This window comes from Alnus glutinosa, chromosome 11, assembly GCF_958979055.1.
Source record: "Alnus glutinosa chromosome 11, dhAlnGlut1.1, whole genome shotgun sequence".
In the NCBI taxonomy this organism is placed as follows: Eukaryota; Viridiplantae; Streptophyta; class Magnoliopsida; order Fagales; family Betulaceae; genus Alnus; species Alnus glutinosa.
In genome coordinates this window covers 20,703,272-20,816,435 of record NC_084896.1, presented here as the reverse complement: position 1 = coordinate 20,816,435, position 113,164 = coordinate 20,703,272, and the positions used below count along the sequence as shown (strand labels likewise).

The 113,164-nt window shown below is 37.5% G+C and overlaps 3 protein-coding genes, 1 long non-coding RNA gene and 1 pseudogene across 7 annotated transcripts; 1 reads left to right on the top strand and 4 right to left on the bottom strand.

The window, feature by feature from the left end:
* Positions 1 to 28,243: 28,243 nt before the first annotated feature.
* LOC133881932 (MADS-box transcription factor 23-like) lies at positions 28,244 to 77,276 on the bottom strand. 4 transcript variants are annotated; one of them, XM_062321010.1, is made up of 10 exons: positions 76,836 to 77,276; positions 76,417 to 76,634; positions 72,000 to 72,080; positions 42,815 to 42,893; positions 37,317 to 37,378; positions 29,325 to 29,424; positions 29,182 to 29,223; positions 29,006 to 29,089; positions 28,658 to 28,815; positions 28,244 to 28,555 (listed from the first exon to the last, which is right to left on the bottom strand). In XM_062321010.1, exons 2-10 carry the CDS (start codon positions 76,596 to 76,598, stop codon positions 28,540 to 28,542), a joined length of 804 nt encoding a protein of 267 aa, XP_062176994.1. In that variant the 5' UTR covers positions 76,599 to 76,634; positions 76,836 to 77,276; the 3' UTR covers positions 28,244 to 28,539. The 4 variants fall into 4 exon arrangements, with proteins under 4 accessions (XP_062176994.1, XP_062176993.1, XP_062176995.1 ...); XM_062321009.1 differs by having other exon boundaries at positions 76,887 to 77,275; XM_062321011.1 differs by lacking the exon at positions 72,000 to 72,080 and having other exon boundaries at positions 76,887 to 77,262.
* On the top strand, positions 28,531 to 37,205 carry LOC133881934 (uncharacterized). Its single transcript, XR_009902619.1, has 2 exons — positions 28,531 to 28,768; positions 36,803 to 37,205. It is a non-coding gene; the product is annotated as an uncharacterized LOC133881934 (long non-coding RNA).
* Positions 47,774 to 50,543, bottom strand: LOC133881948 (triosephosphate isomerase, cytosolic-like). The gene is made up of 2 exons (XM_062321025.1): positions 50,456 to 50,543; positions 47,774 to 48,429 (listed from the first exon to the last, which is right to left on the bottom strand). The coding sequence occupies exons 1-2, from the start codon at positions 50,541 to 50,543 to the stop codon at positions 47,882 to 47,884; spliced, it is 636 nt and encodes a 211-aa protein (XP_062177009.1). The 3' UTR covers positions 47,774 to 47,881.
* Positions 77,277 to 96,232: 18,956 nt separating the features above from the next.
* Positions 96,233 to 99,317, bottom strand: LOC133881382 (L-type lectin-domain containing receptor kinase IX.1-like; annotated as a pseudogene).
* A 7,880-nt stretch (positions 99,318 to 107,197) lies between these two features.
* LOC133881381 (L-type lectin-domain containing receptor kinase IX.1-like) lies at positions 107,198 to 110,406 on the bottom strand. Its single transcript, XM_062320298.1, has 2 exons — positions 108,718 to 110,406; positions 107,198 to 107,796 (listed from the first exon to the last, which is right to left on the bottom strand). Exons 1-2 carry the CDS (start codon positions 110,281 to 110,283, stop codon positions 107,395 to 107,397), a joined length of 1,968 nt encoding a protein of 655 aa, XP_062176282.1. The 5' UTR covers positions 110,284 to 110,406; the 3' UTR covers positions 107,198 to 107,394.
* Positions 110,407 to 113,164: the final 2,758 nt, after the last annotated feature.

The following is a 113,164-nucleotide window of genomic DNA, read 5'->3' as shown; positions in this document are numbered from 1 at the left end:
TTATAATGATATTTTTTCATGATCTAGTAAATCTTAATATGTTATCACCTAGCTATAAACATCATATCCGCGTCATTGTCCTATTTCCTCTCACAATTAGCTTGCCTATATATATATAAAATAAGAATGAATTGATTGAAAAAAAATAAAAAAAAAAAATACAAATATAATGGGGGCATACCCATGATAGGACAAGCACAAGGAAAGCCTTACATTAAGGCCCATTTGTTTTGGTGTAAAATGTTTTCTAGAAAAATGTTTTCTTTATTTTTGTGTGTTTGGCCCGGCATAAAATGGTTTACGCTTCTCATCTACGTAAACCATTTTCTGGCACTCTCCACATTCCCGGGTAGGCAATTGTGAGATGGCTCCTTATGGGACCTACCTACCCAAGCAGGTCTCTAGTTGCTCGAATACCTGCCTGGGCAAGTAGGACCCACAAAGGCACTCTCACAATTGTCTGCCCAAAGTGCAAACAATTTGGGTAAAAAATTGCAATCGATCTCAATCTCACCCCCGAAGGCCTTCTATTCTCACACACTATTTTCCTCTGTAGTTCATCTTCTTCGTCTCTCTCTTTCTCCCAGTTCCTCAAATTATATGAAAATATACGATCATCATTTTCAGTCAATATGTGTATACTTTAATTAACCATAATTTTTAGGTTGATTTTTTAAATTGTTTTATATTAATATTTTTATGTTGTGAATAAAAGTTGATATTTATAGGCTAATATGATTGAATGAAAATATAAGAAATATTTGTTGATTTTTTCGTATAAGGGAAATGCTAGAAAATGATTTCAGTTGAAAATATTTTTAAAATAAAATATTTTACGTCGAAACAAACAGGGTCTAAAAGCTACACCAATAGGGAAGAACAACCAATAATCTCAGCATCTAAGAATATCGGAAAAATTGCCCCCACGAGTGCAAGAACCAAATATTATATTATGAAGGGAGAATCTCGTGCAAGGAACTTATTTTAGCTCTAATGTAAAACATAACCTCATTAGAAACATGGGTAGCTTCATTGTATTTATAATATTCCATAAACAGGGACTACAAACATTATTCTAGCTATTAAGCCAAAAAATAAATAAATAAATAAAAAGAGGAGGACTTCATGCCTTTATATCTTTGGGCCATTTAGTGGAGGGTGTCCTCCCATCTAATAACTAGAACTTTCCTATTTTCATATAAGAATATCCAGATGTGGGAGGAAATATGGCAAATTAAAAAATGTAATCAAGGGATTCTTTATGTTGTCCGCATAATGTACAAATCACATTTAGAGAATCCTTGATTGATTAGGAACAACTTTTTGTTGAGCGGAAGCATCCTCAATGGCTTAGCCATATTTTTATGATAAAAAACAGCTAATCAAAAGCTGTTTGATCTTTTTTTAACTAATGGCTTTTAAAATACATCTTGCATCCGATATTCTATTATTTCTATATCTTATTTAAATATTCTTTCTGGTTAAATATTATTTAACCCCCTCAACTAACAATCTTTTTTATAAAGCACCACGAACTGATCGACAAGTTTCATGATTTGACCATTCAATCTACCAATCTGTTATGATTTAGCCCCCTCCATCAATCTTAACCGTTATCTTGGATGGAAAATTAGATTTGACCAAAATGTTTCGAAAATATCCTTATTTTGGCCATTGAAAAACCAAAATTACCCTTTGTATTTATTAATTAGTAGAAAAAAAAACTATTTTTTTTTTAAAACAAAAGAAAAAAAAAATCTTTTTTTTTTTTTAAATAATCTAAGGATAAATGCAAAATCATTGTTCATGGTTGGCCGTAATTATAAATCGCTCGTAGTGAAATAAAAAATAATTTAGAAGCCCTCAGAGTAAGCTAAAATAACAATTTAGTCAAATTCTGTCAAAACACTAGAAAGATTCCGTTAGTATGCCACATCATCACTAATAGAATGATGACATGTATCACTCTTAATAAAAAAGCATATTAACATTTTAAAAATATAATATATAAAACTTAAAAATTAATATATTTTTTGTAAAAAAAAAAAAAGAAGAAGAAGAAGAAAAAAATCATGGGGGTGCCCTGCGAGCCACCCCAAAAGGTGGCGCCAACCACCTCCGACCTCATCTAGGGTGGTTCGCGGACCACCCTAGAGGTGGCGGTGAACTTTGAGCCACCCTCTGAGGTGGTGCTGGTCACCTCTGATGTGGTTCGCGCGCCACCCTAATGGAAGTCGGTGCCACCTTTGAGCCACCCCCTAGCTTTTTTCTTTTTTTCTTTTTTGTATATATATATATATTTATATTCCCCAGAATGGCACAGTGGGAAGAATCTGGCCCAAGTGGTCATGTGCCATGCACATGACCAATTTTCTGTCCAAGTAGACGACGACCTCTAACGGATGGGGCTAAATCATAATAGCTTTGCAGTTTGAAAAGCCAAATCATGACACTTGTCAGTTCGTAGTACCTTATAAAAATGGCTGTTAATTGAGGGTGCTAAATAATCTTTAACCCTATTCTTTCTTTTGTCTTTTTATTTTTTTTCTTTATTTCTATTCCTAGGGATCATATTTTTCTAATGGTCATATTTTTCAACGGTCATTATTTTTAAACAGTCATTTTGTCTAACAGTTTATTTTTTTTCAAACAGTCATTTTTTCTAACGGTTATATTTTTCAAATTATCTTTCTTTTTTTAATAGTCATACTTTTTTCAACGGTCATAATTTTTCAACGGTTAATTTCTAACAATCATAATTTTCAATGGTCGTTTTTTTCAAATGGTTAAGTTTTTCAAACGGTCATATGTGGATAGAAAGGGAGAAATGTGTATTCTTAGTTGGAGGGAAAGAGAGAAATGAAAAAATGAATGAGAAAAAAGTTAAAGAAAGAGAGAGGGAGAGTGAGAAACTAAAAAAAAATTTATGCATTGGTAAATAGTGTCGACCCACATGAGAAATTCATTTTGCCTTTGTTTTTTTACATAATCTGATAGAGCGGGTTTTGGGAAAAATGGTTAGCTATTTTAGCTAAAAATGCAAAATAGTTAAGCCATTGGGGATGCTCTTGATGTCGTCATTTGTGTAACGTCAATAATAAATATCACTCGCAATAGTACGAATCCTTGTAGGATAGGACTAAAGAGATGGTGTCGAACTTCAAGGACTGCGTTGGTTGTGTTATCAAGTCTTAATAAAATTTACTCTAACTTAACACCACAGAAAAATGATTTGTGATTTTGTTTTGAAACTAAGTGCTGAAACATAAATTGAAATACAACTAATTGAGAGTAGAGGATAGGCAATTGATTTCATCACTAACTTTATAACAATGACTATTATATTTAACAATGCATGATATGACTTGTATGTGTTTGTCAAGCACACAACAATGTTGTCAATAAAATATCATCATAAAAAAAATAAGTTTAACACATCTTTGGTTAACACGAATCGTCCACCAACATTACTCTAAATTATGGTGTAGTACGATCTGTCTTCCCTAAGCATGGGCTATCAAACTCTCTCAACTTAGCATGAGCTATCAAACTCTCTTAAATTAGTTAGAAACAATTAAGGAATAAGCATAACTCATCTTTGGTTAGCATAAATCGTCTACCTACATTACACTAAACTAGAGTGTAGTACGATTTGTCTTCCTTAGGTATGGGCTATCAAACTCTCCTAATTACATGTCAAAGAAAAATGTTGCATAATCATCATTCTCATAATCACATAAAATAAGAATGATTTGAGTTCAATCAAGATAAAAAGCTTTTTAAGACAAAATAAGTATTTCATCAAAATTGCATATAATCATTAAAACCAATTACAAGAGTTGTAATCCTCTAGGTTACATAACCATCATGCATGTGCAGAAAATCCCAAGGAGAAAATGCAATTAAGCCATTGCTATTCGGAGAGAGTTACATCAAATACCCTATGAAGAGATTAGTTACTCATGGAGGTGTTGGAAATCGCTTTGGTTGAAGAGAAATCCATTCAAGAGCTGTTGTGTATAATCTTCTTGGTGAGAGAGAAGCTAAAAAAACTAAAACAAACTCGAACTCTCCTAAAAACTCTATCTCCTTTCAAGTGTGCATCAATCCTCTTTTTAAAGGAAAGTCATCTTTCCTCTTCATGAAGAAAGGTATATTTTTCTCTATTTCCGCACTACAAGAGGCCTAGATTCCCTCATGTCACTTCTTTTCTTCTTTTATCTGCATTTCTGTTGCAGTTTTGCATTTCGATGCCGCAAAATGCGCTCGATCCCAATTCTATTGCGCACGAGCGCACTGTATTTGGTGCGCTCGAGCTCACCATGCTGGCTGGTTGGATTCCTATGCTTGATTGTTTGACTATGCACACCAGCACATGTGCGCTCAAGCGTGTTGCCTTGACAGAAAACTGGAATTGCCCTTTTAAGCTCAAAACTGATGGCTTTATTTGTCATTTTCCTTAGAAACCTAAAAAATGCTTAAAACACAAAAACAACGCAAAACATTATATTACAAAGAAGTTAAGGAGTTAACAAATGCGAGTTAAAAAGCTTGAATGTGCAATATTTAGCGCTTACAGCTCTTAAGCCACCAACTAAATACTAAATGTAGGGCAAGGAATAGTTTTTCCATGCCTATATTCTCAGCATTTTTTTTTATAAAATGATGTGTATTTAGTACACGTGGAAAATAATGCCTTAAAACTATTGTCGTTTAACAATAAATGACGCTAATGTAGAAAAAATTATCTTCGTTTTCACATTAATGACGACAATTTTATGAATATATACTTGTCGTTTATACTAAAATGACGATACAAATACAATATATTATCAGCGTTTAGTTAAAAATGACGAGTATTTAGTACACATGTACTAAATACACAGTGTTTTCAAATAAATGCTGCGAGTAGTTAGGGATAAAACCCTAACTATTTTATGCCACTTGTTAGAATATATTATGAGATTTGATTTTATATTATGGGATTTGATTTCAATATTAATTGTAATCAAATCAAATGAGAGCCAAAATGATGAGAGGAGAAAAAAAAGAAAATAAAAAAAGAAATACACAAGATCAAAAACGGGCATTAGCTTATAGCTCTGAAACTATGAAAGAAAAGATAATCAAAGAAAAAATAAAGGCAATAGAGGAAATAAATAAAAATTGAGAAAATGATTTACGTGCTTCGGTCTATAATCTATGTTCACATAATAAAGTCCTAAGGGCTACATTTTTCTCTTATTCCTTGATGAATTCATAATACAAAGTGTACCTATTTATAGGAAGGTGGAGAGAATACAAAATGGTATTGGAGATCAAATTAAATAAGATTTGAATGTATTCAAATTTGATTTGATTTGATTACAATCAATTATAATTAATGCTGAAATCAAATATCATAATATATTTTAACATCACTCACACACTCTCTCTCTCTCTCTCTCTCTCTCTCTCTCTCTCTCTCTCTCTCTCTCTCTCTCTCTCTCTCTCTCTCTCTCTCTCTCTCCTCTCTCTCTCTCTCTCTCTCTCTCTCTCTCTCTCTCTCTCTCCGATGTGTTTGTTTTCCTTTCTCTCGCCGAAATCTTGCTTTTTCTTCAATTCCCTATTGTGTTTCAAATATCAGAAAGTTTGATAACAATGGTGAATTGTTAGTTTTGCTTGATGCATCCATTCAAAGATTAAACCAAGTTTTTCAGTAAATTGTAGTAAAACCCATGGAACCTTTTTCTGACATATCACGAATGGGTGTTTGTCTTGAGTTCAATTTGTTGGTGATAACTCTCATTGGCATTTGTATTTTACAATTGATTGAAGCATTAGCAAATGGTTAGGAATTGGAGAATTTTGAAGAGGCCAGGGAAACCCGTAAACCACACACTGCATGTCACAAAATATTTCTCAATTTTCTATCTCGATTGGGCTTCCCTAAAGTAACATCATCTTCACCAAACTAGGGGTGAGTTCATTCTCGAGTAATCAGATCAGGGTTTGGGTTTTTTTTTTTTTTTGGCTAGGGTTGGGGTTGGCCGAATGGGGTTTAAGTTTTTCATTTTTTTGGATTGATGGTTTTGGTGGTTTGATTTTGTATGGGTATTTGCTTTTTGGAATACAAATATTCGATGTTTGGTTTTTAGGATGAATTTTGGTTAATTTGTTGGATGGCTTGATATCTTTTTTAGCAGTTGAAAATGCATATCAATTATTTTTAAAATATAGGGGTATTTACCTTTTTCCCCATCAACTACTGGTCATTATTAACATGTCACCACGAACTGACACATCGACCAAAAGAGAGCATGGAACTACCATTTTCATACCGTTACCCCATTCCATTAGGGAATCTCGTTAAATCGGACGGAATATTCCATTTTTAGACGTTAAATTTTGTTTAAAGATAGAAATGTTCTTAAACAGTAATTTTGAAAAAAAAAATATTAAACCTAATATATATATATTTTTTTAAAGAAAAAAGAAAAAGAAAAGAGGAAAAAAAGAAAAAGGTAAAAAAGCCACCCCGTTAAAGGGTAAGGGGGGTGCGGCCACCCCAAGTTTTTCTAGGGTGGCACGCAAGCCACCCCGGGATGAAACCCGGGGGAGGCGTGAGGCCATTCCCCCTCCTGGTGGCAGCCACCCCCCTTCTTTCCTTTATTTTTTTTGCCTTTTTTTATTTATTTAATTTTGAGGGTATTTTTCTTAAATTTTGATTTTTAAGTTAAAGTATGAGTCTTTTTATGAATTTGACTGACGGAATGGGGGTAATGGTATGAAAATGATAGTTTCATGCTCTCTTTTGATCGATGTGTCAGTTTGTGGTGGCATGTTGACAATGGCCGGTAGTTGATGGGAGAAAATGTAATTACCCCTAAAATATACATTGTATAATTAATGCATCAGAGTTCAACAATAATATTTGGTTGTTTTTGTGATTAGGCTCGTTTCTTTGGCCGTAAAACTATTACACAACCTCTAGTATGCCGACCTGAATAAAAAATGTGGCATTTGTTTTTGGAGCCAAGTCGACATAGAGGTTGGGAGACTATACATACATCGTCCTCATAGATAATATCAAGGCCACACATAATAGCATGAACATGACCACAATATCAAAGTTCCATAACACAGCAGTGGAAACATATCAACATAAGAGAGAATATGTACGTAACACATCAAAGCTGATATAAACATCTATGTTATTAAAGTTTATACATTGTATCTATTACATAAAAAAATAATAGTTATACAAAAAGTGTCATACACGAAACAATGCCATATACTCCAAATAGTCTAAGTATAGAACAAAAGAAATATAACACAAAAATGGACTAGTTGATAGTTCGACACTAGCATCGATCCAGCATCCTATAACCTCGGTCATAGTAGCCTAGGTAATTCACTACTATTAGTTTTAGACAAAACATATATATATATATATATATATATATATATATATATATATATATATATATATATATATAATGGTACATTTATATCGTCATATTGTCACTTGGGCACTATGATGGTATATCTATATCATTACATTGCTATTCAGGCATTATGACGACTATCTTAGTATTTACTCATATTTTTATATGGGCATTATTACAACATAGATATAAATATTATTTAAATATTCTAACATTACTCGAGCATTATAACGACACTATTGTAAAATTCTTTGTTTCATTTAGGCATTACCACGACATTATTATAATTTTTCTATACCTCAACATTCTCCACTTGTCCAAGTGTACGTTGCTGAGCTTTTTTTGGATATCAAATGGATCTCCTCAGAAGTTAATTTTAACGTGGCTGATTTCCCTTTTTTTGTAATCAGTTTCGTTACAGCACCTACTACTCTAGCTAATTGTCCACCCTTTCTAAGTGTGATTTCAATGTTATGTATGGCCGTGCCTAAGGGTATATTGGTTGAAGTAGATTCTTCTTTTTGATCAATCAAAACCTCTTCCCAAACTGTACAAGCTTTTGGAATTGAATATAACAACATTATATAAACACATTATTCTAATATATTATTATAAACGTTACAGACTAATTTGGACATTATAACAACTTAATTTGAATAAAAGGGCATACATAGATTAATTAAATAGGATGACGAGAGGAACTCACTTAGCTATTTTAAGAAAATAACATTCCTGGACCCCAAAGAACTATTCATTGGGCACTCTCCTTTTCCTCAAGAGAAATGCTACACTTTCAAAACTTTTTCTCCAAAAGTTGGTTCCCAACTGATGTGTCACCATCCCATGAGATAGGATAGTGACACATCAATTGAGAACAAACTTTTGGACAAAAAAAAAATTGGGAAGTGTAGCATTTATTTTTTCCTCATTCTTCCTCTCTTTTTCTTTTGCTCATCCCTCTTTCTTTCTTCTTTCTTCCCTCTCCATTCTTTCATTTTCTCTTCTTTCTTCCGTCTCTTTTCGTTCTTCTTCTCTCTTTTGATGTTCCTGGTTTCCTTGAAATGATTCTATACATGCTACAAAACATTATTTTCTACTTCAATGATTCTGAAATTGAGGTGATCAAGATAAGAAATGTCAAGATAATCACCTAACTAGTTCTACTCAAATCATATTAGTCGAGACGTAAACTTGAAAACAACTATATCTTTAGCTTCAATAGAGAAAGCCTCGTGACTGCTTTTGGAACACCTAGAAATGGTGCACCAATGCTCAAAAGTAACCCATATTTCGACCAAACAGAGAGGACAAAAAAAAGAAAAAAAAAAAAAAAGAAGCACATTTCTCACCCATTTTTGACCAAATGCAAAACAACACAAGTTATACAATCAATGCAATATACCCATAAAAGTGCTTAACCGATGTATACCTCAACAAAGAGAGAGAGTATGAATAGACCTTGCCGGAGACAGAGAACGCCGCCAAAGAGGCCACCGGAGACAGAACGCATGTGAGATTTGATGGCCGGAGTTAGAGCCAGAGCTGGGAGAGAAAATGGTTGTTCCCTACCTCTTCCAGCCCACTCTAAGGGATGGTCGGCTAGAGAGAGAGGCGATGGTGGGAGGGCCTGAAAGAAGAAGAGAGGCGTGGGGGAGGGGAAATGACCTAATTTCCCCTCCCCCAAGCATTTTGCTTTTTTTTTTTTTTTTTTTTTGGTTGAATAGCGTAGAGGTACTTGTGGTTAGGCCCTAAATCAAATTGCCGCCTCAGTTTGAAAAAGCGTTACAGGTGGTACCTGTCTTTAATGGATATTCTCAGTCGATACTTCCATCAGTCCTCTGTCCATTTTTTTTACTGACCTCCACATCACCCACCTTAGAATGCCGACACCTGTCTCAGTTGCTCAGTGAGTAAGAATACTCACAGTAGTTCTTCTGGCTTGGAAAGCATTTACAAATAAATATTCTCTGCAATATAATTTAATACAAACAATAGTGAATTAATATAATTCACTAAAAATACATTTTAACTCTATTATCATTTCTAACCTTTAAACCTTAACATAATCTCTTATTTTAAATATTATCTCCTATTTTTGCTTGAACATTTCCGCGACATATAAAATTGGTCCAATTACATTTCATTACTAATATTTTATGTGGAATTTATTAAAGTATTTATTAAGACTTTTAAATATCTATTTATCTAAACAGATCTCATAATACACTTTTTATAAATATAATAGTTCAAAGTCACAATTTTTACAATAAGGTTTTGCAACTCAAAATAATAGAACATATTATTAAATAATATTAAGGCAGACACTGTTTCAATTATTTTAACTGAAACAGTGAAATACCAAAATATATTTAAGCCAACGTATAGCTTATACTAAATAAACTTAATAACTTCGTTAATATAATTAACGGGTTTTATACTTTAAAAACAGGTGGATTAGAATAACTACATAATTAATTCCAATGTTGTCATTTTATAAACTTGGGTAGAATAACAACATTATTATTATTAATGACAAAAATATTTTAAAACAATTGGGCGGCGTAATGGCGCTTTTATAAAAATATTTATTTTTTACTCGGACATTATAACGGCGTGTTGTATAAATCTTTTGCGCCACTTGAGAAGCCTGTTTTAAAACACAACTTAAAATGTCATATACTTAAAAATATAAAATCACAAAATATTAAGACAAAGTTAATAACTTAAAAATTACATAAATCAAGAAAATAATTAGAAACTTATCAAATATCTTAAATGATATTTTTATAAAAACTACTTATTTATCTTCATTTTATCTTACATTTTCTTTTTGTTTCTTTGCTTTTATTTCTTTTTGACCGAGAGACATTGAGAAGAGAGAACTTCCTTTTGTTTTCTTACAATCACAAGGAAAGGAAAACAAAAGACTAGAGGGAGAGACTTACGGTGAGAGAGAGAGCAAGAGGTTTGATTTTTCTTTGAAGATTTTTCTGCAGCTTTAAAAAGGAAGGAGCTGTTGCTCTGTTTTGGTTTTTTTTTTTTACCGATTAAAGGAGGGGGAAGGTTTCTGGGTCTCCTACTCAGTTTCTTCTCTCCATCTCACGGTCTCTCACTCTCTCGTTCAGTCTCCTTGTGTCTCTCGGCAAGAGAGAGTAAAGGGAAGAACGGAAAAGAAGGAGAACAGAGAAGAAAGAAGAATGACAGTTTCTGCAGAAGACAAGAACAGAAAAGTGAAGAGAAGGACTTCACTTCTTTGCTGAATTTTCTTCTTTCTTGTTAATACAATTGGCCAGGAGACGTGAGGGAGAGTTTTGGGTTTGTCACTTCAAGAGACAGAATGACTTGAAAGAAGAGGAGAGCTGCTGCATTAAAATCCACAGAGAACAAGAGAGGAACAGAGTTCCTGCTGGAAAAATGGAGAGAAACCGAGAATGAAGAAGAGAGAAAGCTGTGCGTGAATCCAAGGGGGATGCACCTTCTTTTATAGTGAATTGGGTGGCTTGGATGGCTTGCTTTTGATCTGATCTAAGGGCTAAGAATGCTGCTTGGCAGCAAGTTGTTCATGGAAAATATCTTCTTCTCCAACCGGTAGTACAACATGTTACATTCTAACTAAACTATGATTCTATTTAGATGGACTTTATTTTGCCTTAGAGGCTGGAAACTAACGGACTGGGTTGTAACATGGGCTGGATTGTGAACGTGTGGGTTGAGTCTAACATGGGTTGGGCTGAATTCAAAACAATGGGCCCATTAATTACATAACTGGATTTTCGTCCTATTCAGAGATATAATTTTTCGCAGATGTTTTCGGGTACTAAATGGAGTTCAAAAATTATGAAATTTGGAGGATAACTAGACGAGCGTTCTGGATTTTGAATCGATCAAAACGGAGTTTGTTTGACCCTATTTTCGTTATTCCAAAATTTAAGGTCCGTTTAAACTTTTATTAAACTAAAACTATAAACACTTCTTAATATTTATTCTTATTAGGTCATAAATCATATTTTAAGATATTTTATTTAATATCTTAAAATGCGGGGTATTACACTCTTGGCCAAAATGGGGGTGACCGGCCACCTCTATTTTTTTTGTTCAATTTATTTGTTTGTTTGTTTTATTTTTTTTTTAAATATAAAATAAAATTAAGGTTTTTTATTTTTTATTTTTATTTTTATTTTCATCATCCTATGAGCCACCTCCATTTTGGCTTTGGAGGTGGTTCGGCCTTCCCCTAACTAGCCATACGGTGTGGCTCTTGGCTAAAATAGGGGTGACTGGCTACCTCTATTTTATTGTTCAATTTTTTATTTTTTTTTTTTAAAAATATAAAATAAAATTGAGATTTTTTTTTTTTTTTTTTTTCATCCTATATGGTATTAAAAGTATAAGTATCATCTGTAATACGTGACCACGTGGCAACTGGGACAAGCATCAACATTTTAAGTTGGGTAATGTGGAGGTTTGTTACAAAATAAATGGAGAAATGACGGAAGTATCAACTGAGAATATCCATTAGAGACAAGTACCACCTGTGACGCTTTTTAAAACCGATATGGCAATTTGATTTAGGACTTAACAACAAGTACCTTTGAGCCATTTAACCATTTATTTTATTTTTAAAAAAAAGAAAAATTAAACAAAGGTGTCAAGTCGGATTGGGTGTCCAAAATATGTAAAATAATCATGTTTCTTTCTTATCAGTATCCATTCTTATACTCTCATTTGCATATCTACGAGAAGAGTATGTTTTTTGTGCAGAAAAGTGTATTCTCCCATTTCCTTTTTTCTTTCTATAAAAAAAAAAGTCAAAACATTACCAAATAAATTTTATCCAAAAACACTAGCTTGCAAAAAAAAAAAAATTAAAACTCTTTTTAACTTTACGTTATATAAAAATATTTTTTTTTCAACCAAAACACACAATACTTCAAAAAAAAGTTTATTAATGTTGGGGATAAAATCCCACTCAACCCGATCCAAAGAGGAGATTCAAAAGTCAAATAGGTCCAAACAGATAAGAATAATGATCGGATAAGAATAATGATCATATCAGAAGTCTAAGAAGATATCCAATTAGAAGTCTAGTAAAGGATTAAAGTCCAATTAGAACTCGGACAGCAGTTCTAAATCAACAAGGAGCAGGAGTCCTAATCCAGGTTTGACTCCACCTCTATGCCTATAAATAGGCCCATACCCCAGGTATAAACTAAGTCTCAGAGTTTTTATGCATAGAGCATTATTTTCTCACAGAAGCTAACTTATGCATCGGAGCGGGACCCCCGGAAGGGTCCCTAGGTTTTGTTGTTTTGCAGGGTTATTGAGAAGCGTGAAGAACATCAAAGGAACGTGCAGATTCATACCATACCGGAAACTGTACCAACAGTTTGGCGCCGTCTGTGGGAAACGATTATTCGTTCCTCCTAAAAGAAAAAGAAGATCCAGCATGGTGATGAACACACGTTCCGGAAGCCAGACCAATCGACAGCCCGTGGCCCCACAGGAACCGGCTATTCAGAATAATTTGCAGCCTCCACCGAACCCTCCCCCGGGGGGTGGAGATCAAGATCGCATAGCAGCGTTGGAAGCCCAGATTGAAGACTTAAATGCAGAATTGTTACGCATGAGGACGAGACAGCCCAATCCCAAGATGAACAGGGATGAGCGTGAGGAAGAAGATCACAATAGCAACATTAATCCTCGGAGGGAGGATGACCGCCAAGGAGATCTGAGCAGAATTATTGCCGAGCTGGAGAGAAGGTGCACGTACATGGAGATGGAAAGAAAGGACAAAAGCAGATCCGTAATGGTGGACAAGCTCCTAATGGGTACAGACTCACCCTTCACCAGACGGGTGGCAGAATATCAGCTTCCCGATAAGTTTAAGGTACCCCAAATTCTAAGTTATGCAGGAGACAGAGATCCCTTGGATCACCTAGAGAATTTCAAAGCTCATCTAGACCTTCACGGGACACCTGATGAAGTAGCATGTCGGGCCTTCCCTCTTACTCTTGCGGGGAATGCCCGAGACTGGTTCAGGAAGCTGCCCCCGAATTCTGTTGATCAGTTCAAAGAATTGTCCAAGATATTCCTAACGGAGTTCTTGGCTTTCCGGACAAGGAAGAAGCCTTCGGGATATTTGCTATCATTGCACCAGCAGGGCAATGAGAGTCTTAAGGAGTTTATGGCTCGGTTCAACCGAGAGAAGGCTACGGTCGAAGATCCGACCGAGGATATGATCTTTTCTGCCATTTATCAGGGAATTTCACCCGAGGAGCCTTTGATGAAGAAGTTGATCCGGAAGCAACCGAGTACCTTGCAGGGCCTCATGGATAAGGTAGAAGAATTCATCAATCAAGAAGAGACGCTGAAGTCTATGGCCAGTTCTAGACTACCCCGAGAGACAGCCCCAGAAAAGAAAAGGAAAGAATTCAAGAAAGCTGATTGGGAAGAGCAGAGGCAGGTAAAGAAGTTCAAAGATTACAACTTTACACCTCTCAATGCCGAGATATCAGAAGTCCTCATGGAGATCAAGAGAGATCCGGCGTTTCGGGAACCGCAAAAGATACCAAGTAATCCTCCTTATAGGAATGCAGGGAAGTATTGTGATTTCCATAAACAAGCAGGTCATTACACCGAGGGGTGCGTAACCCTAAGATTGTTAATAGAAGAATTCATAAAGAATGGCAAGCTGGTTCGGTTCTTGGGAGAGCGACGGAACCATCAAGGAAATAACAGGCCTCGGAATCATCAGGACAATCAGCCCCGAGATCAACAGACACGGGATTACTATCCCCGAGACCGTCCTCAGCTGGACGAAAGGCATCAAGAGAATGCTCCCCGAGATGACATAGAAAGAAGAGAGGACCGAAGAAGCAGAAGCCCACAGCATAGAGAGCCGAGGCAACAGCAGTATCTGCCCGTGATCCCATAAAAAGGACTCTCAGGAATTTCAGGCTTGCTTTTATTTTTTAGCATTTATATTTGCAAAGAACTAGACTTTTATTTTTAATTCAGACTAGACAGAAAATTCCCCAGATTTTGGGAATAAGTATTTTCAGAATAAATGAATAAAGCTGACTTAAGCATCGGAGTGTTCCCGGTCTAGGGACCGGGAACCCGTTGATGTCGCTTCTTTTGCAGGCAAAAACTCTCGGATCAGTCCTAGCCGAGAGTCTCGGATCAGTCCTAGCCGAGAGTCTCGGATCAGTCCTAGCCGAGTATAAGAAGAAACTTCTCGGACCAGTCCTAGCCGAGAAGGAGCCTCTCGGATCAGTCCTAACCGAGAGCAAGAAGAAAAACTTCTCGGATCAGTCCTAGCCGAGAAGGAGCCTCTCGGATCAGTCCTAGCCGAGAGCAAGAAAAACTTCTCGGATCAGTCCTAGCCGAGAAGGAGCCTCTCGGATCAGTCCTAAGCCGAGAGCAAGAAAAACCTCTCGGATCAGTCCTAGCCGAGAGCAAGAAAAAACTTCTCGGATCAGTCCTAGCCGAGAAGGAGCCTCTCGGATCAGTCCTAGCCGAGAGCAAGAAGAAAACTCTCGGATCAGTCCTAGCCGAGAGTCTCGGATCAGTCCTAGCCGAGACCAAGAAGAAAACTCTTGGATCAGTCCTAGCCGAGAGTCCCGGATCAGTCCTAGCCGAGAGCAAGAAGAAAGGGGGGTCGGATTTAACCCTCGGTTTTTGCAGGTTTTTCAGGAGTTAGCCATTCCAAGAGACAGGGAGAAAACCCTAAGGAAAAACAAGAAAGTAATGGGGGGTAAGATTTAACCCTCAGGTTTTGCAGGTTAGCAGGTTTTCAGAAGGAGACAAAGATCGGGTTTCCTTAGACATGGAATTCCCATTATTCAAGCAAGCTTCGGATAAGGGAATTGGGGGGTAACTGTTGGGGATAAAATCCCACTCAACCCGATCCAAAGAGGAGATTCAAAAGTCAAATAGGTCCAAACAGATAAGAATAATGATCGGATAAGAATAATGATCATATCAGAAGTCTAAGAAGATATCCAATTAGAAGTCTAGTAAAGGATTAAAGTCCAATTAGAACTCGGACAGCAGTTCTAAATCAACAAGGAGCAGGAGTCCTAATCCAGGTTTGACTCCACCTCTATGCCTATAAATAGGCCCATACCCCAGGTATAAACTAAGTCTCAGAGTTTTTATGCATAGAGCATTATTTTCTCACAGAAGCTAACTTAGGCATCGGAGCGGGACCCCCGGAAGGGTCCCTAGGTTTTGTTGTTTTGCAGGGTTATTGAGAAGCGTGAAGAACATCAAAGGAACGTGCAGATTCATACCATACCGGAAACTGTACCAACAATTAAAGACACCCAAATCTTTTGTTGCCCTAAATAAAAGAGTAACACTATTTTTTATACTCGTTTATTATATTTATTTCATACAAATTGATGTGACATATTTCAAGAAATTTTTCATATCAGTTATTTAAAAATAATATACTTAAAATACATTAAATCAACTTAAATAAAATAAATAATTACGAAAAGTAACATCTCAAATTCAGTCATAATTTTTAAAGCCACGTACTCTTAAAAAAAAAAAAAAAAAACAATCTAATATCAAAGGGTAACATTCAATGATATCATCCAACCACGTGCTATATAAAATTTGTTGATGAACTAAGAGAACAGGTATCCGACATATCCGAGTGCACGGATGATTGTAGAACCCCACCGCAGATGATTTCTGACCCTTATTTTAACCGCTGTTAACATGAGATATTTTCTTCTCTCTCTATGAGATATTTTCTTCTCTCTCTACGCGCTACATCAATAATCTATCTTCTCTTTCTCATCAACTTTCACGACGTCGCTGCGTTTTCATTGAAGCTTTTACATATTCAACATTCTTGGGCTTATGGTTATGCAGTTACAACTTTTGATGTAGCGGTCAGTCTCTTTTGGCTAATCTGATGACTTCGAAAGACTGATGGGATGTTTTGACGAAGATCTAGCCGCTTCGCAGACGGTTTCTTTGTCATAGTTTTCCTCTTCTCAGGTAATGTCTTTGAATCTTTATTTTTCTAATTTTTCTCCTTTTTTGGTACTTTAGATATGTGGGTTTACCGTTTACCGTATATGAGTTCCGCATTTAACACTGCATGACTAGCTTACGATTTAAATTAATATGTAGTATTTTGCGGTAAATGATAGTGTTGGGTTGATTCTATGAAGAACGACTGGAACGGGTTCTTTTGTTGGATCATGGATGCGGATTTCTCTTTTGAAGCATCGGTTTTCCTCTTCGATATACTCATTAGGATTAGATTATTTAAAATTAGGATTAAAGTTTATTTGAAATCTTATTATTTTAGGTGTTATCCAATTGTAGTCTATTTAAAGTCGACCTTCTTGTTATTAATAGAGGAATAAGAGAAAATATTTGTGCAATTATGGTATTCTCCTGTCCTTAGTGGAGTTTTATGGTTTCTCCTACCAAAAATGAGCTATTGTTGTCTTGAGTAAAGTTTTGTGATCTCTCCTATTCGAAAGGAGTGTAAGGGATATAATAGTAGGGGCCTTTAAGTGTAATGGGTATATTAGGTTTGTGGTCTCTCTTTCTATACGATTTTTATTTTTTATTTTTAACACATTAAACTACAAGGGAATATCTGCGAATACCTTGGAAATTAAATCTGGCCAATTTGATTCACCTAGCACTGAAGGCACTTATTGCACCTTGATTTTTCCTCTCACCTCTCTTCACTCTCTTGCCTCTCTTCCTCTCTCTCCACCGTAGGGCTTTGCTTCTTTCAGCATTTGCGGCGCTATATGTCAAGCGGTGCTTTGATCGGAGTTTTCATCGGTGCTTTTCTGGGGTCAATTTTCTTCCTTTTCATTATCGAGCTAGAGCTTTCATCCGAGCTCTTTCGTCTTCTCCGACAGGCTGTTTTGCGAGTATATTGCCTTGGTGTTTCTTTTTGAGGCTTCTCAGTTAAAGCAGAGATGGAGCGTCACTTCTCTGTGGAAGCCAAAGCTTTCTCTTTTCGGTGAAGGCAGATGTGTCTGAGATTCCCTTGGAGGAAAGGAGGAAGGGGTTTTGTGGTTTTATTTTTCTGGGTCTCCAGTGTTCCGCATGGTTGTTGGCCACAGTAGAGGAGGCGCTGAACGAACCAGTGAAGAAGGATTTTGTCACATCCTACCGTGAAGATGTGAAAGCCTTTATGGTTCGTGGGGGTGGTAATAAGGCCAGTCGTTACCTTGAGGTGGCTACCTACGCTGAGGGTGGTCGTAAAGGGGATTTGGTTCCTTGAAGGCCGTGAAGAATGGGGCTGGTCTCGGGTTGTGGGTGAGTTGCGGAAGACTCTTACTTTTCTAGGATCAAAGGCTCAGTCGCTGGTTTCTAAGGCGCCTACATCGGAGGGGATACAAAAGGGGGGGCTTCATCCAATTGTTAGGTGGGGCTTCTCCATCCTTTCCGAAAGTGGTTCATGGTGAAGTTTTTTTTTCCTGTCTAGCATCCTGGGCTGCGGGTTTCGGAGTTAGAGCTGCGTGGGTTGGATCTACTTCCGGAGGCGTGGTGTAGGGTTGTCGAAGATGGGAGAATAGCGGTGAATTGCTATGCTTTGGAGGAGCAGCCACCTGGGTCGACGAAGAAGAAGAGGAATCAAGTTTGCTTCCATGGTGGCGGTGAGGATAGGAATAAGAAGCTAGAGCTCTCTCATTCATGGAAGAAGCTTCTAGAGTGGCTTTGGACTACTTTGAAATGAGTTTCAGCTTCCAGGTTCATGTGTGCTGGGCTGGGTTTGAAGCCCAAACATGGCAGCCAGGCTGGGCCTAAGCCCATGGTAAAGAAAAATTCTGCGGGTTTTGGGTTTTCTTCAGTGGACTCTGACCCTGGTCTTCTTGGTATTTTTGCCCGTTCGGAACCCGGTTCAGTTCCTGCTCAGCTTGAGACTTCTTCAGTGGCTTTCCTGTCCGTCTCTGTAGTTTGGCAGTTCGGGTCTTCTCAAAAGTTCGTGAGTCCTATTGATTCTAGGTTCTCTTTCCCCCTCCCCTTGCGGTCACCAGAGGTGCTGTCTTTGGCTCCTCTGGTAGCTTCTCCCAGGTTTGAGGGGACTTCTCCGAGATTGGTAAGTAATGTTGTTGGGTCTTTTTCTTTGGGTGCCTCTTCTATGGGTGTTGCTTGTTCGGCTCTTCAGTCCATCTCCGACGTGCTGCCTGTGCAAGTATTCTATTCTTCTCAGTCTTTCATCACCTCTTCACAATCTTTTTCAGGGGTGGCTAAGTTGGGAAAGAGGCTTGGTTCCTCTTCTCCTGTATTGTCAGACTATAATCCTTTCCAGAAGTATTATCGGAAGGCTAGGCAAGCCAGAAAAGTGCATTTGGACAAGATTTTTTTTTTTTTTTTTTGCTGATTCTATAGAAGCTTTGAGGCCAGTTACTCAAGTGTTGGGGTTTCTTTCTCTGCTTCCGCCTATTAGTGATCCAGCTGAGAAAGTAGTTGTTGCGTTTCCAGTGCAGGATTCCTCTTGTGATGTCCTACATTGCTTGGATATGGGAAGGATGATGTGTTTATATCTATATTCGCACTCTTCTTTACACAATGCGTTTTAAAGCCTTGATGGCTATGAACATATTAGAACTTCACAGTTAGGCGTGCTTCTGCGATAATAGTACCAGGATGGGTGACCTCTTGGGAAGTTTGATTCGAGGGAGTCAAAAGTGGACAATATTGTGTTCTTAGGGTGGGTTGTTACACCGTTGGTGTGTCAGATTCTGTGAAGGATATGGTTAAGTTTCCTTCTCTGCTGAGGGGTTTTCTTTAGCAAGGGTTTCTCAATCCGAGCCCGGTTGTGTAAGTTAATCTCTCACATAAAGTGTTGGTCGTGTCTGCGTCGAGCCCGATTGTTAAGGAAGGTGCGTCGACTCCGGTTTCTCCTACCAACGTTAAGGGAGAGGATTTCAAGGTGAATGGTTTGGCCCAATCTCAAAATGGCTAGTAGATTTTGGTCTGTTTGGGAAGGTGGTTGCATGGGAGCAAGGCGACGAGGTATGGGATGCGGAGGATGGCAACTCCCCTTACCCTTTGGGTGTTTTACTTCCCGAATTGGCCTTGGATTGGGAGTTGGATAGTGATGAAGATATGGATCCGTCCTTGGCGATTTTGGAAGCCATTGAAGAGGACTCCCATTGGGGAGTTAAAGGCAGCGAGACCAAAGGTAGGAGGGAGGTGTTGTATCTAGTAAGCTCCATCAACTACGATGATTCAAGCGCGTCCTCCCGGCTTAGGAAAGGTAAGGCACACGTGGTGTAGCGTTGGGGCCTCCCAAAGGTTTTGGTATTGAGGGCGTAGGTTTTGAGGGTTGTTGGGTTTTCTTTTCTTGTTGTAGGCTGCTTTGGTAATTCCTGTGTACTTTAGGAGCGCCTTACGCTTTTTTTATAAAATCTTTATTACTTATAAAAAAAAAAAATTTAATAATGTGTACATTTTTCTTAAGGTAACCCACAACAATTTCGTTACTGTCTCAATAATTATAAGAGGGCAAAGGCTTTCTTTGTCTTGAACCTCTGGTGCTTGCAAGATAACCTTCTATCTTGTCATTCACTATAACAGAATAAATAGGTGACCGGATGCAAGACATACTTTGATTGGTCGTTTGTAGCAGGCATTTCCAAGAATTTCGAGATTTTCGAAGAAGATTCCAATTGACTATGCTGTTACTCTTAAATTGACTTCAATGGCACACTTTACAACACTAAGTGACTGTGTGGGCGAATTGACTAATGGCATGAAGTGAATCATTTGATCTTTTGACTATGATATTTGTAACACACTTGTACAAGCAACAGTGGATAGCTCTACAATTGTCATAGTGTTGAGGGCACATTACTTCATGTTTATGGTAACTTCTGTATTTTTTACTTCATTTAAGCACTTTCCTCAAACTATCTTTTAAAAGCTTATGCCACGCTTTGTCAATGAGTTTATCATTCAAATCACTAGAACTTGGCACTTTGAATCCCCTTAATACTTCAAGCAAACAAGAGTTCTTCTCTATGTGTGTTTAATGCATCATAAACAAGCACTTCCCATCTGATTTTTCATAGGCTCAAACCAAATAGAATGTCTTGGTGATGCTGTTCTAGCCAATGTGTCTAATTAACATATTTCTATTCAAAGAGGGAAAAATTCAACTGTCCAAAATTATACGTTCACTCACTTAGTTGGAAGAAACTTTATTTATCCAAGGGTGGTAGGGTGACGTTGATTCATAGTACTCTTTCTAGTATTTCTACTTATTATTTATCTTTGTACCCCATTCCTGTGAGTGTAGCCAAGAGATTGGAGCAACTTCAACGGGAGTTTTTGTGGAGTAGCATGGGGAATGAGGCTAAGTTTCACTTAGTAAATTGGCATAGAGTTTGTACTCCAATCAAGGCAGGTGGCTTGGGAGTTCGAAATGTTATCAAATTTAATTAAGCTTTATTGGGGAAGTGGTTGTTGAGGTTTGTTCAAGAGCGCGAGGCTTTGTGGAGATTGGTGATTGATGTGAAGTATGAGAGTGTTAGGGGAGGGTGGTGTTCTTAACCGGCCGCAGGGTCTTATGGTGTGAGTGTTTGGAAGTATATTTGAAGGGGGTGGGATACTTTTGCTAAGTATATGCGGTTGGAGGTGGGAGATGGGCATCATGTTCGTTTTTGGCATAATTTGTGGTGTGGAGATAGGCCTATCTATTGGATTAGACTTGTTATCCGAGAATGATAAATGTAAAGTGTTAGAGTTAGATCAAGATTCTTTCTCTATGGATAATCTTTAGACTAGTTATATTCTATTAGTCTAGGTCTCTTTAGTCTTGTGATAAGGTAGATAGTTATCGGTACTAGAACTCTTCATGTAAAAGATATCTAGTGTAATCTAGATGATCTATTCTCTATATATACTAACATTGCCATACATTTGAAGTATGCAGTTTTCCTACGTATCCTAAAATCCTATATGGTATCAAAGCCAGTCAAGACTAACGTCTATGGTTGCTCCCACCTCTGAAACCGATTCTACCAACACCTCAAACCCACCTCCTATCTCCATCCCAGTTGCTTCTCCTATTCCTATTCAGAATGTGCACCATCACATCTCCGAAAAACTAACCTAGGATAATTACATCCTATGGCAATTCCTCATGGTTTGGTTTCTAGAAGGCCACAACCTGTTCAGTTATGTTGATGTCTCAATCCCAATCATTCTCCATGGTATCATTAAGATCGCATTATCTTCAGCGCCATCATCTCCACGCTCTCTGTGGAAACACTGCCCCCTGTTATTGGCCTTGCAACATCTTGGGAAATTTGGGTCACTTTGGAAACTCTATTTGTTGTACAGTCCCAATCCCAGATTCTCCAACTCAAGCAACAGCTATCCAATCTGAAGAAACGTGCTCAAACTGTCTCTGTTTATTTCCAAAAGGAACAGGGAATTGCAAATCTCTTGGCTGCCATTGGCAAGCTCATCGAAGATTTTGAATTAATCTCAAACATCCTTGTCGGACTGGGTGCTGATTATGACCCCCTTCTTACCTCTGTCACAACAAGGCAAGGTTCTATTTCTCTCACTGATCTTCATGGTTACATGTTATCATATGAACTGCGTTTGGAGACTCACAAAACAGCTCTTGAAATCAACATCTCTACTGCCAACACTGCTCAACGTCAAAGTCCCATCTATCCGAGGAACAATCGTGGCTCCAATACGGGCTACCGCAACACTAATTTCTCTCATGGTAGGAGGCGTGGCCGTGGTCGAGGACCACCTCAACAATATTCTTTTTTTGGTCCGTCCCAATGCCCTACGTGTCAAGTCTGTCACAAGCCAGGCCACATGACTGCAACTTGCCGGTTCCGTTTTGAACAAGGATACCAATCTAAAAGCTCTCCTTGAATGCAAACTTGGCCTCCATCCCTACTGCATCTGATTCTCAATAGTATCAAGACACCAGCTCTAATGTACATCTAACGAATGAACTGGCGAACCTCAATATGCATGCTGAGGACTACAATGGCACTGATCAGATCCGTGTGGGCAATGGGCAAGGTTTGCATATTTCAAATTCTGGTCATGGACTCTTACCTACTCCCTCACGTAACTTTTATTTATTCTCTCTTTTTCATGTTCCTCAAATAAAGAAAAACCTTATATCCGTAAATCAATTCACACGTGATAACCATGTTTTCATTAGGTTTCACCCTACCTTTTTCTGTGTTAAGGATCTTCGAACCCGTCAGCTGCTCCTTCAAGGCCCTAGTAAGCTCGGCTCGGCCTCTATCCATGGCCATCCTTTGCTGCTTCTTCTTCCCGGTCACCTACTGCCTTCCTTGGTGAAAAAGTCTCCCTGCCTCTCCAATCATCAACCAAGTTGTCCAGTCAAATAAGCTGCCCGTGTCTTCATCAAAGTCCTCCGTCTGCTCTCCATGTCAACAGGGCAAAAGTCCTCGATTTCATTTCAGTTATTCACCTTCTATTTCAAATTCTCCCCTTCGATTGTTGTTTCTTGATGTATGGGACCCTACCTCTGTAAATTCTGTAAACAACAATCGTTTTTATTTAAGTGTGGTTGATGATTTTAGCAAGTACACTTGGCTCTTTCCTCTTGCAACTAAATCTGAAGTGTGTCCAACTTTTTTTTCGTTTCAAACACCTTGTTGAAACATTCTTCAATACTAAAATAAAATTTGTCCAAAGTGATAGTGGTGGTGAATTTCGACCACTTCAATCTGCCCTTAATTCCATGGGAACCTCTTATAGATTAAGCTGTCCACACACCCATTATCAAATGGGAACCGTTGAAAGAAAACATCGCCACATAGTTGAAATCGGCCTATCACTTCTTGCTACTGCAAATGTTCCTTTAACCTTTTGGGATTCAGCTTTTGAAACAGCCACTTATCTCATAAATCGTCTCCCATCTAAAGTAACCAAACGAAAATCTCCCTTTGAGTCTCTCTTTCACACTCCTCCCAACTACAAATTCCTTAAAATATTTGGATGTGAATGCTGGCCCTTTCTCTGACCTATAACTCCTTTAAACTCTCCTTCCGATCTTCCTCTTGTGTGTTTATTGGATATAGCAAACAAAATCTTGGCTATAAGTGTCTTCATCTTCCCTCCGATCGAGTCTATATTGCAAGACATGTTGTCTTCAATGAAAACAGCTTCTCCTTTTCAACTCCTACTCCAACTAAAACATCTACTGTTCCTTTAACACCTTCCTCGATCTCTATTCCCATTATTCCCTCCTAACTCCTTAATCTCCTACCTCAGGTTCAGATCCATCTTTCCTTACTTTTCCCAACACATCACTTACTCAATCACCTTCACCTACAACACACCTTCACCTACAACAAACACAACGCCCTCACCTTCTCAATCCGAGTCAGCCTCTTTTGCCCCCTTCCAAATTCCTCCAACCCGAGTCCATGACATGACCACTCGGTCACAGAATATGATCTTCAAGCCGTCCAAGTTCACTGATGGCAGGGTGAAGTACCCTCCTCAAGCTCTCACGGCTTCCATTGCATTCAACGAAGAAGAACCTACTTGTTTCTCTCAAGCCAGCAAACATCCAGCCTGGCTTGCAGCAATGAATGTTGAATTTGATGCTTTCCTAAAAAATGGAACATGGTCTCTAGTTCCATCCCTTCCCTCAATGAATATTGTTGCCTCCAAATGGGTTTTCAGAATTAAAAGAATAGTTAATGGAGAAATATTCATTTTTTTTTCTTAGTGTTGAAGCTACATGGCACAATGATGATCTGCATCTTTCCCAACAGAGGTATATTCATGATCTTCTAACCAAGACAAACATGCTGCTTGCAAAGCCAATAGCCACTCCTATGTCGGCTTCCTCTACTCTCAACTGTTTTGAAGGTTATACCATTACGGACCCTACTCAATATCGAAGTACGGTGGGATCCCTACAATATCTTTCACTCACTCGCCCTGACATTGCCTTTGCAGTCAATAAAGTATCACCGTTTATGCAAGATCCTAGGGACACTTACTGGTCGGTAGTAAAACGTATCCTTTGGTACTTGAAGTTGACAATTTCTCATACCTTCTCCATTTCAAAGAATTCTACAAAGTATCTCACTGCTTACTCAGATTCCAATTAGGCTAGTTGTCCTGATGACAGGCGCTCTACTTCCGGGTATTGTGTTCTTCTTGGTAAAAACATCTTATCCTGGAGCTCCAAGAAACAACCCACGGTGTCTCGATCTAGCACCGAATCTGAGTACAGGGCCATTGCGAATATAGCTGTTGAGTTAACTTGGATCCAAACACTTCTTCGTGAACTTGGTGTAATATCTCCAGAACCACCGATCTTGTATTGTGATAACATTGGTGCCACGTATATTGCTTCAAATCCTATCTATCATGCTTGGACAAAGCATATAGAGATTGACTATCATTTTGTCCGCGATATGATTGCTAAAAAGTTACTTAAAGTATGTTTCATTTCTGGAAAAGATCAATTGGCCGATATCCTCACGAAGCTGCTTGTTGCTGCCCGATTCATCATGTTCCGATTCAACCTCAACGTTCATCCTCCCACGTCGAGTTTGAGGGGGCGTATTGGATTAGACTTGTTATCTGAGTGTTAAGAGTTAAATCAAGATTCTTCCTCTATGGATAATCTTTATACTAGTTATATTCTATTAGTCTAGGTCTCTTTAGTCTTGTGATAAGGTAGATAGTTATCAGTACTAGAACTCTTCATGTAAAAGATATCTAGTGTAATCTAGATGATCTATTCTCTATATATACTAACACTGCCATACGTTTGAGGTATGCAGTTTTCCTATATATCCTAAAATCCTGTACTCTCAAGCAATGGTATCCAGTTTTGTACACTCTTACTCGTTTTCCAGATGCTTGGTTGGTTGATAATTTGTCTATGGTAGATGGAGTAGCTCAGTGGAATGTTGTATTTACACGGTATGCTCAGGATTGGGAGGTGGAAATGGTTCTTTCCTTTTATGAGCAATTATATTCTACTCGGATTTGTCATGGAGAGGTTGATAGGTTGGTGTGGAATCTTTCTAAAAGGAGGAGCTTTGAAGTGAAGACTTTCTATAGAGCCCTAGCTTGTCAAGAGGCGCTTTCTTTTCCTTGGAAGGGTATTTGGCGTGTTAAGGCTCTGAAGTGGGTGTCGTTTTTTGTTTGGACAGCGGCCTTAGGAAAGATTTTGGCACATGACAATTTGCGTAGGCGTCATATAGTGGTGGTAGAGTGGTGTTGTATGTGTAAGAAGAATGGGGAATCCATTGATCACCTCCTTTATTGTGACGTGGCACGGGTTGTGTGGTTCTCTTTCTATAGGTTGTTTTGGGTGGAGTGGGTCATGCCAAGAAGCGTGTTGGATTTGTTGAGAGGTTGGGGTACCTTGCTGGGTCGTGGTCTTGTTACGCGTCTTTGGAAGCAGGTTCCCTTGTGTGTAATGTGGGGTGTTTGGCGTGAGCGGAATACAAGGCTATTTGAAGATGTAGAATTACCAGTTGTGGACTTGTGTCGAAATGTGCTTAATATGTTACATGTTTGGGTCTCGACGCATAGGCCGAGTCGTATTATGTTCGCTGAGTTTTTTACATTCATGTTCTTTTGTTTCCTTTGATTATGGGCACTTTTGTATACTTCCTGTGTACTAGGGTTGCGCCCCTCTGTGCTTTTTATTGGATTTTATTACTTATCAACAAAATTATACGTTCACTCATTGCCATGTCATCTTGGCATCCTACAGTATCTGTGTGGTTGCATTAGACAGATGCAATGTGCATTATGACTGTATGCTTTTTTTAATTTGACTTCAATGATGAAAATTGCTTCCCACCCTATGCTGATGGTTTTATTTTTACTATTTAGGAAAAACATCACTTAATCCCCTTGAATTGTCCTCGCTTTTCCAATTACCCCTCAAAACATAAAAAACTCTCAATATGGTGTACCCAACTTCCAATTTTTTGCAATGTCACAACTTCGTAGATTTTTCCGTTAAATCATGTCTAAATTCCCAAAATACTCTCTCTCTCTCTCTCTCTCTTTTTCTTCTTTTTTTTATTTATTTATTTATTTTTTTTTAATATTGAAAAAATCAAAGATTCAGGCATGTGTATTTTTGCAAATTCTGTTAAATCCTAACCAACTCTTGAATCTTTGCAATGTTTTTTTTTTTTTCCTAAAAGGGGGGGCATTTTGGGAATTTTGACACGCCTCGGTTAGGATTTAATGGAAAATCCTAGCGAAGTTGTGAAATTGAAAAAAATTAAAAGATAGATACACTAAATTGAGAGCTTTTTAAGTTTATGGGGTAATTGCAAATGTGATGGAAGTTTAGGAGAATTTAGTGAAGTTTCCCCCACCATTTATGTTCTAATTTTTTGGATTCTCAGCATGTTTTCATCCTTTATTTATTTTTTTATTTTTTTTGTATCTTACCATTTTAGTTTTGATATGTTGACACTTTGGGTTGCCTACTCATAAGCTGTTGCAAGTGTAATTTTCATTTTTCATGTTGTCTGAAATTTCTATTGCCAGAAAAAAGTAAGTTTAATCATTTGCTTTTTTGGTGGGCCATAACATTATAGGCAGGGATGATAAAAGAATGTGGAACAGATGCCAACGACATGAATTCCGGACTTTGTTCAACACACATACTAAGGGCTCGCTCGACCAGCAGGCACCACATATAAGCCATGTGGGTACTCTAAAAGAAATCTTTTCAGGGTGCAAAGAGCTAGAATTGCTGGCCTTAGTTCAGTTCACATGCAAAGGAACTTCCTGAGATGCACAAAGCACAAAGCACAAAGATGTAGTGCTTTTTGCTAGACATGGCTTTAGGGAATTACATATGACATTCATGGGGAATCATCCACTTCTTGGGCAGTGAGTTTCAGAATTATTTGACTTCACTAATGTTTATCTTCTATTTGATAATACTGGGGCACTGATTAGCTTACAGTTAACTTATTCAACATTCAGGGGCAAATTGCATGAGATCACTTGGATGATGTTCAATGGTATAAAATTAGGAGCAACACACCTGACTAGTGTTTCTGCCCAGCTATAAAGGTTGGTTTTTCTCCATTTCTTTTGATTCTTTCCTCTTCCTCTTTTTTTTCTTTTTTTCTTCTTCTTCCTTCCTTTCTTTCTTTCTTTCTTTCTTTCTTTCTTTTTTTTTTTTTTTTTTTTTTTTTTTTTTTTTTTTTTTTAAATATATGCCATTTTCTTACCCCTGTTGCTCGAGCATAATTTTTGATGAACAAATGCTGTTGTCTGATCCGATTATTAACTCGGTCAGATGTTTTATGTTAATATAATGTTTCTCGATGGAACACGTTAATTTGAAAGTAATGGATAAAAGATAATAAAAGTACTAATTGTTCAAAGCACAGTTTTCTACTTCATTGGTATTCTACAAATAGTTTTAATTGCCTATATACAATTTTGCTGTCTCTAAATGGGTGGCTATCCCTGCATGCGTTGTGTGCTTGGACATCTTTGCAACTACATTGGCGGGCTTACAGCGTTATAAGTGAAGCATGACAAATCCAGAAACTGTATGGGTTTTTTTTATTTTATTTTTTTTTTAACAATCTTCAGTTACATTTTATCTTCTAAAGAGTATGACCCATAAATTTCATTCACGCAGTAGTTTTATTTTTCTTTACCTTTTACATTCTCTTTTCCTGAAATTTTCACCAAAGGGTTAAGAAACTTCTGCTACTGAAAAGGTCGTGAGCAATCTGAGAGTTTCTTGTTTGAGATGCTGATTATTAATCTTGACCAAGATTATATAGGTACCACAATTACAACAATAGTTCGTTTGATTCATCACAACAAATTTTCAGACAGCTGGAACAACACATTCCATGTGTTGGGGTTTCCCATTATTGCTTAAATTTACATGGCTAGCTGGGTTCTATTATAATTTTTTTTATCTGACTTTATAGAAAATTTCATAAAAATTTACAGTCCTGCTTAATAAACTGTATCTAATAGCTGAAGTACGAAATATCACTGTTGAAAGCTTCATTACCCACTGTGGGGCAAGTTGTTGATGGGATAATGACAGATAGCCGTCCAGAGTTGTCCAATAGATTTGCTAATGCAATTGTAATCTGTTGAAAATTTTGAAGAGATATTGATAGGATTAATATATATGATATAATTGCTTTAACACTCTTAAATTGTATATGGATGTCATTAAATTGAGGATATACCCCAGTTCTATTGCTTTTTGTGGTGCTGCATTGTTTTGAGGCTGCGGTTGGCTTAGCTGGAGATGGATGGGTGTGTCCAGATCAAATCCATTGCTGATAGTGCATGGAGCAGTAAGACTTCTGCTTGCTTCATTCACATTCCTTGCTCCATAATAAACCTGAGATGCAAAGCTTCTTTTAAGCTTGGCTAGAAGAAAAACCTTCACCTTCTTTAGTTTTAAGATGAATACCATGAGCCTTATAGCTAGCTTATTGGGTTCTTTATTTCCCTCACCGAAGGTTCTTGTCTATGTTTAAATATTGAAAGAAAAATAAAAAGAAAATTTAGTGATGTACTAAAATCAATACCTTCTTTTTCAATTCAATATTTTCTTCTTGAATAAGGTCTATCTTCTTGTGTAGTTCTGTATTTTCCTGATGAACGAGATTTCCCTACAATGAAATGAAAGAAAGTTAGTGGATGAAAGTGGAAATTGAACCTAAATATGAAGTAGGAGAACTTCAGCCATTTTTTCCTGGAAAACCTTCTGGTTTAGTTCTTTTATTTGACTGGATAAGAAATGTTCCTGCAAAAAAGAATAGATTCATCAAGGTTTGCACATGTTCTATTTATACGTTGACCATTGGATTGCTGGAGTAAAATTTAAATAAGCTAGTGTTCTCATACCTTCTTAATCCGGACACCCTTCAAACTCATTTCCAGTTGAATTTCTAGATTTGTTAGATCCTCAACACTTAAACCAGAAAGTTCTTTGCCCATCAATTGCCTGCATGTATCATAGTTTAAGTATAGCATACACTATCAAGGTTGTTAGGTTTTATGTTCGGTAATTCAGTGTGAAAACTAAAGCGGCTGCAAGTCTAGGTTTATTTGATGAGACTTGATTTGCTGCTTAAAGTTGAAGAGCTGAAGCTGTCATTCGTTAGTCAGTCGATTGCCGTTTGAACGTGACCTTCAAATGTTTTAAAAGAATTGATATCTAAGAGTTTCGGTCCCAGTCCCAATCACAGAAGGTTCGAACAAAGGTCTTCATACTTTAGAAATTCAAGTTCCCAAGAAGGTCGGTCGCATCAAGTTCGAACGAAGAAGTAAAGTAGTTTACAAGCTTACCCAAGAGACTTGGTCACAAGACCGTTCAAACTTTGTTTGAATGGATGTTTTTAAAAGAGCCATAGAAAAGTTCGGTCGCAAGCTCGTTCGAAGAAGGTTTGAACACCATCATCATTAAGGTAGATCTGAAACGTTTGGTCGCAATCGTGGTCGTACAAATTTCGAATGCCGCCACCGAGAAAACTGTGAAACCCTAGTATGCGTTTGAACGCACTACTAACCTGTTTAAACACCTCTACGATGCTACCTCTAATTATGTTTTCAGAAAACTACTTTCACCTAAACCTTAGTTTTTCTCAGGGCCTTTATAAGCATCCTTATGCACGATTTTCAGAAGACTCTGAGGCCAATAGTTTGTGAGCTAGGAGAGAACCCTTGGATGTGTATGCTTTCAATTCCTTACCGCTCTTATAGTGTCGTTAAGCCACACAAGTTCTTAAACCCTCAAGTCACTGGAGTTTTGAGTTGTAGAGGAGATTGAATAGAAGATTGCCAGATTTCTAGAGCTATGTAGTAGAACACAACTTGACCTTTTGTTGGGTACAAGTTAGGTTTTTACTATAAAAGTTTTGTAAGTATAAACCGATTGCAATTTTAATCTTCTATAGTATATTGGTTTTCTTGGTTTGGCTGCCCCGAAGTGGTTTTCCTTTTGAAGAGTTCATTGAAAGGTTTTCACTTTGTCACCAAAATTGTTGTGGAAGAATTTCAATTTGTATCAGAGTAAGATTCACTTTGTTAGGATTAACCTCTTGAGTGTGAGCCCTAACCCTAGTTTTCATGGCTCAACCTTCTTGACCATGTTGTCAATGGCTCAATCTCAATCTTTGACCGTCCCCCTTCCTTTGATGGTAATAATTATACCTATTGAAAGGTTCACATGAGAGCATTCCTAAAGTCCTTGGATAAATGTATCTAGATGTCTATTAAGAGGGGTTGGAATTAATTAGCTACCAATATTTACGGGTGTTCTTTATGGAGATCGGTGATTGAGGTGAAGTATGGGAGTGTGAGGGGAGGTTGGTGTTCTTTGCCGGTGACGAGGCCTTTTGGAGTCAGTGTTTGGAAGTTTATTCGAAAGGGGTGGGATAATGTTGCCAAGTTTTTGCGTTTTGAGGTGGGTGATGGGTCTCATATTCGCTTCTGGCATGATTTATGGTGTGGGGATAGGCCTCTCAAGCTTGGTTTTCCAGCTTTATTTTCTATTGCGCGTTTTACTGAAGCTTGGGTGGTGGATAATTTGTCTGTGATAGTAGACGTGGCTCATTGGAATGTTCTCTTTACGCGCAATGTTCAAGATTGGGAGGTGGAGATGGTGATGTCCTTCTTCGTACAGTTATACTCTACTAGGGTTCGGCATGGGGAGGTTGATAGGGCAGGGTGGACTCTTTCCAAGAGGAGGATTTTTGAAGTGGTCTTTTTATAAAGCTTTAGTTTGTCACGAGACGACTTCCTTTCCTTGGAAGAGTATATGGCGTGTCAAAGCTCCGAAGCGGGTTGCGTTCTTTGTCTAGACAGCGGCTTTAGGGAAGATTTTAACTTATGACAATTTACGTAGGTGTGGTATTGTGGTGGTAGAGTGGTGTGTTATGTGTAAGAAGCATGGGGAATCTGTTGATCATCTTCTTCTTCATTGTGACGTGGCCCGAATTGTTTGGAGTTCTTTTTATAGATTGTTTGGGGTGGAGTGGGTTATGCCTAGTAGTGTTGTGGATTTATTGAGTGCTTGGGGCACTTTGCTGGGTCGTGGTCCTGTTCACCGTATTTGGAAGCAGGTTCCTCTATGTGTCTTGTGGCGTGAGAGAAATTCTAGGCTTTTTGAGGATGTGGAGGTACAGGTTGGGACTCTTTGTAGAAATGTGCTTAATATGTTATATCTTTGGGTGTTGGCGCATAGCTTGGGTAGTATGCCGTACGCTGATTTTTTACTTTCTTGTTCGTTTCAGTCCTTTTTTTAGGGGCTCCTTTGTATACTTCATGTGTACTAAGGTTGCGCCCCTCTGCCCTTTTTAATGAATTCTTACTTATCAAAAAAAATATATATTTATGGGTGGTCGAAGGACAAATTAAATGCTTGTAGTTGGAATAGTAAAGGGATACATGCCATCTTTATAGATGTTTCACGGATGAATTCAAGAGAATTTCAATGTGTGAAACAACTATAGAGGCATGGGACATTCTAGAGGCCACTCATGGAGGTACTAGAACTGTTAAAAACTCAAAACTTCACAGGTTGACTTCTAGGTTTGAGAAGATTAAGATGAAGGATGATGAAACTTTTAATGATTTTTATGTCTGATTGAATGATATTGTGAACTCCTCCTTTAACCTAAGTGAAACGATTCTTGACAATAGAATTGTCAGAAACGTTTTGAGGTCTTTGCCTTAGAGGTTTAGACCAAAGATGACTGCTAATGAGGACAGTAATGACCTTGATACAATGAAAATTGAGGAACTTGTTGGTTCTTTGCAGACCCATGAACTTACCTTGCCTCAACCAAAGAGAAAGACCATAGCCTTAAAAATTGTTAGGGAAGAGGCCAGTGACTACGATGATGAGGAATTCATTGATAAGGAGGACTTGGATTTGCTTGTCAAGAAATTTAAGAAGTTTCTCAAACTTAGGAAAGGTGACTTTAGGAGACCCCCCCAGATCTGGTGAGATATAAGGGTGACTCCGAGGGGAGTTCTCATTACAACAAAAAGTTCAAGGGTAAGAAAGAGGAGAGTACTCAAGGCATTGGGTGTCATTATTGTTTTGGATTTGGACATGTTAACCATGAATGTCCTAACTATAACTATAAAAGGTCCAAAGGCAAAGCTATGAATGTCACTTTGAGTGATAAGTCAGCTGATGACTTGGATCAACTCGATGTTAAGAATGGCAACTTCATGGCTTTGACCGTTTCTTTCAAGAATGGTGATAGGTGTACTAGTGTGGATGACACATTTGACCGAGGTGAGTCATTTCAAGGTGATTCCGATGAGGTTGATTTGCTAGTGGCTTATAATCAGTTTTTTAATTAGTGCACTAAATTGAAAAAAATTGAATAAACAAACCTTTAAAAAGTTGAATGAACTTGAGCATGAAAAATAGTCTTTGGTTGCTAGTGGCTTGTAATCATTTTGGCTGATTCACATGCTTTGATCGACTCTGTTAAGTCTAAGAATTGTGTGTTGACTAAGAAAGTTAAATCACTTGAAAAAAAGTTGAGATGTCTAAAAAGTAAATGAAAATGTTTGCTAGTGAAAAACTTGGCTGCATGTTAAATTTTCAGAAGCCTCATAGTGACAAAGGAGGTTTGGGTTTCAAATTTGTTCCTTCTACCTCACACACTCCTCTTGACACTAAAGGTGAGATTGCTTTTGTGTCTGCTTCTTCTGATAAGGGTTAAAGTATTGTTTGTGATAAATTGTCTAAGCCCAAGTCAGTTCCTCCTCATAGGAGACAACTTCCTTCTAGGTTTGTCCCTACTTGCCATCATTGTGGCAAAGTTGGTCATATATAGCCAAATTGTTTCTTATTAAGACCTTGTGACCGTGTGCATGAAAATTGCTACCCTAGGAAAAATCAAAATGGTTTGTTCAGATTGGTTAATGATGTCTTGTATAGGCTAGATGTGTTGGAAAAGCAGAAGATTGAAAGTCATAGGGAACCACACATAGTCAAGCAAGTTTAGGTTAGAAAAGGGGACCATATTCACCCTTTGAAACAGGATACTGGTAGTTATGCATTGACTTAGGACATTGTGTCCCATCCCTAGGATTGTTTTTTTTTTTTGATAAGTAAGAATTCATTAAAAAGCGTAGAGGGGCGCAACCCTAGTAAACAGGAGGTATACAAAGGAGCCCCTAAAAAGAGGACTGAAACGAACAAGTAAAAAATCAGCGTACGGCATACTACCTAAGCGATGCGCCGACACCCAAAGATATAACATATTAAGCACATTTCTACAAAGAGCCCCAACCTGTACTTCCACATCCTCAAAAAGCCTAGAATTTCTCTCACGCCACAAGCCCCACAAGACATAGAGGAACCTGCTTCCAAATACGGTGAACAGGACCACGACCCAGCAAAGTGCCCCAAGCACTCAATAAATCCACAACACTACTAGGCATAACCCACTCCACCCCAAACAATCTATAAAAAGAACTCCAAACAATCTAAGCCACGTCACAATGAAGAAGAAGATGATCAACGGATTCCCCATGCTTCTTACACAACACACCACTCTACCACCACAATACCACGCCTATGTAAATTGTCATGAGTTAAAATCTTCCCTAAAGCCGCTGTCCAGACAAAGAACGCAACCTGCTTCGGAGATTTGACACGCCATATACTCTTTCAAGGAAAGGAAGTCGTCTCGTGACAAACTAAAGCTTTATAAAAAGACTTCACTTCAAAATTCCTCCTCTTGGAAAGAGTCCACACCGCCCTATCAACCTCCCCATGCCGAACCCTAGTAGAGTATAACTGTTTGAAGAAGGACATCACCATCTCCACCTCCCAATCTTGAACATTGCGTGTAAAGAGAACATTCCAATGAGCCACGCCTCCTACCACAGACAAATTATCCACCACCCAAGCATCAGGAAAACGCGCAATAGAAAATAAAGCTGGAAAACCAAGCTTGAGAGGCCTATCTCCACACCATAAATCATGCCAGAAGCAAATATGAGACCCATCACCCACCTCAAAACGCAAAAACTTGGCAACATTATCCCACCCCTTTCGAATAAACTTCCAAACATTGACTCCAAAAGGCCCCCTCACCGGCAAAGAACACCAACCTCCCCTCACACTCCCATACTTTACCTCAATCACCGATCTCCATAAAGCATCGCGCTCCTGAGAAAACCTCCAGATCCACTTTCCCAATAAGGCATGATTAAAATTGATAACATTACGAACTCCCAGTCCACCAGCCTTGATTGGAGTACAAATACGATGCCAATTGACTAGATGAAATTTAGTCTTATCACCCATACCACTCCACAGAAATTCCCTTTGAAGCCGCTCTAGTTTCTTAGCTACACTCACAGGAATAAGGAACAAAGATAAATAATAAGGAATGCTAGATGGAGTAGTGTGAATCAACGTCACCCTACCACCCTTGGATAAATAAAGTTTCTTCCAACTAGCCAGCCTTCGTTCCACCTTCTCAATAACCCCTTTCGCTTAATGATTTGTAAACCTCTGTGGGTGTTTTACGTGAGTGTTATGCAAGAGGAATGATTTTATGTGTAAAGTGATTTTCAAAATGGTCGATAAGTGGGAATTAAAATTTTAATAATTCTTGCACAATTTTATGCATAATTTGATTGTCAAAATTTTGAGTTTGACCGCGTGTGAGTCTTTGTTGGGCAATTATTAGTGAGGATAACACATCTTTGTGGACCAAATTGACCACAAACTAGTTGAACTTCGGACTTGCATTTCAAGTCAAATCTCTCCTGACTCACTAAAGTACACATACGCGATAGAAAAAACCGATGTTACTAGATATAACAAAAGGTGAACATTGTATGTTTCAAAATTGGAATCTGTATGTCCTCGTAGTAAAAGCTAATGTTAACTCATTGCGGAAAAATACGAATATTGTAAATGGACTCGGATAACATTTTAGTTCTTGGTGTTAGGGGGGGTAAATATATGAGTGTTCCTAGGTCCTAGGAAAATTGGTTTGACTTTTGGTCTTTAGAGTGTGCTTATCCTATGCTTGTGATTTCACTTGTTTTAAATCATTTTTGATAAGTTGAGTATCTAATCATTCCACTTGTTTTAAATCATTGAGTATCTAATGTTGGAAGTATGCATTCAGTATGTTTTTGTGAGTGAAGGTTAGCATTTGAATTAGCAGGAGGCGTGTGTTTTGAAATTGTATTACATGGCATTGCATGTTTGAGTTAGACATATCCCTTGGTCTCATTTTTGCATACTAGTTAGCATTGCACATATGTTACACCTTTTTAGCCTTGGGCATTTCTTTTGTTGGCTTTCCCTTTGTCATTTTGTGACAAAAAGCGGGAAACATTAGATAAGAGGACTAAGTATTGGTAGTCAAGGGGGGTAAGTTTGATTGATGTAGATGGTTTTTGTGATTATGTGTTTGATATTTTTATTTCCATCTATGTACTTTTGAAACTTTGATTATTTGACGGATTTTGTGATTTCATACTGCTTATATCTATCAATATCTATTTTGTTTGTCATATTGTGGTATTTTGATATTTCTTGTTTCACATGTGTTTGATGAGTTTGTTAGTGTTGCAAAACACAAGATCTTCATCAATGAGTTTGAAGAAATCATAGTTTACTAGTTCAGATTTTTCTTGTAATTCATGGTAATTTTTCAATGGGTTGTAACGTTGTAAGTTTTGTCAAAGAATTGTCAAAATGGGAGTTTTTTAGGTTTTTAGTGATTTGCAAATTCAGTGTTAAAATATGTTTGGTTGTAAGTTTTGGGTCTAGGGTTAAGTCGGCGTAAAAGTTGATTCAAGTTTGTGTATGTTGTCCAACATAGACCTAGTCAGAGAAAAACGACCATATCTTTTGATTTGGACAGCAGATGAAAGCAAACGTGGTGGTGTTGGAAAGCTTACTCAAAGGGCTACAGCTTTGTATTTCATGAAGATTTGTTATTCCAATGTTTACTGGATCAAAATTGGCAGTCAATAGAAGTTTGAAAATCTGAACAAAATAGCTCTGTTAGAAACTGTTCGAATGAGATTTGGACAGAATGGCTAGTTGCAACCTTGGTTTCGAGGCGTATGAACTAGATTTGGACAGAATTGCTCATTTGGAGCGTGGTTGGACCACGTCTGAATGTCGCCAACAAGAAAACTTTTTTAACACAGCTGACTTAGCCTAAAAATCTCAGTTTTCTCTCAGTCTATATGAGTCTCATAACTCATGATTTCCATACTGTTACAGAGGCAAATTCTCAATTGTTTTAGAGAGTTTATTTAGAGTTCTTGAGCCTAAACAATTTGTTATGGATCATTGATAATTCTCTTTATTCAAACTACAGAAAAGCTTTCAGTTAGCAGAGTTTTGATTTGAAGCGGATTGGGTTCATTCGTGAAGGTGATTCATATAGAAGAAGGCCAGAGGTTCTGGAACCACTGCAAAGGGAGATGAACGTGTTGTTTACTGTGGTTACAAGATTGGGTCTTCAGAGTTACTAAGGTTTTGTAGGTAGATCAATTTGTAACACAAAACTTCTATAGTGAATGCCTTTAGGGTTGGCTGACCCCTGTAGTGGTTTTACTTTTTGAAGAGTTTTTCAAAATGTTTTCCACTTCGGTATCAAAATCTGTATTGATTTCTTTTACTGTTTTCTTGATTTTGGTATTGATATATGTGGTGGTTGGATTTGAAGTTGATAACTTTGTTAATCTGACTAGAAATTTAAAATTGAGATTTTTTTTGAATTGATACAAATTGGGGTCTAAATGCGGAATTTCATTGTGCATTGCATGTGCCAAATGCTAGTAGTAATGTATGGTTTAGTATTCTTTTTATTGAGCATCAAATGATTATACCTGTGGCATTCTTGCAAGTACTGCAGCCGTTGCCTCAAGGTTTCTGCCTCCCTTTGCCAAAACTATCAAGTAGAAACCAAATATTAGTCGACTCCATGATTAAATTATTAAAACACTTGGAATACTGTATAACCGCAGCAGTTTAAACTAAATTCTAAAGTACATTGTTTAGTATATATTGATCAATTACTTCTGAATTAGTAGTGATGAATGGCTGGAAATGGAGCTAAAAGCAGAAAAAAGACAAGGTAAGAACCTGAACTGAATGCGGTACTTCAAATTACTTAGTTTGCCCTGTTATGCTTACACTTTTGCATTTATTTTTAACTTGTGGCCTTTCTATAATAGTGTTATGACATTTGTTATGGAGAAAGCCTGGATGTACCTTTTAGAGTAAAAAGGTTGAGTCCCACATTGCAAAGATTTCACATGAGTGGGTGTTTAATAGAGCGTAGTTCAGCCCAAACCCATTGATCTAAGCTTTTGGGTTGAATGGTGTCTCAATACATTATATTATGGTCTCACTAGAAGACTTTCTAGGTTGTTAATCTCCCTAACATAGTTAGTTAACAGGGCAGCGGTCGCAATTCTGTCATCTCCTAGAGAAGTCCTTTGACTGTAATATTTAAGACTCAGTGTTCTCAGCTACTGATCAGCCAAGAAAAACAAACTTTCTTTTGATGGAATTGCATCAAAATTTGTAACTTAAAGACCTATCAAAAGCTTCTTTTTCTCAAACATTCTATCACAGGAATTCTTTTCTTATTCTGCAAATGCAACAATGAAGACATTAGATCAAGGGCCTTGATGCAAACAGACATGTATGCACAAGATAAAATTTCAGTTTCTATTGCCGTGGAATATACAGTTCAATTGCTTTGGAATTTACAGGTTATGTATCCATTTTGTCTCCACCTTGAGACTCATGCAGACCTATTGGATGGATGTAAAACTGGTTAGCATCTGTGTTTCGCTTTTCGCCGTCCCTGCTCCTATACATCCTTGCATCATTAGGGATACACATCATCTTTAACACCAGCATCATCATCTAAGGCTTTGTCAAAGAGATGCTGCAACTATCTATGGGGATAAACATCATCATATTTACCACCCACATTTGATTACTCATTTGTCATTCTACCCACAGTTTCATGCAAATGTCACTCATAGCATGAATTATAATTTGTTTCTCTTAATCATTGCGTGTTCAAATTTTCAGAAAAAACTTGAATTCTACTGTCTCCTGCTACATTATTTTTTTCTAAAGGTACTTGTGATATTAAGAGTGCATTTGTCTCCACGATTTCATATGCTAAACACATGTTTTTAAACTAAATCGCGGAAAGTATCCTGTTTGAGAGTGCGTTTGAAAAAATAATGGCCAAAAACACAGAAAAAGGTCGAATTGCGATTTTACTAAATGCTTAACTATGTTTTCTAAAAAAATCATGTTTTTATTCACTACATTTTGAAATTGCTAAACTAAACACATCTAACAAAAGTATTTGCAAGCAGCAACCTCAAGCTTATTGGCTTATTGAGTCTCCCTGATGGAGAAGCAACTTTTCTATCCAAGCGACAGGCAGATTTACATGGAGGGTGGGAGGGGATGGGCCCCCCAAGTCTTCAAGATTCCATGGTATATAAACTCTCTTTCATGTTTAGACTAATTGAATGCATTTTACTGATTTATTTTGTTATATAATGTCTGTAAATTGGTGCTACGTAGAATTTCACATTGAATATTTAGTTCTTAACTGCCAAATGTTCCCCAAAAAAAAAAAAAAAAAGTTTTGCATTTCCATACTGTTGGTATTATGTAATTTATTGGTTCTACATATTGTAGATCTTTATGCACTAGTGAGGCATTTTTGGTTGTCAAAATTTTAACTTAAGACTTATACCAATGCACCCATCTTTTCACAGATTCAACTAAGGCCAAAGGCATTGTTTCTAAAGCATATAATTTGGGAGAATTAACAGAGGGCAACCAAAGAATGCAAGCTGAAGATCTCTTAATAACAAAAAGACAATGTAAAGGAATTAAGGGTCCGTTTGGGTTTGCGATTTCAAAAAGTGCGATTTAAAAATAGCGATTTTAAAATGTGCGATTTAAAAAAGTGATTTTTAAAAACGCAATTAAGCGTTTGGCAAAATCGCAATTTGGCCTTTAAAATCGCAGTTTAGCCATTTAAAATACTGCGTTTTCAAAAAAACACCACATTGCCTGCGATTTGAATAAACACTTTTCTGCGTTTTCAAATCGTAATTTTTTAAAAACGCAGTTTCCAAACGGTTCACTTTCTGCGATTTGGTTTAAAATCGCACTTTTTCTCTACGAAATCGCAATCCCAAACGCACCCTAAAATGGATGAAAAAGACTCTTCTCTGCTTCTCCTCTCTCTCTTAAATTTCTCTTCTCAATTATTCTAGCTGTCAGTTCGTTCTCGACTATAAGGGCATCAACCGGTGGATTTCATTCTTGGGTGGTATTCTGCTTTGGCGAAGATGTAAATCTCCTGTGGGCTGGCCGTCTGTGTTTTGGGGGTTTCTTGCGATGGAGAAGAGCTTTATTGTTGAGTCGAAGTCCTTTGTTTTCTCGGTGGTGGAGGGGGCGTCGGTGCTACCGGTGGTGGAGAGAAGAAAAGATTTTCTTGGCGAGGTCATTCTGAGCACCCATTGTGCCGTCTGGCTTGCGTCGATATTGGAAGTTCTTTTGGGCTTTCCGGCTGATCAAGATTTTGTCAAGTCTTTTAGAGAAGGGTCGAAACTCGTGATCGCTCGAAGAGATAGCAACAAAGCTGGCCGGTTCTTAGAGGCGACAGCTTTCGGGTTGGGTGGTCGGAGAGGGAGCATTCGAATCCCTGAGGGGCGTGGAGGATGGTGTTGGCATAAATTCTCCGGCGAGCTAAGAAAGGTCTCAGACTTCTTCTCGGACATGGTGGGATGCGGGTTACGATCATCGTCTGCGATGGTTAAGAAAGATGGGAAGGAGGATGGGTCAAGAGCGGGTTTGATTTCTAAGGGTACTGGCCTTTCGTATGCGGAAGTGCTGAGGTCGGGTTCGGTCCCAGTTGTGGGTGGTCGGAAGTCCAGGATGAGGGCGCCGCTAGAGGAGCCGTGCGTTCTTGATCTCTTTCCGATTCTGAGAAGAGATAGAGGATTCTCGCACGGCGGTGGATTGCTCTCTTCTGGAGTCCATTCCGGTTGATCCGCCGGACCTGGGCAAGTCCCTTTGTCCGCTGGGCAAGTCCCTTTGTCCGCTGGGCAAGCAGAGTTCTCCAGGGTGTTCTGCTCGAGGCAAGGTGGCGTCAGCAAAGGGGTTTAATTTGAATTCAAATTTGTATACGGGGAAAAACATGCGGAATAGGTTTTACTTGGCTTTGGGCCGAGTGGTTGGGATATTCTTGGGCCGGGGTTCTAGGTCCATTCTGGGTCTTAAACTCAAAGGCTTGTTACCGATGAAACGGTCTTTCGGGTTTGGGCTAGGTCGAAAACGTTTTGGTTTTCGCATGGCCTGCTTTCTGCCGAAATCTAGTGTTCCCCGTCCGTCGTGTAACAAGCCGGTGTCAACGCCAGAGATGTTTCTAGTTCGTTCTCCTTCTGGGAGTATGGAGATTGCCTCGTCAGATGCCTCTGAGGTAGCGGGTTCGGCGTCGCCGTTATTTTCTGTTCCGGCGTCTCCCTCTTCTATTCCAGTGTCTTCTGGGCTGGTGACCTTGCTGTCGATAGATCCTGGGGCTATTTTTACGGATTCTATGGCTTCCTCAGAGACTGGTCGGAAGCTTTTTCCACAGGTTCTTGATCCTGTGGACTTAGGGCGTGGGTCGGAGACTTCTGCCTTGGGTTCTCAAGTTTCCATTGTGATGGGCTCGCCGGAAGGGAGGATTCTCCCTTCCTCTTCCCTGGGTCCAAGCCTCTTATTCAGTACAAATGTAAAGGGAGGAAGCCAAAGCCGATGGTGGGTGAAGGAAATCATGAAGATGTGGGTTTTCTCAGGCGGGGGTTTCTTGAGTCGAGCTCCTCCTCTCTTTCATAGGCAGATCGTAGTTTCTCAAGCGCCCGCCCTCTCAATTCTGCGGGTGGTCTCCAGGCTACCTCTCCTTTGGAGCTGTCCTTGGCGTGCTCTATGTATTTTGGGGATAAGGGGGATAGAACTATGGCTTTCCTCTCTGCCTTTGATGAGGACCATAGGAGGTGGGATATGATTGAAGATTGTGAGCTTTAGGGGCTTAGGGTTGGGTTGTTTTGTGGGCTGTTCCTTGTCTGGTCGGTGGTAAGGATGTTGTTCTTGTATACTCCGTGTGTACTAGGGGCGCCTTACGCTGTTTTTTTTTATAAAATTACAATTACTTATAAAAAAAAAAATGGATGAAAAGAAGTGGGTCAAGAATAACATTACTTTTAAAACAAAATTTTTGGCTCTGACATCTCTTGTAACTATCTTGCTTTATTTGCATATGTGCTTCTTTGGTGGAAATGTTAGGGATTTCTCTCTCTCAGGTTTTAATTTCGATTTAAGAATTACTTTTTGAAGCCCTTCCTTTAATTTTTGATCAAGAAAGATCTCTATTGATTAATAGAGAGCAGGATAACCTGTAGTTCTAACAGTATAATGTAGATTTAGAAATTTTTCTATAGGGAATCGAAAAGCTTTTAATGAATTTGATGCTAGTTATTTTATTCACCACTTGTGAATTTTGTTCTAGTTTTTTCCTTTTAAGTGTACAAATTGTAGTGGTCGTGAAAAGTTTTCTCCTTTCTGCCTTGTTCCCATTGTCTATTTGTCACTTGGGCTGCACCTGGTTTGATTTTCATACATAACATTAAAGTTTGCGTAGGTTTAACAAATGCAACATCTCATGAATACAGCTGAAAAAAGTGATATATATTAATGACTAATCAGAAACTAATTTATAAGTAGTTTATCTTTCTGTATATTATTTGATATAACCTTTCATTTTTCTGGGTGGTTCTGATGCAGCAAGTTATATCAGCCCTCTTCTTAGTAGTACTTCAATTGTCTTGATCAGTTAAATTTTTGAGTTAGACCTTTTGTATTTTTCATCTTTCCACATTGGACTGATCTCCTTGATATGACATCTGATGGACATAGGTTACTGCAGGATATTGTCTCATTCTATGACCAATTTCAAAACAGAGTCTGAGTTCTCCTTAATCAATTGGTTTTAATCTGCATTTTTTAGGTCATTGCTGATATATTATAGATGGTACTGATTGTTCCATTTGCATCTGTTCCCATGTTACTATTTCAGCATGATTGTTCATATATATATTCACAAATTAAACCATCTATATTATTACCTTTCTGGTTGTTGATGTCTGTTCTTTATAAAGAGAAAAAGAACCTTGACATCTTAGTTCTTCTATTGCTGGTTTTGTTGCTCTTGTGAACTCTTGGAGCAAAACATGACAATATCAAGTACATACGCCTCTATTTATGAAGGAAATATTTGAGGAAAATTACGAATAATTACCTTGACTTCGGAAATAGGATTGCAGAGCAGTTGTTCTTCCTCGTTTGCTTTGTTGTAACGCCCAATAACGGATTTCATGCTGGTAAAAAAACGCACAGTATCATCGTCAAAGTAATCCTTTTACAGCCATTATGAACATAGCAAAGAACTCTCATTGGAGTCTCGAATACAGTTAATACAAAATGCTAAAAAAATAATTGAATTTGGAGTCTCGAATAACATATTATTTGTTTATTAGAATACCTTTTTTTTTTTTATTAAAAATAAATTTTTTTTTAAAAAAAATAAAAATTCCAAAGATTGATAATCACTGCCAAATGAGTTCAGTGAGATAAGGGTGAGATAAGTGTATAGAATGTAGCATTACTCTTTCTGAAATTTAATTTTTTGCTTGAAATCCTAAAAATGAAATCATTAACGAACACGATGATCAGCTTATGGCACTAGTCGCAAGTTCGATCAATCAAACTCTCGGTTCTTTCTCCTATGGCATTAGTTGCAAGTTCGATTGAAGGTTAGTCAAACTTCTAGAACCAGATTTTTGGACTTCTATTGACGATCTGTTTTGACCTAGTACTTTAGAATTGGAAACGATTTGTGAAATATAAAATTGAAATTCTTTGAATCAGCTTTCCGTTACCACCAACTTTGCCCTCTGATCTCGAAATCACATAACATAGACCATTTTATTCCAATTGGTATGCTGGTAAACTGGTCTACATCAACGTCCTCGGGTTGGAGCCTCGAATTCGCTCCATCATTTGATGAATTGCCATAGAAAGGAACTAAATAGCTTTTAGCTTTGTAAAGCTTGTGAAGTTGAATAACTAGACCGTTTACCTTCCATATTCTCTCCTTTGGGGTGTCTTTGTTCAACTTTGATTCATTACCTTCCTTCTCGATCAGTTCATCAACAATTCAGCACATTTCCACACTCAAGTCCTCCGTATACTCGTGATGCTATTCTGTTTCTGAAAACTATGTGATCTTCTGCTCTAGAAAATCCTCTCCACTGGAAATCTGATGGCATGTATTGTCCTTTAACCTATTTATTTCTTGCAGCTCTCCATTCAATTCTTCTACATGACGCTAATCATTCCTCTCTGTCTTACAGGGTGTGAAGAGCGTTTACGTCATTACCAATAAAGGTCTACCCCCTGCACATAATCTTCCTCACATTCCTTTTTATCATTATGCCCTTTCTCTGTATTAACCAAGTCATCTTTAGATTATTCTTAATCAATTAACAACCCTATCCATGATGGCCTCCCTACCTAGAACCAACTATCCTATGACCTAATTTACCTCTCTGAAAACATCGTGGTGGGGTACTAGTCGAACCCGACTTATTAGGTTGCATATTCGCTTGCCTTTTACTGTCCCTATTATGTATAGGTGTGTAAAAGTTGGATAAACTGTGTTTGGATTTTGGATTGATCATGGAATGGAAAATGGAAGAACAATTGAGATTGAGTAAAATGAGGATCGAAATCAGATTGCAAATTGTTGGCAAATTCGAGGATGCCTTCCCTCCAAGTTTCTCAAACAATACAATTCAAAAGCTGTGTTATTCTACAGGCTGGAACCTTATATACTAGCCCATATACTTGGCCTTCAACAAAACGCATACCTCTAAACATAAACGATACTATTGCATTTCCACTTAAACGACACATATAATTGAACAAAACGCACGGATCTCTTTCACACACACCGATCTCCTTCATGCACCGTTTTGACAACACACAAGTGACCTCCAGCTGTTCCGCAACAATCCTTCCACTTCATTCTCCTACTGTCGCTTATCCACAACACATTATGTAACACCCCGGTCCCATATTGGAAAGAGATAAATAACTTACTTAGAGTGAATGGTTTATAAGAGATAGATGAATGCTAAGTCTCACATTGCCTAGTTACTAGGTGAAATTGAGCTTTATAAGTTATTTTAGGGAAAGCTTCAAATCGACTAGTTCTTTTGGGATGATAGCGTAGATGTGGTTAGCGCAGATGCGGTTAGCCCTTTTTCTTAGTTCGTTACAAATGATATCAAAGTCATCTAGTAACGCCAGGTCATGTGGTACTAGAGCACTGCATGACATAACCCTGACGAGGACGTTAGGGGTTTAAGGGGGAGTTTGTAATACTTCGATCCCATATTGAAAAGAGATGAATAGCTTACATAGAGTGAGTGGTTTATAAAGATACTCATGGGTGCTAAGTCCCACATTGCCTAGTTACTAGGTGAAATTGGGCTTTACAATGAATTCTAGGGAAGCTTTAAATTGACTAGTCCTTTTGGGATGATAGCGCAGATGTGGCTAACATTTTTCCTTGGTTCATTACAGCTTCCCTAAAATTCATTATAAAGCCCAGTTTCACTTAGTAACTAAGCAATGTGAGACTTTATGCCTATGAGTATCTTTATAAACTACTCACTCTATGGGAGCTATTTATCTATTCTCAATATGGGATCGGTGTGTTACATCTTATCTTCTCACAGCTTCTGCACTTCAACTTCAAAATACCGTCTTTTTCTTCAACTTCAAAGTTCCTTCCTTTCGTTATGCAGAATTGCCCGTGACATTACCTTTCCCCCTGCCCCCCTTTTCAAAAAACACCTTGCTCACAAGGTGTGGGTAGGTGTGTTTTAGGATGTAGAATTCCTCCCAAGTAGCGTCATCAGCTGATTGCCCTTCCTAACGAACAAGCAGTTCAATGAAAGGGTGATTGTGCTGCAGGCGAGAACGGCGGTCGAGCACTTCCACTAGTTCGTGACGAAGAACTCCATTGGCATCCACCAGAGGTAGCTTCGGCAGGGAAGAAGAAGTTGATCCCAACTTGGGCTTGAGTTGGGAGACATGAAAGACCGGATGGATGCGAGCCTCTGGTGGCAAATCCAACTCATAAGCAACCTCACCTAACTTGCGGATGATGGAAAAGGGCCTATAGAAGCAGGGTGAAAGCTTGAGGGTGCAGCGATATGCCACAGAGGACTGCCAATAGGGCTGCAAGCGAAGGTAAACCTGCTGTCCCAACTCAAATTTTCGCTCGGTACGCTTTAAGTCTGCATATTTCTTTATACGTTGTTGAGCCTGCTGCATATTGTGTTGGAGGAGGGTGAGGATCTGCTTGCGTTTGCGAAGCACCTCATCCACTTGCTCAACTCGTGTAGTCTCAAAAATGTAATTAAGCAATCTAGGAGGGGGTAACCCTTAGACTGCCTCAAATGGGGTTAATATGAATAGAGGCGTGCCAAGTAGTATTGTACCAATACTCGACCCAAGGTAGCCAGTAAGTCCAATGTTTAGGTTGTCCTGAGTGAAGCACCTCAAATAATTCTCTAGGCACTTGTTAATGATCTCAATCTGCCCGTTAGTCTGCGGGTGATACCTAGTGCTCAACTTAAGAGAAGTGCCTTGTAACCTGAAAAGTTCACTCCAGAATGCACTAGTGAATGTAGGGTCCCGATAAGAGATAATTGATTGAGGCATGCGATGTAGTTTGAAAATGTTGGAGATGAATAACTGAGCCATTTTAGCTGCAATATGAGGATGTGAGAGAGAAGTAAAATGGTTGTACTTCGATAAGTGATCAACCACCACAAAAATCACTGAATGACCCTGAGACAGGGGTAAGCCTTCCCCAAAATCCATAGAAATGTCGGTCCAAACCCGAGTAGGAATGGGAAGAGGCTGAAGCAATCCCGCAGGGGAAATGTTTTCATACTTATTCTGTTGACACATCTCACACTCCTGGATGAACTTCTTAATGTCCTTTCACATAACCTTCTAATAAAAATCTCTCTTGGCCCTATGCAAAGTTCATTCATACCCTGAATGTCCTGCCATAGGGTCACTATGCACATACAGTAGCACTTGAGCCTTGGGCTTTGGAGACTTCCCTAGTGGATCTTGTGCTTATAAAGAAGAAGGTCATCTTGGAGGGAGTACTTCCGGGCATCCAAATCATGACTATGCTACTTAGAAAGCAATTGTTGTAGCCCTTCATCCTTTTAATACCGTTGCTTGAATTCTGCCACCCAACTGGAAGTAGGAATAGACAATAAAGACAATGACAGCTCTTCATACCAAACCTCCCTTCTAAAGAGGGCATCGGCTACCCGATTGTCCATCCCTTTCTTGTACTCCACAGTGAAGTCATAACCAAGTAGTTTAGTTATCCATTTCTACTGGAAGGGTGTGCCTACCTTTTGCTCTAGCAAGAACCTAAGGCTTTGCTAGTCAGTCCGAACCACAAAGGATTGTCCCAAAAGACAAGGCCGCCATTTCTGGATAGCCGTAACTAGGGCAAACAACTCCTTTTCATAGGTGGACATTTGCAAAGCTTTTCCCTTAAGAGCCTTACTAGATAAGCAATAGGGCGTTTCTCCTGCATAAGACTTGCCCTTATGCCCATGCCACTAGCATTACACTCGATAATGAAAGGTTGAGAAAAGTTTGGTAAGGCTAAAATTGGGGCCTAAGTAACAACAAGCTTAAAGACCTAACAAGCCTCCTGAGCTAACTCTGTCCAGCAAAAGGAGTTCTTCTTTAACATAGCTGTCAAGGGAGCAGTAATAGAGCCATATTCATTGATAAACTTGCGGTAGTATCCAGTCAAACCTAAAAAAGGTCTCAATGACTTAATATTTTTAGGAAAATGTCAATCCACCATGGCCTGAATTTTTCATGGGTCAGCACAAACCCCTTGTGCAGAAACAATGTGACCCAAATATTCCACCTCGACACACCCAAATCTACACTTAGACATCTTAGCAAATAAATGATTCTGCCTTAAAATGTCAAGTGTCATTTGCAAATGGTTGGTGTGTGTCTCCATATCCTTTTTTTTTTTTTTTTTTTTTTTTTTTTTTTTTCCTTTTTTTTTTTTTTTTTTTTCTTTTTTGTAAACAAAGAAAATCTGACTCTTTAGTATACTTGAAATTAATCAACCAAAATCTCCAAGGACAGACATGAATTACAAAATTATAACACAAATTTTCCATTAAGCATTCAAGAAGGAACAAGAAAGGCTGCCAGATCAACACATGGTAATGATTTTCAATCAATTCTTGTTCACTGTGGCTGACTTGATAATGTCGATGAACTCCAGCTTAAGGGAAGCTCCACCAACCAAAAATCCATCCACATCTGGCTGTGTTGCCAATTCTTTGCAATTTGCTCCATTTACAGAACCTCCATAGATAATTGTGGTTGATGCAGCAACTCCAGCACCAGCATTGTTATGAAGCCATTTCCTCAGCTCACAATGAACTTCCTGAGCCTGAGCAGGGGTTGCAACCTTCCCAGTTCCAATGGCCCAAACTGGCTCATAAGCCAAAACAATATTATCCCAATTTGATACCTTATCTGCAATTGCTTTTGTTTGTGCAGCAACAACAGCCACTGTAGATCCTGATTTTCGCTGTTCAAGAGTCTCTCCAACACAAGCAATCACTTTTATGCCTTGAGAGAGTGCATATGCAACTTTGTCTCCAACAAACTCACTTGACTCGCTCAAAAGAGATCTTCTTTCAGAATGACCAAGGATGACCCAAGGAATACTCAAATTGACAAGTATCTCAGCACTGATCTCTCCAGTAAAAGCACCACCTTATTATATACCAAAATATCATAAAAAAACACTGGGATGAACTTCCGCAAGTAGGAGTTATAGATGTGATTCATGAAGCTTTAAAATATGGAAGGGGCATTAGTTAGCTCGAATGGCATAACTACAAACTCATAGTGGCCCTCATGAGTTCTAAAAGCTGTTTTGGGAATATCAGCATCAACCACCCTTTTGATGATAACCAGATCTTAAATCCAATTGAGAAAAAACTTTTGCACACAAAACTCATCTAAAAGCTCATCCACAACAGGTATAGGGAATTTATCATTGATAGTTATCTTGTTTAGAGCTCTATAGTCCACGCACATCCTCCATGTACCATTTGCCTTCCGAACCAGCAACATTGGGGAGGAAAATGGACTATGGCTGTGCTGAATTACTCCAAAGTCAAGCAACTCTCGAACTATCTTCTCAATTTCTTCCTTTTGATAAAAAGGATACCGATAAGGCCGAACTGAAATTCACTTCACCCCTTCTTATAGTGGAATAGAGTGGTCATGAGTCTTAATCGGGGGTAATCCTTTAGGTTATTTAAAAATATCTTCATAAATCTTGAGGATTTTTGCCACGGGTCCTGGCAGTTCTCCTTGGTCTTTGTTGGTAACTCCCTGCTTATGAATTTCTAAAAGCTGCGTTGAATCTCCAATCAATTGGAGTAGCAATCCCTTTCTTTCCTTCTTAGAAAGTTTAAAGGAGTCTACTTCTAGCCTCATATTAGGGCCTTTCTTATGACCTTGCAATACACAGCCAACTTCTCCATGATGAAATCCCACAAAATAGGTCCTAGAGTTCGGAGCCATTGTATTCCCAATACTATATCACAACCAGCCATTGGCAAGATGAATAGGTTAGTTCTAAAAACATAACCTTGCATTTTTATTTCCACTTCTCTGTTACGACCTGAACTAGCAATCTCTTGTCCATTAGTTATTCTCACTGTAATCCCGTCCTAAACAGTTGGCTGAATGCCGAGTGTGGTTGCCATTTTAGTATCCACAAAATTGTGTACATTTGATGATACCTTAGGAATCCCACAATTCTCATAGTCTTAGTGCTCGGAGTGCCAATGATAGCATTTAGCGAAATCTCATGGAATTCTTCTAAAAAACACTCTCCCGGATCTTCTTATGTAGGAGGTATGTCTCTCACACTATCCTCCTCACCTTCTTCCAAAGCTTCAATAAGAAATAGTTTTTGCACATTGCACACATGACCCTTACTCCATTTTGAATCACATGAATAACATAATCGTTTCCTCCTCCTCTCTTCTATTTAAGCCGAAGTTATTTTCCGAACTAGAACCAAAGCTTGGTTAGGGCTGTTACTGCCCTTCCTGGTTTGTCTAGCTCCGAATTGAGGCAGAGGATTTTGCTTGAACTGACTTTGCATACTGCCTCGATTACTAATGAAACCATTCCCCTTAGCAAAACCAACTGGCAATTCGGCATTCATTCCATGGCTTGAATGATGGAATTGGTTAGAATTCCAGGCAGGTCTAGTAATCTGTTTAGAATTTAACACACATTCTTCTTGGATTCTAGCTAAAGCATAAGCATCAACCAAACTTTTAGGATTGAACATCCCAACCAGTAACCTTTTCTCATCCTTAAGCCCTCCTAAAAAATAACTTAGCTTGTGTGATTTGGGCAGACCTTGGACCTTAATTGCCAAAGTATTAAATTGGTTTTTGTAATAAGCCTACTTGTTTCAATTTAGATAATGTTTCCATTGGATCATCATAGGATCCTTTGCCAAACCTAATCTGCATAGCTCTACCAAATTCCTCCCAATTTGCCACACACTTACTAGCTTTCAATTCTTGAAACCACACTAAGGCCTTACTTTCCATATGAAAGGAAGAGATGGAAAGGCGTTGTACATCCAGAGTTCCATAGAAATCAAAAAACTGTGCCGCATGGCATCACCATGTCTCCAGATCCTCACCATCGAACTGATGAAAATCCAATCGGATTGTCCTTGTTTGGAATCCTTCGCCCGAATTATTACCTTCATGATAAGAAGATCCACCGCCATAGAAACTATGGCCATTGTTCTCAAGGTGAGTTGCGTGATCATGATGGCCATCGTTCGGCATGGTGTAAATTGCTTCATCATCTCCGTTTGAGTCTGCTTCATGGATGCTTGCAAAGCGGTTTGCAAATCAGCTTTGGTCACCATCTCCACCTACATGTGCGTCACACTTTCCTTCAATTCTCTCCACTGTTGTAATTTACATGTCATTGTAATTGACCTAGTTTTCATATGCACTGGATCGTGGGCTTTGATACCACTTGTAACAGTTGGATAAACTGTGTTTGAATTTTTGATTGATTATGGAATGGAAATGGAAGAACAATTGAGATTGAGTAAAATGAGGATTGAAATCAGATTGCAAATTGTTGGCAAAATCAAGGATGCCTTCCCTCCAAGTTTTTCAAACAATACAACTCAAAAGCTATGTTATTCTACAGGCTGGGGCCTTATATATACTTGCCCATACATTTAGCCTTCAACAAAACGCATACCTTTAAACATAAAACGATACTACTACATTTCCACTTAAACGACACATACTATTGAACAAAACGCACAGATCTCCTTCACACACATCGATCTCATTCACGCACCGTTTTGACAACACACAAGTGACCTCAAACTGTTCTGCAACAATCCTTCCACTTCATTCTCCTGTTGCCACGTATCCACAACACCTTGTCTTCTCCCAGCTTCTACACTTCAACTTCAAAATACCGTATTTTTCTTCAACTTCAAAGTTCCTTATGCAGAACTGCCCATGACAAGGTGGTGACACCATATTATGATTAGGTTGTGTAGGTTTTGTTGGACTACTACCACTATTGTTTCCTCTTACTACACCCTATGGATTCTTGGCTAAATTCTTTTCCAACTGTAAGGCTCAATGATGGGCTTCAGACACATTTATAAGGTCAAAGAAATTTAGAGAATCATGGAATTGTTGTCTCATACCTCTAACATACCTTGAAACCGTGCATGGCACGAGTCGGTAGAACTCTGTGGTATAGTCATCCACAGAAAATGCTCCTTTTTACTAGAGATTTTGAAGCCATTGGTAAATCGTCCTCACATAGTTAAGGGTTAAGAACGTTGCCCTCATGTGCTTCAACAATTTTTCAAAACTGCTGATCTTTGGCTTTTCCTGGCGAACATTGCCTTGGAACTTTGATATGGGACGTTTGAACCCTGCCTTATATTTGCTAGTGTTGTTGGCAACCATGGAATGCTCCTTCCTTACTCCAAGCCCAACAAATGGATTGATGGGTTCTCCCTCAATGCTATACCCATTACCCTCCTCCACAAAACACTAATTTGGCTGACGGCAACAACCATGGTGGCAAATTGATCAACTAGTTGCGCTGCAAATTTCTTGTTAGTTGCTCATTACGTTCATACAGATCGCCAATGGTTGCATGTTTTACTCCACGTGCTCCTTTGTGTGCCTTGGTAGGAAAGTAGCCGGGCTCTAATATGAACTAATGTAGTGCAAGTTGGCTTTGATACCAACTGGTATAGCGTGGCATAGTGGAAAGCAAAATTTGCAAACACTATAACTCACAACTCTTCTATAAGTCATAAATTGTTTTTAAGAATTACAGCAAAACTGTAGAAACACACTCTCAAAAGTGTTCTTTTTGATAAAATTGAGAAAACAATATGAATTGGGCGGGTGGTCGATCCTTATTGTGCTTAAGTACGAGTAGGGTCAGAGCCTTGAAAAGAAATTCCAAAACTGTTCTTTATTAAAAGGATCACAAGTTCGATCGACCGAATCGATTGAACTCTTGTTTTTTTCCTATGGCATCAGTCACAAGTTTTATTGATCAAAGGTCATTCTAAGGTCAATGAAACTTCTATTGACAATCTGTTTTGTATTACTAGACATTGGAATTGAAATTTTATTGTGAAAATAAAAAAATTTAGCCATTTGAATCAAATTTCCAATGGAACTAAGCTTGCCTCAACGGATATGTGAATCACAAGATATGACCATTTTGTTTCGACTCATCTAGTTTTAAACTAGTCTGCATCAATGCTACAACAAAAGGATGGTCTTCTATATATTTCATTAAAAGACCAGCTTCATCTGGGAAAAGCACTTCCTATTGCATATCTAAGCACACATCATAGTCACAATTATATCAGATAATGATAAACCCGCTGCTACTCAAGATAAAGATCAAGTAGCTCATGTTATCCATTCCGATAATCACCAAGCAAGTCGTTTCTAACTAAGCATAAACATTCTTGGCTAAGAGGAAATGATGGGAGGAAGGGACGCAGAAATTGCAAAAGTATCTTGGATCAGAAAAGGAATCTGAAGGGAATATGAAGGCACTTGTACCCATGATGATTCTTATTGTAGCCGATAAAGACACATGATTTCGAACGAAAGGCAAGTTTTGCAGAATTATATGGATGAAGAAAAGGCCAACATTCTCAGCTAAAGACTTTTAGAAACTTATAGTCAGGGCATAGTGAAACAAAATTTTATAGGGAGACGTGTGATGAATGAGTTTGGAAGGAATGCGATTCATGAGATATGGGGCAAATTCAAACGCAGCACCCACAGTGAGAAAGGAGATTTGGCAGTGGCTAGAAGGGATAAGCTAGTTTAACGGTATGTCTATGCTTTCGTTCCTCGGATCCCATTTGATGGCGTGTATGAGGACAACTCAAATGATATGACACAACCATGGTTGTTAAGGCAGATTGCAATGGGCGAAATTCTCCTCCATTGTCACTTTGGACCAAGAAAATTTTCGTATTAAAAAACAATTCAACAAGAGTTTTAAAATGCATGAAGGTAGCATGTATGTCATATTTTGATTCGAAGGGAAAAACCAAGTATCTTTACTAAAATCATCAACCATACTTAAATAAAAACATTTATTATTTATTGAGTTTAGAGGAGTATGGCCATATACATAAAAAAACAACAATTGCAAAGGATTTCTGGAAATAGATGAAGAACTACTAAAATGAAGACGGTGACTCTTGCCCTGCTGACATGAAGATAAAATGGAGGAAACTTGAGATGGAGACACGGGCAATTTATTGGATTTAATGACTCTGGAGACCACGGGATGGGCATGATGACTAAACCAGAGGTGCCATTGGTCCACGGAAACAATCTCACGAACGAAAGCAGCCAGTTGAGATGAAGAATGATGAAAGCAAGGCCATGGATTGAGTCCAGATCTACTCGGGCCTTGGAGCAGTAGTTTATAGGAGTACAAGTCCTTAACCTAGAAAAAATTAGGGTGAAACTCAATGTTGTTGTCATGAGTAAATCGATTGACAGATATGAGGTTTTTCTAAATTTGAGAGACATGTAAAACATAAAGAAGTTGAAAATTATTGTGAGGAGCAGGTAATGTAGCAAGATCAGTGTGTAAGATCTTGAATCTTTAACCGTTGCCTCCTCGAATTTGATCTATGCCAGTGTATTCATTCAAATGGACGTTGGATCTTGTATCTAGAAACCAATGATAGTTTGGGGCTATGTTGGAGGAAGTCAATAAGCATTCAATTGGGTGGAGTCCACCTGGTAAGACTGGTCGAATCTGAACCAGCATTTAGCGGCGGTGTGCCTTTGTTTGAGGTTGACTTTGTAAGTCGGTATGGTAAAGGAACCAACACCAAGAGAGAAGAATCGTTGGGGAGGGCCTCTGCCACGACCACAACCCTTGCCTCAGCTAGAGTTGTTATAGTGAGGGCCAAATCCAGGTGGGTTACCACGACTGTTTCTGTTATGGGAGAGGGGTTGGCACTGAGCAGCATTGGCAGTGGAGACAAGCAAATCTACAGTAGCATGATGGTGCTCGAGTCACAACTCATGAGAGAGTAGAATTTCATAGAGGTCATTAAGACCGATGGGGTTAAATCGTAGCTCGCACTGAGCTCTGCTAAACCAAATGGTCACTACCTAGGATATACATATTTTTTTAATTGCATGACTATCATCAATAATACCATAATTGTTGTTACCGTTCACAACAATGATGAATAATATGAAATCGAAAGAGAGAAAGTAAGAGAGAAGTAAGACATAGACTAAACGTGGTTCGGCAATTTTCCTATGTCCACAGGAGTACGGCTATATTCAATAATATGCGTTAGGGTTACATCATTGCATAATTATAACAAAATCCTAATGAACGGACATATATGGTTCGGCAATTCGCCTCTGTCCACTTTACTGTTACTCTCGTATTAGTCTCTATGCTCAAGATAATATGAGCCACTTGTTCCAACAATCTCCACCATGCTCAAATATTCGCCTCTTTGAAGATAAACAAGTATTATACCTCCACCTAGAACTGATAAGTTTGGGGATGCTACCTCCTATTCTCTCTAGCACCTGGAGACATTTGTCAAGTCCAAGCAATGCTTGAATTTGTCAGCGGTAACAAGCTTCGTCAATATGTCTGTTGCATTCTCAGAAGTATAGATCTTTTCAAGTAACAATTCACTTGTAGCAACCAATTTCCTAATCTTGTGAAACCTCACATCAATATGTTTGGCTCTCGCATGATACACCTGGTTCTTTGCCAAATAAATTGCACTCTGACTGTCACAATGTAACTGAACTCCACCTTACTGAATACCCGACTCCTTGACTAACCCTTTGAGCCACAAAGCTTCCTTTGCAGCCTCAGCCATCTCCATGTACTCCACCTCAGTCATGGATATCGCAACAGTGGACTGGATCATAGACCTCCAACAGATAGGTCTTCCTGCAAGAGTAAACACATAACCTGTGGTCAACCTCCTGTCATCCAAATCCCTTGCATAATCTGCATCCACATACCCCACAACTAACAAATCACTTTTTTGCCTGACAAAAGTGATGCCATAATCTGTAGTACCTCTCAAGCATCTGAAAATCCATTTGACCATATCTCAGTGTCGTCTCCTTGGATTTGCCATGTATTTGCTCACCACATTGACTGCCTGAGCCAAATCTGGCCTAGTACATACCACAGTGTACATCAGACACCCCACCGCACTGGAATATGTGACCTTAGACATGTCTTTAGTTTCTTCAACTGTCTTTGGACACTGTGAGGCAGACAAATGGAAGTAATTTGCCAAAGGTGTACTCACCGGTTTTGCATTCTCCATGCTAAAGCTCTCCAACACCTTCTTCACATAGCCGGCCTGAGATAACCACAATATCTTGTCATCCCTGTCCCTACGAATCTCCATCCCAAGAATCTTCTTGGCTACGTCTCAATCCTTCATGTCAAATTCTCTACTCAACAAGACCTTCAACTTGTTGACCTCCATTATACTCGTAACTGCAATAAGCATATCATCCACGTACAGTAACAGAAAAATAAATAAGCCATCATCAAGGATCTTCACATACACACAACAGTCATACTTACATCTCCTGTACCCAATTATGATCATGTAGGAGTCAAACTACTTATACCACTGCCTTGGAGACTGCTTCTGCCCATAAAGTGACTTCTTCAATTTACAGACCAAGTGCTCTTGTCTTGGTTGGCTAAACCCTTCTGGTTGCTCCATGTAAATCTGCTCCTCCAAATCACTATGGAGAAAAGTTGTCTTCACATCCTGTTAGTATTTTGGCCTCATTCTGGACAAAATCACTTGTGTGTGTAAAGATGCTGTAAACAGGGATTCCACTATTCAGAACACTTTCAGAAGACTCTGCACTGCGTGAAAGATCGAAGATTTCGGTTCCTTGTCAGCCGTCCGGACCCCCATCTGTCTACTGTTCCATCCGTCCGGACAACGTGTCATACCGTTCGGACGCCAGACACACCAAGCATCATCCGTCCGGACAACATACATTTTCTGTCTAGACCTCTACTGTATCGAGAAGCTACTGTTTCAGCCTGTATCCGTCCGGACGTCTCAACAGCCCATCCGGACGCCTCTCAGTGATCGATCAGATTCGGATTCTTTCCAAGTTCAATTTAAGGGAAGATTGCTTCAACCGTCCGGACGACGTAGATTCCCGTCCGGACGCGCTCATACATAAGGTAAGAATCGCAATTCAAATATCACCGTCCGGACTTCAGTTAGCTTTGGTCCGGAAGCGCGTGCAACTAATATGGAAATTGCTGATTCGACTTCAACCTTCTAGACGACTGCCTATCATGGTCCGGACGCGCACATAGCAGATATGAAAATTGCGTGTTGAAGTTCAGCCGTCAGGACGTTCATCCCCCATGGTCCGGACCCGCGAAGCCTTATATGGAAATTACTTGCAGCGGACGTGCGACCGTCCAGACGACAGTGTCTCACCGTCCGGACGCGGCTCTCAAACAGGAAAGATTTGCAGCAAAATTCTCGAAAAATCCTGTCGCACAATTGTCCGTCTGGACGGCCCAGGTTTACCGTCCGGACGGCATCCGTACATATTACAGCAATCGCCCATTCTGTACCTCAGCCTATAAATAGAGGCCCTTGGGCATTGAGAACTGCAAGAATTCAGTATTGAATTCCACAAGTGCTTAGAGACGTTATTTTTCCTCTGAAGCCATTGCAAGTGTGCTGTTGCTGCGCTATAAACTGAAGTCTATCTTAGGGGTTTGCCCTAAGGTAAAGGATTCCATTGAAGACCCCTTCAGGTAGGAGACCTGGTTAGGAGACGTTCGTGTTGGGTTACACGTTAGAGAGCAAGGTACGACCACTGCATCGGGTATATGTGAGTGTTACTATCTTGTATCTAGTCTTGTCTTCTGAATAGTGGAATTCCTCGGTTTGGCTGCCCCGGAGTGGTTTTTCTCTTGATTGAGTTTCCACTTCGTTAACAAAAATCCTTGTGTCATTTATTTTTCGATGTGCTTATTTTTGTTAACACTTGTGCACACACTTGCTATTTACTTTTAGAAGTCAATTTCAATTTTCACATCCATCTGCTCCAGTGCCATGTCATAATGAGCTACCAATGCCAATACCACTTTGTTGTGAGTAACCCTTTGCTACCAAGCGAGCCTTAAACTCCCCCCCCCCCCCTTTTTTTTTCTTATACTGCTTCCTTTTTCTTGAACACCTATTTACACTCTATGGCCCTCTTCCTCTCTGGAAGCTCTACCAAATCCCATGTCTGATTCTTATGTAGAGACTCCTTCTCCTCCGCCATAGCACCCACCCATCTACCCTTATCTTGGCTATTGACAGCCTCTTGAAAAGTAGTAGGGTCTCCGCTGCTGATAACAAGAGCAAAAAAAGCCATGTCTTTGAAATCGTACTTGGCTGGTGGCCTGATAGTCCGTCTGGGTCTATCTATGGCTATAGTGTGCTACTCCTCAACTTCTGAAGTAGAGGTCTGTATATCCTGAGAATTGTTCTCCTGCATAGGAGTCTCTAACTCCGCCTGCACCACCTGCTTATTACTGCTACTGCTTTTTGGCACTTGCTGCTCTTCACCCTGAGTACTCTTCAACATGAAGTTTTCACTAAATATCATGTTTCTATTGATCACTGCTTTGTTTGCCTTTAGATCCCACAACTTGTAACCCTTAACCCCTTTCCCGTATCCGAGAAAGGCACACTGTCTAAACTTTGGATCAAGTTTTGATCGTTCTTCACTAGGAATTTGAACATAGGCTGGACAACCAAATACTCTCAAACCAAAGTAATCTACCTCATTACCAGTCCACACCTCCTCTGCAACCTTACCATCTAGTGCTACCCCTTTGCTCTTCCAACTGGCCCACTTTACTGGTACTCTCGTATTACTGTCTATGCCCAAGAGAATGTGAGCCACTTGTTTCAACAATAATAAACTAGTAATCTTATACTATTGAAGCAATGGTCTCACTTGTTTGCTTATTTAAATATGGTAATGCCGTATTTACATAGACCTTGATGCAGGTATGGAGGATGAGGGGCGAGGACCCTTTTTTAGATTTTGGTGGTCATTGATGAGACCATCTACTGGCTGCTTTTGCTAGACCTTGATGTGCTAGCTCTACTATTTGATGTTTATTCTATTTCCTTTGGTTATGTATAATATGACTCTCTAAGGTTATATCTCTTGTAATGTATAAATATGTTTGCCTATGTGCCACTTGTGACACTTACATTTATTTGATGCACTTAGTGTATCTTTATGATGTAACAGTACAATGTTAATATTTCTTTTAATTTATATATGTTCAGCAAGCTCCAATGTGTTATGTGAAGGTTACCTATTATTTTAAAGAAAAAAATATTCCGTTGTGAGATTTATTATTTCTGATGTCGTAATGTCACATGCGAAATTGTAGATTTTCACTTACAAGCTTGTTGTATAAAGCCGTAGCGTCAGAAAATTACCCTTGGTATGTGACAAAAATAACCAAATTGTCCTATATATCCTTACCAAATAACAAATGAGCTAATCGTACTTATTTTTATGCGTTCAATAACCAAATATCCTCTAATGTTTGACAAGAAATAACTGAACTATCTTGAGAATTTGTAACAAGTGATTGTATTATCCCTAGTATTTAAAGAGGGAGATAATTAACCTTATATTCTAACAAAATTTTCAAATAGCCTCTACCAATTATGGCTAATTGACCAAACTAATCCTATTAATGCATGTGAAATGTCATAAATATTTTTGTTTTACTATACAAAATACCCAGAATGGTCTTAACAGCTCTGAATGTTGCACATTCTTTTTCAAGTCCTCAACATTTATCATTTTCAACTCATCTCCTTCCCTCTAAACCCACTTACCTCTCCTCCCATTTCCATCACCATTACCAACATACCACTCGCTCTTTTTCTTTCTTCAGAACTAGCTTCCAATAATACCATTGCCTCTATACCATGGGACATAAATCTCATTTTTGACAAACTCACTCCCCCCCTACCCTTCAATCTTCAGAAACCCCGACTTAGACCCATTCCCAATCTTACAAACACTCCACCTTATCATCTCCAACATCAACCCTACCACTTCTCTTGTCTTCTCTAGACTCAATCTCTCACTCAAGGCTAATCATATGGTCCTATGTTTTAACCAGTAGTTTATGAAGTCTTTTTGAATGGGGTTGGAGTTGCCAGGGCTAAAACCTCAGAATCTGCCATTAATAGCCTATTGTTCCATTTCCATTTGAACTGGAGTGCCACAGTGGGCTCCCATTCGCGTTCCATGTTTGTTCGAACGGCGCGTTATAGTGGGTTCGTTCCATTTTCATTCGAACATGTAGTTATATTTTCGCGTCCAAACATGCTCATTTATCTGTTCGAACAGGGCATGTTCTGAAGGAATTTTGGGAACTTCATGAGGGGCATTTGAATGGGCCATTTATCCATCCAAAAGGTGAAGTCAGAAACTGACTATAAATAGTTGAAATACGAATTTTAACTCATTTTCTCATCCTTTCTTCTTCTACATGCCCAAAGCTTGGTTTTGCTCTCCTAGGGTTTGCTCAAACCCTAGTGTTGTGATCTCTAGAGGCGTCCAAAGCTAATTCTAACACCATAATCATGACCCTCGGCGTTAGAACTCTGTTTAGACCGATCGTTTCAAGGTAAAGTCATAAACCCTAATTTTTGGGGTAATTATTTTTTCCCCGCATGAACTATCTACCTATGTCATTTTGCCCCCACGAACTATCACTTCGACCAAAAAAGAGCATCAAGCTACCATCTTTACACACTTTGGCCCCTTCCGTCAGGGAACCCTGTTAACTTGGATGGAATATGCCATTTTTTTTACCGTTAATTTTGATTTAAATATCAAAATGTCCTCTACAGTAATTAATAAAAAATATTAAAATTAATATATTTTTTTAAAAAAAAAAAAAAAAAAAAAAAACCTAAGCAGCCACCCCATTTGATGGAGGGGGTGGCGCACGAACCACCCCTTGAGGTGGCTCCGGCCACCTCTGGGGTGGATCGCAGGCCACCCTGCCATCTCAGGGGGTGGCTGCCACCACCCCCTTTTCCTTTAGGTTTTTTTATTTTTTTAAGATGAGGGTATTTAGGTCATTTTTTAAATTGAGTTAGAGCATTTAAGTCTTTGCCTGAATTAGACTGACGGAAGGGGCCAAAGTGTGTAAAGATGGTAGTTTGATGCTCTTTTTTGGTCGAAGTGATAGTTTGTGGGGGCAAAATGACACAAGCCGATAGTTCATGGGGGGAAAAGGTAATTACCCCCTAATTTTTCCTCAAATTGAGCTACATTGCTAAATGTGATACTTAATCCTCCAATTTCTTTAGGGTTATTGTCTATTGGGAAGTTCTAAGCTACGAGTTGGAGATTCGTAAGCTGAAACTTCGATTATTCAAGGTATGAACTAAAACATAGATTTTTCTTTAAGTATTAAGAGTTGATTTTTTGGTCTCTAACCCTAGAGTTATTTATGGGTTGGTGTTAGTCACTAATATTATGTCGAATGTGTTATATTCTCTTGAGAGTTTCTAGACAGCAGGTTGTCCTATCTGGACAGGAAATCCAAATAGTGGGTGTAAGCTAGGCCCGTCTGGACAGGCAGTTGAGCCCATCCGAGCAGCAGTTCTAGAGAGTGCCAATTTGAGCCATGTTCGGACAACGCGTCAGCATGTTCGGACACGCGGGGTATGAAGCTTCGAAACCTTAGTCTCATCCGGACACGTTGGAGGGCGTCCGGACACAACCACCTGAAAAACTCCAATTTTATATTTAAAGACCTGTTATGAGACTCTGCTGTTATGAGAAAACTGTGGAAACATTGAGAGGTCTTTTCTATGTTTTCTATAGAGGTTTTCTATAGGGGGTTTGAGAGTTGAATAGTTTAATCAATGTCTCTAGATTTTAAAAGTCTCTTGTATTATTTCTCCATCATAGTGAAATCTACGGCAATTCTGTGGACTTAGCTCTCAATGGTTAACCACGTAAATCTTGTATTCTTATGTTCTTGTGTGATTGCCTAAAAAATCTTTCATTTCACTTTCTTCTTATTTTTCGTATCTCATAGGTCTTGGAATAGGATTAATTTTCTAACAACTAGCATCAGAGCTTTTGATTTAAGTGGGAGTGATGTCTGCAGAAGAGAGAAAGATAGGAATCAAAAAATTTAGTGGCATAGATTTCGGGTACTAGAAGGTGTAGATTGAAGATATTCTTTATGGGAAGGACCTCCATCAATCTCTTTTGGGAGAACAACCCAATGACAATTATGATAGCGAGTGGGCTCTACTTGATAGTAAGGCCCTTGTTAGTTATTAAGTTATCACTGTCAAAATCTATCGCACACAACATTGCAAAGGATAAAACCACAACAGCTCTAATGGCGACTTTGTCGAGCAGGTATAAGAAGCTATCGGCTAAGAACAAAGTGTGCCTGATGAAGAAATTGTTCAACCTAAAGATGGTGGAAGGGGCTTTAATGGCACATCATCTCAATGAATTCAACAATATCACGAATCAATTGTCCTCGATGGAAATATATTTTGATGATGAGATTCACACGTTGATCGTCTTGGCGTCTTTGCCATATAGTTGGGAAGCCATGAGAATGGTTATGAGTAACTCTGCATGGAAGAGTAAACTGAGTTATGAAGACGTCAGGGATTTGGTTCTTGGTGAGGAGGTCCGCAGGAAGGATGCTGGTGAAACTTCTGATGCAGCCCTAAACCTTGAAGAAAAAGGCAGAGGTCAAGCTAGAGATGAACTCTGGGAAGGGCATATCTAAATCCATAAAGTGTAAAAGCAAATCTAAGTTTGGGCGACAACCTGAGTGTTGGAACTGTGGCAAGACAGGCCACTTCAAGAAGAATTGCAAAGAACTGAAGAAGAAGAAGAAGATTGATGAGGATTAATGACAGAAGAAGTGCAGGATGCCCTACTTCTCTTTGTTGACAGTCCTTTTGACTCTTGAGTCTTGGACTTAGGATCTTCCTTTTATACCATAGCAATCCGTAAAATTCTTGAAAACTATGTTGCTGGAGATTTCAGGAAATACATTTAGCTGATGAATCGGCGCTGGATATTGTGGGCACATGTGATGTTCGCATTAGAGTCCACAACGACTCAGTATGGAAACAACAAAAAGTCAAACATGTCCTAGAACTAAAGAAGTACCTGATTTCAGTGTGACAAGTACTAGATGATGAAGGACATTCTATTAACTTCCATGGCGGTAAGTGGAAGGTTAGCATTTGAGCCAGGATTTTGGCTCATGGATACAAGATATGTACTCTCTGTATGGCTACAAATATTAGAGATACAGTTGTTATTGTAGATGCTAGTGCCAATTCAAAATTGTTGCATCTAAAGCTTGGGCATATGAGCGAGAAAGTGATGAAGGCACTGTTGTCAAAGGGAAAACTACCAGAACTGAGGTCAGGATAGTCTGACATGTGTGCAGGCTGCATCCTAGGGAAGTCGAAGAAGGTGAGTTTCGTAAAAGTTGGCAAAGCACCCAAGCTAGAGTAAGTGGACCAGGTACACACGGATTTGTGGGGTCCCTCCCCAGTGGCATCTCTTGGAGGCTAGCGTACTATGTTACATGTATTAATGACTCAAGCAAGAAGATATGGGTTTACTTCTTAAAGCTTAAATTTGATGTATTTGAAGTTTTTAAGAAGTGGAAGGTCATGATAAAGACAAAAACTAGTTTGAAATTGAAATACTTTAGATCACACAACGGAGGAGAATACGAAGATGGGGGTTTCAAATTGTTTTATGCGGTAAATGGGATTAGGATGGAGAAAACTATCTTGGGAACGCCACAACAGAATGGAATGGCTGAAAGCATTAACAGGACCCTCAATGAGCGTGCAAGGAGTATGAGGTTGCATGCTGGACTGCCAAAAACTTTCTGGACGAATGCTGTAAGCATTGTTGCTTACTTGATAAACAAAGGACCCTTAGTCCCTTTGGATCATAGACTACCTAGAGAAGTCTTGAGTGAAAAGGAGGTAAATCTTTCACACTTGGAAGTTGAATCTGATTCTTATAGCAAGCTAGATGCTAAGTCTAGAAAATGCTATTTCATTGGCTATGGAGATGAGGCATTCGAGTATAGGTTTTGGGATGAATAAAACCGAAAGATTATTATAAGTATGAATGTTATTTTTAATGAAAGGGCTATGTATAAGAATGATTCAAGTACAGATCTAGCAAGTATAGAGTCAAAGGCCGAGAAGCCTGAATTTATCAGCCTAGTGGAATTTCTTGGATTACTCATGTACCTACTCATAACTCTCACTACATGTGCAATATCCAGTTTTGTACAAACCATAGTGTACATTAGACTACCGATAGCTCAAGTGCAGGGTACCTTGTTCATGTAGGCCTTCTCCTGATCAATTTTAGGTGACTGATCCTTAGTCTAAAATGACCAACTAAAGGTGTGCTCACAGATTTAGCTTCATCCATGCTAAATTTGCTAAGAACCTTCTTCACATACTCTGCCTGTGAAAGCTTTAGTGTACCATTGGCCCTGTCCCTGATGACTCATACCCAGGATTTGTTTTGTTGCTCCCAAATCCTTAATTCCAAACTGCTCTCACAAATTTTCTTTAGATTGTTAATCTCCTAAATACTGGACCCTGCAACGAGCATATCATCCACATATTATAGTAAGATGATATAAGAGTTCTCCAAACTCTTAATATAATAGCAGTGATCTGCGTTGCACCTCGTGAACCCAGTACTACACATGAAGCTATCAAACTTCTTGTACCATTGTCTTTGAGCTTGTTTCAGGCCATATAAGCTCATTCTCATTTTTCACATTATACTCTTTTTTCCCTGAACTTTGAATCCCTGTGGCTGATGCATGTAAATATCTTCCTCCAACTCACCATGAAGAAATGTCGCATTCACATCTAACTGCTACGATTCCCAATACCACTCTGATTGTTGTCAACACTTTCTTTTTGTTGGAAACCCTTCACAACTAATCTGGCCTTGTAGCGTATGCTACCATTATTCTCATCATTTATCCTGTACACACATTTGTTATGTAAAGCCTTCTTCCCTACTGGTAGTTTGGTTAACTCGCATGTCTAGTTAGTCATTAATGAGTCAATCTCATCCTTCATGGCTAAGTCCCACTTTGTTGAATTTTCAACCTGCAAAGCTTCATCATAAGTTTCTGGCTCACCACCATCAGTCAACAAAATATAGAACATAGAGGGTGGAAAACGTTGTGGAGGTCTAATGTTTCTGGAAGACCTTTAGATAGCAGTTGTAGGTGTTCCCTGTTCAACCTGTGGATATGCATTTTCCTCAACTTCATGATCCCTATCCTGCATTGTACCTTCAGAAAGCTTATCTAAGTTGACTAACTCAGACTTCTTAGGTTCCAGCTCTATAACATCATATTTTGCAGTTAACATGTCCTTGTACATAGCTTGCTCACTAAAAATAACATTTATACTTCTAATGATTTTTAAGTTTTGATCATCTCAAAACCCATAACCAAAGGCCTCATCTGCATATCCAACGAAAAAACATTTTCAGGACTTAGAATCTAGTTTGTCACGAGCATCAAAATCAATGTGAACATAAGATACACAACTAAATTTATCAAATAAGAAAGGTTTACCTCATTTTTGCTCTAGACCACTTCAGGTAATTTGTGATTCAAGGGAACTGATGGTCCTTGGTTTATCAAGTAAGCTCTGGTGCTCACTGCATCAACCCATAAATTTTTTGGCAGCCCATCGTGCAATCTCATACTTCTAGCCCGATCATTGAGGGTCTTGTTCATGCACTCAGCCATGCTATTCTGCTGTGGTGCCCCAGGAATGGTCTTCTCCATCCTAATCCCATTTGCTGAACAAAATTCTTTAAACCCTTCATCTTCGTATTCTCCTCCATTATTTAACCTGAACCACTTCAACTTCAAGCCCATTTCAGTCTCAATAATGGCTTTCCATTTCTTAAAAGTCTCAAACATTTCAGATTTACTTTTCAAGAAATAAACCCATAACTTTTGGCTTGAGTCATCAATAAAAGTAATATAATACCGCGAACCTCGAAGGGATGCAACTAGGTAGGGAACCCATAAGTCTGTTTGTACTAGCTCCAACTTTCCGGGCTTCGTTGTTCTACCATTCTTCTGCTTCCCAAGAATGCAACCATCACACATATCAGATTCAAGTGATTTTAGTTTTGGTAGTTTTCCCTTGGACAAAAGCACTTGCATCTCCTTCTTGCTCATATGCCCAAGTCTTTGAGTCAGCACTTGCATTTGCAATAGCAACTATGTCCCTAATATTTGTGGTCATATAGAGAGTTCTAGTCTTATATTCATGAGCCAAAATCCTGGCTCCCGTGCTGACCTTCCACTTACTAACGTGAAAGTTAACGGCATGCCCTTCATCATCAAGTTGTGCCATTGAAATAAGATTTTTCTTCAGCTCCGGTACTTATCGGACTTTTTGCAACTTTCATACCGAATCACTCTTTACTCTAATGCAAACATTTCTCATGCCCACAAAATCCAACTTTATTCCATCAGCCAAATACACATTTCCGAAATCTCTAGCAACATAGTTCTCAAAGCTTTCAAGGACCACTCTAGTATGAAAGCAGACTCTTGAGTCCAAAACCCAATAATCAATCCAATTAGCACACCACTTGGATTTTTTTTCTAGCAGCCTTTTCCAAAAGCACTTTAGTTTCGCATAAAACAATCAACGGAATATTATTTGAGCAAATGGAATCGCTTACCTCCCTTTGTTTTCTAGGTGCTTTTTTGCCCTCACGTTCCAAGCTGCTATGTTCATGATGAACTGAATTTTTTAGGAGGAACACCACTACTCTGCTTTGAAAGTTGGGCGTCCTGCACTTCTTTTGTCACCACATTTGCAAAGTTGTACTCACTCTTCTTCTTTGGTTCCCCGCAATTACTCCAAAAGTGACCGGTCTTGCCAGAGTTCCAACATTCTGGTTGTCGTCATAAGCTTGATTTGCTTCTACCTTTTTTGGATTTTGATCTACCCTGACTAGAGTTTCTTTCTTGTCCTCTATCCCTTGTCTTGAGGTTTAAGGTAGAACTAGAACTTGAGGTTTCACCTGCATCTCTTCTGCAAACCTCCTCACTTAGAATCAAATCTTGGATATCTTCATATTTGAGTTTACTCTTCCCCGCATAATTGTTCACTGCCATTCTCATGGCCTTCCAATTGTTAGGCAAAACAAGCCAAAACGTTCAACGCTAGGATCTCGTCATCAAAGTTGATCTCCACCGAAGACAGTTGATTTGTGATTGTATTAAAGTCAATCAGATGCTGCGCTACCTGAGTGCCTTTTGCCATCTTCAAACTTAACAGTTTTTTCATTATATGCACCTTGTTGTTAGCCGACGGCTTTTGATACATATAAGACAAAGTTGCCATTAGACCCGTTGTGGTCTTCTCCTTCACAACGTTGTGCTGAACTGATCTTGACAGTGTTAATTGAACAACTCCTAGCACCTATCTATCAAGCAGAGCCCATTGCCATTGGTCATCCTCCATACTGTCAGGTTTCTCCCCCAAAAGATCTAGAGGCAGATTTAGTTTCCTCACATAAATATATTCTTCGATCTGCATCTTCCAATACCCAAAATCTTTACCGTCAAACTTTTCGGTTCCTATCTTCCCTTCTTGTCTTGCCATCGCTTCCACTCGAACCAAAAGCTCTTATATCAACTGTTAGGAAATAAATCATATTTCCTAGATCCAGTTAGAAGCGAAAAAAAATAAGAAACAAAGCAAAATCGGTCACACAAGGCACCAAGATTTAAGTGGTTCGGCTTAACAAGCCTATATTCACTAGCGGAGATGATTCGAAGGAAATTCACTATCAAAGATACAGTACAAAGAGTAAGAGGGAAAAAACCACTCAAAGCCCAAAGCCTCAATACGCTTAAATCTCACTCTCACCCAAAAGAGAATTAACACACCAAAGGTAAAATCTTCTATAATTCTCTAAGTTGTGAACGTACGACACTTCAAATTGTGAGAAACCAAGGCGAGATTGCATTCATGCCCTTTCTCTCTTTGTTGCTATGCAAAGGTTGAAACAAAGTCCTTTATATAAGAGCTGAAAGTCGGCTACTTCTTGAATCCAACAACAAGATAACGGAATGCAAGTAGTCAAAGAATAGGAGTTCCAATTTGTTAAGAATTCGTTTCTACAAATCCCACTCAAGAAAATTAAAGGTTATGTCGTGGGTCCCACATGCAAGACTTAATAAATACAAGTCATACTACAATAGAAGATGCTCAAAGCTGGCAGCTTTTATTGACTAGCTAAAGAAATAGCATTCGAGGCGATGGATTCAAGCAACGCTTTGTTCGTAGTGAGCAGAATGAGATCTAAAGCTATATATAGTAATTGCAAGGAGATAGAAATGATGGCTCTCATCCCGGGCAATGTTGAGAGATTGAGAAGAAGACAAAATTGTTAGGAAAATTATCTTATTTCCATGCCTGTGTGATGTGAAAAATAAGAAGAAAGCAAAAATAAGCAATCACAACAGAGGCCAAGATTTAAATGGTTCCCTCAATATGAGGTACGTCCACTGGCGAAGGCAATCATGAAGAAATTCACTATGAAGATGGAATACAAATATAGTAGAGAGAGTTCACTCAAAACTCAAAGCCCCAATACACCCAAATCTCATTATCACATAATAGAGATTATTCCCCAAAAGAGAATACAAAAGATCGAAATACAGACTCTTCTTTTGTTGAAAACAGATGGCAGCTGGTCTCTTTATTTATTTTTTTTCTCTCACTATAACACCCTTCTCTTTCTCACTCTTGTTTTGGCTCCTCCAAAACCAAGAAGAAAAATTAATACGGCACTATGCGGTGCGGCACCACAAAACCCAAAGACAAAGCTTGCAGGAAAACTAACTCAAGCCTTTTCTTTATTTTTCTTGGCATGGGGTTGTACTCTTCTTTAATTGCACACACTATCTCATCTAATGGCTAAGCATGCCTTTATATAAAACCAAAGTCGGTCAATACTCCTACACCTAGGAGGACTCGGCGAAACAAGCTTCAATACAAAACCAAATAAGACTTGTAAAAAGTATGCTAACCAAAACTAAAAGGAATGTAAAGAAACATGCGGGGGCCACCATGATGATGGCTTTTAAGTCACCAACACCTTAATAATCTCCACCTTGACTTGAAACCTATCAATTCTAACAATCACCTCTCAGTATGCCAATGACCATTGCCCCCAAGGGTAATCATAATTTATAAGTGCCACTCAGGTCCAAGCGTTTCTTGAACGTTAGCATATGATCTAGTTTAGACAGACCACCATGCTTCTCTACCAGTTCTTGGCCATATAGCTTTCTCTGATGACTCTCTCTTTGTGTAGACCCATCTATACCCTTTAGCCTTCTTTCCCTTGGATAATTCTACCAACTCCCAAGCTTTACGTCTCTGTAGTGACTCCACCTCTTTCGGCATACCATCCTGACCAGACAATGGATCTCTACTACTATCTGTCTTAGCACAAGAAACCATATCAACCAAGCCATACCTTTCTGATGCTTTTCGATCACGTTTCTCTCTGTCTCTTGTTAAAGAATAAGGCTCTTCTTGGTGCTTTGAGTCTCTTGAAGATTCTTCGTCATCACCTTCGTCCGTGAGTGAACGATGTTCATCAAGCTCTAACTCCACAACTCATTTTCCTTTCTGGTTGTCAGTCGATGCTTCATCCTCACCCTTCCTTAACATATAGGCCTCATCAAACACCACGTTTCTGCTAAAAATCTTTTTCTTTAAGACTGGATCCCATACCCTATAGCCTTTAACACCAGATTCCAAACCAAGACAAATACACTTTCTTGACTTTGAATCTAATTTCGACCACCTTGCAGATGAACGTATGTAGGACAACCAAATATTCTCAACACAGAATAATCAACCGGTTTATCTTACAATACTTCCTTTGGAACCTTGAAGTCAATCGTTGTGGATGGAGATCAGCTGGTAACAAAGCATGCATAATTAACTACCTCAGCCCAGGAAACTCTTTGGCAATCTTGCATTCAACTTCATGCATCTTGCCTTTTCTAGCAGTGTTCTATTCATTGCCGAAGTGGACGCTGCAACTCCACCTGTAATTGTGTTCCCGAGCTACTTGTATAAAATTGCCAATTTTCTTACCCTTCATTATCACCATAGCACCTTTAGTTATTTTCATAACTCTCTTTGGCTAAATAACCATAGCCCAAAGAATCCAATGTGCCTAGGATATCATATTTTTCATTAGATTTGGAACATATCTAACATTAGTGAGTATCCTGACAATCCAAAATCCCATAGTCTATATATAAGAGAATCTGTACTTGAGGAAATTTAAAGAACATCTCCGTTAACCTCACTGTCATCAGCCTTGTCATTGGCCACATTGACTGAATTTGTGGAACCTTTCCGATTCTTCTTATCTTCCAGGTCTTGTTTCATTAGCTTGCAAAATCATTTGTAGTGCCATTTCTTATAACAATAATAACACTCCACGTCTTTTACATCTGACAGAGATTTTCACCCTATGTCAATCGTGACTTAGATGGAGACTGCTTACCTCTGGCTCTTGTCTCAAGGTTTAAAGCAGAACAAGAACTTGAGGCTTCGCCAGAATCTTTTCTGTGCACCTTCTCACTTAGAATTAAAACCCGAATATCCTTATACTTGAGTTTACTTTTTCTTGTAGAATTGCTAACAGCTATTTTCATGGCTTCCCAACTGTTTGGCAAATATGCTAAAACAATCAATGCGCGGATCTCATCATCAAAATCAATCTCCATAGACGACAATTTATTTGTGATCGTATTCAATTTGGTTAGATGCTGCGCTACTTAAGTATCTTCTTCCATCTTCAAATTGAATAACTTCTCCATTAGATGCAACTTGTTGTTAGTAGACGATTTTTCATACATACCTGACAAAGCCGCCATTGTACCTGATATGGTCTTCTCCTTCACAACGTTGTAGGCAACTGATCTTTGACAGTGTCAACCGAACAAAAGACACCAAGATTTAAGTGGTTCACTCAATGTGAGGAACGTCCATTGGCGGAGGCAATCACAAAGAAATTCACTATGAATATGGAGTACAAAAATAGTAGAGAGAAATCACTCAAAACCTTAAGTCCCAATATACCAAAATCTTACTATCACACACAGGCCCCCCCAAGCCTCAAGGTTCTTCCCCAAAAAAAAAAAAAAAATTTAAAAAAGTTTTAAAAAAATTAAAATTTTACCCCAAAATTTATTATTTTTTCAAATTTTGGCCCCCCCAAATTTTTTTTTTTCAATTTGGCCCCCCCAACTTGGGGGGGCTGGCTCCGCCCCTGATCACACAATAGAGATTATTCCCCAAAATAGAATACAAAAAACAAAAATACAAATTCTTCTTTCGATGGAAAGAGATGGCAACTGGTTTCTCTATTTCTTCTCTCTTGTTTTCACTCTTCCAAAACCAGGAAGAAAAATAAATCTGGCTGTGCGCACGGTGCGGCACCACAAGACCCAAAGACAAAGCTTGCAGCAAAACTAACTCAAGGCTTTTCTTTATTTTTCTTGGCATGCGGCGCTACTCTTTCTCTTATTGCACACAGTCTCACCTAAAGGCTAAACTTTATATAAAACCAAAGTCGATCAATACTCCTACACCTATATAGGAGGACTCAACGAAGCAAGCTTCAATACAAAACCAAATAGGACGTGTAAAGATTCTGCTAACCAATACCGAAAGGAATGTAAAGAAACACGTGGGGCCACCATGATGATGAGTTTTAAGTCACCCACACCTTAACAAAAATGATTCTGAACCCAATCCACCATAAAGATGTCCTAAAAACTCAGCATGTTTAGGGGCCAAAAGGAGTCTCTCCAAATCAGTGATCTAGCAAAATGACATGACAAATGATGTGATCAAGTTAAGTGCTTCCAGACTTGTGTGAAAAAGCGAGCATTCCTTATCTTGATCATTTGGAATATATGATATGATGCGAGCTAGCCTTTCCCAAGACGGGAGAATTTTCCAAAACATTTTGCTAAGTATTGATCACTTCCTCCACTAAAAGGTTGATATTTTTGTCATCACCGGCATGTGTACAGGCTCGCAGTAGTCAAATTTGTCTTATATATGCCAACGGCACAATCTTCAGTAACGTACAATTAATCCCCTACTAAATGCTGCCTATCATGCATGCATATTAGGCGGCCATTTTGTCGTGTTTGACATAGTTTAGGACCTCCAAGCAAGTTGGGACGAACGAGTAAATAAAGAAATTAAAAAATACTTAGGACCCATTACTTGCTAATTTTGCCTAATTCATGGCTACATTCAGTTTTTCTATCACATCATCTAGTCTCTAACACATGCACGTTGGACTTTAAGAGGAAAACGAAAAACATGTACATCGACAACAACAAATAAAAGAATAAATAAACCAAATATATATATAATAATGTTAAATGATGATAGAAAAATCAAATGGATAGGGAAATACAATTTAGATAGCTTATAGAAAGACGGGGTGTGAAACCTACTAGTTGTATCAGACAGTTTGGGGTGCGAAACCTACCTGTTTAAGGCAAGTAAACCTCGCAATTCAAACAGGTAGTAAACCTCACAATTCCTTATTTTAATTATAGAAGATTCCGATCTATGAATAACAAAATAGGTGATTAATAGAGCTATTTATTCAATCCAATTCAATGAAAAATTGATTTAAAATATAATGAACAAAACCAAATAAAATGAGACCAACACAATACGTACAATCGATTAAACTTTCTATCTGATCGGCCAGTTTTCTTTTTTTTTCTTTTTTTTTTTTTCTTTTTTTTTTTTTCATTTGAGTACCATTCTGACAATACCTTATTAATAATGGCGACTGCCACTCATGGAAGATCATAATTTGTGAATTAGAAATAGTAACTTTAAACAGAATTTGGGCTTAACGGAATTCTCTCTCTCGCTATATTTTTTTATTAAACGATGTTTATGCATATATCAAAATGCTTAATATCTAGGTGAACTTCAATTTTAAGATAAAAATAACCGTCATTGAATGTCCTTAATTGGTTTTGTGGAAGGACTGCAGTAATTATGCTTGGTATTCTAAATGTATACCATAGATCGATAAGAATAAAAGGATGATATATATTGAAAAAATTCATAAGACTATGGAAACATAAAAAGAATTGCGAATTAAGAAGAAAAAAAATAGAAACAAGATTTTATGTATGGTTTGGTGTTAGACACCTGTCTACCTTGTGGTTTTATTGCTTAATTGATCGATATGATTTTATTCAAGAAGCTCTATCTATAGAGCTTACAAATGATTTGAATATATTTATTCAATTTGGCTTGATTGAAGAGGGTTAGGAGAGAGTATCTCAAAGACCCTCCCAAAAAAAAAAAAAAAAATATTGTTGAGAGACAGGTTGGAGTCCACAGGGCCATTCAGGATGAACACTAGCTAGCATGAGCCAATGCCTCTTAACGAAATAAGAGAAATAGAGACCTACAATTTGCGTTAACCAATGACTGTGAAGAAATACGAGAAAATAGAGACAAAGAATTTTACAGGTGGTTCGGTGCTAGACAAATATGTCCAACACTAGGGTAGAGCCCTATAGGGCTATATTGTAACTTTATTACTTGATATGATTGTGTACAAGATGCTCCATTTATACAGCATACAAATTGATTTGAATTTATTTAAATCTAATCTAATCCTAATAATCAACTCCCTTCATTTAGGGTTATTCAACGCTTATCAAATTCCTCAATTTCCGTAATCCAATCCTATTCAAATCCCTAAATTTAGGGTACGTAATCCAATTCTCATTTATAATAAGGATTTTTATCCTTATCATATACTCTAACAGATATATGAAAAATGCTATATGTACTCCGAAGTGCACCCTTCATGTCGTGAGAGTGAAAACTATCATTATATTTTGGATGGATCACTATTAAATTTTGGATTCAATGGTAATTTTTTCTAGCACCTTAAGGAGTATACGCTTGGAAGTACATGTAGCATTTTTCATGATGTATAACACCACTTGATTCATACAATCTTGGAAAAAAACTCAAAAACAAAGGAAAATATATCCTTTCTTCAAATGGTATAGATGATTAATTCTTTCATTTCATTCAGAAGGTTTCCAACCAAAGAGAACCAGATGAAACAAGGTATTGAAAGGAATCCTCTTGTCCTATTTGTGGAATAGATAGAGAAAAGATATTACATATTCTTTGGAGTTGCCCATCCGCTATGGATGTATGGGGAGTCTATGGAAAAAATAAAAAATTAGAAAAGCTCTTGTAGAGGATGACTTTTTATAGGTAGTGGAGGGCATGGTTAGCAAGTGCAATACTGAAGAATTTGAATTATTTGTTATAATTTTAAGGACAAAACGGTTCAAACATAATACAGTAATATATGGGGGGAGTTTCTGGACCCTAACCCAGTGGTGCGAGGGACGAGGGAGTCCTTGGATGAACTCAAGAAGGCGAATGCAAAGGAGCATGACAGTAGCAAGAGTATGGGGAAATGACACATAACAGATGGAAAGCCCCTCCAGCAACCCTGCAAAAGGTAAACTGAGATGTTGCGGTTGAGAAGACCAATAGGCGGTTGGGTATGAGAATCATAGTGAAGGCTCAGGAGGTCTATGTCTTCGCAGTGAGAAGCTTGACCAAATTGTAGAACCTTGAGCTTGTCGCGGCCGAGGCATTAGCTACCCTACATGCAACAGAATTTTGCAGAGACTTGGTCTTACGGAAGATCTTATTGGAAGGCGATGTGATCCAGTTATAAATGATATGACATCTCAAGGACGAAAGTGGAGCAGGTACGGATAAATTATTGATGACATAGGAGGGGTGCTTAATTGTATGTATAGTTGGCAAAATTTGCCACGTTAGAAGGGAGGTAAATTCTACTACCCATGGATTACCCAAAGCAACTATTAAAAAAGTCATAGATTAGATATGAATTGAGAAATTCCTAATTGTATCTGTGCCATTATTTTGTTAAAGCAACTTACTATAAAACAACTTTATGCGACTTTGTATATATTTTGAGAAATTTTAGTTTCATTCTCTTACATATATCTTGTCCATCTCCATATAAGAGATGTGCAAAATTGCAAATCCACTATTGAATCTGTGAAACTCACACGTGGGTTCCGCAAATTCAATGGTAAATTTGTAAAAGAAATGTGCAAGCGAGTGACACCAAACACATCTCATATATATTTAGTAATTATCACTAAAAATTAGGCTTGACAATTTTGACACGACCCACGAATCCAACATGAACATAACAAGAATATATAGAGTTTAGATTTAGGCTATAACCCATTTATGACCCGCCAACCTGTTTATGACTCGTTCATAACTCATCAACCTGTTTATGACATATTTATGACGCATTAGTGACACATTTTTTTATCAAATTAGTTAAACAGGTTGACACACCAGCCCGATGAGTTGACATGGCAACCCGAATTGCCAAGCCTACTATAAACAAGTTTTATAATTTTATTTTTTTAATCATATATTTATTGTTATATCATCACGATTATTGTCATTCCAGGCCATCTATAGTGACTAGGACTTTTGCGTTAGTGACCGAAGTGTTGAGTGATATATATACTAGTAACTAAGGGTGATGGCGCCGATCGTGACAGTACTGATGATTGTAGTGGCGATGATGGCATTGATATCATTGATTGGTACGTAGTGGGGTTACGATGTTCTCTTATCTTGTTAAATCACACTCACTATTTCTAATATCCTTTTCAACTCTCTAAAGTGTTTGTTTCTTTTACTGGGTTGCGATGTTCTCTTATCTCTAGGATCTTTATTGGCAGTACTTTTAGAGGAAGAGACAGAAATTTGATTTTATATTGTGTTAGGTCTAACTTTTTTATTAATCATTATGATAACTTAAATTTATTGATCTAGTTTACAGTAGTCTTTGGCTTGAAATTGTATAATATCATATGTGCTTTAAATGTATGTCTTTTATTTTCCTTAGTGGATTACTCCTAGTTGAACTTTATTTTGCAAACAATGGGGGGGGAGGGAAACCTTTCTACAACATATAAGGCATGCATTTTTGTTCGACTGAAAGCTTGAGAAAATATCTATGTACTCTCTTGTACTCATTCTTTGTAATAGGGTTTTCTTAAAATAAAAAATAAAATGTAAAATTCAAAACGGTTTTCCCAATGTGGTATCCATGAAGGAATAAAAATATTAGTATTTTGGAAAGTGGTTTTCAAAAACAACATTACTTAATTAAAAAGCTCAGTATAATCAAAGTATTATTTCTTCTTTCCAGCAAAATAATACACTAGATTTTGTTAGGACATTAAATTACCTGAAAATGATTGTCTTTAATGGACATATATACTTAGATATATACTTGCACCATCTGCTTCACAATCTAGATTTAGTTACTTACTATTTACGATTTCATGAGTTAGATCAATGACTCATGCGCTCTCTAACTGGATCTCATTACGCTAAGGTGTACATCTTTATTGAAACCCAATTAGATGATACCTCAATGAACTTGGACAGAAGTAGCTTAAAATTTCAAGTTCTACTTTCTTCATCATTGAAACAAGACCGATGGTTGCATGGAATATGCATGCATATCAATCTTTAAGGACATTCAAGAGGAAAGCTTGCATAATCTTTGTTTGCGAAATGTACCTCAATATATTTTATGGAGAATATATATATGTATTCTGATGTAAATCTTAATGAAAATTCTTTATTTGAAGTATTACCATTTGGCTGTATAAAGCTATAAGAAAAACTAATCCAAGGGATATAACAAACAAACGTTGGTGGAAAGACTTGAATCACAACAAGCATCAATGAATTATCAGCAAATTAAGATTTAGAACTTTATTTGTAGAAAGAGAAATATAGAAGGAGAGAGAGAGAGTGAGAGAGAGAGAGAACCCAACCTTGTGCTGGCATAATCGTATAGCTTGTTGGTGCTGGAGAAAATAATCACCCCAACTTCTGCATCACAAAGGATTGAGAGCTCCTTAGCCTTCTTAAGCAACCCATTTCTTCGCTTTGAAAAAGTCACTTGCCTGCTTGTGGAATTGTCGATCCTTCGAATCGCTATCTTCCCTCTCCCCATCGCCTTCTTCTTACAATCCTTGGGGTTTCCTCGCTCCTTTTATCACACAGATCGGCACAAAAGAGTTCACAGATAGCTCAATACCCAGAACATCAAAAGGAAACAAGAAACATTGAAGACCCTAAGATAATCTTTTCAGTTAAAAATTTAGAAATAATCTGGAAAAAAAACCCCAAAATGTCCCCTAAAAGAAAGGAATACAGCAAAAATATGGAGAGAACCTAAAATAGAGCTTACTTATTTTGATCTTAAATGGAGTATGGGACAAGAGAGAGAGAGAGCAATCACCTGAGATTCGCTATGTGATGCAAATTTTTGCTTTATATGGAAGGTTGAAAGTGGTTCTATCGGAAGTAAACGTCTTTGGTCTTTATTTAAGGAAACATAGCGTTTCAATTCTGATCAAGTGGTTTCATTGTACAGTTCAGACATCAGCTCCAAAGTGTACTGTCGCAATTGCTTGAAAAAAGAGTACCCGCCTCCCCACGTTGACACTTGTAAGGAAGCACCTATGGATGGGTGCAAAGCGCTGTGACAGAATCTGGGGAGTGAGAGGCTAGCCAGAGACAATTGCTGTGGACAAGCGTCACAACCAGAGAGCGAGTACAAGGTTATTTTAACTGAACGAGTTTGAGGGGAGTGGAAGACTCGTACTTTCCAGACTGCCCGGGATTCTTAGGCTTGTAGAAATAGCAGAATACTTAGGCGGCTCAAGTCTCCAAACCTGTAGATCAATGACACGTTATTTAACAAAACCTAGGGCGCATTCTACCCATTTTGGGGTGGTTTCTAATTTAGAGAATGTTCGGGAAAAAAAAATAAAATAAAATATATATATACATGTTGGAGAAACTATTGGCCCAAAACTTTCTAGAGCATTGTGTATCCGCGCACCAATTAATAAAGTAGCGAGATTATCCACTCTAAGGTGGAATAGGATTCTCTCCCAAGAAAGAATTATTTTAAGGTGCAAATTAATTAGATCTTATAATACGTGTATATGGCGTCACGTAATTTAAAACTTTAAATGACATTATAACGTAGGTAATATATATATATATATATATATATATATATATATATATATATATATATGTAGGATAGAAAAAAGTTTTTGGGTGCAGCTACTGTAAGGTTGCCAAACACTCATGATAATTATTTTTTAGAAGGGTTAAATATATATTTGATATTTGTGGTTTAAAATTTTTATTTTTTAGTACGTTAGTTTCAATTCGCATCATGGTATCTGAGTTTCAGAAAAAGATGAACTTAGTATATTCATCTATTTTTCCGTCTAATATTTAACGCTCTGTCATGTGTGTCAACCCCTGAGGTTTGACACGTGACACAATATAAAAAAAATAAAAATAAAAATAAAAATTTTTAAAAATTAATTAAAAAAATTAAATTTAATAAAACTTAAAAAAAATAAAAATAAAAATATTAAAAACTTTAAGGTGGCTGAGCCATCCCTTTTTTTAATTTTAATTTTAATTTTCTTAAGTTTTATTCATTTTAATTTTTTTTATTAATTTTCAAAAGATTTTTATTTTCTATTTTTTTAATTTTTTTTTTTATATTGTGTCACTTGTCAAGGGCAGACCGTTAAATATTGGATGGGAAAAATAGACGAAGTTACAAAGTTTGTCTTTTTCCAAAACTCAAATATCATCTGTGATGCAAATTGAAACTGAAGTATTAAAAAATAAAATTTTTAATTAACAGGTACCAAATATGTATTTAATCATTTTTATAAAATGTTTTCTATTTTATTTTTGTAGTAATATTTTGTAAAATGTGTTTTGTGTTGGAGAAGAATCTACTAATTTATTTTAAAAAAATGTGTTAAGAGTGGAAGCCAGATCAATAAATCGGTTTAAATAATTAATATTTAATAATAACTAATAATATTTTTCTAATACTAATTATTGCATGATCTGTACGTTTGATGACCACCCTATACATCAATTTCAATTTAATATATAGGATTAGGTGTCATAGGTACGAACCGAACTTGTGATTGGCCAAACCCACGTGATCAAGATTCTACATATTAAAAGGAGATATTATGTTTCCTTAAATACCAGTCCCAGGCCAAGATTACCGACACCTTATCACAAAAGGTTTAGCATTAAAAATAGCACGGGTACGTTCCAGTACAAACCTAGGATTACCGAAACTTAAGCACTAAGGGATAACATAAAAAATAGCACGCGCTCTTTGCCTCAAATTAAGAGCTTGGCTAATTATAAGTCATTCTTTTGCCCTTTTTTTTCTTTTTATAAAAATGATGTGGCTTTAAAAATTTTTATTTGATCAAAATTCAGTAGTGATCAATTGGCTGGAGACCACGCCTCGTGAAGCGTAGGTCACTAGTTCGAATCTCATCTCTCTCCTTTTGTGTGAACATATTAAAAATAAAATAAAAATGACAACCTTAATGGTGATTTTAAAGGCACATCATTTTTGGAGAGACATAACAGTAACAAAAGAGTAACTTCTAGCATTACTCGTATATCACCTAAGAGTGTATATCTTAGTGGTTAAAAATTGTTCAGCATTCTTTATTTGTCTGTTCCCATGAATTATAAATAGATTTTCAATTTAAATCCAGTCGGATGAATAAAGTAATTTTAGAGGCCATACTAATGTCTCTCTTGTGTTCCTACAAAAATAATATCACTTTTAAAATCATCATTGGATTTATAATATATCACTATTGAATTTTAATCAAATGACGATTTTAAAAACCACATTAAATTTGAAAAGAAACAAAAGGGACATGAGTATGACATATAGAATTACTCGAATGAATATCATATTTACTATTGACACATATGTAGGCGAATACCAAAATGGGTAAGTGGAGGCGGATAATATCCGTCTCCGCATTCCCATATATATCAAAAAAAATAGTTTTGTTTTCTTAAAATAAAACTACATCGTTTTAGGGAAGAAGTAGGGCAGCTAGTGGGTTTTATTAACAAATTGAAACTGCGTGTGTACAACATAGAGCTTTATAGGGGTTATTCTGTTTTCTCAATTTAGTTGTATTACCCAATGTTTACAAATAGATGCATTTTCTTTTTTATAGAGTAAAATTCAATTTATAAATATTTGAATTGTCCAATGTTTACAATTGAATTTTTATTTCCATATTACAATTTACAAGTGCATTTAGTTTAAAAATTGGATTAAGCACATCTAAATAAGCTCATAAAAGGCTTTAAAAAAAGGCATAAATTAAGTTCATAGTTAACCAAAAAAAAAAACAAAAAAAGCTGAAAATGCAAAGCTGATATCATGGGTGGTTAATACAAAAAAATATACTCGCATGTGTTCAGTTATGGGCTGATTCCGCAAAGTGCGGATTTGAATAAAGATATTATACACTCATATAATGCGGTTTACACCCTAGAAAATGATATATACACAGTACATCAATGACACATTGACACATGCCGAGAGCTACTGTTATTGGGATCCCTCTTCTTACCTTTGTCCCCTTTTCTTTAAGTAGAAAATAGACGATCAATGCCAGAAATCTCTTGTTATTGGAGATCCCTCCTATTACTCTTACTCCATTTTCTTTGACTATGGTATTTGGCAGGGGCTCCTCGATCTATCTAATTAGGGATTTAAGGAGAAATGATACATATACATTCCCTACGTACACATCTCTTACATATCTACATACAACCAAGTTTTAAATCTACCATTGAATTTGTAAGACCTAATATAAGTTCCATAAATCTAATGATAAATTTGAAAATGAAATATGTAAGAAATGTATTTATACCATTTCTCTAAGGAAAGTCCTATCAGAATAGGGGTGTGAGATCGCGTGTAGAGCCTTTTGTGCAGGTAGAGACTCTTCTGCTCATACAAATCAAAAGAGCCCCTCTCACAATCCTTTATTATTCTTATTATTATTATTATTATTATTATTGTTATTGTTCTTCTTTTTTCAGGAAAAAATAAATAAATAATAGGGAATCCGGATGTCAATAAAGCTGCCCATTATATAGTATTTCTTTTGTTTTTTTTGGAAGCTACCCATTATAGGGTTTTAACAGCAAGTGCGTTCTCGAGCAGCTGTGACTGCAGAATTAATACAAAAATGGACAATTGACACTTATTCGTCCACCCACTGGAGGAAGAGAGAGAGAGTGGGGTTGGTAACTTCTTGCATGTATTTTGGATCCTCTCCTGCAGCTCATACCCGGGGGAGAGTAATGGAGGAGGTATTATTTATTATTCCCCAAACCTTTATGGCAGGGGAATTTAAATATTTGTACTTAATTATATAATATATACGACTGAAACGAATGCTTTCCTTAAACGTTCTGATCAATGTTGTGGAGCCTTTATACTTAAAACAAAGGCTACTTAGAACCATTCTTCTAACCACTATCTTGAAGAGTTTGCTAGATTTCATGTGATTTGGTTAGCCAACCATCTACCTCCATTTCAGCATGGCATGATATCACCAGTCTAGCTCTTCGACAAATTCCGAGAATCATCAATTTAAATGAAACTTTTAACAGATTACATTTAGTTGCGTACTTGCCTATGTCAAAGGATTAATTTAATGGATTAATGATACGAGGTATATTTGGGAAAGCGATTTCTTTAATGGCTGAACATTTGCAAGCTGTATATGCGTATGGGGGCCGGGTTGTATTTTTAAGCTTAATTAATCACTTAAGGTTCTGTTCACACTTCAGAATACACAACCACAATGGACAGTTTATCCAGTGTTTTTTTTTATTATTATTACTACTACTATTTTAATCTTAATATGCCGAATTTATTAATAGTGTTCACGTACACTTCGATCAGAATACACAACCACAATGGACAATTATTCAGTGTTTTTTTTTTATTATTATTATTTTAACCTTAATATGCCAAATTAATTAGTAGTGTTCACACTTCAGAATACGCAATATCCTTGAGAATTTGAAATTAAAGAAAAGGACATGCAGTGGGACAGAATTTTTTTTTACAAATTAAGTTGTTGGAATTTTCCTACAACATAGTCTCTAAAATTAACTTGTGAGAAATATGTCTTTTTAATAGCATGTGCACCTTTTTAGTAATTTTTTTAAAAAAATTTACTTCTCAACTGTTCAACAGAAATTGGGTTTGAAGAATTCTTACAATATATCCAGTTCTTAGGAAATTTAATAAAGCAGAAGAACTACATTTGGCTGTGGTTTTGGGGTTCAATATTGTCTTAATAAAGCAGCTATCATTGCGTATAACTGTATATTCCAAATTTTTTTATTTTTTTCTAAGCATCAGAATTTAATTCTTCAAAGTCACTCCTTAAGCCTTAAATTTGTAGTTAACAGTCCGAGTAATGCGAAGCCAAAACCTGCAACTTTGAGGTGAATACAGCAACTAAAGAGAGAACGAGTTAGAGAGTTTTAATTTGATAGTGAGGCCAAATTATGTTGTTCTAGGGAACTTTACTGTATATTTTAGAGAGAAAAAATTATCTGATTTGGTGATAGATAGTATCGTCGGCCTGACAAAGGCCCATTAGAGTCCGACAGGTCCATTGAATCTCAAGCTCGCAAGCACTAAACCCACAGAAGGGACCGAATGACCTGCCAAGCATTGCCCTAACTGACTGATCTTCAACCGAGGGATAGCCCTCAGGAAGATAGTCGGTCGACGATCTTCCGGTCGGCAAATCATCCTCGAATTGCACTAGGGGTTGACGGTTCCACCTCTGACTGATGAACCTATGTATGACAGACAGACTTTATCAGGCAACTTAATAACCGCTTTACCTAACACTGACCTCCGCACTATATAAGGAAAGGATCCGTTAGAAGGATACTAGGGATAAATAATTAGCTTCGGACCGAAAAGATAAAAAGAAAAAAGAAGACAGCATGTTTGCGTGGAAGGGTACAATTGATGGAGTAGTTGATGGGTTATGTGGAGCCTAATCTCTACAACTAGTCAGTGGGAGAAGTCTGCAAGAGAATTAACCAGAAACTTTGCTTGATTGTCGCTCGACGGTTGCTCGAGCAAGAGGAAGACAGAGTTTCATTTAAGCCATGCTCGATTGACAGTTGTTCGTGAAAGCTCCAATGTGTGGCAGACATCAACTTCTTTTGAATCTCACTCGACAGTTGCTCGTGCGATTGTGGTATAGTAGGGGATAGAAACTTCGTGCGACACTCGTGCAAAAGTGGCTCAACCAACTTTGCAATATTTTTAGGGAAGGGCAATTTTATCATTTGGTGTTTGTAGCCCTTGTCCTAGAACGTGTCGAATAGGGTGACTGGTACATGTATAAATTCACAGCTATTTTTTAATTTCACAAGAGAGAGAATTGAAGCAGAAAAACTCCAAAGAGAACTTGTGAGAGTCAAAAAACTTGTATCATTTCTTCGTCATAGTGAAACACTACTGCTGCAACTGTGTGGACGTAGCCCTAGTTTGGGTGAACCACGTTAAGTTTTGGGTGTTCTTGTGATTGTTCTTTGAATTCTTGGGATCTTTTCTTATGTTCCACTACATAACAAATGGTATCAAAGCTCAAGCTTCGATTTTAGTGGAAGCGATGGCAGCAAAAGATGAAAAAGGTTAAGATTGAGAAATGATACAGATTTTGGATTCTAGAAGATGCAAATTGAGAATTATATGTATCAGAAAAACGAGAGTATTTTCCGCTCGTAGAAAGGAAGCCAGAAGGGATTAAAGATAAAGAATGAGTAATGCTTGACAAAAAGGCGTTGGGGGTTATTGGATTGGCTCTGGCTCGCAATGTCGTTGCCTTCAGTATTGCAAAGCAGAAGATCACGACAAATCTCATGGCAGCTCTCTCTAACATGTATGAAAAACCCTTTGCCTCAAAAAAAGTAATTTATTTGATGTAAAGATTGTTCAATCTGAGGATGCCAGGAGGTGCTTCAATGGCTGATCATCTGAACGAGTTCAACACTATCACAACTCAGTTGAGCTATGTGGAAATCGAATTTAATGATGAGATCAGGGCGTTGATTCTCTTGTCTACTTTGCCAGAAAGCTGGAATTGTACTGTAACAGTGGTGAGCAGCTCTTTAGGGAATTTGAAACTGAAGTATGATTATGTTTAGGGACTTGATTTAAAGTCATGGATTATGGACTCTAGGGCATCTTTTCACTCCAGCTCACATCGGAAAATCATGAAGAATTATGTCAATTGTGATGGAGGCTGCCTTCATCGGATTAAGTCAACTTTTCTATTATTTTCTTTATTGGATTTCTGATATTGAGTGATCAACGAAGAATAGAAGTATGAACTGTGCGAGAGAGAAAATGTGGAAATCATATTCAGTAATTCTGTATTGATCAAGATAAGATTACAATTATCTGTTTTAGTATTTATACCGAATTACAAAGTAGTAAAAACAGAGTAAGCTCTCAACTAACCTACATAACTAAGGAAACAGAAATAACCAACACGTGTAGAATAAAACTAACACGTGTAAAAATACAATCTAATACTCCCCCTCAAGATGGACAATGTATATCCATAATGTTCATCTTGGATAATAAAGAATGGAAAAGAACAGAACCAAGAGACTTGGTAAAAATGTCAGCAAGCTGGTTTGCAGAGGAAACATGCAAAGTCCGGATTAAGCCTTGTTGGATCTTCTCACGCACAATATGGCAATCGATCTCTATATGCTTTGTGCGTTCGTGGTAGACAGGGTTGGCTGCAATGTGAAGAGCAGCCTTACTGTCACAAAAAAGAAGAGCAGCGGAAGAATGAATGACATGAAGATCCGTGAGTAGTTGGAAGAGCCATGTGAGTTCACAAGTGACAGCAGCCATTGAATGGTACTCAGCCTCAGCTGAAGATCTTGAGACCGTGTGTTGCTTTTTAGACTTCCATGAGATCAAAGAGGAACCAAGAAACACAAAAAAACCAGTAATTGACCTTCTAGTATCCGGGCAAGCAGCCCAATCAGAGTCACAAAAGGCTTTAAGATGACAAACTGAAGAAGAAGGAAAAAATAATCCCTGGCCAGGAGCAGATTTGATATATCTAAGGACCCGAAGAGCAGTTTGCATATGAGGCTGCCTAGGAGACTGCATAAATTGAATAAGAGTGTGTACAGAGTACGTCAAATCTAGCCGAGTTGTAGTAAGGTATAGTAGTCTACCAATTAACCTTCTGTAAATAGTAGGATCCTCAAGTAAAGCACCCTCAGTAGCAGAAAAATGAACATTTGGTTCCATAGGAAATTTAGCAGGTTTAGCTGCCAATTGACCTGCATCATTGAGAATTTCAAGTGCAAATTTGTGTTGACAAATTGCAATGCCTTTGCTGCTGCGGGCTACCTCAAGACCAAGAAAGAATTTGAGAGGACCTCATTCCTTAAGCTTGAACTGAGTGTTTAGGAACACAATAAGCTCATCAATAATCTTGGAATCATTGCTGGCCAAAACTATGTCATCGACATAGACTAATAAGGCAATGAAAGAAGAACCAATGGTTTTAGTGAACAATGAATAGTCGGCCTTGGACTGAATAAAGCCATGAAGAAGTAGGGTATTTGAAAATTTAGAAAACCATTGTCTTGATGCCTGTTTTAAACCATAAAGAGACTTGTTGAGTTTACATACCCGAGTCTCCCCCTTACTAGCAAATCCAAGAGGTAATTGCATAAAGACTTCTTCATCCAAGTCTCCATGCAAGAATGCATTATTCACATCAAGTTGGTGAAGCTTCCAGTTGTGAACAGCAGCTAAGGCAAGAAGACATCGAACAGTTGTCATCTTGGCAACAGGAGAAAAGGTTTCAAAATAATCCAATCATTCGCATTGAGTAAAACCCTTAGCTACTAAACGAGCTTTATACCTTTCAACAGAACCATCAACTCGATGTTTGATTTTATACACCCATTTACAACCAATGGGTGTTTTTCCAGAAGGAAGATGAGTAAGAGTCCAAGTATGATTGGATTCTAAGGCATCTATCTCAGACTGCATAGCTTCACGCCAACAAGCATGTTTGACAGCTTGGTGAAAAAATTGAGGTTCAAAAGAAGTAGAAATGGAGAAAGCAAAATGTTAATGAGATGGAGACAATCGGTCATATGATAAAACAGAAGAAAGAGCATGAGAGGTACCTTGTATAGACTGATCTGCAAGATTGGAAGATGGCTGCAGTGAAGTAGAGGAAGAAGTCACCAGTTGATAGTGATAATCATGTAGGTAATTGGGTTTCTGTCTAATTTGAGAAGACTGTTGAATAGGAACAGCAAGAGAAGTATCACCACAAGGAGCAGAAATATCATTGGAATTGGAAGAAATCACATTATCAATAGAATCTGAAACATTATCAGTGGGAGAAATAGGAACAGAATCTGAAATATGATTGGTATGAGGAGAAACTGAATAATTATTAGGAAAAACAAAATCATCAGCAGAAACTGGAATAGGCAAAACAGATGAGGAAACAAAATCATCAGAAGGAGGAAAATGAGATGTCTTGTAAGGAAAAACGGATTCATGAAAGATAACATCGCGGGAAACAATGATTGAGTTGGTTTGAATATCAAAAACCTTATAACCTTTGATGACAAAAGGGTAACCAATAAAAATACAAGACTTGGCACGATGAGCAAATTTAGTACGATGATGAGCTAAGGTAGAAGCAAAACAAAGACATCCAAAAACTCGAAAATGAGAAAAAGAAGGAGGGGTATGAAAAAGATTCTCAAAAGGAGAAATGTTGGACAAAATAGGAGTGGGAATACGGTTGATTATATAGGCAGCAATGAGTACACATTCACCCCAAAAAATTAAAGGTAAATGAGCTTGAAAACGTAAAGATCTAGCAACATTCAAAAGATGTTGATGCTTCCTTTCAACAACAGAATTTTGTTGAGGTGTTTCAACAAAACTCAATTGATGGATAACTCCTTAAGATTGAAAAAATTCTGTCATTTGAAATTCCACACCATTATTACTACAAATGCACTTAATCTTACATTGAAATTGAGTAACAACCAATTGAAAAAATGAACGCAAAAGAGAACGAGCTTGAGCTTTATTATTCATTAAATGTACCCAAGTATAACGAGTACAATCATCTACAATTGTGAGAAAATACTTTGTACCAGTAAGAGATGCAGTAGAATATGGACCCCAAATGTCACAATGTACTAAATCAAAAGGATTAGCAGAAATGGAATGACTAATGGGAAAAGCTACTCTATGTTGTTTTGCCAAAGGACAAACATTACAACATTTATTTGACTGAAAAAATATTTGAGAATGTTGTAAACTGAGGAGTTTCATGCGAGCATCCGAGAGATGTCCCAACTGGCAATGCCATGTACTGGAGGGAACTAAAGTTGTGACAGAAAAACTGTGAGTGGTAGATGGAAGACAAGAAATGGAAGAATCAGGTGTGCACTGTAAGTGGAAAAGACCTCCAGATTCTCTACCCACTCCAATCGTCTTCCAAGGATGCAGATGCTATATATAACAAGTGTTAGCAAAAAACAACAAACAACAGGAAACATTCTTGGTGAGTTGGCTAACAAATATGAGATTAAAAGAGAAAGATGGAACATATAGAACATTTGTGAGAATAAGTGTAGAAGATAATGTCACGGTACCAATATGTGTAACCGGAACAAAATTTCCATTTGGCAGTTTAACCAGTTTGGAAACAAAAGCAATAACAGCAGTAAACAATGAGAAAGAACAGATCATATGATCTGTAGCTCCTGTATCTATGATCTAGGAGCAAGAATTTGATATTAAAGCCTTTTTGAAAGAAGTTATGGAGGAGAAAACAGAATGAAGAAAATAAGGAGCAGTATTGGGCATAAAGGAGTTACCTGACATGTTGGCAACAAGGTGACTGGCAGAACTGACTTCAGAAGAAGGTGTGATGAGAGCCATGAGTTTCTGACATTGCTCTTGAGTAAATGGCAGTGAAGATGAGATTTGATTTCCGGAAGTTTCAAAAAAATCTGAAACTTGATTAGCATAGGATTCAGCAGAATTTTTCCCTTTATTAAACTTGAAACCAAGAGGAAAGCCATGCAATCTATAGCACTTCTCCATGGTATGACCAGATACCCCGCAATGACTACAAACAGGACGGTCTTTGCGGAATGAATTGTTCTTGACAGGACGATTTCTTGGCGTTGCAGAAGCATCAGAAGCAACAGATTTTGTGAACAAAGCAGCAGAATTATGGTTACTACAACCAATAGCAGTATAAACTTCTTTCTGTCTTTCTTCTTGAATAACTAGGGAAAATACTGTGTTGATTGGTGGAAGAGGATTGAGCATCAAAATTTGACCTCGAGTATGGGCATAAGACTCATTCAAGCCCATCAAGAATTGCATGACATGCTCTTATTGCAGATATTCATTATGAACTTTCATAGTACCACATGTGCACGGTGGTAAGGGTTTATAGTGAATCAATTCATCCCACAACCCTTTTAAAACAGTGAAATAACTGCTCACTGATAAATTTTCTTGTCTTAAGTCTGAAATAGACTTTTGAATTTGAAAAATTCTAAGACCATTTTGTTGTGAAAAACGATCTTTAAGATCATTCAACATTGCCTCAGTGGTATCAACACATATGATACTAATAGAAATTTCTTTGAAAACAGGATTAATAATCCAAGAAAGTACCATATTGTTGCATCGCGTCCATGGCAGATATTCTGGGCTGGCAAGATCAGGTTTGGGCAAACCTCCATTGATGAAAAGAACTTTGTTCTTCGCAGTCAGCGCCATCAGCATGGATCGACTCCATGTGTAATAATTCTCGCCAGTTAACAACTGAGAAACCAAAGGATTTCCTGGATTGTCACCATTGTGAAGGAACAATGGATTCGAACAATCCATTGTCAGAGAAGAAGAACCTAAGGTTAGGTTTTCCATCGAAGAATTCAATAGAGAAGAAACAATTGAGAATTGTAGAAAAGAAACAATTTTGATTGTGAATAGAAAAACAAGAATCAGAAAACAATTGAGAATAGCTCTGATACCATATTGGATTTCTGATATTGAGTGATCAATGAAGAATAGAAGTATGAACTGTGCGAGAGAGAAAATGTTGAAATCATATTCAGTAATTCTGTATAGATCAAGATAAGATTACAATTATCTGTTTTAGTATTTATACTGAATTACAAAGTAGTAAAAACAGAGTAAGCTCTCAACTAACCTACATAACTAAGGAAACAGAAATAACCAACACGTGTAGAATAAAACTAACACATGTAAAAATACAATCTAATATTCTTATCAATTTTCTGTTATAGTGCTGCGGAGTATGATAATTGTCATTTGTTTTTGGCTTCATGAAATAAAAAAGACCTCCAAATTACTGACATATATCACACCAAAAGTGTTGTTTTCGTTACATGTATAGCCGTATCGTGCCATCAAATATTTATCAGAAACCAACTGACATTGATCAATTTTTGACGATAGTATCAAATCAATGGGTTTTTAGGCATATTGATCAATAAGATGAACTCATTTGAACCTAAATTCTATAATCATTAGAATGGTAGGGGGAAATTCCTTTATCTTTCCTGGATCTCCTTCGAAAATTATGCTCTCAATTAATTACATCTTTGTTCTTTGCCATGATACTTCTTTAATTTCTCGGAGTACCCCTATATATATGTTTTCCAAACTTGGATCTACACAAGACATCTTTCATGGGTCAATGACGTTAAAGAAAATACACGAAATAGAATGAAATATCCATCAAACAAACAGTAAGACTTGATCCGATTTCCTATCCAACAATAATTGCTTCGACTTCCAAAAAGATATAAAACTTTAAATACATTGACACAATACTTGTTATTGTTCCATCCCTCCACAAAACTTGCACTATAGGAAAAAGAAAAAAGTTAAGGCACTAAAATATTCCACAATTGCTACAAAAATCATATTCAAATTAAAGGAAGATAATTAGTTCAATCTATAAAAAACTGAAGCTACACAATAATTAAGTAAAAGATATCGCCACCAAACAAGATCCTACTTCACTCACAAGTCTGATAGTACCCAGCTAATGAAAGAAGAGAAGAATTAAAAAAGGGTAAAACATAGAGCCAGCTAGGGAAAAACTAGCCTCTAAAAGATCACCAAACCATATGCAGCTTTATCATTTTATCTAAGAGAATAAAGAACGAAAATTAACATAGTGGAAAAGCTCTTATAAACTCTTAATAGTAACAATGGATTAAGAATCAACAATAGTCATAAATATCATCATCACACCCATACATGTAGATTTCAATGAAATAAGCCTTAATCAAAACCAAAATCAAATAGGAGCGATTAACGACGAAATCGAAGATCAGCTACTCATATTCTTGAGAAAGAACTGTGACAAATTTGCCTTGACCCACAAAGATATGCCGGGCATCATCCTCGAGCCAGCATAATGTCCCATTGTCTCAGCATTGATCCGAAGATGAAGCCTATCAAGCAAAGACGATGAAACTTCAAACAAGAAAGAAATTTAGCAATCGCCGAAGAAATGGACACGTTGTTACTAGCTAGCTTCATCAAAGAAGTTTCAAAGGACCGGAGTACAACCCCACATCAGCAAGCTTAATAAAACAGTAAATTATTGTTTAAAAATAAACCAAAACAAATAATCAACCACAAATCAACACGAGGATTTTGGTTATCAAGTACAAAACCTTTTGAAACTTTAAAGGTAAAACCATTTTGAAACAGCTAAACTCAAGATATCATTCACTAAAATAGACACAAAGTACATGCATAATAAAAATTGCAACCCTTGTAAAATTACTATGACAATTTGTACGCAGAAAAGGTCCTTGCTTGACTTTTTATCTCCCCGGTAGGCTCCAACTCCTCACTGACCAATCTTCTCTATATGAACTCCTTACAAACCCTCTAGTAGACTTCAAGAGAGGGAAAGCTATAATGGCTCTCAACAAACTCTCTTAGGAAGCAATGAATTCTCTCTAGAGGTTCTAGGGCAAAGGCTTAGTCTAGGTTTCACACAAAACAAAATGGCCATCCAATTATATTTATAGGATGAGGGAAAGGCCACATACAATATGTAAAAGGGTTGCTAGATCCCGCATGATTTTAACCCATGAAGCATGATTTTTTGACCTAAAAAACTATACTGCATAGCAATTGAAGAAAATCCCAAATGATTGGTCCTAAAGTCACAACCTCCTAATGTACGAATATAAAATTTTGTTGTAATGATAGTACCTTGTCCTTTAAGAGATACAACATTACATTTTCCTTCACTTTGAATTGTGTCTCCATTTGCTACTTTGACTTGAATCTTGTTGTATGAAATGATTTGCAGGTCAATTTCCTTCACCACTAAAGGATCCAATAAATCATGTGTGCTGCCTAAATTGATGAGAATCACCACTTGCTGAATTCCGATCAATCCCACCAATCGCATGGTGTTGGGTGTTGGAGTACTAGAGATTGCATGCAGAGATATCTCAGGTAAGTGTTCTAGTAACTCTTGCTCTATCTCTCCCTCCTCTGATTCGTGTCTGTATTCATAGTCCTAATTATTCTGCTTCACATCTGAATTCCATTCCATTCCCTGTATCAAGTAAATTCTGGGAGATTCACATTTTTGAGATGGGTTGTATTTCTCATCACAAAGATAGCATAGGCCCTTCTCTCTAATTTCTTTTATCTGGCCGTGTGAAATTCTTTGAGTTGGTAAGTTTCTATTCTAATCAAAATTTTTGTTTGAGGTCTGACCGTTTGCTGGCGTGCTAGAGTCAGTAGAATTACTCCAAGATGATTGTTTACCATAACTATAAGAACTCCCTACATTCTTAAAGCGTTTTTGAGTACTATTCATAAATTCTTCTTGAATTTTGGCCAACCCAAAAGCTGTATTGAGATTCTCTGGATTTAACATCTGAACATACAGTTGAATTTCATCTTTCAACCCATTAAGATAACAACTTAGTTTATTTCTAGCAGAAACACCTCCTCTCAACCGATTTGATAGAGCCTCAAATTGCATCACCTACTAATGGAATATAGATAAGCTTCCATGCATCATTCATCTTCGAGCCTTGAGTTAACTGTATGTTCATCATTCATCTTCCATGCATCATTCAAAGACTTCACTTCAGCCTATTCTGACTTGTGCCCACACTTATCTGCTTTCTTCTTCCCAAAACGAGGCTTCATCGTTCCCAATGATCATCTCTAAAACCTCCATAACATGGTGGATGGGACGTATCAACCCATTCCACCTCTTCCTAACAAAAGGGTTAGGAGTGGGTGGAGGTTACGGAGGCCCTTTGTATTAGGGTTGGTAATTTGGGTTGTTTGTGTCGGGTTTGGGTCAACCCGCTTGACCCTCCAATCCAATTAAGCTAATCCGAATTTGACACGATTATTAATTGCGTTGAAACCTGAACACGACGCGAGTAATACGTCGAGTTACGCCGACAAGACACGATTAAGTTAACGAGTCATGTCGATACGACTCGACACAAATACGATACGACCAGACTTTTATAAATATTTTTTCCCTTATTATTTATTTTTATTTTTTTAAAAAAAAAATTGTTTTTTAAAGATTTTTTTTTTCCTTTTTTTTTTTCCTGGATGCTAAGGAATGATGGTTTTGTTTTAAGAATTTTTTTTTTTTTATAGAGCATTTGTTTTTTTTTTTTTTTTCAAAAAAAACACTAAGTTTAGTAACTTCTGTTTTTTTATTAAGTAAACGGCTTGACGGGTAACCTGAAAACCAAACGGATTGTAAACAGGTTGGCAGGTCAACCCATTTATAATTGTGTCGGTAAACAGGTCAACCCGCCAACTCATTTAGCCTAAACCTTAACCCTATAATTTTGCGTTATGTTCGTGTCGGATTCGTGGGTCGTGTCAAAAATTGACAACCTTACTTTGCATGATCTACCCTCTCTGAGAGAGTGTGGCCACCCCTATTTCGCTCCTTGGCCAAGCCCCCCCCCCCCCCCCCCCCCCCCATATTTAAAAAAAAAAAGTTTTTTTTTTAATGTATTTTTTTTATTATTAGTATTATTATTTAATTGAAAAAAATACCTGGCAGAGGTATTATAGGCATATTTCGATAAAAAGTTGTCTTAAAACTTTTTGGTAGTTTGGTGGGCTACTTCCAAAATGATTGGTAGTTTGAGAGTCTAAAATTAATGTACTTTTCCCAAAAAGAAAAGAAAAAGTCTAAGATTATCTACTCATTGTGTATTCCTAAACTAGTAAGAAATAGGTGCCTTCAAAACTAATTTCTAGCGTCTAACAATTTCTTTTGAATTATTGTCTCTTCACATAAAAAAATTGTAGTTCCGCCCTTTTAGAGCATTCCTAACGAAGTCGTCAAACAGACAAAATCACCAAAATCAGACGATTTTACTCAAAATCTCGTCTCCAACGAGCTCGTCGCCTCTACAGTAAAATAGATGATTGTCAGAAACGCTCGTCTCATCAGACGAGGGCAAAGTCGATCGTCTGTTGTTTTCTTGCATTTGTTTATTTCATTTTCGCGGGGAAGGTCATTGATGAGCAGAAGATCAACACCAAAAATATCACAGGGAAGACACAACCGGAAAATCACAGGGGAGACACAAGAAACACGATCGGCCGAAACAGGGAGATCAACACCAAAAATACAAATGGTTCATTACAACCCATTAATCAATAATAGCCCAAATTAATCAATAATAATCCAAATAAAAAAAGCACAAGAAATTACATCAAGAATTTTCTGTTTAATCACTGAAAAATTCACCAAAAGTTATCTCTCAACTCACCGGAAAACACCCATCGAAAACCCATTGAAATTGCCACGATTTTCACAGGAAAATCACCTCAAGTCCACCGGAGATGGGTTCTGGCCCACGACCCATGGACGTGGGTCTCTGGGTTCGTCAGATTGCTACGGGTCCTCCACGATCGGGTTGGGTCTCTCAAGTTTCAGGTCTCCTAGAAAATGGGCTCCGATTGGTCACGGGTTGCAGACCGATTTCTCCGGAAATCACTCCACAGGCCACCGATCGTCGTGCCTCCTGCTCCTCCGGCGACAATCCATGAAACCCACCTGAAATCGGAGCCTCTGGACGGTCGGATCTTCTCCGGTTCTATCTCCCGATCTCTCGGGTCTGATCTCTCCCGGTGTGGTCTCTCCCTTGATCTCAATCTCTCTCTCGTTCACTATCGTACTGTCTCTCGATGTGGAGAGCGAAGAAGGAAGAGGAATAGAATTAGAGAAAGAAGAAAATAATAGAAGTGTGCGTGAGAGAAGAGAAGAAAAAGGATAAGGAGGTATGAGAATTCTGGAACAATCCGGAAAAAGTAGGTTAGTTGAAAAGGTAATAAAAAATAGTATTTATTTTGAAGTAGGGAATATTTGATGAGTTTGATATTTAGAGCTCTTAAAAATTAAGTAGCTAAAATAACAAAAGTAGCATTTTTCGTCAAAATTTGCTGAAATTTTGACGAGCTCACTACAAGTGCTCTTAGGATCATATCTAGCTAGCAAACTATTGGTTAAGAACATTAAAAAGGTCGGTGTTCCCGAGTGTGACAACAACCAGATAATGCTCGATCAATATAGTAAACTATTATTGTTATTCTTTTGTGATGTTAACAGATAATCTTTTCTATACTTGTTGAAAAATGTCAATCATAACTATCTATATCCATGGTAGTTTAACTAGTGAATGTTGTCATGGGGGTCTCAGTTATGACTACTACCGGATATATAGCGCTCAATATCATAAACTATATATGATTGTTATATATCATTTGGGATGGCCAAAGATATTCTTTTCTCTGTAGCTTGTTGAAAATGTGTTTTTCTTTTTCTTTTCTTTTTTTTTTTTTTTTTTTTGTGAGCAGTTGAAAATATAATCATAATCATAGTTAGTCATGGTAGTCTAAGTAGTGAAGGCTGTCATGTGGGTCTCAAATTTCAATTATGGTCGTAGTACATTCTGGTGAAGGCTGCAGCCGAAGGTATGGGACAATGGGTTCTTGAATCTGGGTATTCATATGTTGAGAGCAACTTCTGTCCGGTTAAGGCAGAAAACAAGGGCTTTATGCCCACCAATAAACAGTTGACACATCAATATATCACATTGAATGAAAATAAGACCAAAACACAGGATTATGATCTTCTAAACAAATAAAAATAAGACCAAAACACCCGAACCCCACTGATGGTTCCTCCACCACCACTGACCTCTCTTCCAGCTTTCGCCTTGCCCTTCTTGCCAACCGGAACCCACTCACTAGAGGACACTGGTTATTTTGCAGCAACACACGAAACAGTGGAATGCCCAAAGACTCACATTGGAGATAAAAATCTTTGACCAATTCCTCTGATGCTTCCACTTCCACGCACACCCTTGCATAACTAATTCTCTTCTTAATCGCTACGAGCTTGTCCCAACAGCGCTTGCTACATAGCTCAACCCCTTTTGGATGCTTTAAATCTGCTATATTTGACACTTTTTCTTGTTTGGATCGTTGATGGATGGTTTTTTTTTCCTGGCTTAGTAAGTGTTGCTGGACTTTGATGTCATTTTTTGGATGACCAAATTGATGTGTGTTCTTCCGAACTGTAAGTGTGAGTCAGAGATCTACATCACTCGGCGGCGCTCGAGGAAGTAGAGGGCGGTGACGGTGGTGTGGGCAGCACTTCGGTGTGGTGGGCAGTGGCTAGGGGTGGCTTTTCTCTTCAATTAGGAAAGGGGTCGATCGATTGATATGTTGAGTTCAGAGATCAAAATCCTGTGTTTCTGCTTTATCCTCATTTGCCGTGATTTAGTGTGATATACTAATGTGTCTCTTTTTTATTGGTTGGCAGAAAAGACCTGATTTATGCCAGGTCCTTATTGAAGTTATTTCCTTCATATGTTTAATATACACTTTCTCTCTCTGTTTTTGTCTCCGTTATCTTTGTGTCTTATATTTTATTTAGACGCATGTCTTGGAGTTTTGGATGCTGGTACGATGTGTCTTGTTGATTTTGTTTTCCTGAATTGTGGAAAATGAGAATGTGGGTAGGGGTTTATTTGTTGCTTTTAAATTCTAGTGATTTCATAACATGCAGTTTTATTTTGTAATTTTTGTTGATGGTTGTTTAGATTTAGGGGTTGCTGGGTGGTCTTGTGGAGTTTTGGAGTTTAATAGTTAGTTTTTACCGTGTTTAGTGTTGTTTAATCAGGTATATGAACTATTCTACTTGACATAAAATATTTTAGCAGTGACATTTGTTGTCGCTATTGATCATTTGCGTCCGATTATTAGCGACAACCCCATTCACGGCCACATGTTGCCGTTATTGTTCAATAGCGAAAACAAAGTACTCAAATGTCGCCACTAATGAGCTTATTTTTTGTAGTGTTAAAAGATGCTGACATGACTCTCTCTTAATTATTATTTTGTCCCTGGGAGATGCTGATAGTCGATCTTCTCGTTATTTTATGTATGACTGATAGGAAAGGACCTATAAGGATGTTCCACATCAATAATAAAATATATATACATATCAAAACGCTCGAAAGAAATTATATGCTCAAGTATTTCGGGAAACAAAATCTAATGGAATCATGCATACTTGTGCCGACATTATTACAGGCCGGGAAACATATAATCTAAAAATCGAGACCAGAGCATGATTTTAACATACAACCATGAAAAAGAGACATCCAATTGATAAAATGAGTTTGCAGACTACTTTAACGGCCGATGTTAATGGATGACAAAGACATCGTGGACGCCGAATCCGTGCTTTCTAGACGGACGTCGACAGGTACATTGTAGTTGGCAACAGGCATCTTCTTGGGAAGATTTGGTAATGGTGCATCAAAATTGAGAACCAGTATGGCTTGCCTTATGGATGGCCTCAGACTCTGATCCGGGTGGACGCACCAGAGTCCAACAATCATCATACACTCCATCTCTCTCATGTCAAACTCCAACAATTTATTGTCAACTGCTTCGTGAAGCCTTTCATTTCCATATGCCTCCCAAACCCAGCCAACAATTGGAACGTGTGGCCCCTCGTATTTGGCTTCCGTTGATCTTTTTCCGCATGCTATTTCCAGCACCACTACACCGAAGCTGAACACATCTGATCCCTGTTACAATATAAAATTTAATTTAATTTTTTAAAATAAGTGGTAATTTAACATTAATGTATCAAAGTACAGATCTTGAGTGCTAACTCTATTTCCTTCATTCACCTATCATCTCAATTAATAAATCGTTTGGGAACTGCGCTTTTAAAAATTGCGATTTGAAATCGCAAGTAAGATGGTGTTTTTTTGAAAATGTAAAATTTTAAAAGTTAGTTTGCGATTTTGTAAACGTTTAACTACATTTTTAAAAATCAATTTTTCAATTGCACATTTTAAAATCGTTATTTTAAATCGTACTTTTTGAAATCGCAAACCCAAACGGATCCTTTTACTTGTTAGGTTACACCTATTAATGAAAACTTTGAGCCCACACATTAGAATGAGTGTTAGAATATAAACGTAAAAGAAATTAATGTTATACATAAGACAAGTATCTACCTTCTATTCACCAACAGTTGATGTGGCGTAGTCTTCCCAACCAAAAAATACCTATTTTCATTTACAAAATGCTATTTTGGGGACCATGCCACATCAACTTTAGTGAACTGAAAGTAAATACTTTTTCAGTATATAGCATTTCTCTTACTTTTATGTTCTAACAATTTCTTTCACGTGTGAGCTATTCACATTAATAAGTGAAGCATGATATGTGGAATATGTAATTAAGATAAAAGGTGAATGATATGTAACAGTTGTCTAAAACTAATGCTATTTAGTAGACTTCTATTCAATTGGATGATATAGCAGAAAAAATCACGACTGATTTTTATTACCATGTCATAAAATTATATATCAATTGTATAAGAGTATGCTAAATTATAATCAGCAATTCTAATAAGTTTAAGCTGTTAAAATAAGTGGTACGTACGTACCTTGGTGGCCTTGCCGGAACTTGCATATTCTGGTGCTATGTAACCCCATGTTCCAGCTAGCCCTGTTGTCTTCACGCCAGCCTCTTCATCCATCAGCCTCGCTAGACCAAAGTCCCCAAGCTTGGCATTGAAATCTGAATCCAACATTATGTTGCTGGATTTGATATCCCTATGCACCACATATTGTCCAGATTCTTCGTGTAGATAAAGCAATGCAGAGGCAAGACCAAGGGCTATCTTATACCTAACTTCCCAATTAAGAAGCGTTCTACCTCCAAAAAGGTGAAAATCAAGGCTACCATTAGGCATGAACTCATAGACAAGAAGGAGAGCAACCTTTTCATGGCACCATCCAATGAGTTGTACCATGTTTTTATGTCTCAATACACTAATGATTTTTATCTCTGTTGTGTACGCCTTCTTTCCCTGATCGGACGGTCTAGAAACCTTTTTCACCGCGACAAACCTTCTTCACCAAGTTTGCCTTCTTCTGAAAAGTCGTTTGTGGCACGAACAAGCTCATCATAAGAGAACCTCTTAGGTCCTGTATGTTCAATCTCTCGTTCCATGGGATCAACATTCTTTACACCCTCCTTTCCCTTTCCTTTAGTCCTTTTTCTCCAAACGAACACCAACACCAAAACTATTCCACAGGCTAAAAGTAACCCACCAATTACACAAGCGACAATTAATCCAGCTCTAAAAGAAGTACTACTAGGACTAGTGTCCGGAGTCTCTGGAACTGGTAATAACTCCGTTGTAAATTCCCATGAAAGGATTTCATGCGTCTCAAAGTAATAGGCTGATCCCGCCGCAAAGCCAATGGATACCCATTCAGGGAAAACTGTTGTCAGGTTAATATGATATGGAAGGCTGACAAACGGGTTGCCGGGAAAAGACCAGTATACGCTTAAATCATTGGCTTTAGAATTGTAACGGATTATTGCATCCACTCTTGTTCCATTTTTTAGGGATTTGATTCATGGACAACACCAATACAACAACTGTACAACAACTCCTCACATGAGGGTGGGCCCCAGTATGTGGAACCCACCCTCATGTGAGGGATTGTTGTACAATTGTTGTATTGGTGTTGTAAATCTAACATTTTTCCATTTTTTATGCTTCGGCTCAAATTTCGTGTCGTTTCTGATTTGATGGAATTGATGTTGATACCGACATGTTCATCGGTTTCATCCCATGTATTCTTAAAGGTGTCGAACTCGACAGCAACTAATTCTTTTCTTGGGATGGTGAAATTGTCACACTTTCTAAAAAGGGCAAGGCATCCTCCTGATGCATCATCCGGGAGAAGAGAACCGTTTTGAGCAAGGAAAAAGGCGAGCCCATCTTGACCTGGTGAAGTAACAGTTGATATTTTAAATGAAAATTTAGTAGTGAAGTCCGTGGAATTACCTGTAATCCGGTCATAAAGATGAAGCTGTTCAAAATATACAGCTCGGCCGGCTGCGGTATTGTTATTGGGGTTACTGGTGAGGGATAGAGTTCCATTTTGGATGGCGGCAGTGCCATTGAATATCAGCCTGCTGCTATTGGCAAAATTAGGGTACTTGAATGATAGAGCATGATGTAAAGGAAGATGGAAGAGTAAGCAACAAGGAACCAGCAGTGAGATAAACCAAAGAGTTGTAAAGTTGCTGAGATCCATGTTGGGAAAGGGAGGGGAACGCGCGCATGCAATGGCAGCTTTGGAGGTTTAAAGGGACACTGAAAACATTGATGTGAAGAAAAGTGAGACAAACACGACATATATAAAGTAGTTGCTGCCTAATTGCTAGGAAAGTTCGTCTGGTTTAGCAAACATATGAACTTTTCAAAGGCATGCTAAATTTTTTCTAGTTTCCTTTGGGTATTATTATAATTAGGCAACCTAACTTTTCAAAGGCCTTGGATATTAATTATATTAATGATCGATGGCCTAACATTGGGATCATGGAAAAAAAAAAAAGAACACATTTTTAATTTGGACCACCTCTTGACTTGTCACCTCATTTGAAATTTTTGGAATCTTCAAAGGGAGTACTGCTGAAGGGCCTTGGATGTTTGTTTTGTCAACACAGTCACATGTTCTACCTATCTGCCCTCACAATATGAGAAAAGTAGGATCATACCAATTTGTAAAGGTTTGTTCTAGATGCAAAACTTTCTCCACTAATGACTTACACCTTGAATCAAACTTAAAAGCTCCTATAAATTTTTTCAATTGAAGTTCATTTTGCTACTCAATGAGTTTCCTGCACTTCTAGTTTGCCTACCACTTTCAATGAAAGATAAATGTAAGGGAATGGTCCCCATTTTTAAGTTCTCCCCCACCCCTATCTTCCCCGACGCGGCTTCTTCTCAATACCCAAAAATAAAAAAAATAAAATAAAGGAATTTAAATTTGTTACAAAGAATAATTTCCAATATGATTACATGGTTCAGATTAGATTTTATCGCGTCTAATAATGTATATTTTAGCTACAATATTATCATGTTATCTAAAAATTTTAAAAGATAAAACACTTTTAAAATCTAATGTGAACCATAAAATGGTTCCTGATAGGACTTATTCCATATTATTAAGGGCTGCATGCTTGCATTCAATTGCCGTGTGAAAACCACCTCAAATAGCCATAGCATTTAAACTTTTCTATACATTAAAATAAAGTAAAAAATTAAGAGAAGAAAAGCAAAAATTAATGTGAAAGCTTACTTGACTTGCCCCAATAAACAAGCTAGAGCAATTCCTCTATGCGCTATTGCTACATCATAAGCAAATACTTTCCGGCCACCACATTTCAAATTATTCAGATCCTACATTTTTTTTTCTTTTTTTTTTAAAAAGAAAAAAAAACACAAAATGAACCCCCTTATGAAGGTGAACTAATTTCACTTGCAAAGTAAGTTTACTTGAACTGTTTAACTTACCGTTCTTCCTTAGATAATTAACCGTGCCTACAATATATATTTCAAAATAGGTGCACCGTACCAATTCAAATTTCAGAACACATGGTTCGTGAGTCTCCAAAATCAAAATATTCTACCAAATTGTTTTTCATGTGAACAACTTAGACTAGCTAGGGGATATGGGAGGATACCTACCCCTCAGAATGTCAAGTCAATTATTAATTATAGGCCATGTTTTGTAAGCAACGTTACAGTGCGAAATTGTGCGTCCGGTCCCACGTCTACCATTTTTTGCATCAGCCTTTTCAGTCGAATTTGTCCAAAGAGAGTACCAGCAGTGGACATTCTCAAAAGAAGAGATCACGTGGCTCCTTCTAGCTGAAAAGGCTTATATGTCTTCTAGCTTGCCAACAACCATTAATAAATAATGGTAAAACAGCAACGTAAAAAAAAAAAATTAAATTAAACAGTTTTTATTGACAATTTCACGTCCAAAACTCCCTTTACAACTCCTCTCTTTGTCTCTGGACGAAGCAGAATCCAAACGCACGATTTCATACTGTAACTTTGCGTACCAAACATGGCCATAATTGTAGTAATTATATGAGGTTGTGATCACGAAAGCAGTGAGGAATTTCCGTGCACATATTCACTTTCTATTCTGACCAAGAAGAGTGGACTTTGAGAAATAAAGGAGATGTGACATTTGTTATAAATCCAGGAAAGATCGATTTGGAAGTTTATCCCAATGCAAAGAATCCACGCTTCAACTCTTTTACAGTTAGGACAAATTGCGTGTATGTTAAGTTCCACGTGAACCTAGCTATAAGCTATTTGGAAGAAAAAAAAAAAAACATGTAAATTGCGTGTTAATTATATATACTTTAGAAATAAAGCAATACGGCTCTTTCTCTCTCATAGAAAGGAATACATTTATGGAAATCTTGATCCACGACGTATGATATTTTCACGTATTAATTTAGATATATGATCTTTTATCACTTTAAAACATAATTCTTAACCACTTTATACATGTTACAAAGTGGTTACTTAACCAATTTTAAAGTTTTTTCTTTTTATTTTTTTTTTAAAAAAAATGTAAAATTCAAAAATACTGCTACATAGATAAAGATGGTAAAGAATTATATATTGGGGTAACAATGTATTATATCTCATTAATCTAATGACAGTCATGATGCTCCATTAATCATGACTCCACTTCATATAATTGCGGTCTTATTCTATCCCTAAAACTATTTCTAAAGGAAGAAATACTAGATCCAAATGTATAGTTGTACTGCTTGTTGTGTTAAGCTTTATAAATGCTGCTAACTACACTTTTTTCTTTTTCTCATGTGATGCTATTTTCATTTAATACTTTTTAATACATTCTTTTTAAAACATTTTCGAAACACACAATAAATAAACAGGTTGAATTCCGACCTGTTTTATCGGAATCCGGTTGTAGTCGCTGGCGCTGGAATTTGGTAATCGGATACCAAATTTATGGACCTTCGGCAATAGATTTGGGCTACCAACAAACTCTAATGCTCGGCTATAGCGGATTCCCACAAACGTGTCTGCAAAAATAAAGAGTTTAAATCTAGAAAACGATTTACGGTTTTTTATCATTTTTTAAAAATTAATAAGGCTTTTATGGTCAAATTAAAAATGATTTCAATTTACCACCATTCACTGAAAAATAAATAAAATATTTTACGCTCAAATAAATAGATCTAACAAAAGTTCAAGAACGTTACCGTTATCGTGATACGTACCTTACATGTTATTACCATTAATAAACCCAGGGTGTAACTTCTTTAGTTCTTCAGGTTGACCATCATTGATTTATAATTGCAAGAACTGTATTCGAAGTCTTCTTCTTGATTATTGATATAATTAATAAAGTTTAGAACATAAATAATTTATTCTTATGGACAAAATCAAGTATGTGTTGGAAATTAAGAATGTTTACAAATCAACTCCTTGAAAGTGTAAGGGATGAATCATCATGTCGGACTGTGGTTAAGGATGTGAAAACTAAGTCTCCTTTGTGTTGAAAAAAGAAAAAAATAGAAGGCAGAAAAAGTAAGGGCTTGTTTGGTAAGTAATTAGGTAGGAGAATATTTGTGTATTGTATAATAAAAAGTGATTGATGTGATATAAAATTTGAGAATGTTTTATAGAAAAGTGAAAAAAAATTTTGTTTTGTAGTGAATTTTTTTATTTGAATAATAATAAAAAATTATTGATGTGATATAAAAAGTGTAAAAAAATTAGAATATTTTTTATTTAATATTTTTAAAATAAGTGAAAAGAAATAGAAGGAGAATGAAAGTAGTGCACGACAAAGAATCAATGCCCGTGTCCACTTTCTAGAGTAGTGCATGACAAAGAATCAACAAATCGAAGAAAAATCGCGATCGACTTAATTGGAGAAATAAAGGAGATGTAACATCTGCAATAAATCCAAGAAAGAAGCCTTAGGGCTTGTTTGGTAAGTAATTGTATTGTGGAATATTTGTGTGTTGTGTAGTAAGAAGTGATTGATGTGATATAAAATTTAAAAATGTTTTATAGAAAAGTGAAAAAATTTTGTTTTGTAGTGAGTTTAAGGTTCACGGTAAATAATTATTTATGGAGAAATAATATTAGTTGGATAATAATAAAAAGTGATTTTTATAAAATAAAGTTAAAGGAAGTTTGAAATTTTTGTATAGAAAAATAAAAAAAAATTATTTTGTAGTTAATTTTTTTATTTGAATTATAATAAAAAAAAAATTATTAATGTGATATAAAAAATGAAAAAAAAAATTAAAATATTTTGATGTTGACTTTTTTTTTGTGAGAAGTGAAAAGAAAAAAGAGGAAAGGGAAAATGGTAACCAAATAGGCCGGCCGGCAGGGTTTGCAAATCCTTTTGAATAACAAACAACTTTTCTCAAAAAAAAAGAAAAAAATTAATTCTTGAAAAGGTTTATCAAACAAACACTACCCTAGATCTTTTCTAGTTTGACCAGGTTATTATATGTGCCAGCCTCAGTCTACAACTTTTTGAATGCTGTGTTCTTAAGACATCAATACCCTAATTTTGATGCAAAATTTAGAAATGGATTTAATATAAAGTAATAATTTGGACTGTACCTCCTTCTGGTTGGTTTGTTCAGATAATTAAATGTCACAACAGTTTATTCTCTCTCACATTCTCTGTATTTGAATATAGTGCATCATTGAATAGATAGAGGATAAAAGTTTTCAGTTGTTTGTATTTTGCTGTTTTGTTTGTATTGTTTGGATTCCTTGTTGATAATTCATGTTTGATTATTGGTAATACTTTCCTTGCACCAATTACTACTTAACTGTGGTTGTTATCTTTATTACTTGGGACTCCTAATAAAGCTTTTTTATCATTGTTTGTTGCCTAGTGGCCCTTAGAGAGATCTTGGTACATCCTTTTTGGATTTATTGCTTATTGTTTGTGTTCTTATTAATATTGCCCTTTTCGGTTTGAGTTTTATTGTCTTCGTTTTGTTTTTAATGTTTTCCTTGTTTCAATTTTGAATTTTAAAAAAATAATAATAAAAAAAAAAAAAAATTCTATGATCTCCCCAAAGTCATATGGCAGTGCGTATGTACATTATTCATTATTTAAGTCAATATCAAAGTCCTCGCATTATTCATCGCCTACTCCCAAAAGTGCCTGATCACCTTCACAGCCCACTATGATGTTTCTAAAGTAGTTGTCGATCATGGCGCTATCAAACCATCTGTCCATCACATTGATTTAATCTGATCCCCTCATTTCAACATTTTGTATGTATTTTTCATCTACAATTAAGGGTCCAGGCGCACGTGGTAATGCTATATATATTAGGATACTGTTTGCCAATTACCCGATAATGTGCCCTAGTCTGAGGGTCCCAGCCTCGATCTTATCCCAAGCAGCTTTTGTTACTTTCATCAGCAGTGCACATGCACCTTATCCCCACATTATTCTTTGCCCGATGCCATGCCATTGCCTTTGGATTTTATACGTTCCATCATTAATGTGAAAGAACACCAGTGCGTGCCACTCCAGTGTTGTTCGGTCGAATCCGGTCAAAATGCACATCATCCATCACCAGTTAGTCAGGGCCCATAGAGTACCAATCAAAAGTAGAAATGTGCAACAGTTCGATAAGCGGTTAAATTAATTAAGTTGATTCGGTTAATTAACTTGATCGGTTAAGTTGGTTAATTCACCGACATTTAACCGACAAGAAATATTTTTAAAGTTTTCGGTTAAGACGGTCGGTTAATTGGTCGATAGGCGATCAATTAAGGCATCGGTTAAGGCGGTCAGTTAATCAGTTTAGGTCAATATTATGCCTTAAAATGGGCCTTTTGGTCATTCTTAATTTGAGTCTCATTTTTTAATGGGTCAAAATAATTTTAAAAATAATTTTAAAGCCTTTATTTGTCTGTATTTGCTAGTAGCCCAAGCTGTCCAGCAGACCCAGCACCACCACACCACTAATCCATGGTCCACCACAAACCAATGCCAGTGACCCATTCAAAATTTCAAATGAAAATGAAAATTATTGAATAATCTTATACCTTGTCAACTTTGAGTCATTTTTACATAATTTTTTTTTTTAAAAAAATAATAATAATAATACATAAAAACAGAAAAAAAAAAAAAAAAAAAAACCTGGAAAAATGGATAACACAACATAATTACATAAGAAATCCATTTCAGCAAAAAATAAAATGGAATGGAGAGGGGTTAGGTAATGAGAAAGTGATGAATATATTTATTTATTTATTATTATTATTATTATTTTAAAAAAGAAGAATTGAAACAACGTCGTTTCGGTTAGGCGGTTCGGTTAACTGGTCGGTTAATTGTCGGTTCGGTAATTCGGTTAACCGCTTAACCGACCGCCTACCGAACCGACCAGTTTTTGGTTAAAAGATTCTTTTACGACTACCGAACCGAATTTTGTCGGTTAAGTCGGTAAGCGATCAATGTCGGTTCGGTTGCAGTTTAGTAGGCGGTAATTAGTTAATCTGCACACCCCTAATCAAAAGGATAAAATATCATCAACCACATATATATTCATTCAATTTCGGAAACAGGAAAGACAAATTAATGTCGAATTAAAAATATCATGATTCTTAAAACACCCACTAGTCGTCTCTTTTGTTACTTTGTGAAAATTAAAACAATATTGTATGTTTGCAGCATCTCATAATATGAAACTAATATACGCTAATTAAATTAAAACAATATCGTCAACAAGCCTGAGATCGAGTATAACGTGCATATTGGTTAAGATACGTTTAACATTTATGCGCTAATAACATTAAATAAAGCAAATATTAAATTCACACCATAAACTGTCGGCGGACTTTCAACACATTCAATGAAAATTGTGCTCAAATCCAGGACCTAGCTGTTCAAGGCATTTTGCAGATTTGCTGTTTCTTTGTTCTTTTGTGCACTCATTATTGCCGTAAGCCCTTTTATCAAATGGGTTAATCAAGGCATTTTGCAGATTTGCTGCACATGTTGCATGAGCCACACATCTCTTTCATTCTCTCGATCTGGCTAGATTGGTCGGAATCTAGTCTGTCAGAATCTTGCGACGGTGGCCGGACGTCACCAGATTCCAATTGAAATTTTCAGATTCCGACACCGACCGAATTCCCGTGGCGGTTGTTAGATTCGAGCGATGGTCGCTGAAATCTGGCCGGCCAATGCCATCGGATTCGGGCAATCGGATACAAAAATTCAGGGACCTTCAACGGTAGATTTGAGCTACTAACAAACTACAATGCCTAGCCGTGACAGATTCCCACAATCGTGCGTGCAAGAATGAAATATTTAAATTCAGAAAATGATTTACGGTTTTCAAAACCGTTAATAATTTCTAAAAATTAAAAAGGCGTTTACGGTTAAACTGAAAATAATTTTTCTTGACTATTATTTTTTGCTACACCAAATATCAAAAATTACAAAAAATATTTTACGTACAAACAAACGAAGCATTAAGCCCCATTTGTTTTACAGAAGATCAAATTGCTATGACCCCACAACCCCCAAATTTGGCCAATCCGAACTTATGTCCACTTCTTTTCTATTTTTTAACCTTTCCTTTTATGTCTAAATAAATGAATGATTAGCTGTTGAACTTTTCACAAATTAAATGGTAGCGCCAATTTGAAGTCCAAACCCTATAATTAATGCTGTTTTCCAACCGACGCAATTCAATCGAAACAAAATAAGTAGCGTCATTTTTTTACCCATAAACAACACTATTCAAGCTATATAAACTATATAAACCTTTATTTTTTTTAGTGTACTCTTCACGAACAGGGACAACTGTTACCTTGCTTTGACTAATGTCATTTTTTTATGTTATAAAAAGGTCAATGAGACTTAAAAAAATAATAATAAAAATAAAAAATGAAAATAAAAATAAAAAAGAGGTCTAAGATTATCTACTCACTGCATATTCCTGAACTGGTAAGAAATAGGTTTCAAAGGATGTTGACACGATCGACTCTCCCTTTAGTTAAATTTTTTTTTCCCTGGGAGACACGTGCTGATGATGCATGGTCTCCTCGTTGTTTTATGTATGACTGATGGGAAAGGACTTATGAGGATGTTCCATCAATAATAAAATATACATATCAAAACGCTCGAAAGAAGAATTTTGGGAGACAAAATCCAATGGTATCATGCATACTTGTGCCGACATTATTACACGGAAACATATAATCTAAAAGTCGAGACCAGAGCATGATTTTAACATACAACCATGAAAAAGAGACATCCGGCCAACTGATAAAATGAGTTTGCAGACTACTTTAACGGCCGATGTTAATGGATGACAAAGACATCGTGGACGCCGAATCCGTGCTTTCTAGACGGACGTCGACAGGTACATTGTAGTTGGCAACAGGCATCTTCTTGGGAAGATTTGGCAATGGTGCATCAAAATTGAGAACTTGTAAGGCTTGCCTTATGGATGGCCTCAAACTCTGATCCGGGTGGGCGCACCAGAGTCCAACAATCATCATACACTCCACCTGTTTCATGTCAAACTCCAACAATTTACTGTCAACTGCTTCATGAAGCCTTTCATTTCCATATGCCTCCCAAACCCAGCCAGCAATTGGAACGTGTGGCCCCTCGTATTTGGCTTCCGTCGATCTTTTTCCGCATGCTATTTCCAGCACCACTACACCGAAGCCGAAGACGTCTGATTCCTGTTGCAACATAAAATTAAGTTTAATTTTTTTTTTTTTGGAATAAGTAGTAATTTAACATTGTATCAAAGCAAATATCAATACAAAGATTTTGAGTGTCAACTCTGTCTCCGTCGTTCACCTCTCATCTCAATTAATAAATTGTTTGGGAACTACGTTTTTAAAAATTGCGATTTAAAAACCCAGAAAATCTGTTTTTTCAAATTGCAAGTAAGAGATTTGTTTTTTGAAAATGCAGAATCTTAAAGGCTAATTTGCGATTTTGTCAAACGCTTAACTACGTTTTTAAAAATCATTTTTTCAAATCGCACATTTTAAAATTGTTATTTAAATCACACTTTTTGAAATTGTAAATCCAAGCGGACCCTTTTACTTGTTAGGTTATACCTACTAATGAAAAGTTTGAGTCCACGTGTCAGAATAAGTGTTAGAATATAAAAGTAAAAGAAATTAATGCTATACATAAGACAAGTATTTACCTTCTATTCACCAAAAGTTGATGTGGTGTAGTCTTCCCAACCAAAAAACCGATTTTCATCCACAAAATGGTATGTAGGGACCATGCACATCAACTTTAGTGAACAGAAAGTAAATACTTTTCCAATATATAGCATTTCTCTTACTTTTATATTCTAACAATTCCTCTCACATGTGAGCTATTCGCATTAATAAGTGAAGCCTAATACGTGGAATATGTAATTGAGATTAGAGGTAAATGATATGTAACAATCATCTAAAACTAATGCTATTTAGTAGACTTCTATTCAATTAGATGATATAGTAGAAAAATTGATCAGCTAGTTGATCACGATTGATTTTTACTGTCGTGCCATTAGATTGTATATCAACTGTATAAGAATATACTAAATTATAATTATCGATTCTTATAAGTTTAAGCCGGTAAAAATAAGTGGTACGCACCTTGGTGGCCTTGCCGGTGCTTGCATATTCTGGTGCTATGTAACCCCATGTTCCAGCTAGCCCTGTTGTTTTCACGCCAGCCTCTCCATCCATCAGCCTCGCTAGACCAAAGTCCCCAAGCTTGGCATTGAAATCTGAATCCAACATTATGTTGCTGGATTTGATATCCCTATGCACCACATATTGTCCAGATTCTTCGTGCAGATAAAGCAATGCAGAGGCAAGACCAAGGGCTATCTTATACCTAACTTCCCAATTAAGAAGGGTTCTACCTCCAAAAAGGTGAAAATCAAGGCTACCATTAGGCATGAACTCATAGACAAGAAGAAGAGCACCCTTTTCATGGCACCAACCAATGAGTTGTACCATGTTTTTATGTCTCAATACACTAATGATTTTTATCTCTGTTGTGTACGCCTTCTTTCCCTGATCAGACGGTCTAGAAACCTTTTTCACTGCGACAAACTGCTGCAGATCACTCAAGAAACCTTTGTAAACACCTCCAAAACCTCCTTCACCAAGTTTGCCTTCTTCTGCAAAGTCGTTTGTGGCACGAACAAGCTCATCATAAGAGAACCTCTTAGGTCCTGTATGTTCAATCTCTCGTTCCATGGGATCAACATTCTTTACACCCTCTTTTCCCTTTCCTTTAGTCCTTTTTCTCCAAACGAACACCAACACCAAAACTATTCCACAGGCTAAAAGTAACCCACCAATTACACAAGCGACAATTAATCCAGCACTAGGACTGTCCGGAGTCTCTGGAGCTGGTAATAACTCCGTTGTAAATTCCCATGAAAGGATTTCATGCGTCTCAAAGTCATAGTTTGATCCCGCCGCAAAGCCAATGGATACCCATTCAGGCAAATATGTTGTCAGGTTAATATGAAATGGAAGGCTGACAAATGGGTCGTCGGGGAAAGACCAGTATACGCTTAAATCATTGGCTTTAGAATTGTAACGGATTATTGCATCCACTCTTGTTCCATCTTTCATACTTCGGCTCAAAGTTTGTGTCGAATTTGATTTGATGGAATTGATGTTGATACCGACATGTTCATCGCTTTCATCCCATGTATTCTTATAGGTGTCGAACTCGACAGCAACTAATTCTTTTCTTGAGATGATGAAATTGTCACACTGGCTAAAAAGGGCAAGGCATCCTCCGGAAGCATAATCCGGGAGGAGAGAACCATTGGGTGCAAGGAAAAAAGCGAGCCCATCTTGACCTGGTAACTGAACAGTTGATATTTTAAATGAAAATTTAGTAGTGAAGTCCGTGGAATTACCTGTAATCGGGTCATAAAGATGAAGCTGTTCAATATATACAGCTCGGCCGGCTGCGAAATCTTCATTGGGGTTGTTACCGGTGAGGGATAGAGCTCCATTTTGGATGGCGGCAGTGCCATTCAATATCAGCCTGCTGCTATCGGTAAAATTAGGGTACTTGAATGATAGAGCATGATGTAAAGGAAGATGGAAGAGTAAGCAACAAGGAACCAGTGAGAGAAACCAAAGAGTTGTAAGGTTTCTGAGATCCATATTGGGAATGGGAAGGGAATGCATGCAATGGCAGTTTTGGAGGTTTGAAGGGACGCTAAAAATATTGATGTGAAGAAATTAAATGTGAATCAAACACGACATATATAAAGTAGTTGCTGCTTAATTGCTAGGAAGGTTCGTCTGGTTTAGCAAACATATGAACTTTTCAAAGGCATGCTAATTTTTTTCTAGTTTCCTTTGGGTATTATTGTAAGCAACCTAACTTTTCAAAGGCCTTAGATATTATATTAATGATGGCCTAACATTGGGACCATGGAAAAAATAAAGAACACATTTTTGGACCACCTCTTGACTTGTCACCTCTTTTGAAAAATTTGGAATCTTCAAAGGGAGTGTGCCAAAGTTCGTTTTATTTACTGCTGAAGTGCGTTGGATGTTTGTTTTGTCAACACAGTCACATGTTCTACCTATCTGCCCTCACAATATGAGAAAAGTAGGATCATACCAATTTGTATAGGTTTGTTCTTAAGATGCAAAACTTTCTCCACTAATGACTTACACCTTGAATCAAAACTTAAAAGCTCCTATAAATTTATTCAATCGAAGTTCATTTTGCTACTCATGCAATGAGTTTCCTGCACTTCTAGTTTGCCTACCACTTTCAATGAAAGATAAATGTAAGCGAATGGTCCCCATTTTTTAGTTCTCCCCCACCCCGATCTCCCCTACTTCTCAATATCCGAAAAAACCAAAAAAAAAAAAAAAAGAATTTAAATTTGTTACAAAGAATGATTTCCCATATGATTCCAAGGCTCAGATTAGATTTCATAGCATCTAATAGTATATTTTGGCTATAATATTGTTACGTTATTTAAAAATTTTAAATGATGTAGTAACTATAAAATAGTTCAAGAGAATGAGAGGATCTTATTCTATATTATTAAGGGTTGCATGCTTGCATTCAATTGCCCCATGAAAACAGCCTCAAATACCCATAGCATTTAAACTTTCCTTTACATCAAAATAAAGTAAAAAATTAAGAGAAGAAAAGCAAAATTATTGTGAAAGTTTACTTGACTTGCCCCAGTCAACAAAAGCAATTCGTCTATGCCCTATTGCTACATCGTAGGTAAATACTTTCCACCACATTTCAAATTATTCAGATCCTAGAATTTGTTTTTCTTTTTTAAAAAAATAAAAAGTTACGAAATTAAAGAACCCCGTTATGAAGGTGAACTAATTTCACTTGCAAAGTGAGTTTACTTGTGATGGATTTCATCGCCGAAGTCTAACAGGCATGAATACGCTGACAAGAAACAAGTTCCATGCTGACATGAAACGAGTTTCTCGTGAAGCATTTGTCTTTCGTCCTCGGATGTTCTGACGTTTGTTTCATTCAGCAGGTTTTTGAAATGAGAAATCACCTGTTTCAGAGCGGGGCAACGGCAATGGCAATGGCCTTTCCGAATAATGTATCGCAAGAACTGTTATAGTACTGTTCTTCCTTAGATAATTAATCGTGCCTACAATATTTCAAACTAGGTGCACCGTACCAATTCAAATTTCAGAACACATGGTTCGTCAGTCTCCAAAAGCAAAATATTCTACCAAAGTGTTTTTCGTGTGAACGACTTAGACCAGGGGATATGGGAGCTAGGATGGCTATCCTCAGAATGTCAAGTCAATTCTAATTATAGTCATTTATTATATTTTATATGAGGTTGTGATCATGAAAGCAGTGAGGAATTAATTTCCGTGCACGTATCCACTTTCTATTCTGACCAAGAAAAGTCGACTTCGAGAAATAAAGGAGATGTAACATTTGCCATAAATCCAAGAAAGGTTTGGAAGTTTATCCCAATGCAAAGAATCCATGCTTCAACTCTTTTACAGTTCAGCAAATTGCGGGTATGTGTTAAATTCCACGTGAACCCAAATATAAGCTATTTGGAAGAAAAAACATGTAAATCGTGTGTTAATTATATATACTTAGAAATTAAGCAATACGACTCTCTCTCTCTCTCATAGAAAGGAATACTTTCATGTATATCTTGATCCACGAAGCATGATATTTTCAGGTATTAATTATTTAGAAATATGATCTTTTGCCACTCCAAGACACAACTCTTGATCATATTGCAAATGTTACAATGTGGTCTCTTAGCTAGTTTTAAGTTTTTTTTTTTTTTTTTTTTTTTTTTTTTTTTTTTTTAAAAAAAAAAGAAAGTCAAAGTCAAAATTGTCACATAGACAAAAGTAATCAAGAGTTATATCTTGAAACAGCAATGTATTATATCTCATTAATCTAATGGTGGTCATGAAGCTCTATTAATCACAACTCCACTTCATATAATTGCGGACTTACTCGATCCCTAAGACTATTTCTAAAGGAACGTGTACTATATCCAAATGTATAGTTGTACCGCTAGTTGTGTTAGGCTTTATCAATGCTAAGTATACTTTTTTTCTTTCCTCGTGAAACTATCTTCATTTAATGCCAAAGCTAATCAAAATACCATGGTAAACAAGCTTTGAACTAGCTATCTTGTTTGACTAGCCAGACACATCTCACACGCTTTTTCTTCTATTTAGGTATGTAGTTCTAGAAGTCGACACGTGGATTGGCTTTGTGTCAATATCTTGGTTTCATTAGTGCTCTAGAGACAAAACCTTACTCTCATAGAAGAAAGCACCACATCCGACACTCATATAAGTGGGCTTATCAGAAGTGTCCTGTAACTGATACACTTCAATAGAAATATATTATAAGCCTATTAAGTGCAAAGAACACAAACCGCCACTGTTATATGCACCTTAACCTTGAGATGGTTTATTAGTTTAAAAACTAGTACAATATAAGGTGCTTGCGATCACAACATAGAGTGTACTTTATCTCATTAAACTCAAGATCTTGATAATTCAAGTGTTAAGTTGAGTTTCCACT

Excerpts from the sequence above, each read along its gene's own strand:
- LOC133881948 (XM_062321025.1), bottom strand. The coding sequence starts at position 50,543 with ATGCCGAACGATGGCCATCATGATCACGCAACTCACCTTGAGAACAAT. Across the intron at positions 48,430-50,455 it reads TGGATCTTCTTATCATGAAG|GTGGTGCTTTTACTGGAGAG; the intron begins GTAATAATTCGG and ends GTATATAATAAG.
- LOC133881932 (XM_062321010.1), bottom strand. The coding sequence starts at position 76,598 with ATGGGGAGAGGGAAGATAGCGATTCGAAGGATCGACAATTCCACAAGC. Across the intron at positions 29,224-29,324 it reads AGGGTGTCCGGATTAAGAAG|GAACATTTCTTATCCAGTCA; the intron begins GTATGAGAACAC and ends TCTTTTTTGCAG. Across the intron at positions 29,090-29,181 it reads TAAAAGAACTAAACCAGAAG|GGAAATCTCGTTCATCAGGA; the intron begins GTTTTCCAGGAA and ends ATTTCATTGTAG.
- LOC133881381 (XM_062320298.1), bottom strand. The coding sequence starts at position 110,283 with ATGCATTCCCTTCCCATTCCCAATATGGATCTCAGAAACCTTACAACT. Across the intron at positions 107,797-108,717 it reads GCACCGGCAAGGCCACCAAG|GAATCAGACGTCTTCGGCTT; the intron begins GTGCGTACCACT and ends ATGTTGCAACAG.